The sequence below is a fragment of the Carya illinoinensis genome, chromosome 11, assembly GCF_018687715.1.
Source record: "Carya illinoinensis cultivar Pawnee chromosome 11, C.illinoinensisPawnee_v1, whole genome shotgun sequence".
In the NCBI taxonomy this organism is placed as follows: Eukaryota; Viridiplantae; Streptophyta; class Magnoliopsida; order Fagales; family Juglandaceae; genus Carya; species Carya illinoinensis.
Genome location: NC_056762.1, coordinates 8,599,105 through 8,743,283, shown reverse-complemented (window position 1 = coordinate 8,743,283; position 144,179 = coordinate 8,599,105). Strand labels below are relative to the sequence as shown.

The following is a 144,179-nucleotide window of genomic DNA, read 5'->3' as shown; positions in this document are numbered from 1 at the left end:
CAGAGCTCGAGCTCCTCTCTCCCGAACGTGTGTCTGAGTCGTTCCGTCGTCAACATCCCCCCACCAGCACCTCCAAAATCCTCTTCAACAAAAACCCCCTTCACTGTGAATTTTCTTCTGCTTCTTCACGTTGAAACCCTCAATCCCCCTCACATCGTGACCTTTCTTGTTCTTCACTGTGAAGGCCTCAGTCCCCTCACAAAACCGAACCCTTCATCTCAGCCTCATGATGGTGTGAGTCCAAATACTATGAAATCGCGTCCAGAAATCTGTGAAAATCTCGCAGCACAATTTTACCACCAGGTCCAAAAGAAGCAAGCTGAGATTGCTCCCAAGAAGGTACTTTTATTGTTTTTTTTCATCTGGGCTTTCCTCGTATTCCCTTCAATATGCTTATTCTAGAAGTGGGTAATCCTTCATTAAATTTCACTATGGTTTTGTTGTATCTTGTGTATCTGTCATCAGATCTCAAAGTATCAAATAATTGAGCTAGAGGAGAATGTTTGTAATCTGAAGAAAGCTGAGGCAGATTGGATTTTATAGGTAGGTGTTGTGGAACAAGGAAATAAGTTGGAGGTAAGAAGAATTTAGTATCTAGGTTTGTTTTCGGAGCTGTTTGATGAATTACGTATTTGAGATTTTGTATTTTTAGTTAGGTTTTGTCAATTATTACTGTCAATTATTACTGTCAATAGAAGTTATAATAAGTCCAGTTTGTATTGATGTATTTCTACTTTTCTGGGCAACCTAAAACATAATTTTGACTTTCAATGCCTTGAATTGGCTACTCATTTTATTTTTGTTTGTTTTCAGCTAGTGGAACAAGACTCTAAAGGACAATGCAATTTAGAGTGCAAAACAATTGAGTGGGCTTGACAAGAGGTGAGATTTTGTCACTTGATTTGCATTATTTTATGTCTTGGTCTGCTTATTATCATGTAACTCTATATTGGCAACGGAGTTCTGTTTCTTTAAAGTAAGTAGCTATAATATGGATAAAACTGGCGAACTTTTTTTATTTATTTGGTTTACCATTTAAATGGTTAGAGTTTTGAATAGTATGGGAGAGGTCCTATGTTACAATCTAATGGAATTCTTGGCACCAAGTTGCTTAACTTTGTTTGCCCCTTGATGTTGCTTAGTTGGTATAAAGGTGGACTTGAGTTTGATGTTATGTTTGGGTGAGGTTGCAGGTTAAGATACTACCATGTAAAGCCAAAAGGGATGTTTAACAGCTTCTAAATTGTGGCATTCATGTGGATTTTTGTCACTGTCCAAACGATTCTGTTTGGTTTTTGGCTCTTTTTACATTATTTTGGATACCACACTTAGCATTATGATCAAATCACTGTTTGATCATATTCCAGGTCATGGGATATTCTGATACTGATGTTGCTGAATATCTATATAGCTCCAAGCCACAACTTGATTCATTGGTCAACTTTTTATGTAAAGACCTTACTAAAGCATGCAATACCAAGCCACCTCCAAGAGAACCTTTTGTGGCCAAGTCATCCAAAGAGGCAAAAATGGAAAGATATTGAAATCTATGGAGGTGATCATTTTGTCATTGCTTTGGCTTTCTCAAAAGAGCCTTCCGCTATAATATAGGATTTGTAACCAAGAGTTGTGGTGGGTAAATGTAAAGACAATGTATTTGAGAACTTGGTTGTAAACATTACTCTCTTGATTGTAAATATTTTGTACTTGAGAATGAATAAGCAGTTTCAGTTTTGCATTTTATCTTCATGTGGTAGTTTTGCACAGTGGTACTTTTATCTTTCCTAACAGATGAATATGTCCTATTTTGATTTGTATCCATCAAAATGGTAAGCACATGGTGACTTGCCCTTAGTTAAAAAAGGGCCACTCAATGGAGCAGCTATCTATCATTCATTTATTACTGGAAATTGTAAGAAATGGTAAATTGATTCCATCACAAAAAACCAATACACTAAAGATTGTATTGAATCAAAATGGTAAACTCATTCCATCACAAAAAAATATTAAAATCAGCATTACAAGAAAGTATTCCATCACAAATAATACTGTAGCAAAATATTTATTACAAGAAAGGATTCCATCACAAATAACATTGTGTCATAGTACAAGAGAGCATTCCATCACAAAGCATTACACGCTTGCAGCAATGAAGAGACAACCTCCATATCAGCTCCATCTAAACTAGCTTCCTGGCCTATTTGGGTATTGGCATTTGTATTAGTAATGTTGGAAAGAAGGCTAGATGGAGTTCAGTTTACTTGCATAGACAACATCATCAAAATCATGTGATAATAAAAAACTGAGCAAGCATTTCCTTAAAAAAAGACTGAGCAAGCATTTCCTAAAAAAAAAATTGAGCAAGCATTTCCTAGCCATAAACATAATCCATAGATTTTAACACTTAAAAGCTTCTCCACTAGGAATACATTGATTTGTTTCCTTAAAAATGTTGAGAAAATGGTTTACTTTGTCAAATGTTTACCATTTTGGTGACTGCTGGTAAATCAAATTACCTGAGAAGCTGGTACAAAAATCTATGAGTCAGTTGAGACTCAAGACCTACCCTAAAAGAGAATAAGAGTGGAAAAAAAAAAACCTCCTTTTTGATTTGCAATAAATCATTTTGTGTTTATTTGGTCCCCAAAGTCCAAATAACATCACATGCAGGGAGGGCCATGACCCAATAGGATTCTGAGTAGTACAAGATCAACATGTAAAGAAGCGAAACTATTTATCACAAAGGAATAAACAAAGCAGAATCATTTGAAAAGAATACTGCTTATATCCAATTGATTAGCAGCTGAGCATTACCAACCCCCATCAGCAAAGCAAAAAGAAAGGAAAAAACTACTTACCAATTCAATTTGCAATGTCGAAAACAGATTAACAACACTGCAAAATTGATTCACTCTAAGGGATCAACTAGCTCTGCTCAAGGTTTTTAACGGTGTAGACAAGAATTGAAGGAACCCATACAAAGGCCTTTTCTAAAGCAAAGTTCTCACTCCCGGCCAAACGCGAAGCCCCCTCCTCACCTATGAGAAAGTAATTAAAATTCAATAACTAAATGGTGAAGAATAATATTTTCTAATACAAACACTGCATATAAGAATGGCTGGCTCAATCTTTCAAAAGTAAACACAGCATTTTCAAGATGGGAAAAAGGAACTAAACAATGAGACAAAAAAAAAAAAAAAAAATCCAATTGTTCTCTTGAATTCCACTCCAGATCAAATGCTCTCCAACCAAAAGGAAAACCCACAAGTCATTTCATTAGATTCACACAACAAGGATCGGAACAAAGACCCAAAAACTCACAGTAAATCAAAACCCAACAAGAAAAAAAAAAGGAACAAGAGAAAATAAGTACACATGTGATAACTTAGTACTCATGCAAATGAAAAAAAACAAAGAAACATTAAAGAAAAATAAAAAGGAAAAGAGAGACAAACCCTAGAGCAAGGAAAGGCAGCCATGGCAGAGGAGGCCCTGGAGATTATCTGCAAAGAGGGAGAGAAGGAGAGAGAGAGAGAGTGACTCGGTTTCGAATGTGCTTCCAAGTGTAGAAGTGTCAAGTTGTATCAAGGATAAGTCCATGATCGTATTTCACAGGGACAAAGGGTTATCAAAGCGTATATGAGATTTTTGAGTAAAAAATGTGTCGACTATGAGAGATGAAAATAAAATTAAAACGCAATGCAAAAAAATAATCGAAGTTGAAATTAGAGTTTCTAATCAAAAATGCAAATTAACAAACATTTGGGTTGGGTTTGAGACTCTCTTTATTTTGGATTCTAGAGAATTTTCTCGATTAACAACCCAATCAAGGCATTAATAATCGGAAGATAAAAAGTTGTGCTTAAGTTTTGCAATATTTTTCTAAGAGATTCTCTACTTTACTAGCCAAACACACATTAACAAGCAATTGAGAGAAGCCTTGATAATTTTTAAGCTTTTGTTGTGCCTTACGTCAACAACAAAACAAGAGCAAGAGCTGCAATCTATTTTCAATTTAAATCCAACTAGTAATATAGTGAAATCAACAATCAATCACAAAATATTGCATTAAACTAGAACCTAAAATAAATTAAGTCTCATTCCACAACCCAAGTTTTTAGAAATTAGCTACACATGATGTTTCTAACAATAAAAATTAATCTAAGTAAAGTCATAACAAAATCTGAAAGATAAAGAAACCCAAAATAAATAAAAAATGAACCGAAAGCAAGAAAGAAAATTAAACGAAGAAGACGCCGCACCAGCTGAACGTAAAACTGGAAAAATAAAATGAAAAGAGATCCAACACGAGAGAGAGCTTCACGCCACAAACAAAAAAATAAAGAGACTCAGCCGAATAGGAATAAAGATACCGTTTGCAACGAAAGAAAGTATTCTCTAAAAAAAAAAAAAAAACTGCACTATCCTCTATTGCCTTGCGTCTTAACAAAAAGTAAAGAAAATAAAAATCAAAGCTACTCTGCTGCCGTCAAAGGTCTCTAACGAAAAGTAAAGTAGAATAAAATGAAAACTACCTTACTGCTACCAGCTAAACGAAAAAAAAGTAAAGAAAATAAATAACTATTCTGCTGCTAGCGTCTAAAACAAAAAGCAAGAATGAAATTAATGTGTGAAAAACAAAACCAGCCGCTTGCTGTCTTGCCCCCTGCTGCATCCAAACGAAGACAACTCTAGTAAGACAAGCAAGCCGCCTGCTGTCTAAAATGAAAGAAAAGCTCTATCTAGAAGATAAAAAGAAAGAAAGTAAAGCTATGAAAATAAAATGCTAAAGACTCTCCTACCTCCTCCCGTCTAAACGAAAAAGAAAGACCGAATAAAACCAACTCTGCTGCTTCCGTCTAAAACTACCGTACTAAAGCAAGAAATAATGTAAAAGCCAATACCGGCCAGCTGCCCTGCGTCTAAACGAAAAGAAAGGAAAACAAAAACTCAGCCCACTCTACTGCTACCAGGTTTGGAACGAAAACAAAATAAAGCTTGAAAACAAAAACTGCCGCCTTGCATCCAAATGAAAAAGAAGAGAAAATAAAAACTGTAGCCAAACGAAAACCAAAAGAAAAAAAGAAAACAGCCTGAAACAATAGAAAGAAAATAACAACTCCAAGCTAAGCTACTGAACTGTCCAACGAAAAATAATATATAGGCAAAGCTCATAACTCCTCTGCTGCCTAGCGTATGCAACGTGCTGCCACGTCCAGCGGTCTCCAACATGATATGCAATTGATCTCCTGCTGCTCCAGCTAACCGAACGAAAAAGAAAGGAAAAAAAAAAAAAAAAAAACTCTGCTGCTGCTGCACGTCCAGGTTGGTGCCAGCGTGATCTTCTGTCTTCAACGTGCTTCCATCTCTCAGCTTCACATGCCAAAAGCTGCCGTGGTGACCTTCCATGTGCAGAAGCAAGAAAGCTGAAATGAACAGCTTGCCTTCCAGCAGCACATAACTGATCTCCTGCACGTCCAAGTGAGTTTCCTTGTTGCAGGTTTATTGCATGTGTGAGCTGCTGTGGTCCCAAGTTTTCTACATGTGTGAGCTGGTGTGGTCCATGTGATGCTATTGATCTCCTGCTGCACGTCCAGCTACTCGAAAAAGAAGGAATAAATTTGCTGCTGCTGTTGGCTGTCCGAGTGAAGTGCAATTGATCTCTATTAGATGAGATTCCATAAAACCATAATCAATTCTTCTATTTCCTCATAGGTCCCATTTTTTCTTTCCTTCCATAAATGCCCTATAATGTATAAATGAAATGATATTATAGTTTAAGTATTTCAAGGGCAAATATGAGACTTTGATGTGCAAAAATATTGGCATCAATTAATTTGACATTCAATATTAGAATTTGATGCATAATTAAGTGTTCAATCCTTATTTGATAAAATAAATCACTCATTTAAACAACTTAATTATGCAATTCTAACCCTTTATCAGAGAGCATGGGTGGGTTGGCACCTTTTTGTAGGCAATACTAATTATAACACCACACGTGAGGAAGAAGTTGGTGAGGAGGTTGTATAGCAGATTTTGAATGGGGAGATGAAACCCAGTGAACTGCAGATTTTGAATGGGAGAGGAAGGAGGCCGACGCGGGTTGCTTGGCGAGGAAGGAGGGGGTCTTGTGGGATTCAAATCGGGTTTGCTCCGTTCAATGAGCTCGCGAGGAGTGGCGACGCTAGGTAGATGGAGGAGCGTCTCTCGGTGGCGTTGAATAGAGAGACGGCATCACTGGAGGGCACGGGCAGAGGAAGGTGATGCGACGCAAGTTATTGTCAGGGAGGATGGGGTTTCGAACTTTCGCGGGACAAAATTCGAATGGGAAAGAAAAATTCTCACCGATCTTTGTTTGAATCAAAACACTCGTTTTGTTGAAAAAATGCCACGTAAGGTGTGTGTTGTGTGTGTCGCTACAGTGGCTGATCCCTAGTATTACTCAAAGAAAAAAGTCATCTAGCCGCCTAGGTTTGTGTCTTCTATAGCTAAAGAAAAGAAAGAAAAATTAAAAATAAAAACAATACTTGCAAAACCCTCCAGCGTCCCCACTCAAAACAAGAATAAAAACATATAAAAAAAATCCACCGCCTCCCCAAAACTGGAAGCAATAAGTCCAAAAATAAAAAATAAAAATAGAATGCCCAATAACAATCCCATAATCACGAAATCGCCCCTTGCATCTTTAGTCTATTGTGAGGTCATCTTCAGCTCTTCCTTCTCATGAAAAATACCCCACATCAATTCAAATTAAGTGTTCATAATGAGAAAAATAAAATTGAGATATTAATTCTGATATGGCCTAACAGCTGTATTATAAACCCTTTAAAGTGTAAAAATATCAGGATTTATTAATTTACTCAAATTTCATAATCTATTCTATAATTAAGTGCTTAATTCATTTTGGTTAAACAATTTAGTCACTTTAGCAACTTAATTATGTGGTTTTGACACTTTATCAGTGGCAGATCGGGCCGTGAGGTGAAGGATAAGCCGTGAGAGAATGGGAGAGAGTGAGGGTTGTGGGTAACTCAGTTGGATATGAAAATGGTTAGGGGAGGTTGTGGTGGTGAGAGGATCATAGTGGTGGTGGTAAGGTGGCATGGGTAGCCGTGCACGGTGGTGAAACCTTGTATGTGTGTGCGTGTGATGCATCAGAGAAAGAGAGGTGGGGGAAAGGAAGACCATGAAAATGAAGCACATGGAGTGAGGATTCTGTTGGTGGTGGTCGGAGGCCAAGCTGGCCGTATATGGTGGTGCTACGGTGGATAAATGGGTATGAAACCCGTTTTAGAGGTGATGCCATGGAGGGATGAGGAGGGTGCCGTGGTGTTCACTGGTGCGAGGAGAGGCTTACTGGCGGGGAAGAAGGCTGCTGGTGGTGGAGGTGGAGCTGGGCGGTTGGCAGTGGCGTCAGCTGGGAGGAATGAGCCGCACGGGTGGAGGGGGAAGGAGCAGTACGTCAGGTCCAAGAGAGAGAGAGGAAAGGAAAAGTGAGAAGAAAAATGTAAGGGCTTGGGTATTTAATCCAGACCCTTCGTTTCAGGATCTACAAAATGATCTATCAGTGAGTTTAAATGCTGATTTGAAAATGTGTAAGTGTTTTATTTAAAATGATGAAGTCTCGTTGAAAACACTGAGAGAGATCTACAAAACGATCTATCGGTGAGTTTATAAAATAATATTTCTTCATCATTAATTAAAATGATGAAATCTCGTTAATTACTTGAAGAGAATAAAACCATTTAAATTAATTTAGAGTTTTGAACATAAATTTAAATCTCTTAATATTTTTAAATGACTAAAATATTTAATTTAAATAATTTTTCACAATTATAATATTTTTAGAGTTCATCAAAATATTATAATTGTGTTATTTAAAAACAAGTTTAGTCAAATAACACTGAAAATATTACATATAAATATTTCTAAAATATTTAAAATATATGTAAGTTTTAAAATATCGAACTTCCTTTAAAATCTGCTTGATATTTTTTAGAACAAGCAAACGAGGCTCAGCACGTCAAATGAGGCTTGTAATTAAAGAAGAAAGAATGAGCGAATTATCACACAAGGTTATTTTGATTTTTTTAATGTATTTTAAAATTTTTTTAAATATTAAAAAATTCGCAATATTATTAGAAAAGATTTATTTAATTATTAAATTAAAAAAATGGAGACCTATTTTCGTTTTCGAGACCCAAAGCATTTTCTTTTGTGTTTCTTTCTATTTAGTTGCTAGAAAAAAAAAAAAAAAAAAAAAGTCTAATCACAATTACAAAATTTTTTAGTAAAAGTTATGCTTAAAAAATGATAACAGTTAAAAGGTAGAGTCCAGAAAACATTTTCAACCTATCACTGGTGGAACTTTAATTAAAACTTCAATGATTAGATAAAGACTGGGCAGATTCTGTCTTAGCTGAGAGTATGAGTTTTGCTTACATTCAGTAAAAGTACTATTGGACTAAAGAAAATGCTTAGTCATCGCTGGCAGCTTCCTACTCGTCTTTATTTTATCTTATTTTATTTTAATTTTTTTAATGATTAAATAAGTATATCTTAATAATATAAATTTTTTTAAAAAATATTTAAAAGTATTTAAAAATATATGTAAAAAAAAGTTAAAAGCAAAAATACACATTATAACCATTCCGGCGGGAGCTACCAGTGAATAAATACACAGACGAAATCAATTGAAGTAGTATTTGACCATCCAACAGTGTTGCTTTCATAGACAAATAGCAATGCCTGAAAATGATATAAATGGAACTGCAACTATTGTGAAATAAAGGATTTATGTATAAATCCATTTGACAAATAAATCAGTAATATATTTTAAAAGAAAAGTAAATAGGCTTTTTAACCAATATATCTAGCGTAATTTTAAGAGCATTGGCATTCGGATTCTTATACACTTATTTTTCAAATTTTGATAATTTATTCGGGATAAACTCTCATTTCCTCCTCCATCCGATTTGCTATTTTAGGATTTCATTTTAAGCAATGGAGAATCACTATACATCCATTTTCCTATTCTTAATTATTTTCAAGTGCCCCTCTCTCTCCCCCTCCTGAGGCTTCGATATCCCTCGCACTGTCCCCTTCCACGACAAACCGTTTGTCATTTTTACGAAATAGGTAAAATTTTCTATCATGAAGGTTGAAAAACCTCACGATTTTGGTTTCATCTTTCACAAACTCACACACACAGTCTCTATCTTTTCTTCATGCTATCAGCTTTGAGATAAAATTTGTACTTACAGTTTGTTTATGTTCTACGATTTTGGGTCTTTGTAATTTTTGAATATTGAGGTTGATCTCGAAAACCCTAGCTCACTATTATAGATTGGTTTTTGTATATGCTTCTCTAGGATTTCTATAATGGCATTTTTCATGTAGGTTTTGGAAAAAATTTTGTATAATTAGTGACCAAATTTTGGTTGTTCGATTTATGTTTTGTGAAATTGATGTGTTATGCTATTGAAAAAAATCTCGCCATTTTAGTGTGCTATGAATTTTACATGCCCCTTTGTTTTATTGTCAGTGATGAATCTATTCATATTTTGGTTCTTTCTTGTCCATTTCATTTATGCTCTACCATTTTGGGTCTCTGTAACTCCATTATTAAATATTGAGGACCTAAGGTTGATCTCGATGACCCTAGCCCACTATTACGGATTGATTTCTGTGTATGTGTAACATCTGTTCTTGTGGTGGAACCTTTAGAAAATGATTTTAAGAAAGACAACAGGAATTACCATTGTTTTAAACTTTTTCCTTCCATGCCAAGGTACGAAAAACTCCATATTTATAAAATAAAACGTGCTTCTTAATTTAAAGAGAGTTATAGTGAAAAACATTAAACTTGTAATTAAAAGTCTTTCGCATAAACATTGTGCCTATGCTTTCATGCTCTTCCTCTTGGCCCGTGTCCATCCTGACACGTGCTGCTCGTCTTATCCCTGGGAGGGCATACATAAAAATTAAAATGAGTCAAAGACTCGTAAGCATTACTTCATACAGTTAAAATATAATAATGCAGGTTTTCAGTCATACATTCATCACTCCATATATATCATGCATAAGACATTCGTTCATTTAAAACATTTCGAGATGATATTTTTCTTGAGAATGATTCTGTTTCGTAAAACGTTTCTTTTTTTTTCGTACAATATTTCCCCACGCCTTGTCTTCATTTCTTAAAGAGTTTGAGCATACATATATTCTTTTTTAATATACATACATTCTTTCTTATCACTTTCCATAAGCCATTACACATTATTACGCCCTGTGTACGAGGTTAGTAGTCTTCTTTTGGATCCGGACTCCATCCATGGCCACGAGTTGGGAATCCCTTTTTAGTTAGGGGCAGCACTGGGTGCACTACTAGTACTACTTACTCGGCATTGAATCTGCCCAGTCCTTTTGGTACCCTTTTCATTCAGTTGTGGCCGTTTCGTATTTTTATACATTAAAGCTTTCAGTCATTTCATTAATTCATTCAGTTCATTCGGTTTATAAACATTATTTAAAAGCATAGGCTTAAACCTCGACATTTAAAAGCAGTCTTTGAAATCATAACATAAGCATTGTTTAAAATATTAGTTCGTGGCATCATTAAATATCATCTTTCAAGACATCACTTAAAACATCCGTTCATATGGGCATTTTAAAACATTTTCTTCGCATCGTTTAAAGTATCACTTAAAGTATAAGGCCTGAGCCTCACATTTTGTTTCATGAAAATACATACAATATTTACTGCATATACCATCCATTCACATGCATACACTTAATACTTTGGAGGTGCATAAAAAGGGGCCACCAAGAAGGGTCATTACTTACATATACTTGAAGACTTATACTTTGCATACTTTCTTAAAACATCTTTCATGTCATTTCGTAAAGGAAAATAATTTCATTCGTTTATTTAGAAAACTCTAGAAAAATATGAACATAATACTTACCTAGACTCCATGTTATACTCATTTTATGCAGTCTATTCATGTGCGTGTCAGATAACAACCTACATGGATATACATAACCTTAGTGTCATTTTCTATCTAAAGGCATAAGCTACCAAACTAGAAATGGAACTACACTTTACTTGGAAACACACTCCTTCTATCCCGTGTCCTTACATGTTCCTTACTATGCTAAGACTTTCAGGATCCACTTACAGTCACTACCTCTTCCAAACTTGACGTTCTACCTTGAGTGCTTATCCACTAAAGTGAACCTCTATGATTTACCTTAGGTTTAAGACGCTAAGACATTCATCTTACTCTCCTCTTAACCACATTTCGATGCATGACTCAGACCGACTAAGTCACTCATCCAAATCATAGACAGTACACCCGTCACTTCCTTCATGCATCCTAGCATATACTAGATCCTCATTCCCATCCATACATGCCACATGACTTTAAGCCAACTCTAAGACTTAAATATTGTGTAACCATACTTAAGACAGATTACCCATAACATTATATATGGTAAATCTTTCCGGTACATGTGTCTCACCATATGCACATTTACCTTACCCCTTTATCACCTAAGATTAACTTATAATCCGTTGAAGTCTGCTTATATAAATAAGCTCCATACTCCGATACCAACTTCTATTCAAATTCGTTCAGCAATACTTTCCTACTTCCCGTTCCTTTACAAGTTCATCTCAACACTAACATGACAAGACCCCATTCACACTAACCTCTGTCACGTCACGTAACTTTAGGTTGCTCCCAAACTACATCATGCCACTTGTCACTATGACAAGGTCACCTAACAACTACTCCAAGACACTGCTCTATAGTTTCCAACACTACACACACGTTCTACGATCCTTAGCTATGCCATCCAAACCTTCGTGAAACGTCATCTGGTGTATCACGACACCACATGGAGTACACTCCACCTGAACTCCCTTTCATCCACACTACACTATACACCATTACGACATACGCCATACGGTGCATTGCTACAAAACATGGAGTACACACCATGTGTACTCCATTCACAACACTCTGCCACATTACTACTACAGCACACACTTCACACCCACACTTCATAGCACAGTCCACAACACTTCACAACACACTAAACAGTTACGCCCAACACTTCACTTCATAGTGAACTCCATAATTAACCAATTAACATCTAATATAAATAACGAGGGATAGAGGATTATACTACCGTCGGGCTTAACCTATGCATTACCTGCTAATCATCACGGTCAATGACATCTGAAGAGTAGTACGTGGCTGCTAAACCACATACGGTGGCTATACACCTTGTATGGTGGCTATCCATCATGCAAGGTGGCAGTTTGGGCTTAGGGTTGGGCTATTAGGCTTCGGGTTGAGGTCTTGGGATGGTGGTCTCGTGGTGGTGTCAAGGTGGCACATGGTGGCTCGAGGAGGAGCTTGGGCCGTAGGTCTCAAACAAAAGAATTTGGAGAGGAAACTTGGTTTGTTGTTGACTGGCCATGGAGGGCTTGAGGGAGGTGTGGTGGAGCTGGGGTGGTGAGAAGGAGGCGGCACGGTGGCTGATCTAAGCCCAATGGGTGGAGAAACCCATTGGACAGTGAGAGGGCGTGAGAAAGGTGGAGGGCTTGGCTAGGCATGAGGAGCTCAGGTAGGAGTCGTGGGTGGCCAAAGATCACGATGGTAGTGGTGCGATGGCATGGGAGCCGTGTACGGCGACATGGGTGAAGAACCTGTGCATTTCATGTGTGCGTGAGTGGGGTGATCCAAGGGAGAAGAAGAGGGTTGGGGGGAAAGGGAAGCCATGGAGGTGGTCTTGGTGCTGCTTGGTGGGACTATAGTCTGACAACGGCGACGCACGGTGGAGAGAAATGGGTGAAACCCATTTTAGAGAGAGAGAGAGAGAGAGAGAGAGAGAGAGAGAGAGAGAGAGAGAGAGAGAGAGAGAGAGAGAGAGCTGCCGTGGGGGCTCACCATTGGTGGGAAGATGCTTGCCGGCATGAGAGGAGGTCATCGATGGTGGTGGTGAGGCTGGGTGGCCAGCAGTGGCTTGGGCTGGAGGAGAAGAAACTACGGTGAAGGAAGGAATGGAGGCTGTCGTGCGAGCTGAGGGGAAGGGAGGAGAGAGAGGGAGAAAGGGAAAAGTGAGGGAAAATGGAGAGGGCTTGGGTATTTAATCCAAACCCTTCATCTTAAGATCTCCAAAACGATCTAATGATGGGGAATTAAAACACTGATTTGAAAATGCGTAAACATTAAATTAACTGAAAACATAAAGAGGAGTTAAGATAAAATATTATTTTAACTAAACTTTAATTTATAAAATATAATCTTCATCCTTAATTAAATGATGAAGTCTTGCTATTTATTTTTAAGAGAATAAAACCGTTTAAATAAATTTAGAGTTTTCAACATAATTTAAATCTCATAATATTTTTAAATAACTAAAATCATTTAATTAAAATAATTTTTCACAATTATAATATTTTTGAAACTCTTTAAAAATATTATAATTGTTTTATTTAAAATCAAGCATGGTCCAATAACACTGGAAATATCACATATAAATATTTTTAGGACATTTAAAATATTCAAAGACTTTAGAACACTAGGCTCGCTTTAGAAATCACTTATTATCTTTAAAAATATGCCATCGAGGTTTGGCATGCAAAACGAGACTCGTGACTATAAAAGAGAGAATAAGGGGGATATTACAGTATGTTTCTCTATAGTTTCTGATGGCAATTTGTGAGCACATTTTGGGGAAAAAAATTTGTATAATTAGTGATCAAATTTTAGTTGTTTGATTCATGTTTTGTAAAATTGATGTGTTATGCTATTAAATCTAATTTTGTCATTTCAGTGTACCAAGAATTTGACGTGTCATTTGTTTCATTGTCAGTGATAATCCATACAAATTTTGGTTCTTTTTTATTTATGTTTTGTGAAATTGATGTGTTCTGCTATTTAATCTACCTTTGCCATTTAAGTGTGCTATGAAATTGACATTCTACTTTGTTTCACTGGGGCTGAGCATTTGTAACAGATTCATTGCTTGTTTGATTTGTGTTTTATGAAATTTATGCCTTCTGCTTTGCTACTCAATCTACCTTTGGTAACTTTTTCTAAATTCAGAGTTAATAATCAAATAGGGAAACAATTCGATCTTGCCATATTGTTCATATTTGCTTATTTCTTCTCTGTTTGGGCAACCTGGCACTTTGTTCTGCTCTCCTATTGGTGTGTTGGTTGGCTTTACCAGTTGTTGGCTTTCTAGTTCTTATTCTTGATTTCTTATTTGCTTATTCTCACTATCATTGCTTTCTTCTTTATAGCTTTAATTATTGACTTCAAGGAGGCTATCGTTGGGGTTGTGTATAATTAGGCTGTAATGATGGTTTGGTCTTGTACCCGTTTCATTTTTCTTAAAATAGGTCAAAATTGGTCCAGTTTTTATTTTTATTTTTTTAAAATTGAACTGGACCGGTTCATATATATATTTTAATTTTTTATATTATATATAATTTTTTATATATAATATATAATTATATATGAAATAGTTTTGTATTATTTTATAAATCACTAATTAGTGTAATATTAAATTTTAAAATCTTGTATCACTATAATTTATTGTATTAATAGTTATACTAGTACTATATCACTATATACTATAATAGACTATAATATATTACTATAGTATTATATACTATAATATATTATATATTATATATTATATATATAATATAGTATATTAAAACCAGATTGAAAACCGGTAAAACTGGAGGTTCCAGTTTAGGAGGGTAACCGATGCTTAGATTGGTTTTGAAATATGTAAAACCAGTGCATATCAGTTTGGTCCTAAATTTTGTCCAAAACTGGATCGAACTGGACCGGTTACACCTCTAGTTAGACAATGATGATGGTTAAATTGAATATGATAATTGTGTCAAATCACAATTTCTGTGAGTAGGGAGAGCTCGATATGACAAGGTATCCTGGATGGTCATAAAGGCAACCGTGTTGTAGCCATTCGAGCTTGTGTTATGTTTAAGCCAGATGCTAGAATAAAAAAACCATTCTGAGCCTCATTTTGAAACTTCTTTTTCCACTGTTATGTAATTTATGTGGTTATGTGTTGTGATTTAGCTATGCTATTCAGTTCTATTGGTTAGATTAATTTACCATTTTGGATTTGTTGGATTATGGGATCCAGTGATCTCCTTTAGGAACTCGCTAGACTTATGGAAGTCTATCGGTGCTTCACAGCCCAATCCGATGGTGCACCTAGTGTGCACTTCGAAGCCCCTAATGCTCGCTCGCAGCATGTATAGATGTGGGGTTCTATGCTGCAAAAGTGTATAAGGAAATAAAGTTGTGCATTTGTTAACAACGATCGTTTTTTGCCTAGTGGTAAGCGCTTGATCTTAACATGATTATTTGGATTAGTTGGTTGGATTCATTTTCCATTTTCTCTACTTTATGAATGCATCCATTTCTTTCTGATCCTGCTCCGTATACACACTTATTCTTCAAATTTTTACAACCAATAGAACTAGCATTCGACTCTGTATGCACACTTATTTTCCCTTAAATAAATTGCCAAAACTTGGTCATTCTGTTATTCAATTTTATTGGTTGGCTTACTTTGCCATTGCTTTATGGTCTGTTGTTAAGATAAATCATTTGGATTCATTTGCCATTTTCTTTGCTTTGTGAATGCATCCATGTATATTTGGTTGGATTATTTACTACTTTTTAGAGAAACTTGTTAGACTGTGATACCATTGTGTTTGCGATAGAAAAAGGTATATTTTTCCTTGGATTCTTTTCTTATTCATTATGATTTTGGTTGTGTATCCCCATTGGCTGTGATGATAACAAAGTTGAGTGGGAATAAGGGAAATTTGTAACTCCATGGCTGGGTAACCTAGATAGCCAATCACAAGGGAATTGGTTGTCGCAGCCATTTGAGCATGTTGCTTTTTCCTATGTGTTACCATTCTTTTCTTGAGCCACTTTCTATGGGTTAATGGTTTGGTATGTTTGGGGCCTTCGCAAGAAAAAGTTGAGTGTTGACAACATAAATGCTCACTGTTTATTTATAAATTTGAAGCAAACAAAAGACAACACTACCTAATGCCTAGGTCAAGAAGTAGTATTAGTAATATCTCACGCTCAGAAAACTATCGTCAAAATGAATACCCAGTTTGTTATTGTGGTGCTAAAAGCATGTCGACGAACAACTCATACTAATAATAAAGAGGTGTATCGATTTTTTGATTGCCAAAACTATGAGGAAATTGACAATTGTTGGTGGTCTTATTTGCTTTTCTTTTGTGGTACTGTTGTGCTTACAGAGTTCAATACGTGTTAATTGTGCAAGCTAAACATGCATGCGGGTTTTTCTGTTGGTATAATCTAGAAATACCAGCATATGGCCAAAAGACAATTAATTGCTTAAAAGCTAAACTTTTCAAGTTACAAGCATCAACGGATATCCAAACTAGTAGACATCGACTAGAAATTGATTTAGAAAGACGTAAGGGAAAATTGGAGAAAACCAGTTTAATTATTCTGATTTCGATGTCGTGGTTATTTGTTTTGACAATTTATTTTGAAAAATTCTGAGCAATCTTATGTCGGGATTTACTAAACTTTTGGGCCTGTGTATGGACATTCTCAGTAGTTGTAATTATAATATAGTTTTATTGTTTGCACTATGTGTTTGTGTTTTGGGGCTACTGTGAATGGGCAATAGTACTTGTACGTAGAATTGATAAATATTATGGATGCATTTTACCTCTTTTAAATTTTGTATTTCAGTTATTGAAAATGAATCCGTAGTTTATCAATTGTGTAATTTTTCTTAACGTAGTAGTTAAAAGCATATTTATCTATTCCTTTTCTTCGGGTGTGCCTAAAGCTTAAATTATTTTGATCACTGTTAGATTGAAAGGAAAACGATAATATTGTTTTTCATTTATCCATTACAAATAAAATATGGTGGGAAAATGCGAATATTTATTATTTGTAAAATCATAATAATTTCAAAACTATTTTCGTATTGGGATAAAAAATCAGCTTTGTGTTTAAAATTTATGTAGAAGCTTATATTGCTCAACATAGAAAAAAGGCAAAAGAGCGAGTAGTTAAGATTGTAAATGGAAGTCTTGGATTTGACCCCCCCTCCCCCAATGTATAAAAAAAAATTGTAAATGGAAGTGAGAGAAAAAAATAAAAAAAATACAAAAAGATTATTTTAATAGAATAGAGAAAGTATAGGAATGAAATGTAAGGATTTTTTGAAAGATTGATAAAATTTAGGATAAAATTTTAGGAATTTGTGTATTTTACTAAAATTTAAAGAATTTTATAGGGAATGAGATGTGAGTGCTCTAACAAGATATAAAATAAATCATAAAATAAAATAAGCGCTTGCCCGAGCAACCTAAATATCTTTTTGTACCGTAGAGGTTTTATACAAATGGGTGACTTTGAGAAATATGAGGGCTGAGCATGGGCTGAATTGGAGTCGATATCTAGGAAATTTGACTCTGATTAACATAGGCTTGGATTTTGGTTATTTATTTATTTATTTAATTTTTTGGCTTCCTATTTTGAAAAAAGACTTGCATATAATAGATCATTTTTTGTGAGATTTCAAGTTTCAAGTTTAATAAAAATATAGTAAAAAAACAATTTTTATATATGAACAAACCAAAAATATAACTAAAAACATTTCATATGCCATGCAAACATGCTATGTACTCTACCTCCATAGAGAATAAGGTTATACAAAGTTGTTTCTTGCTATTCCATGTAATGCTATGCAAGTTACTATCCCAATTAGCATTGTTAAAATTTTTAAATTGCAAGTTTAGACCTTGATAGCACAATGCATAGTTTGCAATCCCTTTAAGATATTTCAGAATCCTCTTAACTACTTATCAATGCATCTGTCTGGGGTTAGACTGGAATATATTGACCATGCCAACTGCATATCATATGTCTAGCCGAGTACACATCATTGTGTACATCTGGTTGCCTATAGCACTAGCATAGGGAACGCATGCATAAGATCTGTTGGTGTCAATGGGTTTACACTCGTTCATTTAGAAGCGCTCAATAACCTTCTTTTCGCAAATTTGTTGAGATAAATACATAACTCTTTTTGAATGATCTGTATAGATCTTGACCCATAAAATTTATTCTACTTCACCCCTGTCTTTTATCTCAAACTTGACAGACAATCACTCCTTAGTGGCAACAATCATCCCTATGTTATTCCCAGTCAATAGAATGCTATTAACATATAATGAGAACAAAATAAAAATCTTCTTGGATCATTTTACATAAATGCATTAATCTTTTATGATTATCGTATAATCATTTGAGATTATAGTTTAATGGAATATGATATCACCACTGTCTAGATGATTGTTTTAGGACATATATAAATTGTTTGAGCTTGCATATTTTGTGCTTATCCTTTGACCACAAAGCCCATGGGCTGATCCATATAGATCTCTTCATCTAGTTTTCCATTGACAAAGATCGTCTTAATGTCTATCTGATAGAGTTTCAAATCCATATATGCTACTATGATGGGGCGAATTGAGACAAATCTTACGACTAGAGAAAATGTATTCTCATAGTCTATAGCCTCTTGTTGGGTATATCCCTCTGCCTCAAGATAAGCTTTGTATCCTTTATTAACCCATCCACTTTGGGTTTGACCTTCATAATCTATTTGTTCCCAATGTCCTTTTGCCTTGGCGGTAAATTTATTAGATCTCAAATCTCGTTAGTTCTCATAGACTCCATTTCACCATTTAGTGCTTTTAACACTTATCTTTAGTTGAAGAAGAGAGCTTCTTGAATTGTTATAGGCTCATCGTCATCTTGTTAAGCCACCATGACAGTTTCCCCTTTAACCTCAAATCAAAGATGGGGAATATTTCTATGTGAGCTTCTATGTAGTTGAGGCTTTTGTAGATGACCCACAAGTAGTGTGCTAAACGCTTGAAGCCAAGCTAATCCCATTATACCTAGGAGCTCGAGAAATTTTCTCATTCTCAACTAGGATACTTGGAATGACTTCCTCTTGATCCACAACCTACTTGTTTAAGGAAGTAGGTTGCAATCAAATGTGCATTCCTAATATGATATTAGTAGGTTTGTTTGCCCCGTAATCAACCTACATTCTCAAGTAGTATCCGATTTCTCATTTTTTCCATGCAATTTTGATGTGATGTATTTGAAATCGTCAATTGTATTTTAATTTATTTTTCATCACATATCCTTTTAAATTGCTCAAATAGATATCCACACCCACAGTCAGTTCTCAAAGCCTTGAAACTCTTATCTAATTGATTATCATCCAAGATCACATGTTGTCTTGAGCAGTCCAATGTTTTAGAGTTGTGGGAGATCAAATAAACATGACAATATCACAAAAGATAATCTATAATTGTGATGAAATAAACAACTCAATGACTTTCCCTCAAACTTATTGGGTCACAAATATCTGAGTGGACTAATTGCAATAAAAAAGATGCCCTCGTTACTTTTCCAAACGATTTTTTATTTACTTTTTCCATCAAACATTGTTCACATGTGAGTTATGTGACTTTAACAAGATTGCCTATAATGCATTTTCTAGCTAACCTAGTATCCTTTGTTGCCCAATATGGCCAAACTTAGCATGCCATTTATATGAATCTATATTATCAGATCTAGTAAGAAAAGCAATAGATTCATTCATATTTGAATAATTCAAATTTATATTATAAAACCATCTGAAAGAAAAGTATAATCATAATTTAATTTTTTTTGAAATATGATAGAAGTACCATTGTTTTCAAACATAATATGGAAACCATATCCAACCAAAATAACTATAGAAAGTCTCGTTGAATTTTGGGAGTGTACAACACATCTTGGAGTAATAGAGTAACCAGCTTGCAAGTCCAGTTTGTAGATACCAACTCTCAACACCTTCACACTAGCTCCATTCATCATCTTGATATCACGACTTCTAACTAGGATCTAACAATACTCAATAAACTTGACTCTATTTCGCGTTATGTGCTTGGTCGTTTCAGAATTAACAATCCACATAGGATAGGTGTAAGCAACCATTACATGGCTTGTTACATATTCAAATTGTACATTCTTCAGCTCAATGCAGTCACAAGCTAAGTGACATTTCTTTCCATCATTGAAGTAGTGTAATTTAGACTTGTTCTTCTTGTACTTGTCCCTTTCACCGCACTTAGAAAGTCCTAACCCCTTCTACACATGTCCAATATCTATTCCAATCTTGGTGTTCATGTGTTTGGGGCCTAAATGCCTTGCGGCATCTAGATTAAGCCATATAGGTTGAATGTTTGGACTTGGCTGCCTTTAGGCACTTAGCATTAAGCTCTAAGTGATGTGACATCATCAAAAGTTTTGATGTTTTCATTGTGTCAGGTTTTGGCTCATTGTTTCCCAAGAGTTAGGTAGTAAGCATATCATCACCTATACTTGTTGCTCATTGGTTAGATTGTTTCCAGTCACCTTGAGTTTGCGGATTATGGATGACATATTTTTAAGATATTGCTTTATCATATGTTCAAAGTGCATCTTGAAGGAGTCAAACCTCATAGTCAACTATGCAATGTCATGGCGGAAGTTCTCCTGAACTTCACTTTTAGTGCTTGCCACATAGTCTGAGTAGTCTTGTACTACTCAAACTCATTGATAAGATCGCTGTGCATTTTGCATTCTTGAACCAATTCTCAAAGGCCTTATGATCATTTTGGTGTTCGTCTAAGTCCCGTTTCTCAGGCTCAACTAGGAAGTGAGTTAAGGTCTCAAAGACCTCAAGCTCATTTAAGACATATTGGATCTTGCGATACCAAATATCATAATTCCCTATCCAATTTCTCCCAATTGTTCAATCGGCAACAATATTCTTAAATATCATTTCATTACAAAACGACCCAAATAAGATATTACTTACACACCTTAAGAAATTTGTCACATCAATCTAAGCTAAAAGGAAAAAATAATTAAGACATGTCGCAAGATCGAAAATTAGCTAAACTTTCTAATCATCTATTGCACCACAATGTTTAATTATTAATTTTTAACTTAATTTATGCACAAATTTAAATTGTATAGGAGATAACTTAATTTCTCGACCATATTCCTACTATTTATTACTTCAAAAAAGACTTGAAGGCTAAACAAGAAATAACTTAAAAAATTTTGTGGCCTTCTATGCCTCTAAGTTTTAGGGGTGTAAAAAAAAACCGGCAAACCGGAAAACCGGCCTGGACCAAACCAGACCGGACCGGTTGTGCCGATTTTGGACCGGTTCGGTTTGGAACCGATTTTCATAAATAAAAAACTGGTCTGAACCGGTCCAATTTCGATTTCGATTAGTTTTGGACCGGACTGGACCGGTACTATTTATATATTAATATTATATATAATATATTTTATATTATATATAATTTATAATCACATAAAAAATAATCACATATATACTAATACTAATATTCTAATATAGATTATAGTTATACTCATACTAATATAGTTATACTAAATCATCAAAACTAACACTACCATATAGCTATACTAATATTCTAATATTAATATTATTATATTGTTTAATATATTATATAGCTATAACTAATACTGATATATATACTAATACTAATCGTCTAATACAGGATTATAACAGATTTTTTTTTACACTAGATTTCTTATTTTAGTTTTTGTTTTATAGCAGCTTTTTATATAGCGAATTTTGTTTATATAACATATTTTTTTTATAAAGCAGATTTTTTATATCAGAATTTTTTACATAGCAGATTTTTTTTTTTTTTTATAAACCAGATTTTTGATAGTAGAATTTTTTTACATAGCAGATTTGTTTTTGCAAATGGTAAACAGAATTTTTTAAATCAGTTTTTTCTTTTAAACAGAATTTTTATAAAAAATTTGTATTTTATTAAAACCGAAAAACCGGACCGGAAACCGGTAAAATCGGAATACTGGTTTAGGAGGAAAATCGGTGCGTAATTGATTTTGAAAAATGCAAAACCGGTGCCTACCGGTTCGGTCCTAGATTTTGTACAAAACCGGACCGAACCAGACCAGTTACACCCCTACTAAGTTTGGGTTCAAAACCCAAGTTGGCCCAAAAACCTAGCCAATCCCAATTATCTTTTTAAAACAAAACACGAAATGAGCCAGTTCTTAAACAATCTGGCCCAATAATCCATTTAACCCAAATAGCTGAAAAGATTAACTTCCTTACCCAGTTCCATGGTGACTATTCATATGAACAATTATCATGAAGAAGACAAAATCAGTGCAACAATAAAGCACCGCTTCACCACTTGTTGCTGCCACTTCTTCATGTGCGAGCTGGAGGGACTTTTTTGGTCTCCCTAGGTGCTCAAGGCACCATTGCGAGTAGAACCTAGTGTATGCCGCACCTTTGTGTGTTTGTTGCTTTAGCGCATAGTGTTTGGGTTCGATGCATTAATTTTGTGTGTCTAGTGTGCAATTCCTCACAATTCGTCAATGGTTTATATGTCAATCTCAAGTTTTGTAAAAATATTACATACAAAGGAACTCTAATTCATAGAAATTCATGAAAAAATGAGAAGAAACAAAGGTTTATTCATGAAAGTAAACTTGGATGAGAAAAAAATGGGGTATATATATCACTGTTCAACAAACAGAGGCTAGAATGAAAATAATAGGGACATCCAATGCATGCCTATCTCAGAATAAATAAAACTAATAAAAAAACCTAGGCATACTTATATCATGAACAATATAGAGGCATAAATTTCACAGGGAACAACAAACCCTCTCTGATACCAATGTTAGAGCTCATAAAAATTATACAGTGGAAGAAAATATACCTCAAGCTTGTTTTTTGCAGTTGTTTCACGAATGAATGTAGTGTACAAGTCTCCTATCAATTCATGTTCGTCTTCACACGATGATTGAGTGTGCTACTTAAATATTTAATGCGACAAACTGCATTTAATGTGAGAGGAAAAAAAAAATAGAGACTTGCCCAGACAATTGAGCCCTTGCTTGATGAAACGCTCAAGACCCATGTCTCTCGCTCGAGCGGTTCTCGCCCAAACAATTGCTGCTTGATGCTTTTAATAACTGCTCGAGCGAAATAGGCTTATTTTCGTTTTACCCAGTACCGCTCAATGTCCCCAAATTGTTTTTCATGCAATAAAATAATTTTCAGTTATGGGTCCCACTTAGGCAAAAGTTACTTTTGTACTTTTTTCCACTTGAATTGAGAAACACCAAAACGGGAATTGAGTCGCTTTTGTTTGCTTTTTGTCAGTTGTGGGGCTCACGGAGGCTAAAGTTGAAATGCACTTAGCTTCAACTCAATTGTGTGTTTGGATGTTTAATAAAGTTTAAAACTGAAGTGCATTGAGACAATTCTAACATCCAAACCAGCCCTTACTCTCTTGGTAAATAATTGGAAGATATTAGGAGGAAACAATAGAGTTAAGACAGTAAACATTTCTTAAATATCTTTTTTGCATAAAAATAGACCACAAAGAGCTAGAAGATGCAAGAAACCTCCAAGCTAGCTTACAACATAGAGCTTTAACTAACTCATGCAAGTTTCTAATGCAAAGACCCCCCCTCCTCCCATTAGTTGGCTTGCAAGTAGTCAATCATGCTATCCATTTCTTCTGAGTGTTCCCCTCATAATCTCCAAACAAAAAAAAAAAAAAAAAAACAAACATTGCACAAGTTATATGTACTTCATCAATAACCTTCTTGGGAGGATTAAGAGCAGAAAAGACATGAATTGGGATGGATGATTTAGTAAGGGTGAGCTTGCCACTAGCTGAAAACAACTTACCATTCCATATATCCCGCTACCTTCTTTTGAATCTAGAGACAATAGGACTATACATAGTTAAGGTAATCCTCCCATAGTTCATAGGAGCACTAAGGTATATAATGGGAAAAGAACTTTCAATAAATCTAGTGGAGGTAGCTAGCCATACTTTGTCTTCTTGCTATTTGTAGACTTATCCATCAAAAACACTTTTATGTGGGTTTATCCATAATTAGCAGCTTCATAATTAGCAGCTTCATAACTTCTAATACTAGTTACCAGGAATCCGAGCCTTTTTCCGGAGCCATTTGTAAAATCTTCCATGAGAACAATAAAAGAGCTAAAGAAAGGCACTTCATTTTCATAAGAAATAGCAACATCAGGCACCAGCTCCTGCATAGCCCTTGAAACCTCCTTTTGAAATGTCTCACTAAAAAATGAGTAGCACAAAGGCTATCCTAAGTGCAAGATAATGTCGTGTAATAATTAGGAATAGAATTTCTAGATCGTCTCCTCAGAGAAAGTTGTTTAAATCCAAACTCATATAAAATGGTGAAAAGCTTCACAAACAAAAATGGTGGTATATACAATGAATGGAAGAGTACAATGGAAATAAAAAGGCACTAGTCATAGACTAGATTCATATTTTTAGATTTTTGAGCGTCGAAATGGAATTTAAAAGACTAACAAATTGAAATTAACAATTAAAGATTCAACTACGCTAAACAATTTTAATTAATCTAAAAATTAAATAATAAAACTCAATTTATTTAAGTCCTAATTAACCTTTAATCAATCTAAAATACAATTGTAACGCATATTTAATGAAAGCCTAAAGAAATAAGAAAAATAACTAACATAAAATAAAATAAATAGTAAATAAAATGCCCAAAATGTTAAGCCAAAAATATAACAATACACCATAAACTTCAAATTAAAATTAAATAAAAAGTAGGAAATGAAAAGAGCAAGCCAAATGGATGGAGATGGAGATTGAAAGCAGTGGAGGAGACTGAACTGTAGCAGCAATTGGACCTCTCAAGGAGCTTTTCAATGATGCTGCAATATAGACCTAAACACCTCTATCCCTGTGTGCGTGAATTCCATCTAAAGAAAAGAATGTGTGCAGCGTGAATAAATTAATGCCCAAGAGAGAAAATTCATATGGCGCTCCAAATGCCCAAAGAAAAATAAAAAGCGTTGTTGTGCCCTTCTTCCAGAGAAATATACGCATGCCAATATCTATCGTGTGCGGCGCAGTACCAAAACTCCTTTATATCCGTCCGCGTGCAACTATTTGAAGTCCTAATGAAAAATTAAATCTTTTTATCCTATGCGGCGTGAATAAACTGGGCTCCCAAAAAGAAGTCTTTTTTATTCTTTTGTGCGGCGTGCAACTTTTAGTAACTCCCCACTTCTATTTCTTTTAACCACTGCATATAAAGATAAATAAAATAAAATAAAAAGAAAAATATATATAAAAAAAATGTGTTGTGCATATAAAGAAAAATTGTTCAATTAAATCACAAGTTCTAAAGTTAAGCATAAACCATGCTATTAACTAATTTAAATCATAATTCAGATTTATTCATCTTAACATTCTTTTTATATATAAAAATAATAATATAATAAAATAAATAAAATATAATAGTTCTAAATATATAAAATATGCAATATTTCAACTCAATTACACCTCCCAATTAGCATTTTGTTAATCCTTGAGCAAAATAGTAAAAATTAGTTGAGATGAACATTGCATAAAGATCAAAATTCAAACAAAAGTAATCAAATACAATTTTGAATTCTCACAAAAGGTGATCTATGACTACTCAACCCTAGGACCTATATCCACAAAGACTGTCTCAACAATTATTCACATAGAATTGAAGAAAATGTCTCAGAACTCAGATGTGTATGCATAGCTACACGATTGTGTATTCCTCATTTCTAGCCAGGATTTGTAATTGAATTTTTTAACATTAAGATTAATTATTGTTGATTCTAACTACCTCAAAACTCAAGGGACTAGCAGTTTTCACACCAACTTTATTTAAATGTTGAATACTCAACCTCCAAAATTAGGGTAACTGTTTCTAACCCTTAATTTAGAAAAGTTCACTAAGCGGCCTTTATTTTCTTCTTCTTCTTTTTTCTCTATTCTTTTCGAATCTTTTTTTTTTTCATTATCTCTCTGTTTTTTTTTTTTTAGCATGACTTGGTAGTCCTGTAGTTTACTTCTCCCGTGTTAAATTAGTAGGCAGTAAATGATAAACACTACAGGTGTAAACATGTGCAAAATGTCTTTCAAACTTTTTCCTTCAATTTATATAAATCTTACAAAGTCTCATTTCAATAAGTATAGCAGCCTGGTGTTTCAAACCATATATCAACCAAATATAATGCATCAGAAATCATGCTTGCTGCTTAAGCTTGAAATTAAATCTTCACAAAATAATTCTACTCAACCACTCTACCAAAGTGCTCATATTTTACAAAATACTAGAAATAAAGTGTGTGTCAATCATATATGTATCAATGCACATCATATTAGTGCAATTTGTTTTGGAATCTGTGCACACATGCTACCCCTAACTAGTGAGAGACATGGTTCTCAATGAATCGAATGAAAGAAAATAAAGTGTACAAGAATAAGTAAGCAACACAGACAACCAATCATATGATATAAAATGAAAGCAAAACAATAAATATAAATAACAGATAAAATCCAATCAAAGAAAACAGTAAAGGAAAGAAATAAATAAATCAATCAATCAAAATTAGAATAAAAAAAACTTCCTCGGAGTCTTGCACAAGCAAGATCTCTTCGTTTGGATCAAATGCAGTCATAAACAGTTTTAGACGTTGTCCATTGCAGTGAAGCTATTGTCATTCTTCGGATTGACAATATCTACCGCCCCATGAGGATGAACTTCCTTTACAATGTATGGCTCACTCCATCTGGATTTTAGTTTTCTAGGAAAAATATGTAGTCTTGAATTATAAAGGACCACTTTCTAATCAGGGACAAGATGTTTATCATGGATCTTCTTGTCATGCAAGGCCTTCATTCGCTCCTTTGCCAATAAGAATTTTCGTAGGCCTCCCTCATTACTTCATCAAGCTTCGAAATCTGCAACTTTCTTAAATTTTTGGCAGCATCAAGTGAAAAGTTAATTTTCTTAATAGCCCATAAAGCACAATGCTGAATCTCAACAGGTAAATGACAAACCCGACTATAAACCAATCTATAAGGTAACATTCCTAATTTAGTTTTGAATGCAGTCCTATAAGCCAAGAGAGCATCAACTAGTTTTTCAGACCAGTCCTTCTGAGTGAGACGAACTATTTTTTCAAGAATAAGTTTGATCTCTATATTGGCCAACTCAGTTTGACCATTAGTCTGGGGGTGATATGGAGTAGAAATTTTGTGGATCACTCCATATTTTTATATATGTTTTTGAAAATGTTTATTACAAAAATGTGAACTCCCATCACTAATGATTGCTTTGGGCATGCTAAAATGTGCAAACAATTCTTTTAAGAAATGGATGACAATCTTATCTTCATTTGTTCTATAAGGTATGGTCTTTATCCATTTTGAAACATAATCTACAGCAACTAAAATATAAGAAATTCAAAATGAATTTGGAAATAGTCTCATAAAGTTAATTCCCCAACAATCACATATCTCAAATGTAAAAATAAGGGAAATGGGCAAGACTCACATGCCTTGCAAAAAGACTCTACATCTCTAAAAATAGTGGACTAGTAGAATCCACTTTGTAAAATTTTGGCAATAGTTTTCTTAACTACAAAATGGCCTTCAAAAGCCCCAATATAGCAAAAGTGAAAAACATAGGTAAACTCATCATCAGGAATACATTAATGTACCAACTGATCAGCACAATACTTAAAAAGATAAGGAGTGTCGAAATAATAAAATCTTACCTCTACAAGGAACTTATGCTTGTCCTGAGCTGTCCAATGCTCCGGCATCCGGTCAGTAACAAGGTAATTGACAATGTTCGCAAACCATGGAGCACGCAATACTGCAAAAAGATACTCATCAGGAAAATCTTCATTCAAGGGATGAATGGATGTACACACATCAGGTAGCTGCAGTTGTGACAGGTGATCGGCTTCCATATTCTAGACTCCCTTCTTATCCTGAATAGTGATGTCAAATTCTTGGAGTAAAAGAATCCAACGAATCAACCTGAGTTTAGCATCCTTCTTTGTCAACAAATACTTAAGAGCAAAATGGTCAGTAAAAATGATAACATGAGACCCAATAATGTAAGAATGAAATTATCTAAGGTAAACACAACAGCTAATAACTCATTCTCGGTGGTGGTGTAATTTTTCTGTGCATCATTCAAAGTACGACTTGCATAATAAATGACCGAAAGCTTATTGTCCACTCTTTGGCCAAGAATGGCACCAAGAGCGAAATCACTAGCATCATCATAATTTCAAACGGCAAGTCCTATCAAGGAGTTTGCATAATATGTGCAACTGTTAAGTGTTGCTTCAGGGTCTTAAAAGCATGCTGGCACTCATCAGTCCAAACAAAAGTAGTATTATTTTACAACAAAATACACAATGGTTTTGCAATACTACTAAAGCCTTGAATGAAACGCCGATAGAAGCTAGCGTAACCAAGAAAATAACAAATATCCTTCACTGTCTTAGGAATAGACAGTTGATATATTAATTTTATCTTGGCCTTGTCAACCTCTATTTCGCGTTCAGAAACTAAATGTCTAAGTACCAAACCACTAGTGACCATAACTGACATTTCTCCCAATTCAGTAATAAATTCTTCTCCTCACATCTTTTCAACACAGCAATAAAATTTTTTAAACAGACATCAAAAGATTTACCAAACACAGAAAAATCATCCATAGAAAACCTCACACATATAATCAAGCATATAAGAAAAAATGCTCATCATACAATGTTGGAAAGTAGCAAGTACATTACATAAACCAAATGGCATTCTTCTAAAAGTAAAAGTACCAAAGGGGCAAGTGAATGTGGTTTTCTCTTAATCCTCTAGTGCTATGTCAATTTGATAATAACCAGGTAAGCCATCCAATAAACAATAAAAAGCATTACCAGCTACTTTTTCTAAAATCTGATCTAGGAAAGGTAATGGGAAGTGATCTTTTCGACTGACCGAATTCAACTTTCGGTAGTCAATACACATTCTCTAGCTTGTTACCTTTTTAGTCAGGATCAATTCACCATTAGCATTTTTAATAACAGTTTAATCAGATTTTTTTTAAACTACCTGTGTCAGACTTACCCACTTGCTATTAGAGATAGGATAGATGATGCCTATAGCTAACAATTTCAACACTTCATTTTTTATCACCTCCTTCATGGTAGGATTCAATCTTTGCTGTGCATCACAAACTTGTCTCGCATCTCCTTCCAAAAAATGTTGTGGGTATAAATTGAAGTGTTAATACCTTTTATGTTTGCAATAGTCTAACCTATCGCTCATCGATGATGTCTTAGCACTGTTAATAATTCTGCTTCCTACTTCAAAGTAAGTTGAGAAGAAATGACCATTGGAAATTTATCTCAATTAGGCCCAAAAAAATATACTTCAAGTTCTCGGGTAGTGGCTTCAACTCTAGTATTGAGATTTCTTCTTCTGATGACTTCATGGCTCCTGGTAAATCAAAAGTTTCAAAGATTGGCCTACACCAATTACTCTTGTAACTCACATCCGATAACTAAAGAGACTCAGTTGTCTCTATCAACTGCTTATCTGATTCTGTCAATTCTAATGATGTAGGAATTGTCTCAACAAGAACCTCAGATTGCTCAGGAAATCCATCCTCAGATGCACTATCGGAATCAAATACTAATAAAAACTCCGAAACATCAAAATCATACACCATATCAACAACATGCACATCTGAATCGTCGCATCCACTAGGCATCTTGCAAGCATTGAACACATTCATCTCCCATGTCATATTCCTAAAAGTAAGTTTCAGTACTCCACTTCGACAGTTGATAAGTGCATTGGAGGTAGCAAGGAATGGGCATCCAAGGATGACAGGGGCATTGTGAATAGTGGAGACTGCTGTTGCATGTTAAGAATTATAAAATCCACTAGGTAATAAAATTTATCTACCTGAACTAGCACATCTTCAACTATACCTCTCGGCACTTTAACTAATATGTCAGCCAACTGTAGCATGATGAAGGTCTTTTTCAGCTCTCCCAATCCCAATCGCTCATACACTAAGAATAGTAACAAGTTCACACTACTCCCCAGATCAAGTAGAGCTTTCTCAATAAGTGACTCACCAATCATAATAGAAATGTGGGGAGAGCCAAGATCTCCAACTTCTGAGGAGTCTCGCTCATTATCAATGCACTAACTTGCTCTGTTAGGAAGGTTTTCTTCTTCACGTTCAGCTTCCTCTTCGCTGTGCACAAGTCCTTCAAAAATTTTGCATACGAAGGCACTTGTTGTATGGCATCTAAGAGTGGAATATTAATCTTTACTTGCTTAAAGATCTCCTGAATCTTAGTGTGATATTTGTTCTTTTGGCCAGCCACCAATTTTTGAGGATAGGGAACCATAGATTGGTATCCCATACTAGTTTCAGCCTCTCCACTCATAGGCTTCTTTGACTCTAGCCTCACTTCATCTAGTTCTTTCCCAGCTTCATCAGTCTCTGTTACATCTTCAGGTTTAGAACCAACTACATGTCTGTCCATTGTCATCTAAGGTTGGGGAACTTCCTTTCCACTTCTCAAAGTAAGAACGACCTTCGTTGTCCAATAACGTCCCCTGAGACATTATGCACTTGCTGTTATTTTTGCCTGTATACTTGAGGATTAGGCTGAGGTCGTACTGGAAATTTTCCTTTCTCTAGAGTGCTCACTATTGTGCCCATCTTATTAATGGTGTCATGCAACTCATTTATGGTCTGAGTGTTCTGATTGTTTGTGGTGGCCTGAATCTGCATGAATTGCTAAAGTGTATTGGTCATCTGTGCCATACTATCATCTAGACACTTCTTTGTAGATGATTGAGGCTGAGAACTCTGTGCAGCTACATGAGATTGAAATCCAAGAGGCGCTACAAACAGATAGCTCTAAGAATTCTGATATGGTTGATACTGGTGCTGAGGAGTACCCTGATAAAATGGTTGCTGCGAAGATGGTGGAGACTGGCCAGGCTGATCATTTCTCCATGAGAGATTTGAGTGATTTCTTCCCCCTGGATTATATGTGTTGGAAAGATGCTGATTCTGTGCTCTGTTAACCCAGTTAGCTGGTTGCATCTGCTCAAACCCACTTTCCTGAAATACTGGCATAATCGGGCAGTCCAGGATCTTATCGTTCAAACCAATGCAAATAGAGCATGCTTCTACTACTTTCACAACCTTCACTTTTTCCATTTCCATGACCTCCAGTCTATTCGGGTTGAACATCAATGTCATTCTTAAGTTCATATCTGGCCCCCACCAGAAATAGGCCTTAGTGACTGTGCTGTTAATGACACTCGATTAGTCTAAGTGTTCCACTGTTGTGTACTCTCGGCAAGATAGTCAAAAAATGATAGTGTTTCATCGGGTTCCTTGCAAAAGAATTTCCCATTGCACATCATCAGAACAAACTGCTTGCATTCTGGAGTGAGACCAGTGTAAAAATAGCTCACCAACCTCCAAGATTCGAAACCATGATGTGAACAAATGTTTACTAAATCTTTAAAATTTTTCCAACTGGCCTGAAAAGTCTCATCAGGTTTTTGATTGAATTGCCTGATTTGCTCTTGTAAAAACTGAGTTCTCTGAAAAGGGAAAAAATTTTGTAAGAATTCTCGCTGCATATCAGACCAACTAGAGATAGAATTAGGCCTTAAAGAATTAAACAAATCCTCGCTTTATCCTTTAAAGAGAAAGGAAATAAACGAAGTCTAATAAATTTATCAGTAATGACTCTAGTAATAAAAGTAGTGCAAGCCAATTCAAAATCTGTCAGGTGCTGGTAAGGACTCTCAGAATCCATCTCGTGGAACTGAGGTATCACTGACATCATACCATACTTAATAGAAAAATTAGGTGCATCTTCGGGTAAAACAATGCATGAAGGTGTAGTAGTACGAGTGGGTTGCAAATAATCTTTAAGAGCGCGTGGTACAAGTGCAGCCATGATTTGTTTAATTTCAATATCCTCGCTCATAGAAGAGATATAAGAGCTATATATCTCTGAGTTGTGTATACTACTCTCAATGCTCGATGTAACTCTAAGCAACCTATTTGAACTGTCTCTCATCCATGACATAAAACATCAGTTTAAATAACATAAATAAGGTTCAACCGACTGAGTGGTAGATGGCAAGTAAAATGTGTAATTAGAGATAAGATAGTAATAATAATAATAATAATAATAATAATAATAATAATAATAATAATAATAATAACGAGTTTAAATTTAAGTTAGACAACTATCCCCGGCAATGGTGCCAAAAACTTGACTCACTAAAAAATGAGTAGCACAAAGGCTATCCTAAGTGCATGAGGATGTCGTGTAATAATTAGGAATGAAATTTCTAAATCATCTCCTCAGGAAAAGTTGATTAAATCCAAACTCATATAAAATGATGAAAAGTTTCACAAATAAAAATTATGGTATGTACAGTGAATGGAAGAGTGCAATAGAAATAAAAAGTTACTAGTTATAGACTAGATTCATATTTTTGAAATTTTGAGTGTCGAAATGGAATGTAAAAGACTAACAAATTGAAATTAACAATTAATGACTCAACTACGCTAAACAATTTTAATTAATCTGAAAATTAAATAATAAAACTGAATTTATTTAAGTCTTAATTAACTTTTAATTAATCTAAAATGTAATTGTAATGCATATTTAATGGAAACTTAAAGAAATAAGAAAAATAACTAACATAAAATAAAATAAATAGTAAATAAAATGCCCAAAATTTTAATCCAAAAATATCAACAATACAACATAAATTTCAAATTGAAATTAAATAAAAAGTAGGGAATGAAAAGAGCAAGCCAAATGGATGGAGATGAAAATTGAAAGCAGTGGAGGAGACTGGACTGTAATAGGAATTGGACCCCTTAAGGAGCTCTTCAACGGCACTGTAGTGTAGACCTAAACACTTTTGTTCCTGTGTGCATGAATTCCATCCAGAGAGAAGGATGTGTGCAGCTTGAATGAATTAATGCCAAAGATAGAAAATTCATGCGGCCCTCAAAATGCTCAAAGAAAAATAAAAAGCGTTGTTGTGCCCTTCTTCCAGAGAAATATATGCATGCCAATATCTATCTTGTGCGGCGAAATACCAAAACTCCTTTATATCCGTCTGCGTGCGCCTACTTGAAGTCCTAATAAAAAATGAAATCTTTTTGTCGTATGCGGCGTGAATAAGTTGGGCTCTCAAAAAGAAGTATTTTTTGTCTTTTGTGCGGCGTGCAACTGTTAGTAACTCCCAACTTCTATTTTTTTTACCATTGTATATAAAGACAAATAAAAATAAAATAAAATAAAAATAATAAAATATAAAAAAATATATGTGTTGTGTATATAAAGAAAAATTGCTCAATTAAATCACAAGTTTTAAAGTTAAGCATAAACTATGCTATTAATCAATTTAAATCACAGCTCAGATTTATTCATTTTAACATTATTTTCATATAAAACTAATAATAATGTAATAAAATAAATAAAATATATTGGTTTTAAATGTATAAAATATGTAATATTTCAGCTTAATTATGAAACTGCTCAATTTCAAGTTCAATTGTAGGCTTAGTTTGAGGAGCATCTTTTTTTGAAAAACTTACCTTATTAATCAGGATACCATTAACAAACTTCAACTCTATGGTCTAATGAAGCATAGAGAGGAGATTACATCAAATCTGAAATCATAATAGACTTAATACAAGAAGGACATGTTTCAATATCATAGACGTCTTCAGCTTACTCAAATGTAGCTTTTGCTAGTTGGTGAACTGCCTTATTTGCTTCTCGATAGATGTGAGAAGCTGTCCACTTGATGCTTGAATTTAGTACTTGTCATGCATCTTCAATTAGGCAGTCCCGTAAGCTCCAATCTAGACTTTGGCTTAACAACAAGTTCACTACATGCTTAGAGTCACCCTCTAGATAGACTTGTTGCAGGCCTAGCTCTTTGCAAAATACTGCAGTCATTAGTCCATAAACTTAGTTCGAGGAGCATCTAAAAGCATAGGTTGCTCTTCCTTAACTTCAGCAACAATTTCTCAGCAAGATCAGGATGATCAACTAAATTAGTGGGCAACAAACAGTAAGAGGAGCAGGTATATCAGTTTTAGGCTTCGGAACCCATGACTTCTCTGTAATGGTTGACGACATTTTCAGTTGCGTTAAGCAACTTGTTGCTTTTGGAGTCATAATGATTGCCCTTGCAATCTACAGTGCATTCAGTAGAAAGCTTTCATAAACAACAGAATCCTTTATTCTTGTTATTAAAACCAATCCAAATTGAGTCTTATCCAGGTAAGGATAGGTCCATCTCAATAAAAACTCGGTTTATCATGTCCCTTGCAATTAAGATACAGAACATAACAGTGCCTACAATAGCTCTTAAACAACAAAATCCTTTTTTCATGTTTGATATGTATTTCTTGATTGTGTTACCGCTGGTGTACTGTTAGTTATAAATTTTTTATTCTTTTTTTATTTTCTTTTAAATAATTTTTTAATATTTTTAATTATTAAAAATATATATATAATTTCACAAATAATCATTTTTTAATTATTAAATAAATAAATTAATTAATTAATTAAAATTCATAAACAGTAAAATTGAACGATAAATTTGGAGGATTCATTAGCATTTTTCATATAAACATATTATCACACGTGTCAAACCGCTTCATGATTCTATCCCTTGGTGTCACCGACAAAGTAGCACAGCTGCACAACAAACAAGAACTTTCTCGGCTATTTCTGGCTTTTTGACTTCAGTATTAGATATTTTGTAATGCGGACAAGATGTCATGTAAAAAATGACTGCTTTTAGAGTTAATTTTAATATCATAACATGAGTTGATGATGAAAGTTGCTAATAATCTTCCAGTATTGAAGTTTTAATTTTTTTTTTGGAATAACAGTATCAAAGTTTTGGAGAATTGTGTAAAATATATAGGACTGCAAATTACTTTGTAAGCCACTTCGCAAGATCTGAAGGCCAACTGCATACATTGCTCACTGCGACAGTCCGACGGATACGGAACTTCGGCGTTCAAAGTCCAACTCTTAAGTTGTTCACGAAACTACTCTTCTGCAACGCACTCGCCCATTGATCCAACTGGACCTAGATCCGATAACCATTTGGCCCAAACGAGACCTGATCCACCCGGATCTTGGCAATACCCAGATGAGAGTTCTACCAGTATGAAAAGGTTCAAAAAAAACTTGGATGATGATAACGATAATCATTCAGAAAAGCGTCTAGATTCGGACATTCACAGTTTTATGGTAGATCCTGATAGGAAATCCGGTTACAACCCAATAAGGCTGATGGGGATCACTGTGGTCTGTCTGATGGTTATTTCGGTCCTGTTTTCAGCGTCCGTGATTCTCAAAGACCCACCTTCAGATGGTATTAGGGAAACAAGGGTTCTTCAAGTGGGATCCGAAAAAGGTACTTGGTTTTGTGCTTTTGAAGGTTTTTAGTGTTGGGTTCGGTTTGAGTTCGTGTAGAGTACTTGGTTTTTTTAATCTTTCTCGTTGGGTTTTTGACATTGAAGCTTACACCCGACAATCTTTCTCTGCCATGATGAATTAGTCCATCTATTAGTTTCCATTTTGGTCAAGTGCTGTGATCTTTATCTATGATAACGAATCTTTTTTCTTTTTTCAATGGGGAATGATGGAAGAAGTTGGCTAGAATCAAGTTCGGCATAAACTCTTAGATAAGAAGTTCTATATCGTAGTAACTTCAATCTAGAGCCGTGAATTTTGTTTTGATCCGTATGCCATCATGTTCTAAAGGCCTGGACTTAGGTTTTTGCTCCTGTTGCTCGTTTACTCTAAATCCTTCACTCATTCATATAGGCAACAATTGTGCTGTCATGGTCTCTTATAATTGAATTGATTTTCCATTTTGTTTCTTATTTTTGTTGATCTTTTTGGCTTCTCCCATACAGTTTTCCTATTACTTCAGATAGATGGTTTAAGGCTATTTCTATTTACTGAATTTGCTTCTCGTGAATCCAAGATTATGAATCTTCCTTCTGATATCCTTGTTTGATTTAATCTAGTTTTAGATTTCCTGCCTGCATTTCATAGTTGCCTACCTGCGAGAGAGATTGGATTGAGGCAAGCAAAATCCACTCTCTTGATGAATCTGTCAATGTTAAACCAATTTCAGGTATAATAGCCACCTAAAACATTTTCAAGGCATTTTTGGATCTCACTTGGGGGGTGTTATATTGTCTAATTGAATGAAAGGTTCTACACGATTTATCTTTTGTCTTTACTGTTAAGAAGCAAAGAGTGTTTAGATTTTGACAATGTTAAGTTCATCCCTTTTGTATTCTCTACTTTCTATTGGTACATAATGAGTGTCTTTTCTCCTGTTTTAACTTCTTATGGTTCTCATCATTGATGCCATTTTCAAAACCAGAGAGATTGCGTAAAATGGGAGACATTTTTTTCCCTACTCGTTAGTAATTTATTTTACGTATTTTCTTTGTTTACACTACTGCCAATTGACCTGCCAGATCATTATCTTGTTGCCCAATCTTTGTTTTGTATCCATGTCAATCATGGTCTGTTGTCTATCTTACTTGCCTCTCTGAGCGACTGGATTCATCGATGATGGGACTCTTCTAATTCATAGGTTCCGAAGACGATGCCTCTCAGTCCTTTGGGCTGCCAAAGGATCAACTGCTTGGTGGCTTGCTTTCTGCTGGATTTGATAAAGGATCTTGTCTCAGCAGGTATCAGTCGGTTGAATATCACAAGGAACTATTGCACAAGCCTTCCTCTTACCTCATTTCTAGGTTGCGAAGATATGAAGCTCTCCACAAACAATGTGGTCCATATACTGAATCATATAACAAAACCTTGGAGCAACTGAAATCTGGTCATTACACTGGACCCTCTGAATGTAATTATGTAGTTTGGATTTCCTTTAGTGGATTAGGGAATAGGATATTAACCCTGGTTTCATCATTTCTCTATGCTCTCCTCACAAACCGAGTTCTACTTGTTGACCCTGGAGTTGATGTGGCTGATCTTTTATGTGAACCATTTCCAGATGTTTCCTGGTTTCTTCCCACGGATTTTCCCCTTAAAAATCAGTTCAACAATTTCAATCAGGAATCTCCCCAATGTTATGGAAAAATGCTGAAAAATACCACCATTTCAAATTTAAATAGGTTGATGCCCCCTTCTGTCTACCTTCATCTAGTCCATGATTATGATGACCATGATAAGCTTTTCTTCTGTGATGGAGATCAACATTTTCTGCAGAAAGTACCTTGGTTGATCATGAAAACAGATAACTACTTCATCCCCTCTCTTTTCTTAATCCCTTCTTTAGAGCAAGAATTGATGAATCTCTTCCCAAAGAAGGAAACTGTTTTCCACTTTTTGGGCCGATATCTCTTCCACCCCACAAATCAGGTGTGGGGACTCATTACCAGATACTATGAAGCATATTTAGCTAAAGCAGATGAAAGAATAGGCATCCAGATCAGGGTCTTTGATACTGGGACTGGTCCATTTCAACATGTGTTGGATCAGATCCTGGCTTGTGCAATGACAGAGAATCTGTTGCCAGAAATCAACAGACAACAACACATTATCAGTCCGTCTGGAACTAATAAATCCAAAGCTGTGCTGATGACATCTTTAAGTGCTGGGTACTTTGAGAAGATCAGGGACATGTACTGGGAACATCCAACTGTAACAGGCGAGGTTGTTGGCATATACCAGCCGAGCCATGAAGAGTATCAACAAACAGAGAAGCTCTTTCACAACCGGAAGGCATGGGCAGAGATGTATTTACTGAGCCTCTCAGATGTGTTGGTCACAAGCTCATGGTCAACTTTTGGGTATGTAGCTCAGGGTCTTGGAGGGTTAAGGCCATGGATACTCTACAAGCCTGAGAATCAGACAGCACCAAACCCACCTTGTCAACGAGCCATGTCAATGGAACCTTGCTTCCATGCACCTCCCTTCTATGATTGCAAAGCAAAAGTAGGTATTGACACGGGTAAGATTGTTCCTCATGTGAGGCATTGCGAGGACATGAGTTGGGGCCTTAAGCTTGTTGATTAATGCTGCATTAAAATCACGTACGTCTGTTGTTGTAACTGTCAGTGACGTTGCATTTGGTGCATGAGAAATAGTGACTGGTTTGGGGCACGTAATTATGCCATCATGTATGTGTTAAATGGGCTAATTATAGGGAAAGCTCAAACTTCTCTTGTTCAACATTCGGATAACTTGACATCAAACAAAAGGGATCTGGGAGGTAAGGATTAGGATTTCCTAAAATTCACTTCGAAGTCTAACATGAAATGCAAAATCAGATGAACCATGCTGTCGAAGAGATTCAAATGTTGTAGGAACATCCAAGCTCTCCAATATTCTAAAATTTGGATAGGAAAATCTTGGTATTGGGAATCCTAGTTGAGAGCAGGTGGAAAAACAAATAGGTACAATCGAAGGAACAAAATGGGTAACCATTATCTCGATTTTTAATCTATAGATTGTATATATGAATATTCAACAATTGGATGGTTTGTCTTTGTAATTTGGCTACCATCGTTTTTTCAACCATTACTAATCCTTCATTTATTTCCTAACTATGAACTGCATGTATTCATGCCCCATCCACACCTTGAGTCATAAAACATATTTCCACATCGAAGTAGGATCCAGGATCATTAGTCAATATAAACACAAAATCACGGCAAAATACAGACTTTCAAATATATGCTCGAGTCTGGGTTCACTCAACATGGCTTAGAACAGTAGATCCAACAACATTTTACTTTAAACGGAACGTGACATGCAGTCACTAAGCAAAGTGCCAGCAAATGTGATTTCCATCGCCAAGCCTGACCTCGAGGCTCTGGCTTTGATTCTACTGCAGAGAATCAGTTCTTTCTCCCTTCAGATAAGATAATGTGGTATCCATGTCTGCATCAACAAAGTGGGAAAAATAAAAAAATAAAATAAAATCATAAGCTAGTTTGATGAAATTCTGATGTAAAGGACAGAAACCAGGAATAGCCAAACTGTACGTTGATTTGAATGGTGCACTGGTAGCTCCAACAGGTGTGCTAAAGGCAACCTCCTGAAATGGCCCAGCCATCTTACCACGTGGAAACCATCCAAGATCTCCACCTTTCTTCCCTGATGGGCATTCAGAGTATTCTTGAGCTACCTGCAACAAGAACGCAAGACAAAATATAAAGAAGATATAAAGCCCCTCAACAATTTTATTTTCCTTGTTTTGAGTTGGGACAGAGGATGGAAGCAGGGGGATCCAGCAGGGGGTGGCTGAGTCTATTACTATTGTTATTATTTGATTAGTAAGAAAATGGGTCTATTATTATGAAGCTCATAGACTGAATTAAAACTCACATCAGAAGACTTATAAAGAATTCACATAAAAAGGCTTTGTTGGTAACCTAGACAATCATTTTGCCAGCATTATGTGTCCTATTTTCAAACAATTTAGAACAACAATATCATAAATATCCTTCTATATACACAAAAACAAACATGTTTCAGACATTTTTCCAACTAAAGTGAAGCAAATTGTGGCATCAGCAACATTAATCTACAATTGTGTCCCCCATCCTAGCGTCCCAAGGAAATCTCCCATGGACAATTTTTTTTGTTTCATAAGTAATAAACTTTATTGATCGAATGCAACTAGGCAAAGCCCATGTACACAAGGGGGTATACAAAAGAGACACCTAATTACACTTTAGCAAGCTGAAATGAAATAAAAAACTCATGAACATCCCCTCCCTTTAGTACAATAGCCGAAAACCATTGGACCAAAGAAAATACAAAAAAATTCCATATTTCCCCCACTGTTCTCTCCTTTTGTTGAAGCATCTCTCATATCTTTCCATCCATAGGCACCACAGTAAACACAAAGGGAAATGGACATTTTCCCATGAAAGAAAATGCCAAAATTCCTTTTCTTCCTTTTTAATGTAACTTGTACCTTTAACAACCATTCTCTCTCTCTCTCTCTCTCTCTCTCTCTCTGGAGAAAGTACCTTTAACAACCATTGAAAAATACTGACTATTGATAAGGTTATGTCAACCCATTCTTCCATTGTTTTCCTGTGGAAGAGCATTTGGAGGAGTAATGTTCCTCTCAAGATTGATTTCTTTGGCTGGCTGTCCTCTGATGGAAATATATTGACTATTGATAAGCTGAGAAAGTACAGTCTTTTTATAATCACTTGGTGTTTTATGTGTAAAAGAGACAGAAAATTGGCAGATCATCTTCTTCTTCACTGTGATGTGGTTAAGGCTTTATGGGATGAAATCTTTACTAGGCTTGGTATTGTATGGGTAATGCCTAGGAGAGTAGTAGATTTATTGTCATGTTGGAGAGGTATTCGGGCAATCATCAAATCACGGCTGTTTGGAAGATGGTGCCTCTATGTTTAAAGTGGTGCACTTGGAACGAGAGGAATGGTCGCTGTTTTGATAATAAGGAATGTTTAATGGGAGGGTTCAGGGACTTTTTCTTTCATACATTGTTACTTTGGGCTTCGGCTATTGTATTGATTGGGACTAGTTTTAATGACTTTTATGCTGTTTTTCACAGCACTTAGCTTGTAATTAGGTTCATCTCTTGAAGTATGGCCTAGCCTAATTATGTGGATTAATAAAATTCTCCTTATAAAAAAAAAAAAAAAAAACGATTCTTGTGCATGCCTAAAACATCAACTACTCAATTTTGATTTCAAAATTTTGTTTATTGCTCCAGAAGTATCATAGTTTCACTAGAAGGATAGCTTATATTATAAGTACTTCAAAACAAAGCATTATTGAAGATAATTCTTGAGATGCAGTACACTAGAATGTCCTGACTTGAAAGAATTGACCATGGGATAGAAAGTCTAGGTTAAAGAATATAAGAAGTTTTGAAAACAGTTGCAGCATCGAACTACAAATAGATGCACAGAATCTGAATATGATAGTCTTGAAAAGCTCAGACTATAAGTAGGTAACAAACAAATAGAGAAAAAAATTTACAAAAAAAGCTTCCTGAAGTGATGATGATTCTTAGATGATTCACCTTTGCGAACTCAGCTGGAGGAACCTTATCTCCATTGCTAAGCCAACCATCCTCCAGCTTCTTGTAAGCTTCATTAATTTTTCCTTGCTTCTCACATAAGATGTGCCTTGCTAAACAAGTTTACGACATGTACGAATAGCATGACAGTAAGGATTTGGAAAACAAAAAATATTAAGACAGATACAAATTGAAATTAGAATGAAGTAAAATATAGCAAAGGGGAAAATTAATAAGAAAACCTTTGACATATGTGCAGGTGCCAAGCCCATCTGCTGACTTCCCACCTTTCCCTTTACCCTTAGATGAATTCTCATCAGCTCCACCTGCAGCCTGTTTTCCCTTTCCCTTTGATCCTGAGTCCTTTGACTTCGAGTCCTTTGACTTCGAGTCCTTTCCCATTTCCTAGAAAACCCAAACTATTTTAGTCCAAAATGCAGATAAATTTACATTATCAGGAATAACCACAACTTCAGAATAAAATCAGACACTCCACATAATCACAATCATGAAGGAAATAACTAAGACTTAATACATTGATTCTCCTGTACACTTCATATCCAAAATTTAACAATGCATGCAATGATATTAAACACACAAATATAAATAATAAAAACAAAATGCAACATAGAAAGAGAAAAATAAAAACAACAACAAAAAAAGCTAAACATGGAAAATGGATCACAAAAATGCAGGCTCCACAATTCAGAGCAAATTAAACTGAAATAACACCTTTATCAGTTTAGTAAGTTTCAGTGCGAAAAAGTTATACTGTAATTTAATGAGAACAGCTTACAGTATAGTCCCCACCCACCCTCCGGGGTGGGGGCCAAAATTTTAGAAGAAGCAGGGGCAAGGCTCCAACCCATTTTGTATATAAACTTACTAGGTTTATCTTATAAGTTTCAAGAGAAGTATTTTTCCAAAAGTCCATTTACAATTTCCTATAATACACTTTTGCCATGAGGAATAACCATCAGAAAAGAGAGAGAGAGAGAGAGAGAGAGAGAGAGAGAGAGAGAGAGAGAGAGAGAGAGGAAAAAAAAAAGAAGCTCTTGACTAATAGTTTTATACCAAAAATCCATGCTTTCAATTCAACCACGGCCAATATTAAATTAATTTTCCACATGACAAGAAATCAATTCCCAAAATATTCATAACGATGCCAACTTGAGAACATGAGCTTCTTTTTCATCAACATGCTTTTCCTTTCTTCGTACTTAATTCGACTAAACCACCAAAGATTGAAAAAAAAACAGAGAAAGAAAAATAATAGCTATTCAAAGATAAACTCTGTGGAAAATGGAGGCACAGCAACAGTGGTACGAATACAATCATGCCCAAAGGGCCAGATGGGAAAACTGCAGTTACATAAACCAAAGTTTCTTTTATGAAAAGACAAACCATTTTAGATTCTTATCAGTATTCAGAGCTAAAACTACATCAAACATATATTTTAGCACAGATAAATACGTTTCGAATAACACCAACGAGCAGAAAATTAGAAGTAGAATGAAATATGGAAAAATTAATTTAACTAAATTAAATTTTGGGGGCGGGGGTGTTCTGGCTGAACCATCTAAAGGATAAGAACAATAGATCGACCTAAAATTTAGATATTTTTTCTCCCGTTACCTTTAGATTGGATGATAAGCAGCAGAAAAGGCTCGAGTTTGAGAAATTGGCAGCCGAAGGAGACACAGGCCTTAAAGGAAAAGAAACGAGGGGTGCTATGTGCTACAGTTGAGGATCCTTTTTAACTTAAATTACTCTTTTTTATTATTATTTGTTTTTTTTTTTTTTTTCGCCCAGTCAGATTTAATGCGAAATCACGTAAATGCCCTTATAAGGAGCTTTTAAGTCTTTAGGCTGAATTCAGTCCGGTCCAATTGGTCCAGGGGAGGTTTGGTAGACCAGACAGGACCAATTCGGTCTAAGGTTTTTTTACCCTGGACCGGACCGAAAACTATAAGGACCTGTCTGGTCCAGTCCCATTCGGGGCCGGTCTGGTCCGATCAGTTTGATCGGTCCAATTTTGTAGAATATGGGCCTATGGCCCAATTTATGTATTCGGCCCAACAGTAAAAACTCATTAAGAATTTATTCAATTTTAAGCTAAAAAATACCAAAAAAGAGTTTGAAAGCAAAATGAAAATAACCATAAAAAAGAAATTATATATATACAAATTTACAATGAATTTGAATAAAATATTTTACTACAAAAGCAATGCTTTAGCGCCCAATAATCCTAATTGGCCATTCCAAGCACATACAATTATACAAATAAATAGAAAATTTTAAAATATGGCTAATATCAACTAAATCATTATTTGTTGGACACCTTAGACCAATTTCCAAACACACTATTAGTTTGATGATAAATGAACATGGCTGAATGAGTATCAATGTAAGATAGTGCCAATAATTAATGGAGTGAAAACTGAAGTAATAAAGTTCAATTTAGGCACTAGAGAAATATTCATTCTATAATCAACTGCAATAAGTGAAAATATCAAAATATTCTTATAACACAAACAACACCAATAGAATCAAATCTGCCTTTTAAAAAAAAGGAAGGAAAACAACCATTCCCAATTTTCTAAGCATAGATAATGAAAGCTGAAAATTATACATGTCTCAAAAGTCAAAAACTGAAAATTAAAATGTCTAAAAAACTAACAGTAGGAGACTAGAAGTCATATTTAATAATTTACATCAAAAGCTCTAAAAAAGATATACCTCTTAAATATGAAATAATAGTAGCAAGTAGTAACTATAGGTTGTAGTATAAACCATTTACATGATAAATTACATCAATACAAAATTACACATTATACAATTATCCTCTTGGTAGGCTAGCAGCTCCTATAACTTTTAACTTGGCATACTTTTCAGTTTTGATAATACTTTGTAAAGTGTAAATAAAAAAAATTATTAGAATACAACTAAAAAGTCACATTTCTATGTGTAAAATAGAATTATGGGGAAAAAGCAAAGAACCATTTTTTTCTAGCAAGGTAAGGTTGAAGAGATGAAATACTTAAGATTGGAGAATGCACCTAATCTATAATAAAACACAGTTTAACACCAGAATTGTTATATATACACGGATACACCTAAATCTTAAAGCAAACAGCAAATTAAAGTAATTCATTAAAATATATGAATTACTTGGTATCAGGATTTTGGCTCTGATTTCTTGAATTTCTTGAGGAGAAGAAGAACTCTGGTATTCTTCTTCTCCTCAAAAATTTGGTATCAGGATTTTGGCTCTGATACCAAGAGAAGAGCGGAAGTAAAGAGGAGAAGAAGAATAAGAAGAATCAAGAAAAGAGCAGGAAGTAAAGCACAAAGATAAATGGCAAGAATTAAACGTGAGCAAGAATATGTTGCGGCTCAGCCGACCTATGCATGTATGCAGTACTGAAATATAAATATGATTGCAGAATATAAATATGATTGCAGGAAATAAATATGAATATGGTTACAGAAAATAAATAATGGAAAATATGATTGCAGAAAATAAATAATGGAAAATATAAAAAATAAGCAAATACTGAATATAAACAAGTTTATTAAAATAAACAAATTTTAACAAGATTACAGAAGAATATATGAAGAGGTTAGGGATGAAGAAGAAGAGAAGGAAGGTGAGGGAGAAGAGAGGCTCTGGGTGTAGTACCTAGAGTCGAGGGAGAAGCTCTAAAAAATTGAGTTGTGCCTATGCTGAGGCCAGGCATTCCTTTTATAGAACAAGGAAGCACTGTATACAATCATTAAAGTAGATATACAGTGAAAGTAAAAGTAAATGGTACTGTACACAATCATGAGTAGAGGTACAGTAAATATGTCACCCGTGATTGAACAGTGTATTCAATCCCGTGAATCAAGGCAGCTGGCTGTCAGCTGAATAATGATGGATCAGTCATCAGATAGTCTTGGAGTGTCTTCTGAATCATGTCCAAATGTGTTACTGTAAGAGGCTTCAAAGAAGGCTTCTGATTCTGGGTCAGAACTATCTTCCTTCAGCGATTGTTGGAGTAGATGAATTAAATCCTTCTTTGTTAGTCCCGTAGAAATATTCTTTTTCTTGGACTTGGAGGATTGAATAGACTTTTGGGAAGAGGAAATAGTTGCTTTCTTCTTTGAAGTGGTCGAACTGGTCGGTGCCTGGATTAATGGATATTCAGGCGCTGATCGGTCAATAGCAGGGAAATCTTCAGAGTTTTTCAGATTAAGGGTAGTCTGACCAAACTCTTTAGAAATAGTATTGATCATGTTTGCCATGTGAGGGAATCTGTCCCACCATTTAACAAAGGCAAACCTGTGTAGAATATCACCATTTTTCTCGTAGGACCATTTTAGGATCCATGGAGGTTTGAATCTTTTACTGAAATGAATGCAGTATGGAAATTTAGTCTCATATGCATCCAACTTTGGAGAGATTGCTTGAATAAAGGATTTGTAGGCCCGTTGGAGTTCTTCTGGGAAAATGTCCGGAATAAGTCCAAATTGGTGCCACCATTTATTGAACCATAGTGGAATTTTTCCTCTGAAATTCTTGTCAAAGTTGAAAAACCATGAATGTGACATATCTGGTGTCTGGAAAAGCATGAACCTGAACCAGGTATCAATGTAGTCATAATAATTGTAAGCAATTTCTGAATCACGGAGTTTTTTAGAAGTAGAGGGATGTGTACCCCAATCTTCTTCAGTGATGAATTTGAGAATATAAGAACTATGATAAATCAGTTTGGAATCATTTGTTTTATCATAAATAGGTTTAATGGTTAAGGAATCAGTGTGGATCAGGATACTGGAATAAAACTGGAGATTTTTGGATGGATTCTCCTGGATCCAATGGAAATTGGGGGGAAAATAGCGGGTAGCTATTTTGTAGGGATCTGTGTCTATGGATCGATTGGGTTCAATGTAGAATAGGTCCCAAGAATACATTTTTTTGATGTATTGAGTTTTTGAAGCAGGGAGGAATAATTGAGTAGGCCTTGCTGTTGCTGAAGCAATAGGTTTGGCATATGGATCATATGGAGCTGAAACAGTTGAAGTAAAAGAAGCAGGTTTTGATATACTACCCAAGGTAGTAAATTGGTTGGCAATTTCCACAGGAGGTGTCGGTTTGGTTGAAACAGGTGGTGGTGGGGCGGGGACAATTTGTTTTCCTTTATCTCGTTTTTTGCTCAAGGTTGCTGTAAGAATTCACGAGTAAGGAAATTAGGAATAGAATTATCAGAACCTTTAATATACTCAATATCAAAGTCAAAAACACTTAAAATAGCTTGCCATCTGGCGAAAATATGTTTAGATGCAATGTTTTGAATATCTTGTTCTAATACATATTTAGCACTCATGCAATCAATGCGTAACAAGAATTTTTTGTTTAATAAATCATTTTGGAATTTTGATATGCATAATACTATAGCAAGTATTTCTTTCTTAATAGTCCTATAATTATGCTGTGCAGGGTTTCAGACTCCAGAATGGAAACGAACGATTTGCTCAGAAGAGTCTGGTGAAACTTTTTGTTTCAGAATGCCGTCATAACCTATGTCTGAGGCATCTGTTTCCACAATTTTGAAGGAATCAGGAGTAGGAATACCAAGGCATGGAAGAGTTTTGACATATGCTTTGATCTGCTTAATAAGATTGGTATGGATATCTGTCCAAACAGGAGGATTAGTATGCAGACGATCAAACAATGGTTTACACTGTTTTCTCATGTTTTGATAGAATTCAGCAACATAATTGAGGGAACCAAGGAATCTTTGTAATTGATTTTTATCAATGATGACATCAGAAAATTTGTCAGAAAATTCTATAGCCCCATTGATGGATCTAATTTTGCTTTCCGAGATATCATAACCAAGGAAACAAATCTTGGTCTGGAACAAATTGATTTTCTTTGCAAAAACAACAAGACCATTTATTCTGATGATATCAAGAAACGTTTGTAAATGTTTCCAGTGTTCATCAATGGATTTGGAGAATATGAGAACATCATCAATGTAAACAATGGTAAAATGGGTGAAGGCATTGAAAATGTCATTCATGATATTTTGGAATTCACTAGGGGCATTTTTGAGGCCAAAGGGCATCACGTTCCACTCATAGTGACCAAGGGGAGTAGTGAATGCAGTTTTGTATCTATCTGACTCACAGATCCGGATTTGCCAAAATCCTGACTTAAGGTCGAATTTGGAAAAGATTACTGCATCACTTAATCTCTGTATTAAGTCATTTTTGTTGGGGATGGGATACCTGATCCACTTCAAGACTTTGTTCGAAGGTTTGTAATTAATAACTAGACGAGGAGTACCTCTTTCTATTTCTGCATTTTTTTGGACATAGAAAGCAGCACAAGACCATGGAGACTTACTAGGTCTAATAATGTTTTTAGCAAGCAAATCTTTGATTTCTTGTTTACAGAATTCTAAAGTTTCACTATTCATTTGAATAGGGCGAGCTTTAGTGGGAATGTTTTTCTCAAAGAAATCCTTAATATAAGGAAGGGAAACAACATGTTTTTTCCTATGCCAAAAAGCATTGGGGAGATCAGAACAAACATTAGAGATTAATCTTTGATTAAAATCAGCAATTTTTGATTGGAGCAAAGGATTAGACAAATGTTCAGAGATCTTTTTGTATTTGATTTCCTGTTGAAGGGAATTCAAATGCTGGATTTTTGCCAAAAGCAAGGATTTCAAGCTTTTGTCAGTGTCGATTTCAAATTTTGTAGCGAAAGTAAATTTCACTTTCTGTCCAAAAGGATCAGTAGTGATACCATCTTTGTCAGAAATAAAAGGATATAAAGCAGAGATAAAAGAAATTCCTAATATGACTTTATCAGACATATTTCGGACCAAGACAGAAGGGATTTTGAAGCAAACATTATCTTGGCAAACATGAGCATTGCTTAACTCATAATTGATTTTCATCTTAGATCCATTTGCCGCATATAGCTTTTCAGTAGATTTTTCATAATATCTATTGGGAACTAATCCTTCTTGGATACAATTCATATCCGATCCGGAATCAATCATAGCAATAACAGAGAATTTGAAATCATGAGCAATGATAATGTTAACACGTGAAAACCATTTGGGGGGAATGGAATGGCAAATTAAAGCAATCTGATTTTCTGAAGATTTCTCTTCAGTTTTCTCAGAACTAGAAGGCTGCTCATCATCAGAAGGGATGTTATGATCAAACTGTTTATCAATTTTAACACATAAAAGCTCTTGCTGTAAAGCAGAGTTTGAATCTTTGAGTTTATTGACCTCAGTCTTGAGTTCAATAATCTCTTTTTTGATTAAATTTACTTCATTTTGTAAATCTTGGGTGGAAACTTCTTTAGATTTTTTCTTCTGACCTTTCTAAAGTTTCTTGAAAATTGATCCTTTGTTTAGTAGGCTCTGACTCAGGATGAGTCAGTATCTTCTTGAGCTTAAGAAGGTATTCTTGTTTAAGCTCTGGATCCTGAATTTGTGAAATCATAGTTAATAAAAGATTTTCTTGTTCTTCACCTTTGGATAAAACATTAATTGTTTTTCCTGTAGGTTTGCAACAAGAGTCAGTGCAGTTACAACCAAGCTTAATAATGGGAGAATTAGAAGATTCAGTTTCTGAGTGATATTCTGAATCACTAGAACTGAATTCACTCATGTTAGAGGAAGAAGCTTTCATTTCCATGAGTTGGAATAATTCTTCTTGATCAATGACACTAATATTCAACGCATTAAGCTTATTTTTGAATTTGTTAGGTTTCTGGGTGCATTTATCAACAAAATGTCACTTCTTCCCACAATTAAAACATTTTCCTTTTGAAGCATTTTGGAAATTCTTCTTTTTAGGAAAAGATTTCTTGTTAGGTGATTTTTTGTAAAAACCATCACGGGGTTTTCTCCTGTAACCATCACGAGGTTTGGAAAACTGTTTAAACTGCTTGGGCTTTCGTCTAGAAGGAGCAATAGGAGGAAGGCCATACTGTTCACAAAATGTTCCCATTTCGTACTTGGCTTTCTTACTATTTTTCAACTGTTGACGAAGCATACGTTGATCATTGCACATACTAATACCTAGCTTCTTAATTAAGCTGAAAATATCACCATATGTGAAATTATCATAATTAAGAAATCCTGAGGTATCAGTGAGTTCATCCTTGACTTTGAGAGCAAAAAGATGAGGTAAACCATCGATGAATTTTTCCTTCCAGTAAGACTTCTGACTGTCGTCCCGAAGCATTACTCTGGAGGTAAAAACATCTTGATACCATCTGTAATCAGACATTTGATGGCATCGCAGATTATTTAAATAATCAGAAACACGATTTGTAATATTAGAAGGAGTACCAATAAAGTGCTTAATAATAGTATAGATTAAGGTATTAACACCATCGAAAGGAGTAGAGTTAATAGAGGGATCAAAAACAGGAAGTCCATTGTCATTTTTTTTGACGGCATGTTGGATTGCTTCTCTGGTCTCCAGAAAAATGTGTTTATCCCACCAATTACGGATCATTCCAGTAAAACCAGTGGTTAAGATAACAACAATATCAAGTTCTCTAATATTATTATTAATGTAAGCATTTGCAACTAAAGACATTTTACTCATGGTATTTAGTATTTCTTGTTCAGACATACCATCAATATTCCATTCGTAAGTTTTATCAGCTGAATAAGAGGATTGAGATTGAAAGATTTTTTCTTCGAATTGTAAATCAGGGGGTGTAGGTTTTGAATACCAGTTTCTTGTAAAACTCATTGGATTGGGTTTGGATTCAAGACCAGCAAGTTTGAAATCATCTTGGTGAAAATTCTTTTCGAGTAAATCAATGTTTCGAACAGTTGAGGAGTCACTTTCAGATGAGTCTGCGTCAGTAGTTTGAACAAAACCATCTTCTTCCTCTTTGTTAGTTAAAGCACTAGTTGAAGGTTTTTCAGGTTTACTAGAGGAAGGTTTTTCAATCTTGATATTTTTTAGCATTTGATTAATTTGATCAAGAGTTTTGGTTTGTTTTGTTATGGGATCAAAGATTGGCCTTTTTTCAGGTAAAATAATCAAAGGTTTGTTAGTAGACTGGGAAACAGGTGTTGAAGATTGGATAGAAATTGGATTTTCTATCTTTTCTTCTATCCTATCCAGTTGTTGTCCTATGGTTTGGAGATAAGTATTAGAAAAATTATTCTGTTGGATAATTATATTTGTTTCGGACAAACCTGTGTTAATTTCTTGATTATTGGACTCAGTATTGGGTGCTTTAAAAGGTGAAGCAGTTAAATCAACACCTAAATGAGAAATAACAATTGCCTCTGAAAGAGGATGACTGGACTTAACAGTAGTCCTTCCTTCTTCCTTGACAAAATCAATTTTTAAAACATTCAAACTATTTTTTGAAACATAATCATTTTCAAGGAAATCAAAGAAAAGAATATGTTTTTGTTCGGTGTTCATCTTTTCTTTCCATTTGCGTTTAACACGTGATTTTTCAAGCTTAGAAAAAGTCGCATGATAAGTTTTTCTCTTATCACGGTTTTCTTTCGAATTGTAATCTTTGAATAGAGAAATTAAATCTATTTCAAAATAATTTCTGTTAATGACATTAAGCTGACTAGGTAAAGGAACAATGGAAGCAGCCATATCTGAAGCTGTAGGAGACAAAGTTGAAGTATCTTCATCATCCTTGTTAGCTTCTTCCTTTATGGATTTGCCTTTAGATGTTTCAACATCTTTGGCTGAATAAAAGGCAGAGGTAATTTGAGAGGACGTAGAAAGCCCTTTCATTTTTAAATCAGAATTATTTAAAATAGGTTGAGCAGCTTTTGCAAAATCCTTAAGAAAGATATTGAGATTTTGATCTCTTCTTTCACAGTCTTCTGCTGCAGGATTAAAAGAAGATTTAGATCTAGCAAAAGAGTTTCTTCTAAAACTTGTAGCCGGAGTTGGATCAAAGCTAATTTTGACAGTACCATCTAAATATTATTGAATATAATCAAGATCAGGTTTGGCAGTTAAGATGGGAGCAGGTGGAACTTCTTGGTTTATGATCCATTCATTAGGAAGAGAAATATCTTTCCAATGAATCATTGTTGGAACCTTTACGTTGGCATCAGGGGTAGAACTTTGGATTAACAAAATTTTTCCTCCTGTAGATTTCAGAACAGTTTTGGGATTTAAAGTTGATTTTAAAACCTTGTAATAGATTCGGTAAATAACAGCAAGGGGTTTACTTCATTTGATCATATCATAACCAGAGGTAACAATGTTTAAAGTTAAAGCTTTTAGAATATTTGGATCATTCAAGGCAAGTGGTAAATCAAGAAAGCAATCAAAGTAAACAGGACCATTGAACAAAGAAGATTGAATCATACCAAGAATGCTAGTTTCAAACTGATTATGTCTAGCATCTCTTAAGCATAGAAGAATAGAAGCATTAATTCCCAATCTTGTTAATGGTTTAACAGCGATCTGAACGGATCCAATATGAAGAAACTTATAACCTTTTGACAAGAATTCCTGTATGGATTTCTTAGTGAAAAGATAATATTTTTCTTGAACATTGGAGACTTCACAAGTTTGTTCAACAGTTTTAACTTTGAATTCTGAATTAAAACTGAGATTAGACTTAAACCAACTTGTTTGATAAATAGAACTGGGTTGAATACGTGGAATCGTCCATTGATTCCAGTTAACAGAAGGATCAGTTTCTTCAACTGAGAAATCTTCCTCATTAATGATATCAGGGGGTTCAATCCTGGAACTGGAACTAATAGTTGAATTAGATCTATACATTTTACTTACTTTGTTTTTAAACAAAACAGTACCTCACACCTCAGAAGTCTCAGGTACTCTCAAAGCTAATCTCACCCTAGCGTCCAAATGCCCTACGCTCACCTAGCAATGGGTCTTACAGGACAGTAGGTCTCTTGACAAGTCTGGGGATAACTAGACAGAGTAGGAGCTCGGTCTTTGGTTTGTAGAACAACAAAATAAGTGAAATGATAAGAAGTAATTACGAACTATTAATTACCAGGAGTCGAAAAGATGGCTCTGATACCTCTAAAGATGGCTCTGGTATTGGCTTACCTTATATATGTAGTGAGCCAAAGTTCCATAATTGTATTAAAAATAATACAGCTATAAATTCAAAGTTGCAAAACTGAAATGCATTAAGGAAATAGAGAAAAGTAATCCTTAGCAAAAAGGTAAGAACCTCTAAGGCAAAGTATTGAAATATTTGTAGTGAAATAGAGAAACAGAAATAGAAATAGAGAAACAGAAAAAAATACAGAAACAAAAATAGAGAAACAGAAATAGAAACATTAGCACCATTAATTCACTACAGAAACAGAAACATTAGCACCATTAATTCTCACCTATTTAGTCTTTAATTAGCATTGAAATTTGGGCCAGTAGGTATTGAATTTGATGCTTCTACAGAATCAGCAAACTCCCCTAAAAATTTAAAATAAAACAAGTTAAATAGCCTTACACAACATATATTATAAAATAAAATAAACAACAAAATAAATGCATTACATACTCATATCTAATTGCTTCTCAAATTCCTCCACTTCATCCATTAAAGTCCTAAGGCTTATTGGAGTAGAAAAATAACGAAGCCAATTTTATGCACATATGAGACCCTCAACACTCATTGGATTTAAACTACTTATGAAGGGTCAAGCACACGACCAGTAGTGCTAAAAGTAGATTCAGAGGTTACAGTAGATACCGGTATTGCAAGTACATCGTGTGCAACCTTTAAAAGTACACGATATCTAATTAAATTCACCTTCCACCAATTTAGAATGTCAAAATTATCATCTTGATCCTCACATCTTTCAGCTAGATATCTATTAACCTCTGACTTACTCTTCAAATTGTCTTCTGACTGTAACTGTTGTTTAAATTGTGCTATCAATTGTGCCTTTCTACTCTCATTCTTGTCAATTGAAGGACCTACATCTTCATGTGGGGAACTTGTGTGTTGAGGAGAACTTCCTTCTTCATTTTCCATGTATGCCTCATAATGCGGATAAATGCATTTCTCACCCTCCAATTGAAATCAATTTTTTTTTTTTTTTTGTAGGATCATGTGCATACATAGGTCCCAAACCAAAATCAAAATATCACATCTTGAACCTATGATCAAGAAGAATCCCAACATACAGCAACATATTCTGATTTTTCAAATTGTCCCAATACTTTTCAAACTTTTTCAACATATTTGTGGCCATTAATCCCACCACAGGGTTTCGTTTTTCACACTCCATGTTAATAGCATCTTTAATACCAACCAACTCCGGGAAAAAAATATTGCAAGTTACGTTTTTCACCCCCTGAGAAACGTAATGTTGCATCGTAAAATAATTGAAGAAACTTCACAAATAGCTTCACCTTCTCCCAAGCGGAAGCATTGGGAGTCCCTAACTTCCTTGACTTTCTTCTATTCACCACATCTTCATCATCAACATCGTCATCATCATCCCCTTGAATACCACCAAGGAAATAAGGATCTTCTTCCTCCAATCTCTCAAAAGTCTTTCTAAATTTTTCTGTCCTCTCCAACATAAGATAGGTAGAGTTCCACTTAGTTGGTACATCTAAGCAAACTTGGCATTTGGATTAAATATCTTTCAAACCCACACATTTTTTAAATATTGCCCACCTTTGAGGGGAGGATTTAACATATTTCACAACACCTCTCACTTTCACAATAGACTCATCATATTCTTTTAACCGTTCACGAACAATTAAATTCAAAATATGGGCTGAACATCGCATATGTAAGAAATCATGTTCCAAAATCGTGTCTCTCTTATACTTGGTTTTTTAAAAAAAAAATGACCCCATTATTAGAACTTACATTATCAAGAGTAATTGCAAGTATCTTTGGTTGCCCCTAATCATGCAAACACATCTCTATACCCTTACCAAGTGTATCACTCTTGTGATTTTCAACCAAAGAAAAGGAGAGAATCCTCTTATGTAATTTTCAGTCATCATCAATAAAGTGTGCTTTCAAACACATATCGTTTAGTTTTTGAACAGATGTCCATGTATCCGTAGTTAGAGAAATTCACTGCCCTCGAAGAGCATTTTTCAACTTTTGTTTTTCTCTCAAAAACAAACTAAAGCAGTCATTGGCAACTGTCATACGGAATGGAATCTCTACTCACTTAGGGCAAACTACAAGCATAAATTTCATGAAACCCTTTCCTTCAGCATGCCTAAAGGGCAACTCATCAAGAATAATCATCTTTGCTAAGACTTGTCGGCAAGCCTCAACACTAAATGAAATGGGCACAAATCCCCCACTACTACTTCCAACCTAGAATGGTCTGGGAATTATCCGTCTTCTTAAACGAACATTTTTTACATTAGTGCTCAATGTGATACTTCATGGATTTCATACTATTGGTCTTCATATCACATGCATACAGAGCACCACAATAATTGCAAGCAACCCTAGGTTTAGTGGCATCACCTTTTGGTATTTTTGTAAAGTGATCCCAAACCATTGACCTCTGTCTACCACGTTGTGACTCACCAACCAAACTATTACTTACATTGGATGGTTGTGGAGGTGAAGGTGGAGGTGAAAATGGAGGAATGTCTTGTGTTGACTCTTGCATATCATTTGTAGATGACTCTATCTACAAAAATGAAGAGACATAAATTAAATTCACAGGAAAAACAAAAAACATAATTGTTGTCTCATAATGATAATAGCCATTAGCCAATAGCATACGGAGCACCACAATAATTGCAAGCAACCTTAGGTTTAGTGGCATCACCTTTTGGTATTTTTGTAAAGTGATCCCAAACTATTGACCTCTGTCTACCACGTTGTAACTCACCAACCAAACTATTACTTACATTGGATGGCTGTGGAGCTGAAGGTAGAGGTGAAAATAGAGGAATGTCTTGTGTTGACTCTTGCATATCATTTGTAGATGACTCCATCTACAAAAATGAAGAGACATAAATTAAATTCACAGGAAAAACAAGAAACATAATTGTTGTCCATTAAACATCATTGTACATCCACGTTTATTTATTTTTTTCCCATGAGTACTTAAAGTATGCCCCCATTCAAGAAGAATGAAGGAAAATATATGAATATTTTCCAATTTATGAATATCATTTCTGATTAATCATCTCAACAATTTCTCAAATAGTCAAGTCTATAATCAGGACTAAGAAAAATCACCAAAATATCTAAAAATACTACATTCTTCTACAAAGTATGCATGCATGCAGCTGGGTTGGTTCTTTGTCCCAAATCACCAAAATATTCCATTACTACTTCTACTAGTTATAGTTTATCCATACAAATTTCTTCTTGATCTATGTATCAAAACAAATTAATCAAGAACCAAACAATTACCAACAAACAATAACAAACAAACCATAATGAATCCTTTTTCTAAACTGAGTCAAATTTCAATGACTCCAATTAATAATAAATCTATCACGACTGCCACCTCCTAATCTATTTCTATTTCAGTCATGTGACTATTTAAAAAAACTTCAAAAGTTCTTCAGCCTGAGTCAGAACCTCTATTATGACCAACAACCAACCAAGGCTGACTCTGCCCATGAAAACTCCCTTAACATCCTGTAGTAATTCAAAGGACTTATTGGGCATAAATACAAAGGACTGCAACAAAATCTGGATCAAGTACCCCTTAATTAATAAGAAGGAAAAGATTGTAGGAAATTGAAACACAACTCAGAGTACATGCGGCAAAGAATCATAAAGAAAACTTGTTGATGGTTGCAAAATGGTTTTCAGTTCTTGATAATATAGTTGTACTTATCAAAAGGTTACCTTTAGTCTCAATTAGAGTGAAAACTGAAGAGCTTAAGATTTTAACAGAAATAGATAATGCAAGAAATACCAAAGAAAATATATACTAATACATCTAAACATAAGTCTACTCAAGAGAGAGAGAGAGAGACAGAGAGTACCGAAGAATAAATGGAGACGAAGGGGCAAGGTGGCAAGGGGGGGCCCAGGGGGGTCACGACGGCTAGGGTTTCTAAATCGGGAGGGGACTGCAACAAAATGGAAAAGGGAAAGTGATCGTGAGGGGGGGTTATTAAATCAGTGATAAAAAGGGCACCATTTGGTTCTTTAATGGACCCAAACGACACCGTTTTAGGGGCTTTAGAGTAAAAAAAAAAACTAAACGGCGCCGTGTGGCCCATGAGGGGGGGCTTGAATCTGAGAAATAAAAAGGGCACCGTTTGGTTCTTTAATAGACCCAAACGGCGACATATACGTATTACAGCTATACTTAATACTATTATACATATATATAATATTAATTATATTATGCTATAATATATTAACTCTTATAATATATTAATATATACTAATACTAATTACTAAGTATTAATAATTATACTATTATAGTGTTATTATATATTATACATTGATACAAATACATTATGGAATATCTAATACATATTATAAAATTATATATATATTATAATTTATACCCTAACTCTTAATATATTTAGTATAAGTTATAACTAAATTAATTATTAGTATAAGTTGTATAACTATAGTCTATAGTCTATATTAAACTATTAATATTTATTTTATTTTTATACCACATTAGAGTCTAGATTATTAGTATTAGTAATTTAGTATAAATATTAGTATTAGACTATTAGTACAAAATTATATATATTGTAATTTATACCATAACTCTTAAGACTTAATAGTATTAGTAATTAATACATTAAAGAATATAACAATACTTTAATACTAAAAATATATAGACTTATAGTTATAGACTTATAGTGATTACTTATTATAATTAGTATAACTATATAATACTATTAGTAATATAATTAATTAGTATTATACTATTAGTAATATAATATAGTTATATAATAACTATATAATATAGTAAAGTTAAGTGATTAGTTTATTTAGTTATTATAATTAGTATAGTTATACTATAACTATAGTAATTACTTAATGGCGAGTTAGTGTCTTAGTGATATAATTAGGTTAGATGATAATTATAGTTATAGGTTAGACTATTAGTAATATAGTATAGTAATTAAGTTATATATATATTAGACTATTAGTAATATTATTTATAGACTACCCACTTAGTTTTTTGTATAAGTTACAGTTTTTTGTATAAGTTATAATTATAGTCTATATCTCATTAGTATAAGTATAATTTTAAGTTATATAACTATACTCTATTTTAGACTATTAGTATTTATTTTATTTTTATACCATATTAGAGTCTAGAGTCTAGACTATTTCTCTATTAGTATTAGTAATTTAGTATAAATATTAGTATTAGTATAAAATTCTAAATAATAGTATTAGTTAATAATTACTTAATGGCAAGTTAGTGATACAATTAGGTTAGATGAAAATTATATAATTAATTATATAAAATTATTGTATAATCAATATATATATATAAATATCTCATTCGGTCCGGTTCGGGGTGAAAAAGGACCGTGGACCAGACCGAATGACTTCGGTCCACTATAATTCGGACCAAGACCGATCGGGACCAGTCTTGGTCCGGTCCAAATTGACCGGTCCGGTTGGTTTTTCCGGTCCAGACCGGCTGATTATCACTCCTAGGACACTTTACCATATGGCACCTGCCAAGGGATAGATTAGTGATTATAGATTTTTTTTGGGTTGTTTTTATTAGAAGAAATATCCTTTATTTCTAAGATGGCTATATTATATTTTGGATAAGCTCATCTAGACCCCTCCTTAGACATTAATTCCCTAATATGTTAGAGCACTCTCAATGGCTTCTATATTCTATCCTTCAAAATATATCACCAAAATCTACTTTTTCTATTTTACATAATAACTTTTATAATATATCATACATCAGCTTATCTATTTTTTTCATATCATTTGAATATTATACTTTTATTCTTTTCTATTTATTTCAAATATTTTTTAAAATGTTTGCACATGAGAAGGAAATGAGAAATCACAGAAGAGGAAAGAGAAAGTAATTAAAAATATTTACATTTGATGAATAGGATCCTCTACATGTAGAGGAATCACTGTAACAAAATTTATAATGTTTTTAAAATGCAAAATCCAATGAAGTAGCATTTTAAAAAAATTTCTTTATATTTTGAAGGAAAATGTATTTTACAAGAGTCATTGGGAGTGCTCTTAAGGTAGCTACCATGATAATGTCTTGGTAGAAAATACTAGCCTTTAGGAGTTGTTTGGATAGTGAGATAAGATGATATAGTTTTAGATAAAGGTTGAATGAAATATTATTTTTTAATATTATTATTATTTTGAAATTTAAAAAGTTGAATGATTTATTATATTTTGTGTGAGAATTTGAAAAAATTATAATGATTATATGAGATGAATAGAAAGTGTTTCTCAATCCAAATGGTCTCTTAGGACCTATTTGAATGCCCAACTCACTTGAGTGCATCTCACTTTTAGAATGAGTTCAACGTCCAAATGCACAGTTTGAGCCATTTTCAATAGAGTTCATATGTGAACTCATTATGGGCGCCACACATATGTTGCTTTCTTCCACTGCACTGATGCAATTCCTGAATTGATGGCTGGGCCTCACTTGAAGGCTGACACCACAATGAGATTTTGGACTGTAAATAGTCCGTTATGAACATTTTGTAATTTTTCTCTTTTTTGTTGCAGGTTTGGCATCGGTTTTGTGGGAGACATGTCTGACATATGAATAGTAACAGAATGGTGGGACCTAATATTTTTACATTTTCTCATAAATATATTTAAACTCACCTTAACATCAAAACACATTTAAACTCATTTTAGATAGATCCCACATAACTTAATCCATCCACTCAACTCACTATTATTCATAAAAAAACTCAACTCAACTCAACTCCATTTAACATTCAAATGCAGCCTTAGCCTTCCTCTTGCCTCACTAAACATGGTTTTATAAACTGACAGTGTTTGTTGTTTGAAAATTTGATTGAATATGCATTATTATAGTTTTGAAAAAAAAAATGATGGATTGAACTGCAAAAACTGATAAAGAGAATTATTATCATGGATTCACGAAGTCAGACAAGATGTACGGCCATTGGGCCGAGAGAACTACCATTTTGCTGATGGGGCCAGGGCCCATACTCGGATAGGGCGTATGGACCTCCAGCCAGTACAGTGTTCTCAAGAAACCTGACATATACATTATTATTACTCCATCAATGAAAAGTTTAAAACATTTGATAGAATAATTGTCCACCAATGATTCAAATATTTCTAAATATATATACACAAATACATACACACATGCATAAGTATGTAGAGAAGTGTTAGGTTTATGCACAAATCTTATATAAAGAAGTTTACACGCTCATGTAGCTTGGACTCTATTTAGATGTTAAAAGTATCTCAAATCATTTGTAAATAATAGTGAAATAGTTTATGAATAGTAGTGAGTAGTTTGTGAATAGTAATGAAATAGTCTGAGAATAGTTCTTTACAAACATAATCTCAATGTAATCCATACGTAAGATTTATTTTATAATAAAAACTTTTATGGTTTGATATATGACATTAATTAACCATGCAATTATTTGTTTTTGTAAAATTTGAATGTAGACCAATATATATACATATTATATTACATATGTATGGCATAAGATCAGTCATGTATGGGCTGATGTACACACTGTTTCATGTCAACCCAGTTCACCCAAGTCCTCCCATTTTCCATTAAATTATTATAAAAAAGAATTGGGCCAATTCGGAAGCATTAATATACCCCAAACCAATGAATGTTGGATGGCTCATTTTACACATGATCAATTGAATGTGACACAGAGGATGCAAACAACCAGATGGAGGAAACTTTACAAAGTCCCTTTCATGGTGGAAAAGAGATGAAAAAGATGCATGCATACATACACAGAGAGATTCCATTACTAAGAGGAAATGACATTCCTTGAGGATATACTTAATACTTTGTCGGTATCATCATGAGAGAGAGAGAGAGAGAGAGAGAGAGAGAGAGAGAGCCCTAAAATCGAATGCCTCTAAACATCCAAATAACTTGCTGTCTCTGTCGAACCTAACCCAAGAGCATTATATATGCAAGTACGGGCCACAACTGTTTGGAATGAAATAAGCAATCATTACCCACTTATATTGGTCTAAGAGCACTTGTCAATAATTACTTCAATGTTTCTGCTTTCTCTTGCTAGCTAGACTTCTATTCCAAGTACTACTGAGAGCCCACAGGGTAGAGAGAGAGAGATGAAGTGACGGAGGTAAAAAAAAAAAAAACACAATTATTATGAAAGCATCATAGATTTATAAAGTTATTTTAATATATAACTCTGATTGGAGCATATACCCACCATGATTGAAAAAAAAACTGTCATATCCCATCTTTTTATACCTCTAATGGTTAGTAATGCATCCAATCTCTCCACTAGTTAAACTTTCAAAAAATCAATAATGTTGTTTTAACTCATATAAATCACTGAATCCCAAAGTTGGAAAAAAGGAGATAAAGAAATTGAGTAGTAGTTGGAATTGTCTAATTATTATAATAAAAATTATTGTTTGTGACAAATTATATGCGATAAAAATAATTATTTATAATTAAAATAGACTTATTTTGACTTAAAATAATTATTTTTATAAAAAATAACAGATTATAATTGAACAGTTTTCTTATACTCTTGAATATTCAAATTCGGTTTAATATATATATGGTATCGAAATTTTCAACTAAAAAGAAAGTAAATGAAGAATAAATGAAATTTGATAAAGAGATCCGTCGTGATTAAGAACCAAAAGGAACAGAAACATTACATGGAGGAGACATCACCATCTCCACCATCATGTCAAATTGGGTGAGTAATTAAGCACATTGCAGTTCAGACAGGGAGTCTGGGGAGGGCCCTGGAAAAGCAAAGAAATAATTGCAACTCCGAAAATCAATACACGTGTGCAGTACCCATCTCTATTCAAACAGATATACACCTGTCTACTAAATCTTCAACTTATCTATGATTACATGTATATGAAGGCCTAATTCATAGATCGAGCATGCACACGTGCCTATAGAAATTCTTAAGGTATTGTACGTGGCCATCTGCCATTGCATGGCATGCATTCTTGGATCGATCTTGACAATTCGGATTCCGCTTTCGGTTGACTTTGTTAGTGCAGATAGCTAGGCATGCATCAGAAGTAGTAGAAAAGGAGGAAGATAATACCCATGTACTTTAAAGCAAGCTGGGCGTGAAAAAGAAAGGTTTGTTTGGCTCTCATCTTTGCAGAGTCAAAAGATATAGGCACAAGGAATTGCTGTGCATTTGTCGTATTAACATCAAACAAGCCGGATTAAGACTACTTATGATCATCTACATGTGTGTAGTCCCTATCACCGTTTTTTGAGTGCATGAATGTAATCTGGTAAATGGAACAAAGGGTATATATAGATGCCAGATGGAGCAAAAACAAAAAATAGGGATGGAGGAACGTCGGTTTGTGACTGCGTTTTTTGGACGTTCTGCATAACTTCGGATTGCCAAGTACTTTATGCATGGCTCTGAATAATTTGATCAAGATAACGATTTCTTTTTCTTTATTTCTTTCCTTTTTACTTCGTTTCCCAGAAGTTTATTGAGTTTTTGGGGATATCATATCGCATTTCAGCACTTTTTTTCTAGATTAATTAGTTTTGGTGAAGCTAATGAGCAACAAAGGAAGAGGTACGGACAAACTCGAACTGTTTCTGATCAGCTACGGACATACAGACAGTAAACTGAGCATCAATGCATGTCGTTTGAATTGATTGGGAACTGATCTATTTTTGTTTTAAATAAATAGACATTTATTACGTATTTATTGGTAAGACTTTATCTTCAACAACGGGCATTAGAGATTATTGGCATTGATTTATCTACATGTAAATGTAAACACATATTTGCATAACTAAATCATTAAATTGACTACATTAAATTATGCATATATAGAAATATTTTTATAGTTATGATCAGTGTTAATACATCTTTAGAGATGCACTATTTACTTATTAAATGTTATTTTATTAATTCTCTCTCTCTCTCTCAACCCTTTCCTCTTCTTCCTCCCTCAACAATACAATACAAGAGAACCTTCACCTTCACCTTCATTTTATAATTATAATATATTATATTTTTTTATCATTTTATTATATTTTTAATATAATATATAGAAAAAAATGATATTTGTATTATTAATGCCAAATGTATGCAGTTTGTGCTAATTGAAAAATATATATAAAAATTTAATTTTAGGAAAAAATTAATAATAAAAAAAAAACTAATTTTAACTCAAAAATACATAATCTAATGTGAGAGTTTTTCTAGAATGATAAAGACAATCTCCAAAATATGTGATTTTGCATTTACATATAGAGAAACCAATACTAATGCTCTTACACACGTACAATTCGACGACAAACGTAGCTTGCCACCGTAACTAAATTGTCTTTCGACAAGATTTCTCCTCCTCCTCCTTTTTGGCCTCAAAACCATTAAGACACATTTCAAGTACTTCAACAAAATCATAGTTTGAGATAAGATTATTCGTACACATTTATAATGGCACAATGCATGCACATTAATTTAGCAATGAGGTGCATGTACATGATATATATGGCAAAATCTTTGTACAAAACGGAAAGGATAATCACTTGTAATATAATTAGGATAATGCTTAGTGAACCGATAATGTACCGATAGTTGACCGACTTTTTTTTTAATTTTGTAAGTGAATATTATTAAGTTTATGTATTTTTTATATAAAAAAAGTATTTAAAGATGTTAAAAATGAATAAAATTAAAGTAAAAAAATTAAAATTTTTGAAATGCACTAATCGGTTGGATTTGTAGGTTGGACATCGGTCTCTGTAGTAGTATCCATATAATTGATCATCCTTTACATATAAGGAAAAAAGAAGAAGATAAAGATGCTTTAGTCTCCCATCCTTTTTGTATTACTTCATGCGGATTTGGAGGGAAAAATGGACTTTACATAATAAGTAATTAAATTAATGGGGATTAGCTTGACCCTCACCTAATATCTTATCTTATCTTAAGAAAACCATCATTGTCTTTAAATTCAAATTTTTCAAACAAGAATGTGTCACATGTAGATTATAAATAATAAATAATAAATTTCTAGCTATTTTGGAAGTTATATATAATTAAGAGTATTACTTCTCTTCCACCCAAAACTCTACCAATCTCAGGCCTTTGAATTTGACACAAATAATCATATATACGGTACTACTAAACCTAATTAATAATGGCCGATGTATCTTTCCTAATTATCATATTCATAACGTTACCTAATATTAATGAATCAAATCAGAAAAAAACAAAAAAACAAAACAAGTAGTGCCATTTGAGACTGATCATCTGATTATACCAATACCAAAATTTTAGGTGCAGTCACATTAAAAATATTCTTTTGCACACTCTAGAAATATGATTGGTTACGTCATTTTTTTAATATAAAATAATTATTTTGACCAATCATATAAATAGAATATGAAAAAAGTACGTAAAATTGACTGTATGTAGCAAAACTCATAAGAAGAAATGAAAAATCAGATCGAATTAAATTAATTTAATTTACATAGACATCAAGAATATTGACACATTTGGTTGTAAAATCAATCATATTATATATATATAATTGACTCATCTTTGCATAAAAACAAAACTTAATCGCGTGTGTTACTGATAAACATTATCTTATAATTGTTTCATACTCCATGGATCATAAACATAGTTTACATATGTGATGTGTTGCATATATAGTCACTTGTGGGTTTCATGACATCATACGTACCACTCATTTCTAAATATGGGACAGTATGACATATTAATTAATGCTATATATATATTTAATCTTTAAAAGGGGGTAATATGTACAATATTATTCACACTACATTTTGTCATCTTAAATCCCGTGTACTAAAAATATGATATATTTTAAGTGATTTCATATGTTTGTTACCGCTTATATAGATAGTTACTTAAAATGTCTTATGTCAACTTATATGTAAATTGAATATCATGAAAAAATCTAAGATGAAAATTAGTGATATTTCATGAAATTGAAAGCATATTGTTAGTAAAAATTTTATTCACCATCCTCTTAATCATCATCATCTTACATGGCATCAAATGATGAGATCATAGATAATGAATGATAAATAATTTTTTAATAATTTAATACCACGTTAAAAGATAATAGGAATATGATAGCTAAAAGATTAATGAATATCATTTCTCTATTGTTAGGGTTGGAACTATAGATTGTAGTTTTCAATCCCATTCTATTTTGATCATTCTGGTCGAAATTTTTGTTCTGCTATAGTATCCAATACACTATATGTCCTCGTTCATTTTTGTTCCAAATTCTTGTTAATCTCAGCCTGTTTTGGCTATTCAGATCGGAATTGGCATTTCCAGCCATATTCTATTCTAAATTGTTTTAATGGCATTTTTATAATTTTCTTGAAGTTTGATGATATTTTTGTAAATTTTAATTCTAGATGGTGTTTAATTAATTCTAAAATCTAAAATATATTTATACTATTATATTTTTTATAACTTTAAATATATCCATTCATTCTCTCTCTCTCTTTTTATAAATATAATTATTTATTATAATTCTTTTGTCTTTTATTTTATTTGTTTTTTTATGCAAGTTTGTAATTTTTTTAATATTATTTTTTAACACTAATATCTCTACTTTTTTTTTAATGTTTCAACTAATATCCATTTTATAAATTGTCAAGTCTTTCGTATATATACACACACATATACATGCATGCGGCATACTTATATATATATATATGTATTTATTTGATTAGTTATTAGTTTATATTTATATATATATATACACATATATTTAATCATGAATGAGTATATCAGAATGTATTGGTATTAAAATATTTTATTTTAATAATTATTTAAATCAAAATATTCAAACTGAATTTAAAATATTAGCTACTGGTGTGTCAACTGTCCAAATTAATTTTTCCCCAACCTCTAAGAAAATTATAATTTTATCCGTCCAAAGTGAACTGGCTAACTCCAACCCCATCTGGCATCGGGCAATGATATATTAATAACTCTTTCACAATTTATACATAATTTTAAATATAATAATATTTTTTTATTATATTTAAACACATCAAATAAAAAAAATAAAAATAATATTTAAAATAATATTATTTTATTATATAATTGTATCAAAGTATTTAATTAGAAGTAACTTTATCGTTTTCCATCTGGCATCTATCACTCAAAACTTACAATGATAGGACAGATTTTTCTCCTTAGATGCCGTTAGTTAGGAGAATCTAGCTGGGGGTGGGATCCACTCTACGCAAGGAACACGTGGCAGGACGTAGACGGCTAGAAGGTCCTACTTATTGGCCAATTACTGACGTAGGTCACGCGGGCAACATGGTGGGACCCTTCAGCTTACGTGTAAACCGTTAAAAGGGGACCTAACCCCTCTCCAAGGTCTGACCTCATCGATGTGGGACATAGCCAGAACTCAATCCCGTTAAAAGGTCAGGTGAGGGTGGGGCCTTCATTTAGTAGGTTTTCAAAAACAGTAAACAAAAATAATTTTATAATTAGATAAATTAAGTAAAATTATATTAATTTATAAAATAATTTTTATATAATTTATTTATAATTTAAATACTTCTCAAAGTCAAAATACTCCCAAACAAACGTTATTTCAACCCTAAATACAGTTGCTTGATTATTGTTATTCTTATTTTGTATTGTTAATACATTTTCCAATATGATAAGACTTGTATTTCCAAGGAAAAGAAATGGTAGGTACTCCCATTTGAAAATAATACCAACCCCACAATGGCCATAACCATTATTTAATCACTACAATCAAGTAGGGGAGGAAAGAAAATTCTAATGGCTAGGTTACACCTCTTAAGTAAATTATTTTGTGGTATTTGAACTCTAAATACCTTAACGAGAGTCCACGAATTGCTCGTATATCAGTCTGATATTTGTAAATATATTATTTGACAAAAATGTATATAATTTGTCAATAAACAGACTTACAAATAATTTTTTTGTAAACAAAATTGTCGAAAACGTTTCGATTTTAAGGTTCGAGATACAATTCAGATAATCATACCCATGATGAGAGGAGTGGAATTGGGTATTACTTTATGTGGCAAGTTTAATGGGTGATTGGTGGGTTAATTGCTTAAAGGAAGAGGATAATTGGGACGTTTTTATAATATATATAAAATTGGTGTATTAAAATGATAGAATATAACAAAGTTTGTAAACGACAAATATTCTCCATATAACATGGTTGAGAACTGTTACGTGCAGGACTTAAACTGCTGAAAGAGGACAAATGTGATCATGTGCCGCAAACAAAAGCAGTTCCAAATTTCTGTGCAATAATAATAATAATAATAATAATAAATAAATAAATATTATCACATTATGCTGTACAGCTTAGAATCCCAAATGAATGAAGTGGACAAATTGAAAGCATTAATTATAAATGATAAGAGAACTGTGAGGGAAGACTTGCACATCATTGGTTATTGCTAATAATCTTTTGGATTTTTATAAATAAAGAAATAATTAATAATTTTACTAATTATACGAGTTGCTGTGTAAACACACTACTCCTAATACACGTTATGGTTGTAAAAAAAAAAGTTAGATCATATAACAATTATTGTTGCCCTACGAATCTCTCTAATTGCAGTAAATGACACACTTTGATTTATTTTTTTTATCAATGGAGAGGATAGCTAATCCAAGAGACGGGTGAGCAGCGCCATAATGTAGAAAGTCTGGCTGACACGTTCCAACATCGGGTAATAAAGAACTTTTCACTTGTGCCAAGCGCGCAAAAATGCATTGGCCGTGCGAGGGCAAGCAACAAACAAGGACAAGCTATATTGATCCTGCATTCGCATGGCAATTTTTTATAGCTTTTAGCTCCACATCTTCAACGTTATTGTTGAAGATAACAAGAGAACAATAGAAAGCATGGAAAATTAGAAGTAGATTGGTCAAATAAACACACTTTATTAATAGTTTTATAATTGCACCAAAAACAAAACTGAGGTTAATGATAATACGTGGTCTTTCTGTCAGGTGGAGAAAAGTCAAGGAAAAACAAAAAGGGTTTATTCTCTCTTCCAAAAGCATCACAATCCAACGTGAAGAAAACACCAATAATTAATTAAGCCTAACAAAATTGCAAAACATATTTTTAAAATAAACTTAGATGGTAACCAATTCAAATTTGTCTCTGTAAAAATAATATTAAATGATTTTTAGGTGGAGTAATGCTATACTCTATACTTTCATTTCATTACATAAAATGATCATTCAATAGTTATAAATGTATCATAACTTATATAATATGATAAAAATTAGATAATAATATGATGTATAGAAATTTCTTTTTTTAAAAAAATAATATTATACTTCATACTCTCATTTTATTCTGTAAAATGTCATATGATCATCTAATAAAAAGATCTTTTAATATCGATAAATGTACGATAAACTATGTATTTGGATGAAAAGCTCCTGGAACATTAATTAAATGAGTAACGTCATCTTTTATCTATTGACTTTACTCAATATCTATTCCATTCAAACCAATAGAATTATGTCGGATAGGAGTGTGAAGATGGAACTCAAACATGGAACAACAAAATATTGCAGCTTTTTTTAATTAATGAATCTGTTATCTGTCCTCCGTGGATAAGCAAAAAAGATGCATTTATTAATGTTTGTGTGTCCATCACAGTTTGCGCGTGCGGTGAGAGAGAGAGATTTTGTCAAATGAAGCATATTCAGGTTCGACCCCACAACAAAGCATTGAAAAATTCCAAACTCGAGGACTTGATTCAGAGAATGAAACTCGTGTTCTTGGTGATGTAAGCAGCAATATCCAAAGGGCTGAATGCAATTTTATACAAAATAAACATCACTTTTTTTCTGGCCTGGCCACCTACTGAATCAAATTCTCTCATGTCACCCATTTTTTTATCCAAGCAAATGACTAAAAACAACAAAACATGAAGATCAGCACTTAAGAAAAGGAGCATGAATTTTCTTACAATGGCATTACATATGGCTTAGCTTTCATTCAGTTTCTCTCTTTTTTTGTGTTTTCTTTTTGGATTTCTGACATATCTAATCTGTACACAGATTTCACACCATCAAATTCAAAGCAATAATAGAAACTCAAGCTGCTGCTGCTATTACCTCCTCAGTTACATCTTCTTCTGATTTCTCTCATGTCTTATTTTTCAATAATTCCACAAATTGTCAAGGTCTTCTGGCCCAGCTGAGGTAGATGGGGCCTCCTGAAATGGCCTTCTACCCATTTCGAGATTTGACATGACCGAAGAGATTTCGGCATTCACATCAGTAGTCAGGACAGTTTCCTGTGAAACACTAACCATCTCCCTCTCTGTTTTGAAACTCTGCCTCAAGATTGATCCTTGATTTCCAAGTATGGCTCTTAGGTATGCGTGGTCTTGCATTGTAACAGAGCCTTGGAATTGGAGATTTGCAGGAATTGGAGTGGTTTGAGGGGAATAGAAGGAGCTTGAAAGTGGGATTCTTGGAATAATATCTGTGGGATTCGAGGAAACTCCATACAGAGAATCGTTGAAGGAACCGACTATCCCTTGTTGGTTTCTTTGAGCATCCATGGGGTTGGAGAAGCAGGGCACGTAAGCGGATTCAGCAAAAGGCTTGGTGTTATTGCCATTATAGGGAGAAGAATCCATTAATGGTGGAAGATTAGGAGGACCCAATTCACCACCAAATGAGCCTAATCCAACTATGCCAGGGATATGGATTTTCTTCCCTCCAGAAGTCTTTTCAAACACCCTACATATCACCCATTCATTCTGCAATTCAAAGAACACAAGATCAATAAATAAAACAGAGGGGAAAATAGTAAAGAAAGACAGGGGAAACAGAGTGGATGAGGTACCTTTGCAGTTTTAGGGAGGTTGTGGACTGAGAATTTACCCTCCAATCTGTATTCGTGCATAACCCAGTTGCTTTTCTCTCCTTTAGGTGCTCTACCTCTGTAAAAAACAAGGGTTTTCTTCATCCCAACCAGGGCTTTGCCTCTGTATATCTCCTTGTCTTTCCCCGTGGCTTTCCAATAACCAGCTTCCGTGGCCCTGTTAGTCCTCAATCCAGTTGGGTACTTTCTGTCTCTCACGCAGAAAAAGTACCATTCTTTCTCTCCCATTTTCGCTTTCCCTACATCCAAAATGACCCAAGTTCAACATTATCATCACTTTAGAAGAGAAATCAGAGAAAATTAAACATGGAAACCAGTTTTAGCAGTAAACTTACATGGCAATTCCCAGGGCTCAGACTTGTTCAAATCAACCTCTCCAATAGCTCTAGCAGAGAATCTGCTATCTGTAACTCTGTTGAGCAGGTAGTGACTAATGAGCTCTTCATCAGTTGGATGAAATCGGAATCCTGGTGGCAAATCCATCTGTTCTTCTTCCTTGTAAATCTCTGAAACGTTTTCCATTTGTTTGAAACCTGAAAACCCTATTGCTTTGTTTCTTATTTGAAAACCCTGTTTTCAGAACCAGGGATTTGATGAAAACAACAAGCAGTAGTATACAGAATTCAGCCTCGGCTCCTACCTGAGAGACTTATATGGACAGAAACAAAAAGTAGCCTCAGCAAATCCCTTGAGATCAGGACACGTTAACAGAGAAAAACAAAATCCGAAGAGATTGGATACAGAGAATATTGTTGAGAGGACAAACAAAAACCAAAAAGCTTGAAGAAATTGTTTGGAAGTCTAAAAGAAAAAAAGTTAGGGATCGAGAGGAAAAAAGGGAAGCAATGGAACTGAAAAAGGTTGCAACTTGAAAGATGGAGATGTTAATGAAAAAGGCACAATGAGGAACGCAGGCTCCTTAAATACTGGTGTTTGGAGAGAAAGAAACGTGGGATGTAACGCAACCTGGGTAGGTTGTTTTAGCTTTAGGCCCTCCTCCCTTTGTTTTTTTAACTTTTCTCTGTAATAATTCCATTCTTCCAAGATCTTGACTAAAAACAATTCATCTGTAATAACAACGCATGTAAAATCTGAGAATAGCAGATGCTATAAATTATTTTTTATTTGTTAATAAAGTAATGAAATGCACCTTTCAAGTTTCAAGAGTTAGGAAGAAGATGAGAGGGCCAGGTAGGATTCATTGTCACAGCTTACGTGAATGGTGATTTCTTGTGTTTTACCAACGTGGGTTGTTATCATTGAAGACTAAGGGAGTTGAAAAAGCACAGAATATAATCTATCTTTTGCTTTTTTGTGTGCTGTTGAAAAAAATGGCTTTCCCAAAGAAATCATCTTTGTTTGTCGAAATGAATAACAGCTGTTTTGAGTGTGAATGCATAGAAGAAGATGTACCAGCCCTCTCTCAAGCTTTCCAAAAATTAGTTAGAACTTCACTTTATTCAACCCCAAAATGACCTATATGACCCCACAATTTCCTTCTATTTTGAGAGAGAGAGAGAGAGAGAGAGAGAGAGAGAGATCTTTGAAAATGGCTCGAAACCCACTTTGCAAAGATTTTTTCATGCAATTTGTATGAAAAGTGACACTTTGAAGGAGTAGGCATATCGAAGGAGGAAGTCCATCGTTTAGGCTGAGCTAGAACATGAAAATATTGGATGATTATGATTCTTTTCAAACATTTTATTCTAAAGGATTATATAGAAAGAAAAAAAAAAATTGCAAGTTTGTTTATCAACGCATCAAATAACACCCTAACATCAAAATAACATCGTATCGCCTAAAAAAGTACGAGTGTTTTTATTTTTCTACTTATAGTTATTTTTATATATTTATTGTGTAATCTATTAATGTGATAGACTGTATTATTTTTTTAATATAAAATAATTATTTTAGACAATCATATAAGTAGATTGTATTAAAAATACATAAAAGTAAATATATGTAATAAAACTCTTTTATTTTTCTTATAACTGTAATAGATGCTACAGAAAAATACTGACTAGCAAATAACAATAATCACACACACACATATAGTCTTATATATATATATGTACATGTGTACATGCGTACATATATGTGTACATATATATATATATATAGTCTTATAGATATATGTGTACATGTGTCTTTGGAGGGTCCACTAAATACTCACACACACACACACATATAGTCTTATATATACATGTACACGTGTATATAGTCTTATATATATGTGTGTTTATGTGTACATATAAATATATATGTGTATACATGTGTACATGTGTCTTTGGAGGGTCCACTAATTAATAAAAAGAAAAATTCCTTGAAATTCTTGTAAGGTTGATGTACAAGCAACAAAGTGTTTTGTGTTAAGGGACAATTAAGTGGTTAGGTAGAACAAAATAAATTGAAGATATTAGACAAATCTGTTACTGCTTGATAAGCAAAATTGTCCGATCTATTATCAAGGGATTGGATTAAGATTGTCGTGTCGTTTCAATAAAACATCAAAAGTAATCATGTTGCTTTCATGGACACCATTTTCCATTATAACTCACAGCCCCAGCCCCCTGAATGGTTCCAAATCTTGTGGGGGTGCCTCTTTTCAATGATGACCAATTTTTTATTCTCCAAATCATCAAATCTACTTATTAAGTTCGCCCTAGATCTCCCATAATAATTCTTTTCGAATAAGTCTCACCCATTTTTCTTTTCTTTCTTTCTTTTTTTAAAAAAAAAGAGTAAATAAATCTGAGATTTACATAAAAAAATCATTTTTTTTAATGATGAAGTACTTTAATTTTTTTTTAAAAAGGAGTTTGCTGTATTTGAACATAATATATAAGACTGTATCTAACATATCTTTTCAAAAAATACGGTTTATCCAAGAAGAACTGTTACTTGTCTTTTAGTTTACCTTTGATAGGTCAGTTGATGATGATTTGGCACTTCCCGATCGAGCAATGAATACCTACAAGTGAAGCAATGGAAGTTTGTCCTCTAAGTTGTACGTACACGTGGTTGTTTAAGAAAGCTGTAGTCTTGTGCACCATTTCAAAGCAAGCAAGCTAGCATTCAAAGTGGTAAATTAAATTCAAATTCATGACATGAAAAGGGCAGCACGATCAGTTTTCTCAATACCATCTACTTGAATTGATCTTCATCCTGTTCCATGGGTCTCGATAGAGATGGTTATAAGACTCATGGACAGGCACAAAGCTTGCCCTAGATGGGAAACTATTTACGCAAATGGAAGAGAATGGATAACCATCCACTCTCCATCGGTGGGATATACAAGTGGCTGGATTCCCTTCATTGGAAAAGATAAATGATATTATTCTTTATCTTATATTTTATCATGTCACTAATCATATATGTTGATTTAATCTCTTTTTAAGTGACTCATGACTACTTGTAAAGTGATAAGACATAAAGTCATTTAAATGTGTCACACCAATAAATATGATTAAAAAATAACATTATTCACATAAAAAAAAAAATCATATATAGCCATTTTAAGTATATTGTGGCCAAACCACATCAATTGATCATGATTTAATTATTATGTGATCTATTGCATGCATTTTTTTTTCTTTAATTTTATTTTCCCACCATATTTTCTCTACCAGATCCAAACTTCGACCAAATCAAAGAGAGTGCTGATCATTGTTTAGGTGATGTGTAGATTCCAAGCTTTGAAAATTAGGAAAAGAAACATAGACGTAGTATGTACATGCACAGTCTTATGATAAGTGGACAAAGTTTTCCTCCAAACTTCGAATTGGGGTGGAGGATAAAGGAAAATGCTATTCTTTCTGCTGATAGCTCCCGTTACCGTTAGGATATTTTATTTATTTTTATTTAATGATTAAAGAAATATTTTTTAATAATATTGTAAATTTTTTTAAATATTTAAAAATATTAAAAAAATACATTTGAAAAACTAAAAAATAAAAAATATATAAAATCAACTAACGAGAACCCAACCGATGTGATAGAGCCACCTATTTTAAAAGAGTAATATTAAATATAATCGTAAAATATATAAATATTGTTTAATCATTTAAAAAAAAAGATTTTATTATTAAAAATCTCTTTTTAATAATTACATAATACTTACATACTCATAATTATTATTTTTTATTTTAAAAACTATCACGTGACTCTTTAACATATAATAAGTACGAACGTGTTTTTTTAATGGAGGAATGTACATATGTTCCTTACTTAGAGTTCGACATTTAAAACGTACGTACTTGTTACGTGTTCAAAAGATGCACAAAAATTTAAAGAAAAGCAGTACTGTCCTTAATAAATAAAAAAATGTAAGCCGGCCACATTTTGTTTTTGGAATAAATCAAAATTTCCGGCAATCGATCTTAGCTCCCAACACGTTACAAACGTACAATTGATGAAATGCATAGTACTTATCACGTGTATATTATGCATAATAATATATAACGTGCATGCAACAGTAAATGCCAAACTACATATAATTACAATGCATGCACTTGGACAAGGCCCTTCTTCATTTTGTTTGGGAAATTGAATGTTCCTTTAGGATTACATGAACTCAAATTCATTTCTGATTTATTAGGCATTTATAAAGTGTAATCATAATTTATAATGCCCGATTGGAAGTTTTTTTTTGTATACAAATTTTAAATGTTGGGCAACATCAATAATGCTTAGAAATGTTGAGTATCTTACAACAAATACATATGGAAAACTCTATTCATAACATATACTAGCGTAATACTAGGCATAGATATCTGTCACATCAACAATATTATGAGTGTTAGATTTAGATTGCGTTTGGATGTTGAGCTAAATTGAGTTCTTTATTAATAATAGTGAGTTGAGTAGGTATAATGACTAGTGAGTTACGTGAGGCTCAGCCGCATTTGGATATTGAGTTTAGCTGAGATGAGTTGAATTCTTTATGAATAATAGTGAATTGAGATGATGAAATGAGTTTGGTAGAGTCCACCTAAGATAAGTTTAGATGTGTTTGAATATTAAGATTAGTTTAAATTTGTTTATGAGAAAGTAAAAAAGGTTGTGAGTCTCGCGTGTAAGAAAGTTTTGAATTCATATGAATTTAATAATTTGATAGTTATGTATTTGGATGTTAGACTCAACTTAAAAATAGATTGAATCGAATTGATTTTAGTGTACTTTATCAACCAAACGAAACTTTAGTTTTGATGTTAAGATAAGTTTAGTACTATTTATAAAAAATTAAAAAAGGTTGTGAGTCTCATGTATAAAGATGTGTTGAGTTGATATGAGTTTAGTAATTTGAGAGTTGTGTATTTAGATGTTAGACTGAGTTTAAAATTAGACTGAATTGAATTGATTTCAATATACTTTGTCAACTAAACGAGACCTTACTTTTGATATTAAGATAAGTTTAGTACTATTTATAAAAAATTGAAAAAGGTTATGAGTCCCACGTATAAAGATGTGTTGAGTTGAAAAAGGTTATAGGTTCCATGTGTATAAAAGTTTTGAATTGAGATGAATTTAGTAATTTGAGAGTTACGTATTTAGATGTAAGACTCAATTTAAAATTAAACTGAATTGAATTGATTTCAGCTGAATATTACAACCAAACATGACCTTAAGAGTAGTGTAAATAATAGATGAGAGAAACATGCATATTCAATATTAGAACTCCAGAATCAAGGGACACGTCGATCAGTATCATGAATAATTCATGTATGCACCCATTGAATTCTTTAATTGTTTTAGCTTCCATAGCTAGCTAGTTAGTTTACAACGCACGTAGATTTGACAAATATTATGCATCCTTGTTTGCATATAAATTTGACTATATCTATGTAATAGTTTTAAGTGATTTTTTTCTACAACTTTGGGCTGATTCATTGAATATAATGCCTAGCTCCATCAGGTTAATAGTGATTTATGTTATATTAATTACAAGAAAAATAAATTTTTATATTTAATTTATAATAACGAAAAGATTATTTTAATTATTAATAATCTTTTCATTGTTATAAATTAATTATAAAAGTCTTTTTTTTTTTTTTGTTTTTAACAGTGATTGGTCCTTTTATCAGTATCTAATTGTGGAAAGTTGCCATCCAGACTTCAGAATTACCAGAGTATCCTTTTCTTAACGGGAAAAAGGAGAAGAAAAAGAACGCGAGTGAGAGAGACAGAACACATGGATGGGCGGGTGCCTGACATTATATTAATTTATTATGGGCGGGTAACGGGGAATTTCAGCCGTTCGGAGGAACCTCGCAATCGACGGCTACAATTGGTTTTAACGGTCAAAAACCATATCCGCCACGTCATATTAGGAAATTTGGATTTGGACAGTGCCGCCGCTCTCTGTCCTCATCAGCCAGTACCGTGCCTCCATGTGTTAAAGTCTGACCATGATAATTAGATAAGATTAATCTAACCCAGCTTCATTAAGTTTCATTAAACCACTCAGAATGTGGGCCCTGTTTCATTTGTTCCGACATGTGGGCATGGATAGGAGCATACACGTGGCATACGACGGTTGGTGGAAAAGCTACCTAAGCCTTGGAAATTGGTTTGTGGAAAATCTTGGAATTAGGCAGGTCAACTTGTTTGAGTGTTCATTAGCTTTTGGGACATTAGAAAAATAAAAATATATTCCCTTCATTGACAATTTAAAAAATTGGAGCCTGACTCTTTCATTTTTGGTGCCTAACTTTTGTGATGGGATCAGGGTGATGAACATGACCAAAATCATTTTGGGAATTTTTATTAATTTATTTATTTATAATCTAATGATAAATAATATGTCACCATTTGTTTGTTCTATTTTTAATCTTTTATAGCTTGACTTACATGTACTCAAGCTTGATATTCATTTGGTTGTTGAGTTCTTTTCTTAATTGGCCAGTTCATTTGATATGATATAATTGTGTTTAATTCTTCAAACTTAATTCAAAAGAGAATATATATATATATATATATATATATATATATATATATATTTTAAGTTCTTGTCCGAATTTGAAAATGTCAAATGAAAAAAAAATAAACTTATGTAGACTTTATATATGGAGCAGTAAATGCTTTAAAGTTAATTTTTTGTGTCTATCTCTTTCCCATATTCGTTCCTTAAATTCAAATAATAACTCGAGGCTTAAGACGATTGTAATGCGTTGAGAATGTAATGCTTGGTAAAAGCAACACGAATCTTCTTCTATTTAAGTCATATGATTTAAGCATAGTACAGAGGTAACATATAATGTTTTCTCTATAATATTTATTATTATGTATGCAAGTTTTTCAAACAATATTTATATTTTTAATAAATATGATATGACTGTAGATCTTGGTGCTATATAGAAGACTCTAGAGCTTAATCCCTAGAATTCAGACAAGAACTCCAGAGAATTTTCATTGGTTTTCAATGAAAGATAATATTGTAAATGTGAAATAAATTTAATTCTTTAGTAATAAAAAATAATTAGAATATATTCATTTGACTCTCTCTCAATATAATAATTAAAACTTGGTTTGGTAACCTTTTGAACACGAAGTTAATCGAATTATTTGAGGAATATACCGAAACTCTACCATTTTTGTGAATATTCAAAGAAGAAAAGGACTGCCAAATAAAATAATGGATATCCTCATGTAATAGAAACAGGGATGAATCATCATTGAGGACCCATTTCTCATTTATTTATTTATTTACAGACCCCTCATAAACCTTAATTAATTACGTACAGCTACTGCACAAACATCTGCTGAATACAAAATATATGTAGAGAATTTAAAGTCAGAAGATTTCTGTATCACTCCCTTGCTGTGAATGATTTGGGAATCAATCTATTGATATTTTTTTTTAAAAGATAATATATTTTTATATAATTTTGAAATTATAATTAAAACTTTAGTTTTGTTACATATAATTAATTTTACGTATTCCTTACGTACTCTACTGATGTGATTAATTAAAATAATTATTTTTTATTAAAAAATGATGCAAACAATTACATTAGTGGAACATGTAAAAGTGACTTATGATATCCCATATGATAAGAATAATAATAGATAGTGTATGAGATCTCACATTACTTTAAGAAGTAGAAGTTTCTGCTTTTTATAATATTTCAATAAGGTTCCAATTGTATCATTAAATACTCTTTTAAAATATAAACTATATGATTTGGATCTTCTATTCCAACATTACATGTAAAATTTTTGATAATTTCTATTTGAATGCATTTATATGGCACAACTCTTTATTGAAAACTGAAGCGCTAACCCGCCTTATATTACTTAGTAAAGCAACCTTTAGGACTATGCACTCACATTTCTTGTACGGGTGGAAGGTAAGTAATACACGGAATTAGGATCTCTCCTCCCGCATGCAACGCTTTCCATCGGGAAAGTATTGCCTTTTTAAAAGGAATGATTATGTTTTACCTTTTTTTTCTCACAAGTAAAAAAATTTTGATAGTGATAAATGATATTTGTAGTTTGAGTAATGTTACATACAATCGTGAATTGTGTAAATATTGTATAATTATTTTAGAAAAAAGTAGGATCTTTTTTAAAAAAGAGTATGATTAAAAAATTAATTAATTAATTAATTTATTTTTTTTAAAGAGACTGCACGACGTTTGTACAACTATGACTGTAAATATTATTTCTTTTGTAGTTTTAAAATGTACAAGTATTATATATTCCCTTTAAAAAAAGTTGGCAAATTTAAAATCCATTTGAAAAAAGTTAGCAAATCTATTTTTTAAAGTGAACGATTCATAGGATGAAGATAAGTAAATTAATAAAGATAAAAAAGAAGAAACGATGAGAAATTATATGCCGATAAGAACTGTTTTTATTTGTATTTTTTTTTATGTTACAAAAAATTATTATTAGTAAATTTGTGTGTATTTTTTTTAAATATTTTAATTTTTCTTTATAAAACAAAGAATGAACTAACGGTCAAATCCATCGGTAAGAACTGGGCGGAACAGTAGCATAACCCTAATGGTAATTAATGATTCTTGTTATCCTAATTTGATAACAATGAGAACAATAATAGAAATAGGACTAACATAAAATCCAAAGAAAATCATAAAAACTCTTTAAGAGTAATTACATGCAGTGCCTTAAACAATATTTAGCCCAAGATCACTGTTTGCTGACAACAAAAACATAAAAATAAATAACTTGAATTATTGTTTCAAGAAGGTTACGAATGCTGATGAGGTAATATATGTATAATCAAGATTTTTAATTTTTTTTTTAATTTTTAATTTTTTACATTAAATAATGCTGAAATTTGCTTTGAAACTTATTAAAGCAGAGTCTATGGAAAATGGGAGTTATAAATTTATTATCCCTTTTCAGTTTTCCCTCTCGTTACCTTCCACTTTGCAAACAAAAAACATGTATTGTGAGGAATTGGAGAGAGAAAGCAAGGAGTGTAATCTTGAGATTGAGTGACATTTTGAGACAACATTTTGACACTTACCACGCTCACAAGTGGCCTTACTTCATGCTAAGAAGATGAAAGCCCTACATGAATACATCAATATTGAAACAGTGTCCATCTCAAACTTAACCAGAGAAAAGACATAAAGAGATAAGGATAAACTCAACAAGAAAGGATGAGACATATCACAAGAAGATTATCTTTTGCTGTTGTATTTTATGTTCTGTTTATATCTAATTGTAATAGAGTACTAATAGATTCCAACTCAATTACTTAATCTAGATTTATAATTACGAGTGATTCTACTCGGCTGCCTACACCGCACACCCTGATAATGGGTCCCACACATCATTTAATTTAACATTTATTTTATTCAGCCTACATCTTCTTATACTTTGTGGTCTTCCAAACCTGTTAAGGAGAGAAAGCCGAGGTCTCCAATGAGAAGAAGCCGAAACAACCAAAAAATGCCACTCGTACTCCATACTTTCAGATTATCAAGGATAGTCCATTGGCTCTAAATGAGAAAAGTGGGTCCAGGCCATACGCCATAGCCAAGTACATGGAGGAGAAACACAAGACCATATGCCCATAAACTATAAGAAGATATCTGGGTCTGCAACTAAAGAAGTCACTGCTGCATCTGTATTTTTTTTTTTTTAATAAGCATCAGAATACCCTCTTGTGCCTCTTTCCAAATCTCCCGCCGAGACAAAGTATCCAATCCTTCTCTCCTTTTTCCAGGGACATAAAAAAATCTTTTCCTCAACTAGAATAAACCCTTTTCTCCACGTTCCAACTAACCCAGCCCTATTCTTGTCCACAAAAGGAGATATTCAATCCAAAATAATTTGAGAATGTAATTTATTCTGTGCGTATCCTTTTCTGGCCTTTGCGCGATTGTAATTTGTTTTGTATGTGTTTATAAACTTGCAAAGAAGGCAAAGCGAGAGAGAATGTAGAGTTTTGTTTTTGTTCAATGGGTCTATTGTTTTGGTTTATTCATTTTTTTATTCTGTGCACATATTGTTTTGGTTTTTTTAAAGACTGTAGATGATCAAGGATGGGATTCATCTTCAAGATTTATAGGTGGAAGAACAAGAGGGTGAGAGAGAGCCTTTTCGACAGAGGGAGAGAAGAGGCAGACCCAGACCCATTTGTCCCTATTCTCTTTTGTCCGGTTTATGAATTTCTCTTTAACCCGGTTTGCCACGTAATGCATGTGTGCGGTGTAGGAAATTTAAATCGGCTGCCGAATAGATTTTCTCTATAATTACATGTAACGTGTTTGATAAAAGCACTGACTGATTTCTGTAAATGAAGAGTACGGCTGAACCACAAGAGTTAGTGGAAAGCCAATTCATTATTTCTCTACTCTATGTTTCTATAATCAACAACTTGAACTTGAGAGGTAATAAACTTGACCATAAGGTCGTAAAGTGGTTGTCCATCTTATTAAGAGATTTTGGAACCAAATGAGTAGGGAGACTTTGAGGACTTGGCTCCAAGCATGTGAATTCGAGTAAGAAACTAAGTGTTTCCAAATCCTTAAAGTGGACATTCGAGCTACAGTCGAGTTATAAATGACTTAAAGGCATCAAAATGAGTGTTAGTAAAGATTATATCATCAACATAAAATAGCAGAAAGAAATTAACATTGTCAGTGTGATATGTAAACAAAGAAGATTCAACCAAAGATGCATTAAATCCAAGTTCCTGCAAGATATAGGAAACTGTTAAACCAAGCTCGAAGGGCTTTGTTTCATGTCAGATGGCCTTGTGTAAGTTACATACATATATTAAATAATTAGTATCTTACATACAAATATTAAATAATTAGTATCAACAAAGACTTCTGGCTATTCCATATAAACTTCCTAAAAAAATTACCATTTGACATTTGCAATAGCAAATGTGTCAATCTAATTGAAGATTTGAACTCAATATAAGTTGTAGTCGATGCTAATCTTTTGATCAAATCATTTGCAACTAATTGAGCTTTAAAGCTGTGATATCCCATATGAAAAGTGAGGATAGGTGGTTTATGAGATTCCACGTTGCTTGAAAATGAGAAATTTTTACTCTTTATAATGTTCTAATGAGACTCCAATTGTATCATTGATTAGTCATTTTAGAGTATAGGCCATGTAATTTGAGCATTCCATTAGGGCGTTACAAAACCCATTATTTAACCATCATATTTCTACTTGATCTTGTACACCCATTTGTTCTTCATGATGTTGTAGTGTGGGGGTTTAGGACATAGTTACCAAGTCCCACTAACCATGAGAGCATCAATAACCTCTATTGTTGCCTCCTGCCAACGTGAATTAGTGGCTATTGTTGCAATAGTTAGGCTCAGTTTCCTTAAGAACCTTATGAAGTGGATGAAAAGGATATTTGGTTGATAAGGTAATCATAAGATGGGATGTTCGAGGATGAGGAGAGGGTGACAAAGATGTAATAGAAGGGTCTAAGAGCAAGGTTGTTAACCGTGTCGTATCGTTTCAACTTCGTGTTGCATCATTCTCTACTACTACCATAAATCTAAGAAATCTACCTTAGGTATGAGATTTATGATAGAGTCGATAAATTTAGGTAAAGCATGAAAAACCTTCAACAAAGACCACATAAAACTTATAGCTGGTAAGAGATTGAGTTGGAGATGTCCAAATATATGAATGAATAAGGGCCAGTTTGGATGCTAGTGAGACACAAAGGTTATACGGCACAGAGACACAGTCTATCCAAACGACATTTCATTGTTTGTATTTCATCTCTAAGTTTTAAAAACATTCACTGACATAAATAGAAAAAAGTGAAATAAATAGTGTAAAAATACAAAAAAAAAAAAAAAGACCCTCAAATAAACTGTGTAAAGCTAATAGAAACAGTAAATGAACAGTTCAAAACAGTAAGTGAACAGTACAAAACAGTAATAAATAGTGCAAAACACTTACAAATAGGGCTGAGCACCGATGCAACCAAAGTTGGATTTGGCCTCCTTCGACTTTGTCGGAGGCTGAATCCGACCTCCGACTCCGACTCTGCTTGCACCCCACTCCGCTCCAATGCCGACTCCGACTTGTCGGAGTGGAGTCGGAGTTATAACATGTTTAGCATTGGAAGCAAGACAACCACAAAATTTATTCCCCCGCCCGGGAAAAAACATCTTTCAATTATTTATCAAAAAAACAAACAAACAAAATATACAACCTTAGTGATAAATCTTGGTCAGAACAACTGGTATTAGCGACAACAAGCAAACAAGTACATTGTTTGAAAAAAAAAAAAAAGAATATTGCAATGAAGAGTAATCAATCCAATTCGGTGATCCGTTAGAAAATATTAAGAAAAAAAAATAAAAGAAGCATCTGAATCAGGCGAACAAATGTCGGTGGATCTGAGATCAAAATCTAGAGAGAGAGAATGAACATTACTTGAAAGAAAGAAAGAAGAGGAAATTATCCAAAGGGGCGATGGAGGTCGGAGGGGTGACGGCACAGCAATGGTTCACGGGTTCATGGGTTCAGATGAGAGGTTAGGGTTCTAAAGGTGAGGGAGAAAGTGATTCGGCGTAGGGGGAGGGGAGGGAATCGGGGGGGAAGGGCCGAGGGGGGGGGGGGGGGGGGGGAACCTAGTAAGAATCATAAGATGCACTGAAACGGCGCCGTTTCAATGACAGATATTGGGAAAAAAAAAGGTTGCGGGAAACGGCGCTGTTTCACACAACCCAGTTTCTAATAATGGCGTCGTTTGGGGTTTTTCCTTCTTCTACATTCTACTAATCTACTTCTAAACAATAAAAATAAATTAATAAGCAAGTAAAAATATATACTATTATACATATTATATATTAGTAATATACTAATACTAATACTATTAGTCTATTAATATATAGTAAATTAGTAATATTTATTAACTTAATATATATATATATATATAACTAATAGTATACTTTTAAATATATTATATATTAGTAATACACTAATACTAATACTATCGGTCTATTAATATATAGTAAATTAGTAATATTTCTTAACTTATTTACTATAGTCTAATAACTAGATAGTCTAGATGTAATAACTAGTAACTAATAATATGTCTATAACACTAGTTACGCTAGTACTAATAGATAATAACTTAAAGATATATATTTAATATATATGTAACTAATAGTATACTATTGAACTATATTAGTAATTTACTATATACTAATAGTCTAATACTATTAGTCTATTAGTAATTTAGTATATAGTATAATAGTAAATTAGTAATATTTATTAACTTATTTACTATAGTCTATAACAAATATTAAATAACTAGATGTAATAACTATTAACTAGTAACTAATTATATGTACTAACACTAGTTACACTAGTACTAATAGATAATAACTTAAAAGATATTAATTTAATATATATTAACTAATAGTATACTATTATATATATATATATATTATATATTAGTAATACACTAATACTAATACTATTGGTTTATTAATACATAGTAATATTTATTAACTTATTTACTATAAGTTTATAACTAATAACTAGTGCTAATTGCTAGTATATTATTGAATTTAACTAATGATGTTACCATATAAGATATAGTTATACAAAATCTATATAATCAATTTTAATTTGTATACATTAGTATTACATGCTATTATAAATTTATTATTTATATATTAGTGTTATATGTTATATTATACATTAGTATTACAATGTTACATGTTATTAAGCATTTTAGTATTTATACATTAATATTACATGTTATTATATTTATATTTATATGATTACTATATAGAAAAACACATATTTTTTTATAAAATATGTACATTAGTAGAGCGGAGTCGGATGCGGAGTTGGAGTCGGAATCGGAATAAGGAGTCGGAGGCAGATGATCAGTGTCGGAGTCAGATCCGCCTAGACTCCGACTTTCCACCGGAAAAAAACTCCGACTCCGACTCCGACTTGTCGGAGCGGAGTCGGGGTCGTAGTCGGATTTTCAGATTTCTACTCAGCCCTACTTACAAACCCATAGTTGCTATCCATATAGTGGGACCCACCCTTTTATCAAATCCCAAAAAGTAAAAACTATCCCATCTCATCTCACTATCCAAATATATTTTTTTACAAACCATATCATCTCATCTTAATTAAAAAATCTTACTATTATTTAAAATATCTCATCTTATTTTATTTACCTTGTATAACCAAACGAGGCCTAAGTTGGAGATGGGTAGTGCTATTGGGAGTAGAAGAAGAGAAAGGAAACATTTGCTTTTTCTGAATTGACATGAACCCAACAAAGGTTCATTTGTTAGTGAAATGGGCATAGGCCGTATAATTATGTGAGGGAATAGTTTGCTACTGGTTAAGTAAAATCTCATGAGTTAGAATTTGAGTAAAGGGAGCCAGTGAAAAGGAGGTTATAAATGGAGTTCGGAAAAGGTTTAATCCACTGATAACCAGGATATCAGATCTTCATCCTTGATTGGACTCCCTACTGCTGCAAGTTTGTTTGCCTAAACTTTGGCAGTTTGATGACATTCAGATCAAGTTTTCGAACCCTGCTTTAAAGTTTGCAATTACCTCTTAAAGTGTAATGCAAGGCTGAGACTGAAGCAAATCTAGCAAATCTTGGATGAAATTGGTAAAAGTAAATATTGGAGTAATGATAGGGGTGGAATTCCAAGAAGCCATGAGGATGTTGGTGATGGGAATAGGTTTGTGGGGCTATGATATCATGAACGGAAATGAGGAGAAGGGTGAGATCAAGATGACCAACCCGTAAAATTTTATGGTGCATATATCCTGAATTTGAATTACACTGGCTATCGATTAATACAATCTCTGAATTCAAATACAAAAACGTAATTAAGACTTTGTTGTTGTTCTTATCTTGAATGATGTCCAGCATTGTCTCCATCTCCAGCACTTTCAAGATTACCTTCAACTGGAGTGTTTTCTTGGACAGCTTCACTTTTAACAGTATCTTCTTCCTGCAGCTTGGGAACTAGAGTCCTCAAGACGTTGGCCAATAGAGCAAAGGCTTCAACTTTTGTATGGGTTTTGATTGTTTCTGTAGATATTGGGAGCTTAGATAGGTTGGGTGCGGAGGAGCCATTAAAACCCCATGTTAGAAGTTCTTCTCCAATGAAGTGACCTTTTTCAATGCCCAGAGTAGTTTCCCTCGTTCTGAATTTCCACACAATTCCTTGTGTCAGGAAGAGCATCCGATCAAGTGGTTCTCCCTGCCGAACAATATAGCTATCGTCATTGTGGTACACTTGTTTGAGCTTGTCGCAGATTAAATGCAACTGGTTTTCACTTTTTCCTCCAAACATTGGCACCTAGCTTGCAAACAATCGAGAATAATATTGAAAATTAAATTATAAAAAATCATTATATGTTGGTGTGTGGAAACTCAATGTCAACAACTAAAATGACATAATTATGATGGTCAAGGTCAAGGCACTTCTAGTAATAATCAGGGACACTTGTAGCCTCTTCAGTGCAAAGAATGCCAATGATCATGCACATGGATGATAAAATGAACAAGATTAAAACATTTAGTTAACAGAAGCATCAGCTAACAAATACATAACATTTTCCCATTGTCGTTATCGAATTTGATAAAGGCAAAGAAGGATGAGATGTGCAAGGTGCATGTGGGGTTTGGATAGAACAATAGCGTATTTACTCTCAATTGCAATCTTTTCCAATCAAGACAATGTGCAATTTGACATACAGGGCTTGTGTGTCTCCGAGAATTTAAATTATATGGAGTTTGAGAACAATCAATTTGCATCTTCTGTCATGTTTGTCCAACCATAAAATGATAAAAGAGGAAACCTTTCTATCGAATTAAATATTCCAGACAATATTGCCTATCCGTTTATAAACAATCCTATGCATTCTCAACTTTTCATTTTCTTTCCACTTTTCTTCCACAAAATTAAAATAATTCTTAAATTGAACAGCTTTTCTGCTCTCTAAAAAGAAAGGAAGTACACGGAGAAAATGTTGAGAGACTCACTTTCTTTAGCAGGGGCAAGCAAAGATGGCGCCTAATCTCTGTACTAAGATGTTTGGGAAGATGAGGGAATGGATTCTCAGTATCAATATCTTCCTTTTTTCTCAGTTTTTGTCTTATACAGGACATGATCTCTTGCTTCATATGATCAGGAAGTTCGTTTTTAGAGATCCATTCCTCTGCGTTCTTTTCTTTAGCTTTCATCCTTGCTTTATCATCCTTATCCATATAATTGATCTCCAACTTCCTATATTTCTTCAAATGCATATACATCTGTTACATAGCAAGTTTAGTTCACCAAATCCTCCTAATAAGTTACTATTTGTCCCAAAAACTAAAGTTGATAAAAAAATAATATTTATTCATTTAATTAGTATACATTTGACACTCGTAATTAATTAAAAATGAAGATAGAAAATAATTTCATATTAAAAATTTTAATGGATCTAATTTATTAACTAATGAATTTTGTAAACAAAGCACATCAAATCTACAAGGCAGAAAGTTTCAACTCTCATTAACCATTGAGAAAAGGAGAAACAAAACAAATCAAGTCTACAAGGCAGAAAGTTTCAACTCTCATTAACCATTGAAAAAAGGAGAAACAAAACAAATAACATATTTTAAAATCTTAAAAAATTAGCATGCATTGGAAAGGAAGGACATTAAACTTGTTTGCTGGTTCATGCCTAAACCTCCTTGCACATCAAGCAATAGCTTTGGTGTAGAAATCCAAGCATCAACACAACTGCAATGCAAAGAACCTTGTAAGCCCGGTCATGATTTGTTTAAGTACTTTCAGCAACCTTATTTTGAAAGAACTTATCATGGTCATTGAAAGGATTCCGGCATTCAGCTAACCTATACCTCATTATCAGCATCCATAGGTGGAGTGTACTTGTAAATCAAATAGTTAGGCTATGGACCTTTCTTGCATTATTTAAAATAGTGTTAAAACCTTTCATCAATGGCTAATCCTATTCATCACCCATAATTTTGTATTAAAATAAGATTAATAAACACTTACGTTTATGTGTGTTACATTGTGTCTCTTGACATAAGAAATATGTTTTACACTCTCCCACTTGACCCACATGATACATAAATTCCTTATGGGTGATAGAAAAGGCAATATGGTAATAATTCTACTCATTTTACAATCTAACTCACATAAAGATTATAATGCAAGAATCATGGCAGTAAGACTCCCTAGACATTAAATACTTATTTGCATGTGTTATAATGAATGAAACTTATTAAAGTGAGTTTTTATGACTAATTAGTTCTTTATCCATTAATTGGCCTTTTGGGTCATTCTTATGTTCACAAGCATACATTTTATTCATACAACTTTACGTTTATAGAACAATCAGAGGGAAATAAAAAATTAAACGAATTAACGAACAGAACACTAAAATGAAAAGACAACTACAAGATTATCATAGGTGAAGTGTTGTGTCCTCCTTGTCCATACCATCTAATGATGAAATTTTTTTAAACCAAAAAAACTCGTTTATTTCAAAACATAACAGAGATCTTATAAAATTGATGTTTCTTGGCAATCCAAAAAATTAATACGACTCTTTGGTTTCCAGAAAAATGAAAATTAATGAGAGTAACAAGGGAACCAAGATTATTCGGGGAAGAAGAACAAATTATTTTAAACAAACAAAAGAAAAGATGGTTAAAAATAGTATGTGCATGAGACTAGCATACTGCACCAAGTGCAGCTTAATAAAAATAAAGGCCTAAACACAAAAACAAATATAATGTTTGGTGTAAAAAATGTTTGTACTTAGCAAATGCAGGTTGTGTCCAGTTAAATATAAATTATATCTCTAACACCAGGTCAACTGATTGTATAAATAAGGGCCGGAAACTCAGAAAAAGATGTTGAGCACAAACCTGCACGTTTCCAATGAAGTACAAAAACATGAGCAAGCCGAAGATTGTAATAAAAATTGCAAAAACGTTTTCCCATTCATAAGGACTTGTCTGAAGGTTTTGACCAAGAGAACTGCAAAATTTGGAATGTCTATGAGATAGTAATATCAGAAGCTATTATTTCTTATTAGTAATAATTTAAACTAAAAGCACAAAAGGCATAATCCAGGTTCAATGAGATGCCTGTACGAAAGTATCTACCTAGCAATAGAAAAGGATACGAGAAAATAATAGAAATGAATCGATCCATCAAAGTCTATAGAAGCTGTCTAAAGGTGATTGTTAAAAGAAAGTCTTGAGCTCTTTCATAGTTTGTTCGCGGTCTTCAAAAATTGTATCATTCATATACCTTCAAACATATCATATACGGCATGCAGGAATCATTTACTGCATTGCTGAAATTTGTATGCTCCCATTTAATCCTCTTCAAGAGTCAACAAAAAAAGGCTGCTATCTTTCTGGACATCACCAAGGCCAAACCAACAGACTAAAACATTATTCTACAAAGCACTAGCAACCTCACAATGTAGTAAAAGGTGATACAGAGACTTCCCACTGCTCTTACACATGGCAACACCACTCAATTACAGCATTAGTCTGACTTTTCCTCAGATTATTTATGATGAATATCCTTCCTAAAGAGGCTTTCCAAGCAAAAAACAAAGCTATTGGAGAAGGAATCCTAGAAGAGATGGACAAAGAAGAAAAATGAGAAAAATAATTATTCATTTTGAAGTTGCTTCAAGTGTGGGAATAAAGGGCATTAAAGCTGGATGTTCTGGTAAAGGGAAGCCAAAGCTACATAGGAGAACATGATGATTTTCCCAGAAGTGAAATTGGTAGTTAAATGTCAAATGCCTAGTCGGTTGATGCTACACCAATGAGACACAGAACCAGAAGCGCATGAATATATTTTGAATTCAAGGAGAAGCAAGCGGACAAGTGCAGAGCCTAAATGATCAATAAAACATATTCTGATTCATTGGGGATGTATGATTGTTTCAAACCCCAATGACTCAGAATATGTTTTATTGATCATTTAGGGATGTATGATCGTTTCCCGTATTCATAGAGATTTAATATCATTTATTGTATTAGGTCAGAAAGCATACAAAGTAGAGTTCAAGTCCAGAGAAGTAATAATTAGAAAGTGTGGTGTAATGGTGAAATGCATGAGTGTCCCTGATAGGTACCTGCTGAATATTGATAATAACACAATAAAGAACCTATTTCATTTTATTCAACATGTCAATCAACAGTTTTTATTTGTGGCATGTAAGATTGGGTCACATAATTAAATAAAATGATAAGAATGTACAAGAGTAGACTTATTCCATTAGTGGGTCGTGATAATTTAGACCTGTGTAAACCGTGTGTCAAATGGAAAATGTCCACTAAATCGTTTAGTAAACCTCACAGTCATCATATTTGATTGAGATAATCCACTTAGAATAAAGATATGTACAGGAATGAAATAATTTAGACACATCTAAGGACCTCTTTAGACATAAATCTAAGACAATTAATAGAAGTAAAGAATATAATGGCAAAGTAGAAACCCAAATGGGCATGTCCATTAGAAATTTGAATAATGATTGGGGTCTTGAATAAGAGGTTTTGGATGATTTCATGTAATGTAAATGAAATAAGACATGTTTACACTATGCATTATAAATTCCAGAGAAAATAGATTGTAGGAAAAGAAATCAAACTCTTCGATGTGACAAGGTCCATGAAGGCATATGCTTATCTCCATACCCACTTTTGGGAGAAGCTTTATTGTCTAGAGCATATATATTACATAGAGTCAAGAACAAAGCCAAACCGTTAATACCCTATAAACATTGCCCATGTAAACTCGGGGTATGCAATTGTAAAGCACAAGTACTTTATTTTGAATTTAAACTAGGGGAATGCAGGTTTATAGGATCTGTGAAAAAATTGGAGTTGATACCAGTTTCATAACACTGAACAAAGATCAATAGAAAGAAGGGATGTTGTCTTCTTTGAAGATACCAATCTGGTGACTCCCATAGATTTGATTGGGTTATTGGGCAACCCTGAAATTAAAAACCTATTCCCACAGGTTTTTGACACCATACAAATAGAACAATAAAGCTAAAAATAGTGAAAGCAAAATGAAATCCATTGAGAACAAAATTTCCAATTCATATGTTGAGACAAAATGAACCTAAGGTGATGTTTGGATGTTAAGAGTTGATAAGTTTTTAATGAATAGTGAAGAAATGAAGTTGAGATGATTCATGAAAGTTTCATGGGTTTTTGTGAAAGTGTGGGTCTTACTTCAAAATTAAAAGAATGTACTTTTAATAATATTTGTTAGTGTGAGATGAAAGTATTATATTAAAATAATATATTTTTAATCAAAAATAAAAAAGGTTGAGATGAGTAGTTCTGTATGTTTGGGAAGAAGTTGAGAAAAAGATTTTATTGTAGATGAAAAACTACTCTACTGTAGATCAAAATTATTCCTATCCAAACATGCCATTAGGTGATTAATGTTTAAAGATCATTATTCACTTAATACAGCCATGGGAAATTTAGGGAATGATCCTAAAAACTTTCCTTAGAAAATGAATAGCAGTAATGTTGATCGATGGCTAAAGGCCATGAAATATGAAGTTTCAAGATATGATGAAAAGGCATCTTAGGATCCAAATTTGAAATGAGAGAAAAGGGTGAGGCCAACTATGTTATTGGTAATAGAATTTATGTAGATAGAAGTTCAAGGTTATTATATATGTATAAAAAAGGATATCTGCGTAAGATGCTCAAGAGGCTTAACACGAAAAATCACTGTTTTATAACACACTTGTCTTCAAAGAATGAAGTCCGAGTAAGGATATGTGCCCAAAAATGCAAGAAATATCAAATGTCCCCTACCACAACCATTGAACAGCCTCATGTATACTCTGACAAGTACAAAACCTGATATTTTCCATGCAATAGGATCCGTACGCAGATATCAATCCAATCCTAAAAAAGAACATTGATAGGCAGCAAAGCAAACACTGAGATATTTACAAGGCACCAAGTTTATGAAATTAAATTTTTGGATTCAATGATCTTGGGTTGGTTGGTCCCAATGATGCTGACTTTGCAGGAAATGTAGATGGTTGAATATGTACAAGCGGAAAACATTCATTTTTCGTTAAATGATTGTTTCTTGGTTAAAGAAGAAATAAAGTTGTAATCAATGTTCAGAATGGTAGTCGATTACATTACATGCAGCACAGCAGCAAGTAATGTGGCTGGACACATGTTATGAAGACAAAATGGGATTTGTAAAGCAGAGCAAATTAGTCCAAATAAAAAGTGAAGCACAGAGCTCTAAACGAAGATATAGTGGAGAGGGGTGAAATTAAAGTCAAGTTTGTCCCCAAAACCAAGATAGTGGTGGCTATATCATGATCAGGGATTGTCTTTGGCTAAAATCATGGAGGATACAGCTTAATTTTATGGGATCAAAAAGTACTTGGATGAGATATCTATATGGCTAAAGAGCATAAATCGGAAGGGTCATAGATGTCTGGATGAGCTATATTATGTGATCCCACCTAACGGACATAATAGATCAATTAAAGGTAAGAGACGTTGATGAGAAACAGATATGCACCATAATGTAAACTTATAATATTTTTGCATGGATAGTGTTAAGTTGCCAATAAGGTGTGTCAAGGAATACCTCAGGAAGAATGGCATTAGAGGAAGTACTTGATAGAACATTTGGTCCAGGCTAACAAATAAATTATGTGTTTGACTAAAGTTATCAATGGAGGCATGGGTGCGAACTATGTTCCCAGCCCCGAGGATTTGATGTCATTCAATGTATATAGTGAGATAAAGTCACCCTTAACATGTTTTCGAATAAGTGACAAAAGCATGCACACATGTTTCATGTTACAATCTGAAGTCAATCTGCAGGTTTGATATATGAGAGTTAGCATAAGGCAAACTATGGTGATTGATATTATAGTCTACTCAAGTAGGAGATGAATGTGTGTGTGGTGATCACACCATACACTTGAGAGGAGGTTTACCAATTTCAACACTTGAAAGAGATGCAACTGCTTGAAAGAACATAACTGCATGTATACATCTATATAAATATGCAGTGGGTGGGGCATTCTGCCATTAAAAAAAAAATTCTGTGTGGGATCAATACGCTCGAGAATATCACCAATAAATTCCATTCCTTCATAAACCTATCAATCAATTTCATGTTTCAACAAATGCTCAAGAACAACAAAACCTCTTATCAAAGAGTGTTGGAATTTACAATTGCATTACATGTTTATCAAGACAAATACACTAATAAAGAAACAACTGGGAAATAATTCGATATTGAAAGACAGAGATCTGACATGGGCAAACCTCAAATTTCGAACGCCCCACCATGAACAGAACAGGCACTTTTGAAGAAAAGGTGACGCTGTTACAGATTGAAGGGCGTCCTGGAATATTCCAAAGTCAAAGGCTGTTGAATCTGGTGTTTTTACAGGGCACCATTCATTTATAAATATGTTATTTCCATCATCGTGGTCACAGAAAAGAGAACTTCGGTTGCATCCCTTGTTACGTTTACAGGCTAAGTGCCAGCAGTCCATCAGTCGTTGAATGGATGAAAAGTACCAAAATGCACCCAATACCTAATATAACAACAGATCACTAAAAGATCAATAAATTATGAAGAAGTCGCCAAAAATATGACAATTAAGAAATGCAAAACAGTGTTGGAATAGAGGAATACGTATTTTAATGACAATCAAACTTACATAACTGGCAAAGAGGTACAGATAAAAATAATTTCCAGCATTCAACCATGTTACAGCTTTAAATATGGCGGCACTCTTGTCGACTCTACTCCATACTCGGAAGATTCGTAAAACTCTTGGTATATACTGAAAGAGAACGACAGTGCCCAAGAACATTTGCCAATATGTCTGACTTCCCACATCTGAAAATATAATTGGAACTGCCACCTGGAGGAATTACCTCTCATATTCAGATTAAACTTGATATGTTTTGTATTGTGTTAAAACTGAGAAAACTTTTGCATAAGCAAAACAACTTAGAAGCTAGCAGATCAAAAGTGTCCCTTACCTGTGGAGCTGGAAGAATAGCGAGAATGTCAATTAGGAAGTACTGGGAAAACAAGTACCTCTTTGCTATTGGCCAAGCATCTTTAACTAAATTTGTCTGTCCATGTTGATCAGAAGCATCCTCGTCTGTGAAAGGACAAATAAATTGCAAAATAATATCTCCAAGAGAGATGAAGTCCAGAACCGATCGCAAACAAGTAGCTGTGATCTTTAATCTGTTATCTAAAGTGAGGCACTTTCTGTCTTCATTGATAACAGGAAGGTAAAAGAACAAAGGGTCTACCGATACTGCAATCAGACAAGACAGGAGAAATATCAAATCCCAAGTTCGAATGAACCTCCCTTGTGGGTCGATATTACACTTCCGAATGAGCCACCTCACTGGGTTAATATCCCTTTTTGTGACTGTTTTCTTTTCTTCTGAATCGGCTTCAGTTTCTCCATTCTCGGGTATTTGTGCCTCAATATCCATGAACCTGAGCAAATTATAACAATCAAATTAAAAGACTTTTATTGATATACAAAATATAAAATCCCGTGACAGAAGCTAAAAGAACTGCCACGCGAACTATTTTGTTGGATTAATGAAAGTTTTAAGTTTATACCTTTTTTAAAGATTCTTACATGAAACGAAGTGGCTACATTTCTCAAAAATAAATGTAGAAAAGCATGCCAACTACGAACTTCATCGAAAAACAAGTAGCACCAATTTACAAATAATCATATGAGTTTAGAGGTGAGTATATAAACAGAGATACATTAGCTACAGTTGGAAAAAAAAGAGAGAAGACAAAAGCAGATGCTTACGGCGTCTGATCATTCTCTGGCCGATTCAGACTGCGTTGCCTCATGATCGATGCACACTCTTATGAAGCTTGTCGATGATGATACAATGTACTGAGTAAGGATTCCAAGCTCCCAGCTATTTGCAAACTCCTCGAGACCCATTCAGCACATGCAATTTTTTTTTTTAAATAGCTTCTTTATCTGGGCATGAAGATAAATACTATCTTACCCGCTTTAGAACTGAATAGAAGAAATCTAAACAACAGAAACCCACAAACACTTTATCAGATCGAATTTGAGCGATTGAAGTTACAAAATTTAATTAAGTTTCAGAGTCATGGATTTCTGGAATGAGCAGTCTGGCAATGGACAATTGAATACTGTGAAGTGGACCATTAACACGAGAAGTCTAACCCCTGAAGTCGTTCTTAAATATATATATATGTATTATATTTATAGATATATGGTCTATGGTATACCTGTCCATGAAAACTACCATTCTTAAGTCTACTCAAGCACCTAAAAATGGTAAAAATTCATTTTGCATCCCTAAGAATTCTTTTTCAAAATCACACCATAAACAACAAAAATTCCTAAGTTGAACCCCAAAGTGCCATATTTTCTCAACTAGCTCACCCGGGTCCAACCAAGGCACTCAAACGGTACGGTGAAGGAAGTGACTAAAATTTCATCGTTAAAATCTAATAGAAATAGTAGAAGCCGAAACAATAACAACAAAAAATAAAAAGGAAAAAAAGAAAGAAAAAGAAAAAACTCCTAACTCTATCCCGCATGGCATGAGGGATGGGGGTGGGAGGGAAGTAGCGCTAAAGGAAGGTCATTACGAACCTTTGTTGCAGTAACTCAGAACGGTCAACTTGGTCTGGAGTTTACGACCAGCAAATTAGAATGGTGGAGGCTGTTCTGAACTTTTGCCGCATTGATTATGGCAGTAGTATGGCAGCCTGTATTCAAGTCACATGCATATATATGCAGATAAAAACCCCTTCTGCAGAATGAGCGACAGACACAGCTCCACAGGCATTTCTTTTTTTTTTTTTTTTTTTTTTCTTTGCGTTTACTTGGACTTTGGCTTGCACAGTATGGTCAAATCATTGGGATCTCCCTGTCTCTCGTCAACATAGAGATACCCAACATAGAGATAGCGACAAACGTACGAGAAATTTAATTCTGCATAATTTTTTATTTATTTATAAAAGGATACTTTTAAGTTTTTAAAATTATAAAAATTACCGTACCTGTAACCCTGAAATACGTAATTTTTATATATTCATTTTAATAAAGAGTGAAAAGTTTATTATTTAAAAATTATTATTTTTTATATAAATCTTGAATTTATTTATTTTTTTAAAATAATTATATAGAATTTACGTACTCACCATTATAATTATTATTTCTCAATTATAAATATAACACATGAAAATGAGAAAACCTAAATTAGTAAAAACGAAAATATCACTAAAATCAAGACAAAACCCGTAAAAACGAGGGAAAAAAAAAAACATAAAAGCTTAATAGATTTATATTGATTGCAAAACATATTTTCTTATCTTTCTAAATTATCTATATTAATTATTGCACGTTTTTAAAGAATAATGATCCAATACAATGTTTTTACAATCTTTTTTATATAATCATTTTTTTAAATTATTTTATAAAAATATTCTCGTGATTGTTAAAAAAAAAAATATTATATTTACAGTGAACATATTTTAATGGCCAAAAGGAAACTGTCAAAACAATTCAATTATTTGCCTTAAAACCAATATAGTATATAGTATTATTATTGGGTGGTTGTGTGCCTAAGGGTTCGTTACGATGACCATTAACTGCCTTACCCGCCTAAAATCAAACTCTCTTTGTTTCCGACTCCGAGCCAGGGAAATGGCTTTTCTACTGTTTCCATTGTCTTTCTCAAAGCTCAATATCTCTTCTTTGTCTACCAATTCTGCCACTTCCTGTAGAAAGGAGCAAAGCCTTATGTCCCTTTTCAAGCAGTGTTCCACCTTGAAAGATTTGAAGCAAGTTCATGCCCATGTAATCCAAACTGGCTTTAATCAATACCTCTATGTCATCGGCAAAATAATCGTTTTTTGTGCGGTTTCAGAGCACGGAGATATGGATTACGCGGTTTCTGTGTTCAATGGGATTGAAAACCCAGATGGGTTTCTATGGAATACGATGATTAGGGGGCTTGGGAAGACTAAGCAGCCAGAGAAGGCTTTTGAGTTCTATAAGAGAATGCAAGAACGAGGAGAGGTGGCAGATAATTTCACGTTCTCTTTCTTGCTCAAGTTTTGTGGGCAACTGGGGTTGGTTATGTTGGGAAAACAGATACATTGCGATACCATGAAACACGGCCTGGAATCTCATGTCTTTGTGAGGAACACACTGATTCATATGTATGGCATGTTGAAGGATTTCGAAACTGCACGTAGACTGTTTGAAGAAATATCCATGCCTGACGTAGTGGCTTGGAATACTGTCATTGACTGTCATGTCTGTTGCGGGAAGTTCAAGGAGGCACTTGACCTGTTCTTGCGGATGCTGCAGTGTGGCATAGATCCCGATGAGGCTACATTGGTTGTCACCCTCTCAGGGTGTTCTGGATTGGGTGAGTTAGATTTTGGGAGGTGGGTTCATTCCTGCATTAAGGGTAGTGACCTTAGCAAGATTGTTTCGGTATCTAATTCACTAATTGACATGTATGCTAAATGTGGAGCAGTTGAAGAAGCATATGAAATATTCAATAACATGAAAAGAAAGGACATAGTATCATGGAACACGATGATTATAGGTCTCGCAGCACACGGCCATGCAGATGAGGCATTGGCAGTTTTCTCAAGTATGTTGCAAGAGAAAATTGAGACACCAGATGAAGTCACTTTCATGGGAGTTTTGTCTGCTTGTAGCCATGGAGGAATGGTTGATTATGCAAGAAGATATTTTGATGTTATGAGCAAAGACTACAGCATCCAACCCACAATTAAGCATTATGGCTGCATGGTCGATGCATTAGGACGAGCTGGGTTTGTGGAGGAGGCTTACCAATTGATAAGGAGTATGCCAATAGAATGCAATGCCATTGTATGGAGGACATTGCTGGCTGCATGTCGGGTGCATGGATATATCGTTCTTGGGGAGAAAGTGAGAAACCACCTATTGGAGTTAGAACCAGGTCATAGCAGTGATTATGTTCTCCTTGCAAACATGTATGCTAGTTTAGGTCAATGGAGTGAGATGGCGGGAGTGCGAAAAGTAATGCAAGACAGGGGAGTTCAGAAAACTGAGCCCGGTAATAGCTTCATTGGTCTTCACGGCAGAACGATCTTAGAGACGGAGACTGAAGATGGTTACAAAGATAAGAATACTGCATGTACCCCGTGGCTTCAATAATACAAGAAAAATGGTTTTCTTACCTTATTTTTGTCCATTTTGTTTCCTTATATTCTGCACTTGGAATAACTTTATTTATTTGTTGTTTAGACTTACATTTTAAGGGACAAAAGTACACAGTTATTTATAATTACATCACAAACTGCAGACTATATATTAGTAAAAAACCATTTGTCTCGTCCTTTACAAAGGATTAAGTGAGAGTAGCCATTGCAAAAGCATGAGCCTTTCAGGCTTAGGAAAGTTTCTTTTGTTTCTTGCTGTTCCATTCTTTTCGATCAGCATCAATCTTTGCTTTCACACTTGCATGGAACCCTGGATAGGGTTCATATCCAAGAAATGTCTGAAGAGCCTGCAAACCAACAAGAACACCATATCCAATTCATTTTTAGGAAATCAGAAAAGCATTCGTGAAATGAGGATTAGAAATAGATACCTCGAGCAATACAAAGAAAGGAGCCATTAGGAAAGCTTGAACAAGATTGTCCAGAAGAGCTGGTGCTCGTTTCTGCAAACAAAAGAGATATTTAAGGGCTACGTCCAAGATGATAGGAAAGATAAACTAGAAATCATGCTTTAGAAAGTAATCACCTCAAACACCCCATGTCCTATAAACTGTCCAGACCAACAGATCAACTGAGCTGCTAGAACAACCTGAATAGTTAATTTACTAAACAGTTAAAATTCAATAGGTCCAACAATAAGTGAAGGAAATGTAAAAACGTGGATGAATTCTACTTTAACAATCATAAAGGGATGAATTTAGGTAGGAAGTCTTTCTCATAAGCAATTAATGAGAAACATATTTAATTTTGATCAGTGCTCTTTATAAAGGAAAGAAAGAAAGAATTCAATTTCCACCAACTGGCCCGTTCAATTCTCACAATTTAAAAACTGAAAGTAATTCTCAAGGGAACACATGACTCGATAGTTCAACACACTGGGCTCAATTCCCACAGAGAAAGCGAAAGGAAGAAAGGAGAGCCACAAAAAGGCACTAGAAGATTCATCCCTAGTCTTTATCTTCCAGGTTTAAAGAGAAACAGAAGCATGAGTTTGTATATATATATATATATAATTATTCAATGTTTGTTCAAATTTTTGTTTTGAAGTTGGAGTTTGATTAAGAAGCCTTCTTCTATATGTCTCCTTTTCACACAGTTCATTTGTGTGCTCTGGCTGTTTTCTGCAATAAAGATCTTTTCCTTATTTGTTCAGAGCATTTGCTCCAAACCTAAACCTCAATATCAGGAATCAATCATGCGTCATGTATAAATGTCAATAGGTATTTGGTTATTACATAACCAAAAACAAAATACATAACCCAGATGGACTTCACGATGTGACAAAGGTATCCCAATGCGACACCTTTTTTTGAATATGAAAATGCACCAATCAGTTCTAGATGAAATAAAAGTTCACAGTAGGAATGTCTTTCTTAACTATTTCAATATAAGGCCACTAGGGCCTCCCAAAAGATTCTGACATAAAAAGATTCTTACAAACAAACAATCATATCAATATCATTCTACTCAGAAACTTGGTTTCTTCAAGGAGGGTAAAGTGAAGTACCCTAACTGGTTTCCACTACTTTGTCTTGAATTTAGGATGAGAAGAAGGATAACTCCAACATTGATTAATATTCCTACCAATAACTCGAAAAGGGGAAAAAAAAAAAAAAGAAAGAAAAAAAGAAAAGTGGGGCGGGATGGGAGGAAATCTTAGCTTGTAAAAACACTCCAAAATTGGTCAATTTTTTTTTTTTTTATTAATATATCGCTGCTCCATTCAGCTTTTAGTAAAAGAGGACTCAGGGGTCAAAACAAGCTTCAGAAGTGCTTTCAATCATCTATTCAATGCTTTCACTTGTATGCTCATGTCGTATGCCTTCTCCAATGACTAGTCAAGCCATTGCATAACTTTGAACATAGCCTTCCAGACAAACGCCAATATTTTATCATGCAACACTTCAAAATTACCATATAATGGTAAGTTCAGAAAACCTTACTTGAGGTGATCAGGGAATGAGGAATAAACATATTTCCCGATAAAGCAAGTTAGTACGTAAAATATTTCCTGTGTTTCTTCTATGGTCTACTAAAAGATATCTATTACTCCTATGAGCAACTCATCTTACACAAGCATCAGAAACTTGCTTATGAAACACATCACACATATAAGCACCACTGAGTGACAGAAATGAGATCGATGTTATACAAATATATTGCATGCGCTATGAGCCAATAGCAAGCTTAGTTAAGACATCCTATAAACATGAAAGAGACTTTGTGTGGGAAAAGAAAGAAAATGAAAAATGTAGGATGTCACTGGATTGATGTTGCACTACTCCATGGGAGAATGAAAACTCGTTATTACTCTGTCTTTGTGTTCTTCATCAAAGCAATGATTCTACACTCTGATATAGATTAATTATCTAAATCGAGCTTAATGTGCAACTGTTAGTAAAGAGCTGTAATTAATAGATCATAAATGGAGGGGCGCCACATTTCTACTTTAAGCGAAAAAGAAGACCATAATGGCATGTAGACTTGTGGGAGGGAGGGGGATGGAAGTCAGAGAGAGAGAGAGAGAGAGATAAGGGAGTTACCACTGGGGCCACAAGAATTATCTAAATATCTTCTTTTCTGTCAAGAAGCTCTAATTGCATCACATAGATTTAATAATAAAAAAAATTAAAAAAAAAATTCCGTTTTCCTCCTTACACTTGGAGCAAGTGCTATTTTTTTCTTTTTTTATTTCAATAATTTCTGCCATAATATGAATTATTACTTGAGAGACATCGCCAAAACTAATCCTGAGGAAGTTTTAGGATTCTTCAGAAGGGTGGGTTTGAGAGTTTTCAATCACATGTATGCCTCCCATGCTCCTAGCACCCCTATTTTCCATTATAAACTAGTAACTTAAATTGCTCTGTGAAAACTAAGAATGTAGCCATTCCCATAGGAATCAGGGCAATCAACAAATGAGTTGCACGGAAAAGCCAAGATCTGCATCCATGCTAGCACAGATCATTCCAACAATAAATAATTCGCGAAAGCTAAATATTGAAAGATAAGACATTTGGTTGACCATGCTTCAAACAACAGAAAGATAGAGATCATTTCAAACCAATATTGGGTCCTGCTAGAACTTAATGCGAAGCCCAGAATAAAGCCACGATTACCCGGTCAAATTAAAACAGCCCTAATCAACAATTTTGTCTAAGGCAGTAGCCTCAAAGAGGATACCTAACCATCTTCTCAATAAAGAGCAAGCACACAAACCCCATCTAATAAGTTCCAACCCCACGGTAGATATTAATAAACACGAGAAGGTAAGTAGTGTCAAGAAAACGAACATCGTGGAAGACCAGAACAAACAGAACACCTGGAATTAATTATGCTCTGTTTGGAAGCTGAGAAAACCAGGAAAACTTTTTAGTTCTTTTAACATCACATTCTATGCCCCCCCAAAAACTGAAACTTTTTACTACCCATAGAGAATCGAATCCTTTTTCTCAGCAAAAGAACGGAATTAAGGAAAACAATTACCTTCCACGCCAGAGAGAATCCAAGACGATCAGCAACCAAACTAGCTCCAACCCAACAGGAAAAACACATCAAAGCGGCCAAAGAACCAGCTCTCTTATCAAAAGTCACATAGATTAAGGAATAGATCAGAGTGGACAAGAACCCAAAATTCAAAACCAGGAACCCAGACGGGAAAAAGTCAATTTGAGAGGAGGGAGTATAGAGAGCAGGCGTGAAGTGCAACAGCACAAGAGTCGTGAAGAGGATTGGCCACACGAAGACAGTGTGGATCAAAATGTTGATTGGGTTGCTGTGGTACGCCCCATAGAAGGCAAAGTGCCTCTCAAGATCGAACAATCCTATTCTGCCCATGAATCGTTTTTTCTTGGGAATTAGTGAGGTTTTAGGTTATGAACAAAAAGATTTTCTCGTCGAGTGTGGTTTGAGGAAAGAACAAGGAACGAAGTGGGTATAAAACGGAAGGATAAGAAGATGGAATGGCCGAAAACCAGAGCCTAGAGCACGTTGGGTTGGAGTTGCCGTTTACCTTCTTGACTATTTTTCTTTTTTCTTTTTTGTCATCATATGTTACGACTACCGGTTGCCTGACCCGTGAGGTATCAGACAAGTATTTTCCAACGGCTGATTTGTAGTTCATCTAAGAGCATTTACATTGGTTTAGACATATGTATATATAAAATCATATATTTTGAAAATTTAATTTGTTATATAAGCAAAACTTTCACATTAACTTATGCAAATTTGAGACAAAATAATAATAAAATATTATCATTTTATTTTTTTTTTTTGCTTTTTTTTAATAGGGTTTGATCTTTAAATATGTAAAATATTTAAATAAAATATCTTTTAGGGAGTGAATGAGTAAAATATATTGTAAAATATTTAAAAGTAAAATATGTAGAAAGAGAGTGGGAGGAGAGAAAAAGAATGAATAAAATATATTTTAGAGAGTGAATAGTAGATCTTTAAACATGTAAAGGTACTATTCATAGTTATGTAAATATTTGAAGATGCATAATCTAGTGTAGATGAATTTAGGCTCATATTATGCAAATATGACTTTGTATATACATATGCATAGACCAATATAGATGCTCTAATAATTATTTTTTTAGAAAAATGATTCTCTTACATTTTTTTATTATTATTTTACTATTTAATTTTTTTTTTCTTTTTGATTATTTGAATCAGGATTAAAAATTTTATAACATTAACTTCTTACATAATTTATGAAAAATAAATTTAATTAATTAATGCAATCATGTAATTTAATTAAAAATAAATTAAATTTTATAAAAACTGACTAAAAAAGTAAAAGAATGTCAATTTTTTATAAAATTAAATTTATTTTTAATTAAGCTACGTGATTATGTTGATTGATTGATTTTTTTTTTTTAAATTATGTAAGAAGCTCATTTCTAACTTCAGATTTTTAATTTAGATTCAAAGAGTAAAATGAAAAAATAATTGAGTGATAAAGTAATACTAAACGAAATGTAAGGTTATCATTATCTCTTTTTTATTAGGACGAGGTTATGCATATAATTAATGACTTGTACGTCTTGCACAAAAATACAATGTGCTGAAAATAAAAGAACTATATATCTTTAATATTTTATTGTGATTTTGTAAATATAAATTTAAAAGAAATATGAATAAATTCATCGTGTTAGATTGACTTTAATACGGTATCTACGAACTCATATTGACTTAAAGATTGAAGTCGTATAGTTGCAAACGAACTGAGTTGAATTAAATTCGAATAGAGATATTCGAACTCGAATAACATGTTTACTCTTTTGAATTTGGTTTGAAGTCGAATAAAATTTAAATATCCTTATTCAAACTCGGCCATTGCTGTTAATATTATTCGAATTCAGCTCGAACTCAACTAAAAATAAATGAAGAGTTTGAGTAAGTGGAGCTCGAACTTGATTTTGATTTTTTAAATATTTTCTTTTGATTAATAAAAAGATTTTAAATCTCACTAAAAGTTTTAACCATTTAACTATTTATCCAAGTAATTTTGATTAAAAACTTCTTATGATATAACTTTTTATAAAATAACTTATAGTTATAAATTAAAAATAATAATATCTAAAATAACTATAATAAACTAAATTATTTAATACATATAGATAATATAATAAATCAAAAGTTCTAGTTGTAAGATGTATTATTATATAAATTACCATGTACTCACTTTAGGAACATAATATATATAATATTAAATAGATTAATTTAATTAAGTGTTTCATAATATATATATAAAATTAAAACAAGACTTCATCTAAATTAATAAAATGAATAAATAATATAATAAATCAAAAGTTCTAGTTGTAAGATGTATTATTATATAAATTACCATGTACTCACTTTAGGAACATAATATATATAATATTAAATAGATTAATTTAATTAAGTGTTTGATAATATATATATATAATTAAAACAAGACTTCATCTAAATTAATAAAATGAATAAATAACAAAAAAAAAATCATAATAGGTTAATCGAAAATGAAAGGGATTAACACGAATTATTTAATTAAGTATATGGAGTCAAATTTTGCAGGCCCTAAATTTTGAACGAATTAGCTTCTCCTCTCTCACGATGTGTACAACCAAAATGTCGTTAACGTGTAAACCAATGGATGATTTTGGGTTGGCTGATGCCTCCTCGCTTGTAACGATATATATCTTTTGCATTTTTTTTTTCTTTTTCTTTTAAAGGTTTTGGATTTTTCTTTTCTTCTTTCTCTGTTCCTATTCATGTGGGCCATGTGGGGCTGACGGCTGTGTAAATCTATGTAAATTAATAAAATAACGAAAATATTTTTTGAGAATAAAATATATTAACCTCTCAAAGTCGTGGGTTGACAAATCAATCGATGTGTGTGCATATGGTAATGTGAAAGGCCGCAATTAATCTCTGAATTTGTTCCATTTTCTAAGTTCTCTCTCTCATTGATCATATTGACGGTGACAAGAATCCTAGCTCTTTTTTTTCTATTATTAATTATATATCTTATTATTAATAAGTGCCAATAGCTTGAGCTACAGTGTTTTCGTCTAATATTGGGTGATGATTCATATGTATTTTTTGGGCATCTCTGAAGTTCATGAACTGTGTCATGAATTCTGATCACTATCTTTTATTCATTTCATGTTACAAAACAGACAGGACTTTTAAGAGAGAGATAGAGGAATTTTCAAATATGAAATCAATTGGTCAAGATGGGAGAATTGTTAAGAGACTTAATCTTGCTTGGAGATCTATGGTAAATTATGCCAGTATAATGGACTTCATTAAAAGAGACTTGAATAGTTACAAAGAACATCTTGTCCATTGGAGTAAAACTTTTCTATTAGGTTAATTCTCTAGAGTGGAGTAGGCTCTTCTATTTTCTTCAAATAGATGAACATGCTTCAAGTCAAAGGCTGAATTTGGAGAAAGCTTCAATTTTTTTTAGCATAAACACTAGATTAGAAGTGAAGGATCTTCTATTGTCTATAGCAGGAGTTAGAGCTTCAGAGTCATATGAGAAATACTTGGGCTTACCCTCATATGTGGGTAGGAACAGATCCAAAGCTCTCAACCCAATCTTGGACAAAATCAAAGGCAAAATGAGCAATTGAAATGTTAAATTTTTATCTCAAGCTGGAAAAGAAATCCTGCTTAAATATGTTACTCAGGTTATTCCTACCTACAACATGGGGCTTTTCAAAAGGAAACTGTTGGAGACACAAAGGGATCCCACACACTGACATGACATAGTGCCACATCATTTTTTTTTAATTCTAAAAATGAGAGTCCCCCTTTCCCTTCCCCTCTCTCTCCTCCCTTTCCCTTCCCCTCCCCCACCTTTATTTTTCTTGCCAGACCTTGCATGAAGATTGTTGTGTTCTCTGTCGCCCACAACCCCTCATCAACAATTCTCACCGAGACTTCACTCTACGACAGCCACAGTCAACGCCCAAAGGTGTATATATATATATATATATCTCCACATTTGAGTTGCCCTAACACAATAACACTTTCAAATAAGCTAATTCTCTAGAGTGGAGTAGACTCTTCCATTTTCTTCAAACAAATGAACATGCTTCAAGTCAAAGGCTGAATTTGGATAAAGCCTCAAATCTGTTTTAGCATAAACACTAGATTAGAAGTGAAGGATCTTCTATTGGCTATAGAGTTAGAGCTTCACAGTCATATGCTAAATACCCAAGCTTACCCTCATATGTGGGTAGGAACAGATCCAAAACTCTCAATGCAATCTTGGACAAAATCAGAGGCAAAACGAGCAATTAGAAGGTTAAATTTTTATCTCAAGCTAGAAAAGAAATCATTCTTAAATGTGTTATTCAAGTCATTCCTACCTACAACATAGGGCTTTTTAAAATTCAAAAACCTATTGAAGGAGATGAAGGGAGTTATGCAAAACTTCTGGTGGGGGCAAGGGGTAGAGAGATCTAAAATCCATTGGCTAAGTTGGCAGTAGTTAGGGAAAGCTAAAAATGTTGGTGGTTTGGGCTTTCAAGATTTTGAAAATTTCAACTTGTCTTTACTAGCAAAGCAAGGATGGAGAATCACTCAGCAACCTAATTCATTGGCTTCTATGGTTCTTAAGGAAAAGTGTTTTCCTCAGACTGATTTTCTCAATTCTAAACTTGGTAACAATGCACCCTTCATATGAAAAAGCATAATGGCAGCAAAACATTTGTTATCTAAAGGACTGACATAGAAAATAGGGAATGAAGGGAGGGCGAAGAACCGAGGGGGGTGGCGGCGGATCGAAGGGAGGGGCAGAGCTGTTGGTGTAGATCGGCGATACGGAGTCACTGAGCTCGGCTTTGAGCTCACCGTGACCTTCGTTAGATCGTATGCCAGTTTCTCTTACTCTTCTCAGATCGGGGAGCTCGGACGGGAAGGCAGGGGATTGAAGGGGGGGGCAGGGGATCGAAGGGGGAGGCGGAGCTTTCAGTTTGTTGGGGGCGGTGGGGGGTACCTGACTCTTTCAGTCTGGCCGGTGGTACGGGATAAGGGGGAAGTTTCCCTTCCTCGGCGCTTTGGCCGGAGTCAGTGTTTTAGTTTTGAACCAGGGCGGCGCGTATGGCTGCCGCTGAGGGTCCTGGGCCAACAGCGAATGCTGGACGGCAGAGAAATTTTGCAGATATGGTGGCACAATCCCCTCAGCCATTACCGGAGGTCGAAATTCCATTTCGTCCGGCCAAGGTTGTTGATGGAGAAATTTGTGTGTTTTTTTCCAAAGAAGAAATTGAGAGGTCTGCTGTACCTTTCAAATATTCCATGGTTTTGAAGTTTCTCAAGCAAAGGCCATCACTAGATGTCATCCGTGCCTTCATTCGGAATAGATGAGGCTTAGAGTTTCAACCTGTGATTTCGGCTATGAGAAGAGCTAGAAACGTGTTCATTCGGTTCTCAAATGAACCAGATTTTGTCAAGGCTTTTTCGAGGGAAGCAACGGACGTTAATGGAGTTCCTTACCGAGGCTTCCACTGGCACCCAGACTTTGATGAGGAGGCCGAACCATCCCTTGTCCCGGTGTGGGTTTTCCTTCCAGGTTTGCCTCCTAACTTTTACCATGAATCTATGTTGAAAAATATTACTTCTCCTCTTGGGCGTTTTCTACGCCGTGACAATGCCACAAGATGCGCCACCAAGACAGACGGAGCGAGGGTTTGTTTGGAGATGGATGCTACTATAGAACCAATCCGAGGAATCTGGATTGGCACGCCCAATCATTGCTCCAGTTTGTATATGAAGATAGAGTGTGAAACACTCCCTGCTTATTGCTCAAATTGTAGAGTCCAAGGCCACAATTTTCAGAAGTGTAAACGGAAAGAGGGGGCCAGGAACATTGGAGTTAAAAAGGGAAAAGAAAGGGAGGAAAATAAAAAAATTAGTCAGCCTCAGAATTTAATAAATGAAGAAGAAGAAGGTAAAGAAACAGAGTTCTTACCGCAGATGAAATGGGTTGAAATTGGAGGTGCTGGCCCGAGTGGTTTAAAGAAGAATAATACCGTGAGGTTACAAAGGGAAGCAGGAAATTGTATGATGGAAATGGATGTAGAAAAACCAATTATACAGGCGGAAGACGTAGAGGCCGAAACAGGGGCTAACGAATTAGTGGTGTGGTCGGAAATGGGGGAAGCAAATTACGGGGAAAATGGTGAAAATAATGAACCAGTTATCATTGACTTGTCGAATTGCCGAACGGAAATGGGGGAGGTAGCCAACCGGAAAAATGGAGAGAATAACTACCCAGTAATTACTGAATTGCTGAACTGCCGAAATACTGAATCAAGGAATGCTGAACCAACCCAAGAGACAGAAACTGAAATTCCGAGAATGGGGACCAACTCGGCTACAGGGAAGAAACCAATAACAGAAAAGCCTTTGACGGAAAGAGAAGAGATACAAGATCATGCTAACGGGGAGGTAAATACAGTGGAACTGTGGTCCTATGAAAGGGAACAGGAAGTAGTGATGAGAAACACTGAAAATCAAGTAACGAAAGCTCAAGGCAATTCTCGTGAAATTCCGGAACTCTCACCGATAGGGGAACAGACTGGAAATTTGCTCATTCGATTAAATGGGGATGCCATTGTGGGTAGTGATGAAATAAGTGTGGAAATGGTGCCGGAAACCAGGCCAGAGGAAATGTTTGTTCAAGAGTCGCAAGATACCAGACAAGGGGACCTATATAATCTCGGAAACATGCAAGACGGTAGGGCCGAAGAAAGTTACTCGGAACCAGAAAATGAAATTGCGGAACACCTGAGTAAAAATAAACAATACCCATCGGACAGTGATGAAACAAAAGAGAAAAATCAAGGAAAGGGTAGGAAAAAACTCAGAAGCTCAACTCGGGTTCCTCGCAAGCCCGTATGCCTGAATCTATGAATTGTAGTCCATTATATTGGAATATCCGGGGACTAAAAACATCTCGGATAAGATTGGGTAAGTTGGTTAGAAAGTTGAAATTAAATTTAATTATGCTTGCTGAACCTTTTGCAGATGAGAATAGTTTGGATATGTTGAAAAATACACTGAAGTTTGAACACAGTTTCTCCAATCAGTGTGCTGGTGGGAAACTTTGGGTGCTTTGGGGAGGTGGCTTACATATCACAGTCACTAATTTCAGCTCCCAACACATCACCATTTCTTTGGTTATAAATTCTCAACATTATGTCATATCAGTAGTTTATGCCAAATGTAGTTATTTGGAAAGGCAAGAACTCTGGAGGTCGTTACATTTGGATGCCGTGCAAGATATTCCTTGGCTATGCCTTGGAGATTTCAACATTATTCGCAGGGAGGAGGAGAGAAGAGGTGGGAGACCTCGTTTGAGGATTGCTATGGATGATTTTAATGAGTTTATTGATACTTGTGGACTCATGGAAATGAAGTCAGTAGGAAGTAAATTCTCTTGGTGCAATGGTCAGAGGGGTCTCTCTAGAAGTTGGTCGAAGATTGATAGATGTATGATGAACTCACTGGCTGTCACCTCTTTACCAGATGCTTTTTGCAGGTACTTGGCTCGCACGACTTCGGACCACGCCCCAATGTCGTTTGTCCTAAAATCCCTTCATACTCGGTATGGCCCCATCCCCTTTAAGTTCCAACAAATGTGGGCCTCTCATGAGAACTTCATAGATGTGGTAAAGAATGCGTGGAACGAGCCAATTTTGCCCAGGGGTATTTTCAGTTTGACTACCAAATTGAAGAAAATGAAAGGGATCTTAAAGGAGTGGAACAGGCGGGTTTTCGGGCACACTGAAACCAACTTACAGAATCTAGAGAAGCGGATCGAGGATTTAGAAAACCAACTACAGATTGGTTTTTCGGAATCTGTAGAATCAGAATTGGTAGTTGCTAGAGAAAATCTTGATACATGGCTTCAGAGAGAAGAGATTAGACTAAACCAACAGGCAAAGATTAACTGGACAGAAAAAGGGGAGGCATCGGCACAATTCTTCAGGACCTATGTTTCACGATCCAAGCCTGTAGTTCAGGAGATGCGATGTCGGGATGGTTCACATTTGACCACCCCGGAATCCATTCATTCAGGTGCGGTGGACTTCTTTAGCACATTCCTACAAGCGAGACCTCATAGAGATCTTCCAGATTTGTCGACCTATGTTCAGATAACTATTCTAGAAGAGGAGAATGATAGCCTCCTGAAGCTTCCTTCGATCCAAGAGGTAAAAGAGGCTATGTTTTCCATCCCTGTGGACAGTAGTCTTGGCCCTAATGGGTTTGGATCAGGATTCTATAGAGTATGTTGGGATATGGTTGAAGCTGATGTGGTGGCAGCAGTCAGAGACATGTATAGTGGGGTCCCAATGCCAAGATTCTACTCAGCTTCGTACATCGCTCTCATTCCGAAAATGCAACAACCCACAGGTTTTGATAAGTTTCGACCCATAAGTTTGTGCTCGGTCATATACAAGGTGTTTGCAAAAATTCTTGTGCGACGGATGTCCCCTATTCTAAACAGAATTATATCTCCTGAGCAAGGGGCTTTCTTGCCAGGGAGAAGCATCTTTGAAAACATCACTTTGGCCCAAGAAATGATCCATATGATAAACAGAAAGGTCCGTGGGGGAAATGTTCTCATCAAAGTCGACATAGCCAAAGCGTACGATAGTCTTGACTGGGATTTCTTATTACATGTTATGACATCTTTTGGTTTCTCAACCCGATTCTGTGAATTAATCAGACAATGCATTTCGACTCCATGGTTCTCAGTGGTCATGAATGGGTCGGCTAAAGGTTTCTTCCCCAGTGGTCGTGGATTGCGCCAAGGTGACCCTTTGTCTCCTTACTTGTTCATACTAGTTCAGGAAACCTTGTCTCGCTTGATAAAACATAATTTTGAGATGAAGAAAATTGCACCTTACTCCCACCCTCGGGGCACACCCCTGATCTCCCATTTATTTTATGCTGATGATATAGTGGTCTTTGCAAACGGGGGTAGAGCTTCCCTGCAAGCCATCTCTGACGTATTTGCCTTGTATGAAAGCTGGTCGGGTCAAGTGGTTAGTAAGGAGAAGTCTTCCATTTTTTTCCCCAAGTATGTCAACTCGGTCCGAAAAAGAAATATCCTTCAGTTGACCTCTTTCTCGGAAGGCCAATTTCCGGTTAAATACCTGGGTGTCCCTCTATTTAGTGGAAGGTTAAAGGTGTCTTATTTTGAGGATTTAATGAACCGTATCCGTGATCGTCTAGAGGGGTGGCAAAATAGGCTACTATCAGCAGGTGCTCGTCTCCTTTTACTACGCCATGTGGTATCAAGCATCCCGGTCCATCTACTCTCAGTGTTACATACTCCCAAGAAAGTGGTATCTTCGCTAAACAGGATTATGAGTAATTTCTTCTGGGGTATCTTAAATGGTAAACAGAAACGTAAGTGGGTAGCCTGGCAAAAGGTTTGTATGCCGACCAAGGAAGGGGGACTGGGCTTAAGAAAATTTGAAGAAGTTCAGTCTTCACTATTTATGAAGCTTGCTTGGAATCTGTTATCCAGTGATTCTCTATGGGCAAATTTTTTCAGGAAGAAATACTGTAAATGAGAGCACGTGACATTAGTTGATAACACTAAAGGATCACCTCTTTGGAAGTGTATTATGACCATGGTTCCGAATATCCTTAATAATGCTTGGTGGAGGATTAAGGAAGGACAGGTTTCCTTTTGGCGGGATCCTTGGTTAAAGACTGGCCCTTTGGTAGAGTCTTGCGAGATGACTGCACAATCGTCCTTAAGGGTAAGGGAGTGCAGAATACAGAATGGCTGGGATGTGAATTTGCTAATAAATCTGGTGGGGGAAACAAAAGCAGAAGAAATTCTAAATAGCCTAGGGGCACACAAAGAAGGCACTGATGTGCTAGTTTGGAAACCGGCTTTGAATGGGGTCTTTTCATCTAAGTCGGCTTGGGAGTGTATTCGGGTTCACGCGCCAAAATCAGAATGGGCAAACTGGATATGGCATCCCGCCCTTCCCAAGAAGTATTCGATTACAATCTGGAAAGCTTTGAATCATAGCCTTAGTGTGGATGTTCGCATTCGACACCTGGGAATTCCCCTAGCTTCCAGATGCGAGTGTTGTGAGCATAGGTGTATAGAAGATCAAGACCATGTCCTTGCTACAGGGAAGGTTGCTTCAGACATATGGAGACGCGCTTCTATACTTATGGGCATGCCGTATGATCATAGGAGACTGTGGAAGGCAAATATGGAACTGTGGTTTCGCAAAGCATCACTTTCAACCCAAAAAGGTACGCTTCTAGGCATTGTTCCTGTTATTATAACCTGGTCTCTTTGGGTTTGGAGATGTAAAGCTCGTATGGAAGGGAAGATGCAAAATGGAGATCGATTGTGGGGGACCATAAAAGCTGCCATAGCTTGGGTTGGTTTAAGATTACGCACTAGCAAAAGGTTTAGTGATGGGGATGACAAAGTTTTACATAACCTTGATATCCCGATAAAAGTGGGACATAGTCCATCACCTTGTTTGGTGAAATGGAACAAGCCAAGTGTGGGGTGGGCTAAACTTAATGTGGATGGGAGCTCCTTGGGCAATCCGGGTCAGATGGGCGCTGGTGGCATAATTCGTGATGATAAGGGTCGTATGATGTGGGCCTACGCAAAAGAGATGGAGGTTGGGACTAATAATGAAGCCGAACTACGAGCGTTGTATTATGGGCTAAAATATTGTAAGGATTTAGCACTTGAGAAAATAGAGATTGAAGTGGACTCTTTGTTAGTTGCAAATTGGTTGAGAGGAGGGAGATGTAACATATGGTACCTTGAAGATTACTGGGAAGAAATACAGGACATTCTAAAAACATTGGTTTTTAAGGTGATGCATGTTTTTAGAGAAGGTAATGCAGGGGCAGATTTTCTGGCCCGCTTGGCTTCGGAAAAGAAATCTGGAACTTGGACTAATTTCAACGATGTTCCTCACATACTAAAAGGAATATTAAAAGTGGACAAAATGGGTCTATATGCCCTCAGAAAGTAAAACACGGATCTTTTTTTGGCTTTCTTTGTTGCTTGGTTCTGGCTTTTGCTTAGTATATCTTTTTTTACACTTGGATTTTGGGTGCTTCTTGTAGCCCCCCAAGTGTTTGCTTTGTTCTATGGTTTTCCTCCGCCATACGTGAGAGTCTTTTGTATAAAATTGGGGCGGGGTCACTCTTGGACATGTGGCCCATCCTCTTTATAAAAAAGAAAAAAAAAAAAAGAAAAAAAAAAGAAAATAGGGAATGAAGATTCTGTGAAGGCTTGGTATGATAAATGGGTTTCTACACTAACTTCATTCACGATTCAATCACCTAGGGCGGGCTCTGACTCTGTCGGAGTTCGAATGCCCACCTCCGACCTTTGACTCTGACTAGGGTAGGAGGCCAAAATGTACTCCAACTCCGACTCCAATCAGAGGTTAGAGGCCAGAGCTCAGGGCCCAACTTGGAGCAGTGCACAAGATTCTTATACTTTACTTACAGACTAAAAAATCAAACAAAAACATGAAAAATAAAAAGCAATCCTAGGCAGAAAATATAAAATGTATTGCATCATGCGATTCACATGTTATAAAAGAAAAAAAAAGAAAAAGAAAATGGATGGATTAGAGAGAGAGAGAGAGAGAGAGAGAGAGAGAGAGAGAGAGATGTTAGAAAAAATAAAACCTTGCAAGGCCTGGCCTTGGACTTAAAGTGGTGCTCCTCATCGGACTGTAACACACGACGACACCAATTTGAAGAAGAAGTGAAGAACATTGAAAAAGAAGAAGTGAAGAACGGCGTAAAACTAGAGGAGGTAGAAGGGGTTCCAGACCCACTATCATCACCTATTTACATTACTTTATTTCCCTTACTTTATCAAACCTGTTATGATGTCATTTTAGTTAAAAAAGAATTAAAAAAAATTGTTCTCGTGGGGGACTCAAATTTTAGTAATGGAGTTTAATAAAAAGGCCAACAACCATTAGGCCAATGGAGCAACATTCATATATGTTGTGATATTAAATATATTAAGTATATCTATCGGAGTTGGAGTCGGCAGTCCAAAGCCTTGTTCAACTCCAAACTCCAACTTCGACTATTTTTACCCTTCAACTCTAACTTCGACTTTTTCTCTGATGGAGTCAGAATCGGAGCAGATGTCCGCTAGAGTCAAGTGAGTAGTTTTTGACCACCCTTACAATCACCAATAAGATTATTAGATGACAATGCAAGGGTCAAATACTTAATTGACTCTAACACAAAACATTAGAACCTAGCCTTACCGAAGTAAATATTTTCAGAACCTGAGTATGAGACTATCTCAGGAATTCCCATCAGTGTTTGCAACAATCCAGATAGGTTGGGATGGAGGTGTATTGCAAATGGTAAGTTCTCAGTAAAAAGTGCTTACCACCTTCAAGGTGAATTGTTGGCAAGAAGGAGGGGATAATCATCGAATACCATGCTGAATTCAAAAATATGGTCTAAGTTATGAAAACTTAAAGTGACAAATGCTGTTAAAAATTTTCTTTGGAGAGCTAGTCTTAAGTATATTCCAACAAAGCTCAATCTATTTAAGCGAAAGGTGGTGGAATTCTCTAACTGTCCTATTTGTTCGATTGAACTTGAATATGTTATTTATGATTTATGGAGTTGTAGATTTGCTTCGGATATTTGGGGCTCATGTTTTAGGAGGTTACAAAAGTGCAAAATGGAAGTGACTTCATTCCAAAATCTTTTGTCTCATTTTTTCTCTACAATTCCAAATGAGGCCTTAGATGAAGTAGTAGTGACTGCTTACCATCTATGGAGGAGAAGGCATATTTTTATTTTTGAAGGTAATTTTATATCACCTAATAAGCTAGTTCTTCAATCATTTCATGTATGGGAAGATTATAGAAACTCAATGAAAGAGATTCAGACTCGAGCAGAGAATAGTACAAAACCTGTTCAGAAGTGGGAAGCTCCACCTCCTAACACCTTCAAGATCAACTGTGATGCAGTTGATGATAAATTTCAATGCAAAGTACGAGTAGGAGTACTGATGGTTAGAGACTTTGAAGGTCAAGTGGTAACTACACTAAGATCATCAAGTGAGATATTTCCATATGCTCAGTTAGGACAAATTCAAATACAATACCTTTTTAACAAATAAGTAAGATGATCGACACAAGTGTACAAGTTTGTTACTTGCATTCCATTGTCAGATAATTAACTAAAAAAAATAAATTGGAGTCCGAAGTGCAATAATAAAAAAGTGAAAAACCAAATAGATGATAATCCTATCTTATTTTTTGGAGAGAAAATATATTTGCAATCTTGAATTGTATAACCGTAGCGTAATCATTTTGAAAAAATGAATAAAACATGGGATCCGTATGAAAAAATTAATTTTTTAATAGTAAATCCATCTCATTTTTAAAGATATTACGCGATATTTACGCACTTCATGGTTGTATATAGAATTACTCTTTTTTGGATCTAGTGTTCACTTTGTATGACATAATTATACTAGTTGATATTTTTTTTGTTGTTGGAAACCATTTTAATTACTATTCACAAAACCTATTCAAACGTCTTAATTTATTACTATTTACATATCAATTCAAATTATCTAAACTCACATTAGCATCCAAACGCAGCCTAGGATAATTAATTGAGTTTTGCTACATACAAGTACAGTTGTGCTAATCTGTGTACCAATACTGATTTATTCATATTTAAAATTTAAATTAACATTATTTTCAATAAAATCTACTTTTTGACTAATCACATCACATTGGTGCATATATTAGTACACAATTATGCTTGAAACTATATTTTTCCTAATTAATTTATTCAAATTTAGTCTGTAAATTAGGATGATCCCTTGCAAGGCAGTCATGTTTTCGAATCTTAATTCCATGTAAGTTGTAAGCAATGGTGCTAATATTGTTGTTGTTACACTAGCCATTGACTCCCAAATCACTTGGTATTTATTTATTTTTGATTTTTGGAAAAATTTCTTGATAATTAATTAGTACTAGTCATGCATCCACGCGTTCCTAAGGAATAATGATTAGTTTTACATTATGTTCTTTTTTAATTGTTTGGTACTTGTGAATACAATATTGCTTCCTACGTACGATCACTCTAAGAACATGCCTATTCATGTATTTTGACTTTTCTTGTTTGAGTTGGCTACTCACGGTCTACCACGTGGTATCAGAGTAGAAGTCAAGGATTCGAATTATTGTAATATCATCGTGAATTAGGTATAATTAGATGTGTTCACAATACGACTCACAGTAATCATGGTTTAATGTATGCATTATCGAATATCATGAAAGATTTGATTGTGTCTCTCCTAACACCAATTGATTTTAGATGGATTGACAACTCACAGTCCATAATACTCTTATTGTGAAGTTATTTGAACATGACTTTCTTTTAATTATTAGTTTTAACGAATTATTTACATATGAAAAAGGATAAAATGTTCAAGATAAAAGATGATTTGGCATATATATATATATATACTAGCCTTCAAATTCTACTCTCTTGAATTCATAATAATTTTATGCAAAAATGGATGACATGACCTAATAAGAGCAAAGCTATTGTTTAAAAAATTATAGATAATAGAAATAATACAAAATGTTATAGATGAAGAGGGGGAAGTGTTTTTGACCTTCAAAATTCCATAAACTTTAAAATTATTTTAATTTTATTATCATTTAACACATGAATAGATGATGTGGTTCAACAAGAGCAAACTCTCAAAAATCATGAATGCTACAGTCTCTCTAATTTCTTGAAATAATAGGGGAAATCAATATTGCTCATGGTGGGGTGTAATAAGGTTATTCTTGAGTACTCAGAGATCCGATCGAATTAATTCATTTGGACTGACTTGGTGCGATTTTTCTACTCTAAATATAATTAGATCATATTAGGACTGATGCAACATATATGTTCTAATATAACATGTGATGGGAATTTTGTGGCCAATTTGATATGTAATTCAGTTTGCTTGTTGATCACGTAAACATCAGTTCTTCTCTATTCTTGAAGAGAAATGATTTGTACAATTTTCAAATAATCAATCTCCATACAAGTCCTTGTAAAATGGAGGAACACACTCGAAAGAAAATAAAATATCGAGCAATTTATGGCCTGAAACAGGCCCCCGTGTCAGTAAAACCATAGGAAAAAATGGATTTTTACCAACATTTTCCCCTTAAGAAATGGGAATGTCAGTTTAGATGCAATCATCAAATTAAAGCCATCAAGTTTATTTCATGCCGAAGGACCCAATACAGTGAGTCTTTTGAACGAGGATATGCGAGTCATTTGACAAAAACGTTGTGGCGTGTTCCCCTCGTATCCGATTTGGTTTGCATGTGTGTAAAATGGAAGGGTGGATGCAAATGGTTCCCTTATCCACTCTCGCTCCCACAACACCAAATTCTAAAATAGCATCCAAAACTCCACCTTTCACCGTTCTACGTACCTCTCATTCAAAACATGGCTGAAGCTGTCATGGGCTTTACCATTATCAGACCCCATGTTCATTGCTCTGTCCAAACAACCAGATTGGAAACAATTCCATGTTCGAGACTGGTAAAATCTTGTCTCCATTCACATGATTTCATAATAGGAATCATGTTTTAAGTTTTCGAAAGATGGGAACTGAGTATGTGTCATGCTTTTGCAGCTTAGACAGTGTTCAAGCTCTGGACTTTTCAATGGGTGGCAGCAGGTAAGCCTTTTGGACAATTTTTTATTTTATTTTGGATAATCCTTTATTTTCTTTTATGGTTGTTTTTGGATAACTGTAAAGCGTAGCCAATTGCATGTTTGGTTGCCGAGAAAAATGAGGAAAGAGAAAAGAATCTGTTGTCTCTATTTGTATAGATCATATCGTGCCCCTTTTATCCTTTTAATGCATTAGTTTGAAGGCCGGAAGAGCAGAAGATCCTCTTTATGTAAAGCAAATGCTCTCCCTGATTGGCCTCTGATGGCAGTTCTAGTTCAGCATATGGAAGGCCAAAGAGATTTAGTAACCATTAAATCTGTTGTGCATCTCAGCGATCAAGCCATTAAGAACGTCTGTAAGTGTTTCATTTATTCCCTTTCTCATGAAGCCGAGAATTAGAATCTTATAAAAATTTAATATGTTCTCTCTTGTTTTGGCTTTCTACTTTACTGTTGTAGATGCTTTCTACATGATTTTCACTTGTTGGGGATGCTTCTTCTTTGGTTCCATGAAGGTAAGCTGTCTCATCCACTCCTTTAATTTTTTGGGTACATCATTGAAACTTTGTTTTAGTTAAAGGTCTAGTATTTAAAACGTAATTTTGCATGTGTAGGATGCTTTCTATGATTCAGAACAATACAGGAAAGATGGAGGAGATGGTACTGGAAATTGGCTATATGAGAAGGTAATGTTCTTGCTCAACTCAACATTGGATTAATGGAAGTTGGAATATTCAGGTTGAATTCACCTTTTAAACAATTAAGAACAACTGTCCATCATGCAGATATGGTTTTCTCTGAAACTGCTCTCTTTTCTGCAACTTGGCATCTTTAAAAATTATTTCTCTAATTCGTTTCGTAACTTGAGGAAATTAACTCAGAAAATCTCAATTGAAAAAATTCTTAACAGATTTTAATTTGAACTATGGACCATGACCAACTTTCTAATTTATGTTGGTCATCCAATTTCAAAAGTTTCCATCTGGATATATAGGCAACCACTTCCTTATTTACAGTCAGGCTACTCAATCCGGTTGTCCTATTTGCAAGTCGGTGTGGGACATTTCTTCTACTCTACTAATAAAACAAAATTTGATTTGCAATAGAAGTTTAAAATTAAATTCTCTTGCAAATCAAATACTACCATGTTAATTATCTGGCCACCTGAGTCCAAGGATTGAAAATTTTAACTGATATATCTATGACAATGCAGCAAGAGGACATTGAAGAAACTGCAAGAGCTGAGTTGTGGCGTGAGGAGCTGATAGAGGAGATTGAACAGAAGGTTGGAGGGCTGCGAGAGTTGGAAGAAGCTGTTAAGAAATGATGGGGCTTGTAAAAGTAATTTTGTGTGTTTATCAATTTACTTCAATTCACTGAACCATGCTGCAGGCATTATTGTATATACTTTTCAGCCTCTACGATGCTTTTATATGTCATTGATAAAGAGCATGCACCGCATGGATTAGCTAAAGGGTAATAAACCATCTTGAAGTGGTAGATTTCTTTATCAACTCAGTGCCTCAAAAACCGTTTCCAACTCTAGAAAACTATATAGAATTAAAGAATGACTATTTTTTTTTTACCACTAAGAATGGTGGTTGAATGATTTGGGATTATCTGTCAAAGGAGCTTTTGTGACCAGAGGTTTCGAGTTTGATGTTTAAGCAAAACTATTTCTTTACCATTATAAGGCTACTATCTTTGTTACAGAGATAATTTAGGCCTTTCTATATCTAAATAGTATAGCAGAGAAATAGGTTGGCTGTAAATAGACTTAACATATAAATACTTAACGTGTATAGTAAAACTAGCAACAATTTAGATGCTGAAATCACGCTGAACATTCGGCGCCCTATTGTATCGCTCTTCTATATATATATATATATATTAAGGAAACCAATGAAAAGGGTATTCAGACCAACCTTGACATGGTATCAGAGCTTTTACTCTGATTATTGTTTCCCTACGGTCTTTATCCTTGAGAGTTTTTGAGTTGTGACGATAGGAATTTTTTTTCTTCTCTGTTCTCGCACGTTGGTGAGTTTCTAAGTTTGTGGTGAGTGTTTTCTAACACTTTTGTTGGGTTTCGACTCGTGGGTGTTTTCTAACACTATTGAGAATTGCGAGTGTTGTTCGGTGTGGCAATTAGTACTTTCTGTGGAGGTTGACAGCGTTTATCGGTGGCTATGAGGTGGTCGGCAGTTTCTGTGGTGGTTAGCAGCTTCATTTGGTGGTTGCGAGGTCATTGGCTCTTTCTGTGGTGGTTGCGACGTCTCGAGCTTGCTTCGGGGTAGCTGGGTGCCACTTCTCCGTGTGCCACTGCCTAAATATTAGGGACTTATTTCTTGCGGGTTGGGCAAGTATTGTGTTCTTTGGGCTATTTCTTGTGGGCTTATTATTTCTTGCGCCAGTGGGCTTATTATTTCTCTTTTCTGTGAGGTGGTCGTGACTCTCGAGGAAAACATCAGCATATTTATTTCTTTGCCGTGTTGTTGAATTGGGCTTTCATTTTAAAGTTTTATTTTTGTTGGGCTCTTATTTGGATTTGGGCCTGATTTGAGTTAAGTGCTTGGGTTGCTTGGGCTAGTTCTATTGAAAATATTATTGTTTGATTTACTGGAAAGATTTTCCCCATGTGGAAATTTCAATTTAAAATGTTCTTGAAAGGGAAGGAATTATCAAATCATATTGATAGCTCTGCTCAAGTTCCCACTGATGAAAAGGAATTTCCATAATGGGAGGTTAAGGATGCTAAGGTGATCTCTTGGCTGTTGGGGACGATTGAGTCTCACCTTGTAACCAATCTTTGCTGTTTTACCACAGCTCAGGCTATGTGGAATTATCTTCACCGTATTTACCACCAAGATCATAGGGCTCGGAAGTTCTAATTAGAGTTGGAAATTAGTATTTATAGTCAAGGCAATTTACCTATCGCATAATTTTATTCTGATTTTATTAACCTTTGGAGAGAGTTTTCTGCAATTGTTTATGCCAAGGTTCCCACTATAGCACTTGCAGCTCTTCAAGTAGTTCATGCTGAGAGTCAACGCGATCAGTTCTTAATGAAGTTTCGACCTGAATTTGAGTCCGTTCAAGCTGGTTTGTTGAACCGTAATCCGGTTCCTTCTTTGGATATTTGTTTGGGAGATTTGTTGCGTGAAGAACAATGGTTATCCACTCAGATTGGTATGACATCTGAGAAAGTCTTTTCTGAGACTGTGAATGTAGCCTATGCAGCACAAGGGAGAGGAAGGAACAAGTTGCAATGTTTTAGTTGCAAGGAATTTGGTCATATTGCTCGCAACTGTCCTAAGAAAGTTTGTAACTACTAAGAAAGAGGGTCATATCGTCAAAGACTGTCGAATACGACTTCAGAATTGCCAATCTCAAGCTTTTCAGGCTGATGTTCAGTCCTCTGCTTCTTCTTCTGTGCTGCCTATTGTAAGCTCTGATTCATTTGTTCTCACACCAGCAATGGTCCAACAGATGATTGTATCTACTTTTACGGCCTTAGGCTTGCAAGGTACGGGTACTAACTCATCTTCTTGGATTGTTAATTTGGGTGCTTCTAATCATATGACTAGTAATATGACGAGTCTCCATGGTGTTCGTAAGTATAGAGGCACGCAAAATATTCAAATCGCTGATGATAGTATTCTTCCTATTATTGTTGTTGGTAATTTGGACTCTTTATTTCGCAATGTTTTTGTCTCTCCTAGATTGTCTACCAATTTGATTTCTGTTAGACAACTGGAAGATAATAATTGTGATGTTCACTTTTTTCGTGGTGGTTATCTTGTGCAGAATCATGTGTCAGGGACGGTGATTGCAAAGGGGCCTAAAGTAGGACGTTTATTTCCCTTACAATTTTCTATTCCTAATGTTGTTTCTCTTGCTTGTATAGCTACTGCCAATACTACCGAAGTCTGGCATAAGAAATTAGGTCATCCTAATTCTGTTGTCTTGACTCATCTTATGAAACATGGTTTTTTGAGCAATAAAGATTCTTTTTATTCTTCTCTTGTATCTTTTGATTGTGCTACTTGTCGTCTGGGTAAAAGTAAAACTTTACATTTTCTTGCGTATGGTAGTCGTGCGTTTGACTGTTTTGAGATTGTACATACTGATGTTTGGGGTGTGAGTCTTGTTATTTCTCATGGTCAGTATCGTTATTTTGTGATCTTTATCAATGATTATGGTCAATTCACCTAGATATATTTTCTCCATTTTAAAGCTGACGTGTTTTCCATCTTTCAAAAATTTGTTGCGCTTGTTGAGACAAAGTTCAGTATTTGTATCAAAACTTTACGCTCTGACTCAGGGGGTAGTACATGTCTTATTCTTTTCAAACTTTTCTTCAGCAAAAGGGGATCATTTCCCAACATTCTTGTCCTTATACTCCTCAACAAAATGGAGTCGTTGAGCGTAAGAATCGTCATCTCTTAGATGTCGTCCGTACTTTGTTGATTGATTCTTCTGTACCTTCTAAATTTTGGGTAGAAGTTTTATCTACTGATGTCTATTTGATCAATCATTTGCCTAGTGCCACTTTAGATTATGATTCTCCATATTTTCGATTATTTGGTATATCTCCTAAGTATCAATCCTTTCATATTTTTGGGTGTGTTTGTTTTGTTCATCTACCACCTGTTGAGCGTCACAAGCTTGCTGCACAGTCTGTCACATGTGCCTTTATCAGATATAGTCCTACCTAGAAAGGATTTGTTTGTTATGATGTTCATGCAAATAAATTCCGAATCTCACGGAATGTGAATTTATTTGAAAATCAATATTTCTTTCAGTTTCAGGTTATTTCTGGTCCTCCTATTAATCTTCTTCCCGCTTTTGGTGATGTGTCTGCTTCTATTAAGCAATTTCAACTGAGCATGGTGTATCATCGACGTCTTCCCCCTACTTCAATGCCCCTTCTAGACACTGATCCGTCATCTGATTCTACGGTTCCTATACCTCGACACTCCACCCGGATTACACATCCACCAAATAGGTATGGTTTTCCTCACATCTCACTTATTGCCACTCTCGACACTATTTCTGTTCCTTACTCTTATACCCAGGCATCCACCCAAGCATGTTGGCAGCAAGCCATGCAAGAGGAAATCCAAGCTCTTCAAGACAATCACACTTGGGACCTTGTAATTTGTCCCTCTGATGTCAAACCTATTGGTTGTAAATAAGTGTACTCAGTCAAGTTTCGAGTTGATGGCTTAGTAGACAAATATAAGGCTCGTCTCGTGGTTCTTGGGAACCGACAGAAGTATGGTATTGATTATGAAGAGACATTTGCACCTGTTGCCAAAATGCCTATCGTGCAGACTATCTTGGCACTTGCTGCATCGCAAGGGTGGTCTCTTCGGCAAATGGATGTGAAGAATGCTTTTCTACATGGGGATTTGAAGGAAGAAATCTATATGTCCTCACATCCCGACATGTTTGCTACACCTTCCTCAGAGGTTTGTCGGCTACGCCGATCCTTGTATGGACTAAAACAGGCTTCGCGTCCATAGTTTGACAAATTTCGCTCTAACCTACTTGCTTTTCATTTTATTCAGAGTCAGTTCGATTCCTCTCTTTTTCTTGACAAGACTTCTGCAGGAATCGTATTGCTTCTCGCATATGTCAATGACATTATAACAGCATCTCAAGGCCTTCACATAAAGATCTTGGTCCCTTGCTGTATTTTCTTGGCCTTGAGGTGTAGGTTACTCCAACTGGTACGTTGTTACACCAACACAAATACACACAGGATGTTATTTCATTAGGTGGTCTCCAATTAGGTAACTCTATTTTTACTCCCTTGGAGGCAAATCTTAAGCTTCGACAGGAAGAATGAGAGGTTTTATCAAATCCATCATTGTATCGGCAGCTTGTTGGGAGTTTGAACTACTTGACGATTACTAGTCTTGACATTTCTTTTGATGTGCAGTAAGTCAGTCAATTTATGCAGGCTCCCCATCTTCATTTAACTGCTATCCGCTGCACTATCCGATATCTGAAGGGCACCTCCACACGCGGGTTGTTCTTTCCTCAAGAATCTTCCTTACAGTTGGTGGGGTATATTGATGCTGATTGGGCCAAATGTGCAACTACTTGATGAGTGTGCGAAAGTGCACTCTATATACCCTATTATTGGACTAAAATGCTAAAATGTGAATAGAAATGATAGAAATTAATGTGTATTCTTAAATTGAATTTCTATTTACGTTGGGATACTCCTAAGCAGTTTTTTTATGTCTAATTTCAGAGTTTATAAAAGAGCAAGTCAAGCCCAGTCAAATTCAAAGGAGGACATTCATGGGGTTTGAGAGCAATTTGGAAGAAAAAAAAAATCACAAAATGAAACCACAAGAAGTCCAAGTTCGAAATTCGCTAGGAGACAGTCTGGACATACTTTAGTGTTTTGAATGTATCTTTTTACTCATATATCGGATTGATTCGATTATTGATGCATTGGAAAGCTATTTTAAAGGGCTATAACTTTTTCTCTAATAAAGATTTCCAAATTCGAACTCCTGAAGGCTGTACGTGGCTGCCAAGATAAGTCCTAAAATTTAGGCGATTTTTTTATGCGGAAATCAAGAGGACATTAGGGTTTCTTTCTTACCCTATATAAGCATATCATTAGCACGAAATGGAGGGGAGGAAGAGGCACAAGAGGCAGATCTGAAGAGAGGAAAAAATCACTTCCATGGCCACCGTTCGCTTCAGTTTTCTCTGGATATTTTTGTTGTCTATTATATTTATGGGTAACTAAATTCTCAAGTAGGGTTAGGGATGAACTTGCACATTAGATGGTATTTCTAATTTATTCTTAATTCATATATTTGATTTTCAATTGCTAAAACTCTTTTGTTTTATCATTCTCAATTCATCGTTGATGTTTTCTTCTCCAAATAATCATAGAATTTATTGTGTTTATGGATTCAGTCATGCTTTTTCTATTGAATGGATTAGTTCTTTGATTATGTTTGGATCAATTATTTATCTATATTGATTTAGTTTTTTGCTGCAATATCGCTTCCTGAGTATATTGTCGTCATTGGATTTTATCAATAGGGGTAGTAATTCACGTTTTTTAAAAGTGGTGAATGTTTTTTTTCAAAGGGTTACATTTGATTTAAGTTTGGTTTATAAATCTATACCTTCCGATTGGGAATTGCGGGAATTGAGTTCCTAATTGAGTTATCCAATGAATTAAGAATAATTAAAATACCAGATTTGTGCAAGGGATTCCCGACGCTCTACTGTTTGTTAAATTTGTGTACTTTTTCTGTTAATCACTTTGCTTCACTTGAATTTACATTTAAAATTAATCTTTGTTCTCTATTACTTATTTAATATTTTTTCTTTAGTTTCTTTGTTCAATTTGCTATTCTTTTAATTTGCATGCACAGGTATAGAGACGCCTTGGGTCGGTTTGCTTGTAGATCTGTGTTAGAGTCAGAGTTTAATTTTTCTGATCATTTGTTTGATAATTCTTCTAATTCTGAGAAAATGAGTGAACACGAAGATCAACCCACTAGGACCCTTCAGGATTACCTCCACCCTACACGCACAGCCACACCATCATGCATCATGTTTCCAGCTAATATTCGCCAATTGGATTTTAAAACAGGGATGATACAGTTACTCCCTACTTTTCATGGCTTGGAAAATGAAAATCCATATGTGCACATTAGGGAGTTTGAGGAAGTAGTTGCGACTTTTCATAGTCAAAATGCAACTGATGACATTGTGAGACTTAAGTTCTTTCCTTTCTCTTTGAAAGATAGAGCTAAGAGTTGGCTATACTTATTGAGACCACGATCTATTGGGTCATGGAATGAGATGACTCAGGTCTTCTTTAATAAATACTTTCCCCAACATAAGACCAATGCTTTAAAAAGGCAAATCTCCACCTTTGTATAAAAGGATAGTGAGACTTTATATCAGTCTTGGGAGAGATTTAAGGAGCTATTGAGTATGTGTCCTCACCATGGGTATGAGAATTGGCGCTTAGTGAGCTATTTTTATGAGGAACTTACACCTAGAGAGCGTCAATTTGTGGAGATGATGTGTAATGGTGAGTTCTTACAGAAAGATCCTGATGAGGCCATAGAATACCTCAATGAGCTTGCTGAAAAAGCTCATACTTGGACTGGACCTAGTGCTACTGAGAGCACAAATAGGCCACGACCTGCAGGAAACCTAAATGGTGGTGGAATTTACCATCTCAGGGAAGAAGATAACCTAAAGGCTAAGGTTGAGATGCTCACTAGGGAGCTAGAGGTGTTGAAGAATAAAGACTTAAAGCCAACACACGTGGCTAATCATGCAGAGTCTTTTGGACCATGTTTTGTGTGTGGCGGGGTAGATCACCTTGCCCAAGAGTGTCCCACATTTGTTGAGATGAGAGGGATGTATGAGGAACAATGTAATGCCTTAGGTATGTACAAGAAACCTTTTACACATTTCTCTAATACCTACAATCTTGAGTGGCGTAATCACCCCAATTTTAGTTGGAAATCTGAAAACCAGCCGCCTGCACAACCCCCTAGATCATATCCTGCACCATATCATGCACCTTCATCTTCTAGGAGTCCTTTAGAAAACACTTTGCATGTTTTTATTGAGGCACATAATAAAACTAATTAAAAGTTTGAATCTTTGATTATGCAGGTTGTTGAAGAAAACAAAGAGATAAAGAGTCATATATCCAAAATAATGAGCTCCTTGAGTGTGAATGAGCGTGTCAAGTTTCCTTCTCAAGCTCAATCCGCACCCCAAGGTCAGCATATGGCACAAAAAAATTTAAAAGAAGTTCATGCCATTATGACAAGAAGTGGTAAGTCCTTACACATCCCAACAACTGATAAGCAAGAGAATATTGAAAAGGAACAAAGCAATGATAGCACCGAGTTCCCCAAGGATGCCGAGGTAATCAAGAGTCCAGTTAAGGTACCATTTCCTCAAGCTTTAAAATCTGGTATGCTAACTTTGGATCTTAGTAATGAAATCTTGGAGAACCTCAGGCAGGTAAAGATTAACCTTCCTCTTTTGCATGTTATTAAACAAGTTCCCACTTATGCAAAAGTTCTTAAAGATTTGTGTACAGTTAAGAGAAAGCACCATGTTAAGAAGACAGCATTTCTGACAGAGCAAGTTAGTGCTCTAATTGAGCAACGAATTCCTCCTAAGTACAAGGATCCTGGTTGTCCAACCATTGCATGTAATATTGGGAATCATGAGTTTGGGCAAGCCTTGCTAGATCTAGGAGCTAGTGTTAATTTGATGTCTTATTCCATTTATTTGCAGCTTGGTTTGGGTGAAATTAAGCCTACTTCTGTCGTGCTTCAGTTGGCTGATCATTCAGTTAAGAAACCGAGAGGAATAGTTGAGGATGTTTTGATCCAAATTGACAAGTTTTATTATCCTGTTGATTTCTTAATTTTGGACACTCAATCAGTTGTTGAGTCTAACTCTAAAGTTCCTCTCATATTAGGTAGACATTTCCTTGCTACGGCTAATGCACTTATAAATTGCAGGAATGGGTTGATGAAGTTATCTTTTGGAAACATGACCATGGAGGTCAACATTTTCCATATTGAGAAGCAGCCAACAGATGACGAGTGCCACCAAACGTATATGATTGATGCACTCATAGACAAGGGAGTTCACACAACTCATGATTTTGATCCCCTTGAATATTCCCTTGTGAATTCTGAGTTTAATACATCTGTTAGTGATTCATCTGATGTTATTGATATTTGTGCTATTTTTGATGAAACTCAGGATTATGGCACACAGGTTTGGCAACAGAAATTTGAGGAGTTGCCTAAGAAATGTGGAAAACAGATTCCTATAAGTATGAAAGCACCAAGAGTTAAATTGAAATCTTTGCCTAAGTCTAAAGTTTGTAAAGTTAAAATGAAAGCGTTTCATGATAAAAATATTCTTAGGAAGAGGTTTAAACCTAATGACCGAATATGCTTATATGATTTTGGATCTCACAAGCACAAATGAAAACTTCGGTTTAGGTGGACTGACCCATTTCTAGTGAAAAATATTTTTGTAAATGGGGTGGTAGAAATAAAAGATCCTAAGGATGGTCGGATCTTTAAAGTAAATGGTCAACGCCTTAAAATATTAATTGATAGGCAAGTTCCGGAAGTGGAAGACATTCCACTTGTGGATCCAGTCTATCAACCTTGACCACACCACCAAGGTATGTGTTTCTTTATTTATTTTGTTTTGCTTTGTTTTGTTTTTGTTTTTTCTTATTTTCTTTCTTTTCCTTTTTGTTTGCTGTTGTTTTCTTTGTTTTTGATTGCAGGATAGTTTCATTTCGTCATTTCAGATTACCATCTTTGGTGTTTAGGGAGCTACCCACATCACTCATCAGGTGTATTCTACCATTTTCAGTTACTCCCCATTCAATTTTGATTCTTAAACATTGAGGACAATGTTTCATTTAAGTTGGGGGGTGGTGGTGCAAATTCAGTTTTTAAAATGCTTGTTGGAACTCTGTGGCATATTTTCATGTGTCAATTTTTTTTAATTTGCATCACATGTGCATCATTTTCACATGTGTACTCATTCTCATTCATAGCCATCTTCGTGAATTCACCAAACCCACCAGATCATTTTTTGCTGAAACATTCACAGAATCCTTAATGCACTTATCCAAATTTTGTGGTAAGATGGTGGTTTGACACATGTAGCTAGAGAACTCTTTTGCTTAAGTTTTCATGTGAGTTTGGAGAGGATTGAGAGCATACAAATGCAGTAAATTGTGATAAGCGTTCATTGATCCGTTGAATTGGGCACTTCTTTTGAGAATATCATTACATGGTTTGCAGTACAATGGTGGATATACTTGGGATATGACGAAGGTCAACTTAGGATTAACGTTTGAGCCTTTCAAGCTATCCTTTCCATCATAGACCCCTAGTAGCCAACTTTGAGCCAATAAACACTTGTAGCTTTTTCTTTTCATATGCCCATATAATCCATGCCTCTCCACATTGGAGTATAACCTATACACATATTTTCTTACCCTTTTTACTTCCAAGTGTATACTAGGTGTGGAATTTGTATTTTCTTTCTTTAATTTTATCATTTTCAATTAAGAAGAAGAAGAAGACGACAGAAAAAAGAGAAGAGTACAAGTTGCAAAGTGTTCAATTGAGTGAGCTCTAAAAAAAAAAAAAATAAGTTGGTAGAGATGGAAAGAATACAAAAGTGGCATGTGTTTGTCCATCAAATTGTTGAAAAAAAAAAGAGGAAGAAGAAGGAAAAGCATTATTATTTGATGATCTGAAAAGTTGGAGAGTATATCAAGTGAGAAGTGTGGTCTATTGAGATATTTAATAAAATTCCCTTTGTATGTACTTGGAAGTTTTTGAATCCCTTTCATCCTTTTTTTTTATATAACCCCAAAACCAAGTCACATTACAACCTTTTGTGTTGACCATTCTGATCCTAAGTAAGCTGTTGGAAAGATTGATGGAAGTCTCATTTGTTAGTGTTCCTATCATAAGATCAATGTTTGTTTGTTGCTTGTACATAATTGCCTAATTTTCCATGAGAGTGTATATACACTCATTGTCAACTCCATAGAGAGAGCCCTTACACGAAACACTATTATACCCGTGAGTTATGGAGTTGAACCTTTTGCTTAAAATGTTCTTGATGTTGCATGTGTCAAGGTTAGTGGTACGATGGTTATAGCTTGGAGAACACACACACACTCTGTGGATTGCTATAGGTGGATTGATCTTGATGGGTTATTGGATTCCTTAGATTGTTTTGATATGTGAATCTGAAAAGTGTGACGTGATTGCCTTTATGTGTGATTTTCTTTGGTCTCTTTCGTTGTTTTGACATGAAAATTGCTAGAGACTAGCAAGGAGTAAGTTGGGGGGTGTGATGAGTGTGCGAAAGTGCACTCTATATACCCTATTATTGGACTAAAATGCTAAAATGTGAATAGAAATTATAGGAATTAATGTGTATTCTTAAATTGAATTTCTATTTACGTTGGGATACTCCTAAGTAGTTTTTTTATGTCTAATTTCAGAGTTTATAAAAGAGCAAGTCAAGCCCAGTCAAATTCAAAGGAGGACATTCATGGGGTTTGAGAGCAATTTGGAAGAAAAGAAAGAGAAAAAAAAAATCACAAAATGAAACCACAAGAAGTCCAAGTTCGAAATTCGCTAGGAGACAGTCTGGAGATATTTTAGTGTTTTGAATGTATCTTTTTCCTCATATATCGGATTGATGCGATTCTTGATGCATTAGAAAGCTATCTTAAAGGGCTATAACTTTGTCTCTAATAAGGATTTCTAAATTCGAATTCCTGAAAGCTGTACGTGGCTGCCAAGATAAGTCCTAAAATTTAGGCGATTTTTTTATGCGGAAATCAAGAGGACATTAGGGTTTCTTTCTTACCCTATATAAGCATATCATTAGCACGAAATGGAGGGGAGGAAGAGGCACAAGAGGCAGATCTGAAGAGAGAAGAAAATCACTTCCATGGCCACCGTTCGCTTCAGTTTTCTCTGGAGATTTTTGTTGTCCATTATATTTATGGGTAACTAAATTCTCAAGTAGGGTTAGGGATGAACTTGCACATTAGATGGTATTTCTAATTTATTCTTAATTCATGTATTTGATTTTCAATTGCTAAAACTCATTTGTTTTATCATTCTCAATTCATCGTTGATGTTTTCTTCTCTGAATAATCATAGAATTTATTGTGTTTATGGATTCAGTCATGCTTTTTCTATTGAATGGATTAGTTCTTTGATTATGTTTGGATCAATTATTTATCTATATTGATTTAGTTTTTTGCTGCAATATCGCTTCCTGAGTATATTGTCGTCATTGGATTTTATCAATAAGGGTAGTAATTCACGTTTTTTAAAAGTGGTGAATGTTTTTTTCAAAGGGTTACATTTGATTTAAGTTTGGTTTATAAATCTATACCTTTCGATTGGGAATTGCGGGAATTGAGTTCCTAATTGAGTTATCCAATGAATTAAGAATAATTAAAATACCAGATTTGTGCAAGGGATTCCCGACGCTCTACTGTTTGTTAAATTTGAGTATTTTTTCTGTTAATCACTTTGCTTCACTTGAATTTACATTTAAAATTAATCTTTATTCTCTATTATTTATTTAATATTTTTTCTTTAGTTTATTTGTTCCTCTTGCTATTCTTTTAATTTGTCTCCCTGTGGAATCGACACCCCAAAGCTGTGCTACAACTACCGCATTATTCTTTGGGCGTAATCACTACTCATCACTCTGTTACTGGCCGGTGCATGTTCTTAGGCAATGCACTCATTTCTTGGAAGAGTAAGAAGCAAGACAGAGTTTCCAAGTCCTTTATTGAGTCTGAGTATCGGGCTATGTCTTCCGCATGCTCTGAGATCACATGGCTTCGTGGGTTATTAGGTGAACTTGGTTTTCCTCAGCTGCATCCTACTCCTCTTCATGCTGATAATATCAGTGCTATTCAGATTATCGCTAATACTATTTTTCATGGGCGTACGAAACATATCGAAGCCAATTGTCATTCCATACGTGAATCTTTTGACAAATATGTGATTACTCTCCCTCACATTTTCACTGAATGTCAACTTACGGACATATTCACTAAAGTCCTTTCTCGGCACCGGCATCAATTCTTGGTTGACAAATTGATGCTTCTTGATCCATCAACATTAATTTGAGGGGGGATGTTATAGAGATAATTTAGGCCTTTCTATATCTAGATGGTATAGCAGAGATATAAGTTAGCTGTAAATAGACTTAACGTGTAAATACTTAAACACTATGAACATTCGGCGCCCTATTGTATCTCTCTTCTATATATATATATATATATATATATATATATATATTAAGGAAACCAATGAAAAGGCTATTCAAACCAACCTTGACAATCTTAACTCTCCACCGGACCGTCGGTGAGATGGTACTCTTGCGTAAGCCTTGTAAAAGAGTGTGGCATTACACCATGATATCCCAATTACCATAATTATCATCAACTTGGTACAAAGGCCTAAAGCTCACATAACTGAGTTGTGGTGTGTGGTGCTATAACGATATCTATGATATATCTTACTCTTTCAGCAACTTATACGGGTAGCTGTGAGTAAATTGGGAAGGACATTACAGGATGATCGGCTGCAACCACCTCAAGACCTACCGCATTAAAGCTTAAATGGAAAGATACTGCCTCACTCATTGAAAGAATAGAACCTCAGAAAGAACTAGTAATAAATGCATTGTATTTTATCACTGTTACTCTACATAAAAATAATTTTCTCTCACCATTTGCAAGTATACTTTAATTGTCTAAAAGAAACAATTAAATCCTAAAACTCTTAAATCCTAGAAAGACTGAAACAGACCGGCCAAGAGAATCCCCAAGAGAGTGAGGAGCAACTCAGAGAAGGGCCTCCTGGTCATGATGAGATTTGAGGGACAAGCTAAAGAAAGGCCTTGTGATCATGAGACGCCAATGCCATGAGAAAACTAACTAAAGGTTGAAGAAATATTACGAGTTAAGGCCTCTTCTCATTAAAGTTAATTCACTTCAAAATCGAAAAGAATGGATTAGTCCCTATGATCCTGATAAATTCTGCTCAGACCCATTGACTCTGTTGTTGATGATAAGAGTTTGTAATTGATGATAAGTTTTTGTCATTGATTGATCAAATCTCATCTATGTAAACAATGATTATAAATAAAGCTCAACACTCTATTCCTCAGTCTGTTTTATGAGGAAACGGACTCTCTACATACTACTCAACCAAAGAGATGTGGATTGCTCTCTCAGATGTTTTGCTCCCAGCCCCCAGGTTATTCTGGTTATTTTAACCCTGGGAAACGAACAGAGGATGGCAACACGTTACAAGTTGCTGATAAGGGATCAGGAGGTGGTGCCTTGGAAGTCGAAAGAGTTGAGTAGAACTACTTGTTTGAATGTACAACTTGCTGTGCAATAAGCGTACCCACTACAGAATAGTTCAACTTTGTCAGATGATAAGAAAATGAAGTCTGAGATGGGGATAAATTTACAAGAAACCCTGTGGTTTATCAAGTTAATAGCTACTTCGATTTGCGTAGATTGCTGTATGAGAATGGGCAGCATACTCGGTTTTCTACACCCGGGTCTTGTTGTATTGCCATATACAATCAGAATGCCTAGCAGTGGTAAGAATTTGTTTAGTCGTTCAAGAAACTCAATACTTACAGTATTGCTTGGCCAAAAAAATCTCCAATGAAGGGTGAATATCCAGACAAACTGCTTAGATGCAAATTTCATGATCAGAATTAATGATATGGGCAGAGGATACTATAACAGGTCCTAGTCCTCCTTTTGTGTGGAGCAGATCACACGTGTATCTTCAATACTAATTTCCACGGTGTATTGATAAAGTGAGGTTCAGTTATCCTTCTAGTCTTTTTGATTCTTTGGTATAATGAATACCACACATTCCTCTGGGCTAAGAGAGCATCATCCATTGTTTTCATTCGATGTTAATGATGATTGTCTGGATCAGCAATAAACTGGGCTCCATTTAGGAATCTGTTAGATGACCTATTTATTAAACACTAATCATAATTGGAAGTTCCTTTATTTCATTAATTAACCTTTACCATGCCTTTATTGTAGCCTATAGGGTTTAACTGATCAAATATTTATTGATCATTCTGTTCACCATACTTATCAAAAGAAAAAAAAAATGATCATCTTGTTAGTGTTTCTGTCACTTTTGCTAATTGCTAATTTTTGGTCTCTGGTGTCCACTGTCCAGGTAGCTAGTCTGCCTTCCTGTTCTTTATAATTATGTGTTCTCTCTTGCAGCAACCAGATTGACTCTCATGAGTAACATTAATCTTCATTTAAATGACAACGATGATAGCTGAAAGGAAAATTGCTGTGCATCATCCCATTTGAAGTTTCGGCTGTATGTTTCTTCTTTAATGGAGTTAAATACAAATTATAGATCGATTCAGTGATTAAATAAGAGCAACTGAAATGTGTACAGGCGCTCATGTGGTTATTTTGGCTACTCAATATCATAGCTTCCAAGTGTTATACTATGTAAGACAGGAATAATTTTTTTTTTTTCTCGACATATTTATAACATGGATAGCTGCTGATATTAGATTTCAATCACCCAAAACACAAATTTTGTAGGGAATGAAAGCAATTACACATGGAATTCCTCAAGTTCTTGCTTCAGAAATGAAAAGCTAACTGCGAAGTAGTAGATGTAATCTGCATGGTGAAATCATATTATATTCCATCTAGTTCCCCTGTACATGGACCTTGTTCACACTGATGCCACATCTAACTCGAAAACCGTGCCCCCCCACCCCCTGGAAAGCTGGTTTTCATGTCATCTCTTGGGAGGACTTAGTAGCCCCTTAGTGTCTGAATAATGGTGTTGTGCCATGGATCTGAAAGGTGCTGCAAGAGATTCTCAAATGGTCCTTTTCCAGTAATATTGTGCTGAACCACAAATCCCAAAAATGCCAACATTGCCAATCTCCCTGAATACAAGCAATAAAGAGCAATTAGAATTCAGAAGACAAATTTGAGAAATACAGTACCTCATCCTAGATATCCAGTCACACCTAGTCTATGGTACATTTTTAAGTAGCTCAATGATAAAATCGATGATGAAAAGTAAATTAAACATCAGTATACCATTTGCAAGCTCCTTTTCCTTGGCCTCAAGAGTAGGTGCAAAGTTAAGTGGGTTGAAAATTGAGCCAGGGTATCCACATTCATGGGGGGGCAGACTGTATTGCTTAAAGATGGGGTCCTGGTTGACACATCCTGGGTTCTTTATGTCTTGCCACCTTCTGATCTCAACGTAATGGAACAAAATGAACTCGATCACGAACAGGGTCGATGAGGATGCAAAGTATTCAGCTTTCCCAGCATCATACCACTGTGGGGCATTAATAATCCCAATCTTTGTGAAAACCTCTGGAAGTAGCATTCCTGTAACACCCAACATAGCCCAACGACTATTGACAAGCTCTGCTTGAATGAACCAATGCAGGTTTTCAGGATCCTCAGCTAGTCCAAGAGGATCAAACCCATTGTCACCAGGAAGACTGGAAATTTCAAAAGCACTCAAGTTTCTTACTTTTGACATGTTTTAAAGGGCTAGTACTTAAAAGATTTTCTTGAGTGTAGATTCATAAATACGTACCTGCCATCAAGGTACCCCGGTGAGGCCAACCCCGGCAACCATTCACCTTTCTTAGCCTCAACTTTGAGAGAACCTGTGGAAGAAGAGGAATTTGCCATTGGTTTAATGGCCAATTCTCTGTGCAATTTACCAGAAGATCCAGAAAGGAACCTGGATTTCGAGGCACATGGCCGGAAGACTGAGGCTGAGGCTTGTGTCACGACGGTGGCCATGTTTTCTGACCTTAAACAGTGGGGGAAAGTGGGTCTCAAGGGAGGAAAGTGGTGGTGGTAGTGGTGGTAGAATATAAGCTGGAAGGTTATGTTGTATGCATGCTTTGTTTTTCCATTTCAAGGGTATACTTGTGGCTCCAGTTCATTGTTTGAAGTTGACGGTTGGTTTGGTGATTTTTAGGATCCGACGGCTGAGATGTGTTTGAGTTTTGGATTGCCCAATGGGGATCCATTGTGCCTTATCCTTTTATCTTGATTGCATATCCGAAGATCTATTTCTTTGTTGTGGTTGGTTGAAATTGATGCTGTGTGGGTGTCCTTTTTCTTGCAACCAAACAAGATTTTTAGTGTCATATCTCCAATCACTGCATGACAAGTGGCTTCATCATCACATCCATCTTAGCCGCAGATAAATATCTGAGGCCCTTGTACGTACTAGTTATCAAGTAGAAGAGGAGGATTCATAATTTCATACATATATTTGAGTCACTCTGACCTTTCTCTGTAGTCTTGCCAACTCCCATGTACCCAAGAGGCTGCCTATATTTCACGTGTAGCAATCGAAATTGCTGTATCATATCCCTACCACCACTATTCCACCTTCTAATGCAAGAAATCTTTGATAGTTCTCCTACAACCATAAGCTTAATCCTCCAATCAATCTGAGAAGCAGCTATCTTCTAATTTTCCATCCTTGCATTACAATTACCAATCTTTAAGCACCAAGTAACAAAGATGGCAATAGACCAGAGCAATCAACCTGATAAAGAGGACTTTTTGGGTCTTTGAAACCAGAAAGCAATTATGTCATACTAGTATACAAGGTTTCTAAAAAATGGAAAAAATAAGGTGAGGGCCAAATAGTCCCTCTCTTAAGGAGTGAGCTGAACCCACGACCATAAAGGCCTACGAATCAAAAGTCAAAGGCCTACTCAAAAGTCAAATCAAAGGACCAACCGCCAAAATGCACCAGTGCGGAATACACATTCAGCTATCATTAACAATGATATCTAGTATGATACTTTCCTAGGATATTAAATCCCCAGGCATAACATCTTATTTGTAGCCCTATCAATCAACAATCCAACAATGATTAGAGAGAGTCAAGCCATGAGGAAAGTCTTCCCATCGCATGCCCAACCCATATAAATAAAGGTCAAAGAATATGCCCGAGGTAATCCTTGAACCATCTGAAAATTATAATACTTTCAACACTATATACTAACTTAGGAATCGGAGGTATCCCCCACCATACTGAGCCCCTCCTCATCTTCTTGTTTCTAATTGCTAGAAGTGGATCTTCTTGTTTCCAATTGCTGGAAGTGGTTAGCATGAGTACAAAACACATCTGCAACAGTTAGCGCCGTCTGTGGGATCTCCTACATCTCAACGTGCTTTTCACATGCCTGCGACAAAGCGCTCTCAAGTAATCCGTGATCGAGAAACAATAATAGCAAGTGATCAAGCAGACACCAGGATGGAGGAAAGATTTGCATAAATGGAAGAAAGGTAGAGGATGATAACTCTGGACATGGAGAATCTCCAGCGAGAAAATGAAGCTCTTAGACAAAGAAGTGCCGAGGACGCTGCACCAAGCCATGATGAAAGAAATGAGGCAAAACCACAAAACATAGGCAGGACAAACATCGACGATGAGGAAACGAGGAAGATGCATCAAAATTTGGGTCACCTCATGGAAAAATACAAGGAGATGTCAAAGAAGATAGGCACATCATCATTTGTCGACCATCTACTCAATAGTACTGACCCGCCTTTCATCATCGAGATAATGATGATGTTGCTCCCACCTAAATTCAAAGTTCCACAAATCAAACTATAAGATGGATCTAAAGATCCCGTCGAATACTTGGAGATGTTCAAAGCCAACACGGCTTTCCACATTTTTCTATGAGAGATCACATGCCAAGCTTTCCCCTTGACTTTAAAGCAAGTAACAAGAGGGTAACCCTTGCAGCCAGGCTCCATAGATAGCTACAAGGAGCTCGCCAGGTAGTTTTTAACACAATTTATGGCCAGCAGGCAAAGAAGGCAACCTCTGGCCTACCTCCTAACTGTTAATCAACAAGAAGATGAGAGCTTGAAAGTGTACCTTAACTTTCTTTCTAGGTTCAATAACGAGTGCATGATTGCCAATGATCAAGATAAGAAAATCACGCTCACAGTGCTCCTAGGAGGCGTTTGGTCCAAGAATCCATTTATGGCATATTGGCAAGATGAACTCCAACCACACTGTGAGAATTCATGGATAAGATAGAGGATTTCGTCAACACTAAAGACACACTTAGGGCCTTAACCGCCCCAATAAGGTTCAAGTTGGAAGATGCAAAGGGTAGCCAAGCAAAGGGAAAGTGTAGGAGAAGGCCAAGAAAAGCTAGTATGGTAAAAGGCGAGATGGAGGCAGGTATTCCATAAATCCAAATTCAAGGATGGCACATAAGAATTTGCATGTGTAAACAGGAGGCGAGGGATGTGCATAGGGTGATAGCGACCGAAATAGAAGAAATTGTTGTTTCTGCACCTACTACCAAGTGGAAGGACATATGATGGAAGATTGCTATTCCCTAAAGAAGAAGATAGAGATAATGAGAGAAAATAGAGAACTAAAGCAGTTAATCTCCCAGAATTCAACACCCAAGGGGCAATCTTCAGGTCAGAGGTTGGAACAAACTCGAAGGCCTCATAGAAGCGAAGCCCAAAACAAAAAAAAGGACAATGTTGATCCGAAGGATGCTCATCACAAAAATCCAGCCATAGTTGATGCACCTTTCAACGAGATCCAGACAATATTAGGAGGATTCACTGGGAGTAGCCCCACATCTCCCAGCATAAAGGCTATGTTCACAGGGCCAAATATGAAAAAGTATTCTCGATAGAGAGGCCCCCAAAGCAAGCAAAAATTAGAAGGCAATTGCCATATCATTTGGTAACGAAGATTGTGAGTGGATCCAATACCCCATGATGATGCGCTAGTAGTTACATTGTTGGTGGCCAACTTAACAACCCGAAGGATTCTAGTCAATAATGGTAGCTCGATTGATATCTTTTTTTCGGATCCCTTTACAAAGATGAGAATCGACCTAAGCCAACTACACCCCTCACCCACACTAATGAAAGGATTCTTAGGAGACACGGTTCAACCTGTGGGCGCTATAACACCACTGGTGTCTGCTAGGAAAGGACCTTGTACAACCACAACCATGACCAACTTTCTGTTGATTAAGGCCTTTTCCTTTTACAACATTATTCTTGGGCGCCTAAATCTTGAATAGCTTAAAGGTCGCAACCTCCACCTACCACCCAAAGATGAATTTTTCAATAGAGGCAGATGTATGAGAAGTATGCTATGAAGTACTGGCAAGAGAATGCTATGTACCAGAGCTCAAAAACATGGGAAGCGACATTCGAGCATTAGAAAGTTTGAAATCTGATGAAGCACTATCGCCACCACCACCCTAGCTCATCGACCATGAGGTTGAAACAAGGGATGAGTAGAATATGAAACAAGGAAAGGCAAACAAACTGCTGCAGCTCGTAACCTTAGACCCAAACTATCTTAAGGCCACCGCAAGGATTGGAACCAGAATGGGGTCCAAAGTCAAAGACCAACTGAAATAGCTCTTAATCGAACACAAAGATGTGTTCTCTTGGAGTAATGAAGACTTGCCTAGGATCGACAATAAGGTCATCGAGCATGGTCTCTATGTAAATTTGGAGGCTAAAAAGATCCAACAGAAACAGAGAAGCTTTAGCATAGAGAAATATGCGGCAATCACAGAGGAAGTAGAATGAATTCTAGCCACGAGATTCAGGGAACCCACTATCCATAATGGCTCTCCAATATAGTATTGGTGAAAAAGTCAAATGGCAAATAGAGAATGTGCGTTGACTTCGTCGATTTAATAAGGCATGCCCAAAGGATAGCTTCCCCTTATCATGTATCAATTTGATAATAGATTCCATGGCGGTATAACAAATTTTGAGATTTATGGACACCTATTTGGTGTACAATCAAATTCAGAACCCAAATGATTAGGAGAATACTTCTTTCATAACAAGTTGCGGGTTGTACTGCTACAAAACGGTGCCCTTTGGGTTAAAGAACGTTAGGCCTACATATCAAAGACTGGTGAACTGTATGTTCGAAAGGAAGATAGGTCGCAACATAGAGGTGCATGTGGACAACCTGCTTGTCAAAAGCAAGGAACCTGAACACTATATTACCCACCTACGAGAAGCATCTGTCGTCTTACGACAATACAATATGAACCTTAACCAAACAAAGTGTGTATTTGGTATAGATTCGGGAAAATTCCTAAGCTTCATAGTCTCAGAAAAGGGGTATAAAGGCCAACCTAGAAAAAATTAGAGCAATAATAAACATGAAGCCACTCCAAAACGTAAACGATGTGTAGATGTTGATCGGTTAGATAGTTGCACTTAACAAGTTTGTCTCTAGAACTATGCACAAATCCTTACCCTTCTTCAAGGTGCTACGAAAGGTTCAATCTTGGCATGATGAATGCAGTCAAGCATTCGAGAAGTTGAAAAACTATATGTCCAACCCGCTACTCCTGAGTCAAGCCGTGCAAGGAGAGACCTTGTATCTATACATATCAATTTCTCCGAATGCAAGGTATGATCAATTATCTAGTTGCAGAACAGCTCCACGATGAAAAAAATGAAGCAAGGAAAGTAAAAAACAAAACAACATGGTTTACTTTGATAGAAGACATATTATATAAACGAGGCTTCTCCACTCCTATGTTAAAATGCATCTTATTAGAGTAAGCACAATATGTGTTGGTGGAGATACACGAAGGAGTGTGGAAACCACTCTGGCGGGAGAGCCCTGACGGGGAAAGTTATGAGAGTAGGCTATTATTGGCCACATGTTCTCAAGGATGTGGAAGAATTTGTCAAAAAGTGTGTAAAATGTCAATTGTATTTACCAATGCCCACTAGTCAATCACATCGCCTTGGTTGTTCACACAATGGGAGGTCGACATTTTTTGCTCCCTAGCCCGGGGTAAAGGAAGAGTAAATTCATTGTCATCACCTTGGAAGACTTCACCAAATGGGTAGAAGCAAAAGCCTTGGTCACGATCACAACTAAAAGTGTCACCAAATTCCTATGGAAGTTTGTCGTATGTCGATTTGGCATACAATGAAGTATAAGCTCAAATAATGGGTAGGAATTCAACTCTAACCACTACCGCAATTAGTGTGCCAAGTTGGGAATCAAGGCCAAATACTCATATCTGGGTCACCCTCAAGCTAATGGGCAAGTTGAGGTGACTAACAAAACCTTACTCAGAATCTTGAAAAAGAAATTGACAGACAAGATAGGAAATCAAGCTAAAGAACTACCATGGCTCTTATGGGCATATAGAACTATCACAAAAACCCCAATGGTAGAAACTCCTTCTGTCTTGACTTATGGAAGTGAGACGGTTATATCGGTAGAGGTTAAGATGCCCAGCTATAGAGTTCAACATTACGATGAAGACTCCAATGATAAAAGGCTAGAAGATCACATCAATCTACTGGAAGAAAGAAGAGAGGAAATTGAAACACAAATGACAACCAATAAAGGAAAGTTAAGTATTACTTCAATAGAAGGGCCAAGCCCAGATTTTTCAAGGTAGACAACTTAGTCTTAAAAGAAATAGGGACGACAACACAAGGAGACTGAAAGCTTGGTCAATGATGGGAAAATTCATTTGCAATTGTCGCCAACCACTGACCATGATCATATCACATCAAGGATGCGGAAGGAAATGAGCTACCCCATCTGTGGAACACCATGTGCTTAAGGAAATATTTTTCCTAAATGTACCCATGTAAACTCAAAGTTATGAAAAAATTGTCTACTTTTCAAATAATACTTATTGTCGCACAAGGATGGTTTTCTCCCAATTTGTGCAAAAGAGGAGTGCCATTGCACTCGTACCTAGCGATTAAAGGGTGATTACACTCTCTTGAGTGCATCAACCCTTGCCACTTAAGCCAGTGCGTCAACCATCACCACTTCAGTCAGTGCCCTTGCACTCGCACCTGGTGATTAAAGGGTGATGACACTCTTTTGAGTCCATCAACCCTGGCCAAAGCCAACGCCCTTGCACTCGCAACTAGTAACTAAAGGGTGATAACACTCCCTTGAATGAATCAACCCTCGTCTCTTAAGGTAAGTGCTATTGAACTCGCACCTAGCAACTAAAGTGTGATGACACTCTCTTGAGTACATCAACCTTAATCGCTTAAGCTGAGTGCCCTTGTACTTGCCCATGACAGTTAAAGGGTGATGACACTCCCTTGAGTGCATCAACTCTCCCTCAAGAAACATTATCCCTTAACCGTTAGCACAAGAACATCTCAAACATGGATCATCACAGTGAATATATAGACATTCACACAACCACACTAGTTCTATAACAAGCATCAAAACCCAAGCATGCATAACAGATAAAGTTCAATCCTACACAAAAACAATCCAACTTCAAATAAAAGATGTGTAGCTATCCAAAAAATAATCTAAATACAAGAAAAATAATAAAAAAATCAAGGGTTTGGAGCTGGAGGAGGAAAGAAGATAGGCATCACATCTCAGGCCTAAGTCAATAATGTGGAAGGCAGCATGGCCAGGATGAATAGAGCTCAAGTCCAGAGACCTCAAATCTGCATGAGGATTATTCAACAAGTGGTTCCTCAGCTTCTACATACCAAGTTTATAGTCCAAACCCCAAACTCAGTCATGAACATCTCTGGCCGCCATGAGCTGAGGAGAAAGGCAAACAAACTTCACCATACAACCTCTCAACACATCCTCCAACTTGGCGAATTTCTGCTTGAAGGCAATGAATTTCTTCCTATGAATTTCTATGACACGACTGAGCTAAAGGTACTTTTGGCCTCTTTAAGTTCCTTGTTGGTCACTGCAAATTGAACCTCCCACTGTGCCATCTCACCACAGACATAGTAAAGGGTCAAACTGAGATCCCGATGAATATTCTCTAACTCGGCCGCCATGACAGCATACTCCAAGACCAGCGTTACTTGGTTCCTACCAATTCTTTCTCTAGGCATTGAAGCCTGTCTTGCGAAGTATCAAGTTCCTCCAAAAATTTGACTTCAAAGTACCATCTTGACACCTCCACCTTCGACTTTAGTCTTGTCAAAGATCAACTACCACATCCCGAAGGCTAGTGATATCTTCTTCAAACATATGGGAGAATCCCAATAAGAATATACATCCACCAACTCATCCATTTCCGCCCTCATCTCAGAGATGACATGGAGTGCCTTTTTGGCATAAGCACGCAAAGAGTGGACCTTGTCTTCTAAATAAAATTGGCGATCAATGACCCAACTAACAAGTTGATCGACACTCTGAAATATGAAATCAATTGCTGTTATAGAAAGGAAAACAGGTAACACAATAACTAAAGCAAGGGAACTTGCCATGGATAAAAAGTCACTTAGTCAAGGTGCGGTATCTTGAACCGACTCTTCCACATGGCTCCTGGCCCACGGGGTTGGTCCCAAAAAGTGAGACCCAGCAGGACTGAGTACTCCTGAAAAATTAAGCTCCTCGCCAGGGAATGAGGGCCTGGAGCAACTTGTCTACTATAATCAGCGGGGTGGTGAGACCACATGCGATCGAGACGTGATGGCAGCACTGGGCATGAGTGTTGATCCACCTTCCCCAAATGGTTCAGCTTCACCTAAAGGAAGAGCCTAGTCCAATGTTACTTCTGGATTAGTGGGCCAAAGAACTTCCCAACCAAGAGGGGAAACACTTAAAGGTGAGGAAGCAATTGAAGCCCAATCCTTGCTGAGTTCCATACTCGAGGGATCATCAGGAGATAAGCCTCAAGGGTTGAATGGGAGCTTGGGAGTCTCCCCACCAGAAGCTGTGGAAGCCTCACGGTCACCTTGAGAAAGCATTCCCTTGCCAGCCTCTTGTGTTTTAGCCAAATTCCTTTGGGCCAAAGACATGCCCTCCATCGTCTCAAAGGGAACTTCAGGAAAAGCACTCGCTCAGCCCTCGGGCACAAACTTTAGAAATGTAGAATGCAGCGTCATGTCGATATCCACCCCCTTTTGGTCAAAGGCCTCACCAAGACAGTAGAGAGTAGATAATGCCCAACAAACCTACCCTTGGTCGCTTGATTCAGAAGACTCAACATCCAAAACCAGAGCCCAGTCAACTTCCACCTGCTTTAGAATCTCTTCCAACCAATCATGAGTAGATGAGGTTGGGCGAACTGATCCACCGTCTCCTAGAGGCAACGAAACATGTTATTGTTGGTCAACTAGTTGTACTGATCCACTGCCTTCAAGAAGTGATTAAACCTATCCCTGGATAGCAATACCCATGGACATGGAAGTACCCCAATAGAATTCTCATCCTCCCCATGGAATGAATCACTGTCTAGGCAGATCTTCTTCCCCTTCTACTCTAGTGGAATGGAATGGGCTCTTTTATGCCCATGAGGATCGGAGGGAACCCTAAAAAAGTTGCATCTTACAATGTGGGAATAGCTTGGTATAACCAAAAATCAGTCAATGTTAGCCCAAGTAACAGGCACATTAGAATAAGTCTAAGAGATCTATACAATAAACTTGTCAAAAGTGGGCCTCCTATCATGGGGAAAGCATCACATTGAACTCACGATCTTCAGGGACTATGCCCACACTGCCTAAACTAGAAACTCTTGCCAAGTAGCTTCTCTTGCCAGGTATTCCCAGCTCGAACTAGACATAAAGAAAAATCTTGTACCAAACATTCGCGTGATAGTATCGGTCTCCAAATGCGCCACCCTACACTTAGTTCACAAACAGAAACTGTAAAAATTCTCTTCAAGATGTCGAACGCCATAGGTATAGATGAACTCCCGAGAGTGAGATCGAGATATTCCTTACTAGTAGGCTCTAAGACCCAACACCACACAATGCAGCACGATAGTAAAATCCTCCAAGTATTAAGGTGAAGCTGAGAAAGGGCTAGACCCAAATAATCCAAAATGTCCCTAACCAAGCCACAATAGGGAAGCAGTAACCCCGTTAGAAACATACTCATATCAAGGGCCACTTGATTGGAAAATCCTTCCAAATCAATAGCCCCATGATTGGCTCAAGCACCTCCAAAACAACAGAGTCAAGAACTCTATACGAGTTTCTTACAAAATGTAGCTCTACCTTTGAGGTTATGGTAGACCAATGATGACCTTCAAAATCATCCATACAATAAGATTTGGCACCCTTGACCTTGTTTGGAGACTCTTGGGGGCGTGAAGAGTTTGAGCCCATGGGAGAAAAAAATAGGAATTACAAGGAGCCATTGGCGGTGAGGAACAATAGAGATTGGAAAGAAGAAGAACCAAACATCAAAGACTTAGGGTTTGAGAAAAAAGCTCGGTAACAGGAAGTAATAAGGACATAAAGGAAGTCAAAACAACAAGAAATCAAAAATGTGAAGGGGAAATCATTTAAAGGATGCAACGATGGCTGGAAGATTACCATCAAGGAAAATGATAGGTGTCACTGGTAGGGTATAATGCGAGTGGATCTCATGATATGTGCTGCACGAAAAGACGTAGAAGGCAAGATGACACCAGCATTCCAACATGGGAATATGTGTCGTTAGGAAAACGAGCACAAACGAAGCTAAGCAGACAAAGGTTCATTAAAACGATGCAAAGTAGACAAGAAATTCCCACACTCCAGTGATAGGAATTCGTGAGGTAGCTAGAGGGCCAAATCATCCCTCTTAGAGAGTGGGTCGAACCCATAGCTATAAAGGCCCACGAACCAAAAGTCAAAGGCCGCTCAACACAAATCAAAGGACCAACCACCAAAATGCACCAGTACGAAACTCGAATTTAGCTGTCATTATATAATAACGAGCAAATAATTTTTAGTGTAATATCCACTCGTGATACTCATCCAGGGTATCAATTCCTTTCGGCATAGCAACTGATTTGGAGCCCTAACAATCTGCAATCTAGCAAGGATTAGAGAGGGTCAAGCCATGAGGCAAGCCTTCTTATTACATGCCCAACCCATATAAATAAAAGTCAAAGAACAACTAAGGTAATATCTGAACTATTTGAAAATTAGAATACTCTCTACTCTCTATATTCACTTAGGTATTGGAGGTGTTCCCCATCATACCAAGCCACTCTCATCTTCTTGTTGCAAGTTAGTAGAAGTCATTAGCAGGAACATGAAACACGTTTGCAACAAGAAGATTTAAACGTTATAATTTTATCATATCTTTAGCATAGTAAATAATTT

The 144,179-nt window shown here is 35.2% G+C and overlaps 8 protein-coding genes, 1 non-coding gene and 1 pseudogene across 11 annotated transcripts; 4 read left to right on the top strand and 6 right to left on the bottom strand.

Annotated features, from left to right (window-relative positions):
* Window positions 1-249: 249 nt before the first annotated feature.
* Window positions 250-1,544, top strand: LOC122282188 (annotated as a pseudogene).
* Window positions 1,545-34,920: 33,376 nt separating this feature from the next.
* Window positions 34,921-38,367, top strand: LOC122281131 (galactoside 2-alpha-L-fucosyltransferase-like). The gene is made up of 2 exons (XM_043092411.1): window positions 34,921-35,566; window positions 36,767-38,367. The coding sequence occupies exons 1-2, from the start codon at window positions 35,317-35,319 to the stop codon at window positions 38,209-38,211; spliced, it is 1,695 nt and encodes a 564-aa protein (XP_042948345.1). The 5' UTR covers window positions 34,921-35,316; the 3' UTR covers window positions 38,212-38,367.
* Window positions 38,368-38,776: 409 nt separating this feature from the next.
* On the bottom strand, window positions 38,777-42,982 carry LOC122281132 (peptidyl-prolyl cis-trans isomerase NIMA-interacting 4). The gene is made up of 5 exons (XM_043092412.1): window positions 42,842-42,982; window positions 41,449-41,611; window positions 41,210-41,319; window positions 39,183-39,325; window positions 38,777-39,078 (listed from the first exon to the last, which is right to left on the bottom strand). The coding sequence occupies exons 2-5, from the start codon at window positions 41,606-41,608 to the stop codon at window positions 39,036-39,038; spliced, it is 456 nt and encodes a 151-aa protein (XP_042948346.1). The 5' UTR covers window positions 41,609-41,611; window positions 42,842-42,982; the 3' UTR covers window positions 38,777-39,035.
* Window positions 42,983-68,366: 25,384 nt separating this feature from the next.
* On the bottom strand, window positions 68,367-70,325 carry LOC122282883 (NAC domain-containing protein 100). The gene is made up of 3 exons (XM_043094941.1): window positions 69,656-70,325; window positions 69,282-69,559; window positions 68,367-69,195 (listed from the first exon to the last, which is right to left on the bottom strand). The coding sequence occupies exons 1-3, from the start codon at window positions 69,840-69,842 to the stop codon at window positions 68,587-68,589; spliced, it is 1,074 nt and encodes a 357-aa protein (XP_042950875.1). The 5' UTR covers window positions 69,843-70,325; the 3' UTR covers window positions 68,367-68,586.
* Window positions 70,326-84,539: 14,214 nt separating this feature from the next.
* LOC122282631 (cyclic nucleotide-gated ion channel 1-like) lies at window positions 84,540-94,759 on the bottom strand. 3 transcript variants are annotated; one of them, XM_043094573.1, is made up of 8 exons: window positions 94,521-94,755; window positions 93,693-93,926; window positions 92,887-93,361; window positions 92,559-92,765; window positions 92,158-92,432; window positions 87,724-87,835; window positions 85,822-86,091; window positions 84,540-85,135 (listed from the first exon to the last, which is right to left on the bottom strand). In XM_043094573.1, the coding sequence occupies exons 2-8, from the start codon at window positions 93,734-93,736 to the stop codon at window positions 84,680-84,682; spliced, it is 1,839 nt and encodes a 612-aa protein (XP_042950507.1). In that variant the 5' UTR covers window positions 93,737-93,926; window positions 94,521-94,755; the 3' UTR covers window positions 84,540-84,679. The 3 variants fall into 3 exon arrangements, with proteins under 3 accessions (XP_042950507.1, XP_042950508.1, XP_042950509.1); XM_043094574.1 differs by having other exon boundaries at window positions 93,693-93,872; XM_043094575.1 differs by lacking the exon at window positions 85,822-86,091 and having other exon boundaries at window positions 94,521-94,759.
* Window positions 94,760-95,470: 711 nt separating this feature from the next.
* On the top strand, window positions 95,471-97,115 carry LOC122281764 (pentatricopeptide repeat-containing protein At1g59720, chloroplastic/mitochondrial-like). Its single transcript, XM_043093530.1, has one exon. The coding sequence runs from the start codon at window positions 95,511-95,513 to the stop codon at window positions 97,086-97,088; it is 1,578 nt and encodes a 525-aa protein (XP_042949464.1). The 5' UTR covers window positions 95,471-95,510; the 3' UTR covers window positions 97,089-97,115.
* Window positions 97,116-97,130: 15 nt separating this feature from the next.
* LOC122281765 (2-hydroxy-palmitic acid dioxygenase mpo1) lies at window positions 97,131-101,186 on the bottom strand. Its single transcript, XM_043093531.1, has 4 exons — window positions 100,640-101,186; window positions 97,680-97,742; window positions 97,525-97,596; window positions 97,131-97,440 (listed from the first exon to the last, which is right to left on the bottom strand). Exons 1-4 carry the CDS (start codon window positions 100,988-100,990, stop codon window positions 97,324-97,326), a joined length of 603 nt encoding a protein of 200 aa, XP_042949465.1. The 5' UTR covers window positions 100,991-101,186; the 3' UTR covers window positions 97,131-97,323.
* Window positions 101,187-116,079: 14,893 nt separating this feature from the next.
* LOC122282989 (photosynthetic NDH subunit of subcomplex B 4, chloroplastic) lies at window positions 116,080-117,921 on the top strand. Its single transcript, XM_043095102.1, has 6 exons — window positions 116,080-116,272; window positions 116,367-116,411; window positions 116,604-116,763; window positions 116,867-116,922; window positions 117,022-117,093; window positions 117,621-117,921. The coding sequence occupies exons 1-6, from the start codon at window positions 116,177-116,179 to the stop codon at window positions 117,732-117,734; spliced, it is 543 nt and encodes a 180-aa protein (XP_042951036.1). The 5' UTR covers window positions 116,080-116,176; the 3' UTR covers window positions 117,735-117,921.
* Window positions 117,922-124,302: 6,381 nt separating this feature from the next.
* Window positions 124,303-124,410, bottom strand: LOC122283532. The gene has a single exon (XR_006230933.1). It is a non-coding gene; the product is annotated as a small nucleolar RNA R71 (small nucleolar RNA).
* Window positions 124,411-132,561: 8,151 nt separating this feature from the next.
* On the bottom strand, window positions 132,562-133,966 carry LOC122282795 (chlorophyll a-b binding protein 4, chloroplastic). Its single transcript, XM_043094828.1, has 3 exons — window positions 133,651-133,966; window positions 133,137-133,552; window positions 132,562-132,979 (listed from the first exon to the last, which is right to left on the bottom strand). The coding sequence occupies exons 1-3, from the start codon at window positions 133,860-133,862 to the stop codon at window positions 132,843-132,845; spliced, it is 765 nt and encodes a 254-aa protein (XP_042950762.1). The 5' UTR covers window positions 133,863-133,966; the 3' UTR covers window positions 132,562-132,842.
* Between the last annotated feature and the right edge of the window lie 10,213 nt (window positions 133,967-144,179).

Excerpts from the sequence above, each read along its gene's own strand:
- LOC122282883 (XM_043094941.1), bottom strand. The coding sequence starts at position 69,842 with ATGGAAAACGTTTCAGAGATTTACAAGGAAGAAGAACAGATGGATTTG. Across the intron at positions 69,560-69,655 it reads TGAGCCCTGGGAATTGCCAT|GGAAAGCGAAAATGGGAGAG; the intron begins GTAAGTTTACTG and ends TTTTGGATGTAG. Across the intron at positions 69,196-69,281 it reads ACCTCCCTAAAACTGCAAAG|AATGAATGGGTGATATGTAG; the intron begins GTACCTCATCCA and ends TTTGAATTGCAG.
- LOC122281765 (XM_043093531.1), bottom strand. The coding sequence starts at position 100,990 with ATGGGCAGAATAGGATTGTTCGATCTTGAGAGGCACTTTGCCTTCTAT. Across the intron at positions 97,743-100,639 it reads GATTCTCTCTGGCGTGGAAG|GTTGTTCTAGCAGCTCAGTT; the intron begins GTAATTGTTTTC and ends TTAACTATTCAG. Across the intron at positions 97,441-97,524 it reads CTTTCTTTGTATTGCTCGAG|GCTCTTCAGACATTTCTTGG; the intron begins GTATCTATTTCT and ends GTTGGTTTGCAG.
- LOC122281131 (XM_043092411.1), top strand. The coding sequence starts at position 35,317 with ATGAAAAGGTTCAAAAAAAACTTGGATGATGATAACGATAATCATTCA. Across the intron at positions 35,567-36,766 it reads TCAAGTGGGATCCGAAAAAG|GTTCCGAAGACGATGCCTCT; the intron begins GTACTTGGTTTT and ends TCTAATTCATAG.
- LOC122282989 (XM_043095102.1), top strand. The coding sequence starts at position 116,177 with ATGGCTGAAGCTGTCATGGGCTTTACCATTATCAGACCCCATGTTCAT. Across the intron at positions 116,764-116,866 it reads TCAAGCCATTAAGAACGTCT|ATGCTTTCTACATGATTTTC; the intron begins GTAAGTGTTTCA and ends TTACTGTTGTAG. Across the intron at positions 116,923-117,021 it reads TCTTCTTTGGTTCCATGAAG|GATGCTTTCTATGATTCAGA; the intron begins GTAAGCTGTCTC and ends TTGCATGTGTAG.
- LOC122282631 (XM_043094573.1), bottom strand. The coding sequence starts at position 93,736 with ATGAGGCAACGCAGTCTGAATCGGCCAGAGAATGATCAGACGCC. Across the intron at positions 92,766-92,886 it reads CTATTCTTCCAGCTCCACAG|GTGGCAGTTCCAATTATATT; the intron begins GTAAGGGACACT and ends TAATTCCTCCAG. Across the intron at positions 86,092-87,723 it reads ACTTCATTGGAAACGTGCAG|ATGTATATGCATTTGAAGAA; the intron begins GTTTGTGCTCAA and ends GCTATGTAACAG.
- LOC122281764 (XM_043093530.1), top strand. The coding sequence starts at position 95,511 with ATGACCATTAACTGCCTTACCCGCCTAAAATCAAACTCTCTTTGTTTC.
- LOC122281132 (XM_043092412.1), bottom strand. The coding sequence starts at position 41,608 with ATGGGAAAGGACTCGAAGTCAAAGGACTCGAAGTCAAAGGACTCAGGA. Across the intron at positions 41,320-41,448 it reads CACCTGCACATATGTCAAAG|CAAGGCACATCTTATGTGAG; the intron begins GTTTTCTTATTA and ends AAACTTGTTTAG. Across the intron at positions 39,079-39,182 it reads AGTGCACCATTCAAATCAAC|ACATGGATACCACATTATCT; the intron begins GTACAGTTTGGC and ends TTGTTGATGCAG.
- LOC122282795 (XM_043094828.1), bottom strand. The coding sequence starts at position 133,862 with ATGGCCACCGTCGTGACACAAGCCTCAGCCTCAGTCTTCCGGCCATGT. Across the intron at positions 133,553-133,650 it reads CCGGGGTACCTTGATGGCAG|TCTTCCTGGTGACAATGGGT; the intron begins GTACGTATTTAT and ends TGAAATTTCCAG. Across the intron at positions 132,980-133,136 it reads GGAAAAGGAGCTTGCAAATG|GGAGATTGGCAATGTTGGCA; the intron begins GTATACTGATGT and ends GCTTGTATTCAG.